Source organism: Zootoca vivipara, chromosome 11 (genome assembly GCF_965207765.1).
Source record: "Zootoca vivipara chromosome 11, rZooViv2.hap1.1, whole genome shotgun sequence".
In the NCBI taxonomy this organism is placed as follows: Eukaryota; Metazoa; Chordata; class Lepidosauria; order Squamata; family Lacertidae; genus Zootoca; species Zootoca vivipara.
Window position 1 is genome coordinate 27,645,815 of NC_142594.1, and position 144,179 is coordinate 27,789,993.

Sequence of the window (144,179 nt, forward strand, 5' to 3'; positions counted from 1 at the left end):
TGCAATTCTATGATTCTAGTGTGGCCAGCAGATGAGGCCAAGAGGCTTTCTCTTTCTATGGCCAGTGCTCCCCATTGCCATTCAAAAGGGTGTGTCCCAAAGATCTACCAGTACCAATACACATTTTGACGTCACCAAAAATGTTTACACATACTGGTGAAAAAAATTGCATGAAAGTTGTTGATGATATTTTTTTTTAAAATGAAATGTATATACCATACTTATTGATCAACAAAAAACCCACTTCTAAGCAGTTTGCATAAAAAAGAATATAAAATATTGATGAAAAATAACAAATGAAAGCAAACTTTGGAAACAAGTAGGTGTAATTGGTATCAAAATATAGATAAGATGAGCAAATTGAAGAACAAATATAATAGAATTACATGTCTGGGTAGGCTTGCCTCAACAACAATGCCTTTTTTTTTTAAAGCAAACCCTGAAAACAAGGCAGCAAAGTTGCCTGCCTATTATTGATAGTTCCAGAAAATAGACCGGGAAGCATCATGCAGAAGGGCCACGTCCAAACCATGGCATCACCAAGGAGGGCTGGGAATGTCCCCTGCTGGAGAGCTGTTGCCAGTCAGTGTAGGTAATACTGACCTAGATGGGCCAGTGGTCTGACTTGGAATATGAGGCAGCTTCCTATGTTCCGACGACACGCTGGTGAAACAATCCTAAACCCAACTAGTATGTTAATTTCACATTGCTTGTGTGCAACGGCCTTTGCAGTGTGGTCTAAAGTAGGAAATCAGTTGGCATTCGACTTGTCTCCCCCACAAGCAAGTTCTTCATATTAGGCTGGGGACCTGGTGGCGAGCTTTGGGCCGGAATCTGGCCACCGGCTGGGGTTGTATCTGGACACACAATTGATAACACACAAAACAAATCGCACTTGTTACGTTTAGTGCGTGCATTTGATGGCACTGTGGGTGGGTGGGGGGTCCCTCCAAGTTGTTTAACAGAATCATTTCGTGCTGGGGTCGGGGGCGAAAATTACGCGATCTGGGGGCCCCGTCTGTCTAGAAGAGGTGCTATGAATCCGAGAGCCGCACAGATCCTTTGCGTAAAGGAGAGTTTATTTTGGAGGACCTGTCTTTTTTATTTTTGTCCTTTACCTTTTATATACACACACACATACACACACACGATCAAATGACGAAGTAAGCGACCCGTCGAATCCCCTGTAGAAATCCGTGAGGATCCGTCTTTTCCCTTTTTCCCTGAGGGGGTGAGAGGCAGTCGGATTGACAGGCAGAAATCTGATCCTGTGAAAGACGCGGAGAGCCAATGGGATGCGGAGATCCATCAGTTTGGATTGGAGGCCCCTGGAGGAGAAACAGAGGAAAAACCACCGAATAAGAAACCCTGTCAGTGGCGCTTTTCGCTTCCAAGGGGGAAGCTGCTGGGAAATAATTAATGTTTTTTTTAATTAAATTTGGAGGGACTTCTTTTGGGGCGTGCGTGTGCGCGTGTGCGCGCAGCCGATCGTCCGGCGGTACCTTCAGGTGGGTCTTTGCAGCAACTTTGTTGTTCGTAGCTTCGGCTGATTACGTGGTTGTGGTTTGCAAAAAAAAAAAAGGTAGCTCAGCCTCTCTCTCTCTCTCTCTCTCTCTCTCTCTCTCTCTCTCTCTCTCTCTCTCTCTCTCTCTCTCTCTCTCTCTCTCTCTCTCTCTCTCTCTCTCTCTCTCTCTCTCTCTCTCTCTCTCTCTCTCCCCCCCCCCCCGTTAGGTGCAACGCGAGTTTTGTCGTGCGCCATTGCTAGTTCTGCACACGTTTACGAATGAGCGGGGTTAATTTTCTCCCCAGCGCGCTTCAAGGGACGAAACGGGCATTCCAATAAACAGCTTTCCTTCTCCATTTGATTTCTTGTATTAAAAAGTCCTTTCCTTCTTTCTGGCTGTCTTTTTCCGGCTCTTGCTTGTAGCCCAGCAGAAGGCAGCGCAGGGAGGGAGGGAGGGAGGGAGGGGTGTGTGTGTTTTATGAATGGGACTCTGGGAGGATCATTAGCTATGCAAATTCAAGCGTTTCATTCATGAGTCTGTGCGTGTTGTTTTTTTTAAAAAATAAACCTAAAAGCCATTTTGTGTTCTTGTTTTTAGGCTGCTGGAAGACTACATCTGGAGAAAGCCTCTTTTAAGCCCAATGTCCAGAAAATAGTAACAATAACAACAGCAAAAAAAAAAAAAATTCGGCAAAAGTCTGCAGAATGGATGGATTTTATGACCAGCAAGTGCCTTACATGGTCACCAATGTGAGTGATCAGTTCCAAAGTTGTTTAAACTTTGCTTTCTTGGGGGGTTTGGGGGAAATAAAGGGGAGTGGGGAGGAAAAGCTTTTCAGAGGGAAAAATATATATATTTGCAGTGAGAGGAGGATGCCATTTCTGTGAGGTAGACTTTTATTTCTATATATTCTGTTTTTTTCTACAAAAGACCATCTCAGACTGGATAAAAACAAAAACACCACCCCCTGCCTGCCCCACAGTATTAGTGGAAGAAAAGAAAAGCAGCAAGGGATGATCCTGCTTTCAAAGTTTCTGCCAGAGGGAACAAACTTACATTTCATTAAAAAACTTGTCTATTATTATTATTATTTATTTTAAAAAAGGGACTTTGATGACAAATAAGCCTTGAAAACAAAGCAGCCTCTTGTTATCAGCTCCCTCTTCTCTCAACTAGCTTTAGTGAATGGTTGACATTTTTTAAAAAAATACTTTTATGTAGGTGTTGATGTTGTAAATTTCTAAAAATATGTCATATGCTTAATGCAGGGTTTCTCTGTACAGATGTGTGCTTTGAGTAGGTGGGCTGAGACATAAAATATTCCCCTGAAGGAGAAGAACAAGGATGGTGATCCGATCACAAAATTCTAGTTTGCAATTTAGCTTTTGAGCCATTTTAAAGCAGTTTTACCACCTATCTCTTTCAGCTCTGAATATTTTTTTTTAAAAAAATATACTGCTAGTGTGAGTTGTTGCCTCTCCTCCCCCCCCTTCCTTTCCTTTATTCTTTCAAAGTAACCAATCTTTTCTATTTGTAGAATCCCTGTGGGAGAAACTGTAATGAGAGACCAACAAATGTCAGGAAAAGAAAATTCATTAACAGAGATCTGGCTCATGACTCAGAAGGTGAGGATTTGTGCTGGGGGAGGGAGGGTGAATAAATTGTATTGGCTCCCCCCCCCCCGCCATGCCACCCTTGACAACATGTTGCCCCTATGGTGTTTTTCCCCCCTGAATATTTTGGTGTTTTTATTCTCCCCCACCTCCCCAAGCTTGGATTCTTGTCTACCTCTATTTATAGAAATGAGACAAGAAAACCACATTTAATGATGTGACACAAGATGACAAAAGCAATTCACCGCTAAGCTGCTGTATCTCTCCATGAGTCACCCTTCTCTGTGTTAGGTATTGCTGCACAGAAGGGACATAAATAATGTCATACACCTGAAGTGAGAATTAGGTGAGGGTTGGCATGATGGACCCTAGAAGCTTGGAGGCTTCGCTGGCTCCCCATCGCAATGAAGTTTCTTTGTGCTGATGACCCTATTGCTCTTCGGAGAGATATCGAACTCGTGACGTAGACTGCCTGCCCAACCAGGGTGTTGCCCACATCGGTGATAACAGGGCAAAAGGACCTGTGGCACTGTTAAATCCCTGGTGTGAGCTACCCTTAGCATCCTGCTCTCTTAATTTGGCCAGTAGCACTGACAATACCATGAAACACAAAGAGGTTATACCTTAACCTTAAAAAAAACACCAGCTCATACCAGTAAGTCCCCCAAAACTAACTTCTTAGGAGTTCATAGCAGTGTCACTGCAATCCTATTTCAGGTTGCTTCAGCCAGGAAGGAGATTCCTGCGCATGCAGTGAACAGCTTTTTCTGCAGTGGCATTTCTTGTACAGATTGTTCTGTGTGATGACAATCCCTTGGGCGAGGTGGGTATATGGAGAACCACACAACTTTTTCTCACGTTGCAAGTGAGGCGCTGCAGCCTTTTTGTGAAGTTGGGAGCCTTAAGACTTCCGTTTAGAAACCTTCACAACGTCCACACAGTCTGGACACTTGCAACAACAGACTCCCTCTCTCCCCCAAGCTTGGATTTAGCGAACAAATTTCAAAAGCATTCAACATCCACCTGCAAAGACTGATCTGTAGGAACTTGGGAAGTGGTTAAGTATTTGTGAATATTCTGTTAAAACTCTCTCTCTCTCTCTCTCTCTCTCTCTCTCTCTCTCTCTCTCTCTCTCTCTCTCTCTCTCTCTCTCTCTCTCTCCAATAAGAACATTTTGATCATTCTGAATCAGTTTTCCAAACTGAGGACTGCTGCAGTCCTGCAAGTAACTAAATGTAAACCAGAATGACTTAAGTCTGGAAAATGCAGACATTGGGTTCAAATTCTGCTCAGGTTTGGATTTGAGACTGTAGTATAATAAACATAGAGTCCTTGCTTTACTCTGACATAGAAAAGCGGAAAAAATAGTGCTACATATCTAACATGGGTGCAGATCACTGCAGCTGTTCGCGCAAAGCTTTATGGAACAGGTCTTCAATTGTTTTAGGGAGAAACGAGATTATTTTAAATGAAAACGAAGCTAGGATACTGTGCTTGGTTACCTAGGAGTAAGTCCCGGTGAAATCAGTGAGACTTCTGTACAAACATGCAAACAGCCATGCTGGGCATTTGTCTTTTGAGTGACTAACAGCGCAATCCTATGCGCATCTACTCAGAAATAAGCCCCACTGACTTCAGCAGGACTCACTCAGAAATAAGTGTGCCGGGGGAGCAGACATGCTGTGCCATGTGTGCAAGTTAGCTGAAAAGGGTATTGATTATTCTTGCCTGGGTTGATAGTGAAATAAAAGCACTCGGTTACATGTGTTTTTTGTCTAATCAAAATCATAATAAAGCAGCACGATGGGGGTATTTCCAGTTTGAATCTAGGCAAAATGAGCTAACAAGTATTTGTCTTTACGGGGTTGGGGGTTGGGGAGTGAAGTGCATGGAAGCACTTTATGTATAAATTGAAAGGTCCTTTATCCATCTCTTCCTCTTTTCCTAGAACTGTTTCAAGATCTGAGCCAATTACAAGAGACATGGCTTGCAGAAGGTAAGGGGGAAAAGTCCTTTTGCAAAAAAAAATGAAAAAGGGAAAAACAACTCTGGATGAAAAAAAAGGGGAGGGTGGGTTGGTGGAGCGGGGGGGGGGGGGGAGAGAGAGGAAAAAGTCCTGAACTTGCTGTCTTAATGTTCAGCCCAATTAATTGAGCTCTAAAAAAGCCACCTCATGTGTCATGCATACATTAGAGCCTCTGATGAGTTTGTCTTTAGGGACTCTGGGGCTGCTCTACCCAATGTCATCACAAATTACCAGGAGAAATTGCTTCCAGCTCACAATCACATCTGCTTTTGGCAAGAACTAATGCTCCAAGACTTCAAGTTCCAAGCCTCTGTTCAGATTTTAATTGCAATTGATCAGGTTTATATTATTGTACCTCAAGAGACTGCATACAGCCAGATCTGGGCTTGCTCTTTCCTTTAGAGCAGTGCATACAACTGTTTGGTCTTCTGGTGGAAGTACTTTTCTGATGGCAAAATATAGTTTCTCTGGGTTCATCAGGACGGGATGCTTCAAGATTTAGGTGCAAGTGTCTTCTTCCCACCTTGCTCACAACACAGAACATTAGGTGTGTATCGAAATGCTGAAGGGGCAATGCGGTTTATTTGTTTTTTTTGTTATTTTGCAATCCGTTTTTTCTTTTAAAAAGAGAAACTGTATTTCCTCCCCCCTCGTTTCTTTTATTTGTGATCATTTGAAATCTGATGCCTTTGCTGCAGCACTGCTGGCAGTTTTTAAGAAAATAAGTTGTAATACTGAAGTTGAATAGCTGTGAATTTTTGACTTGAACAGAATGAGATGTTAGAAGTTTTGCAAAGGCAAGGGAAGTTGTTCCTAGCTGACTTATATTTTGATTCTGTTTTCTGTGACGCATTCGGCTATTTTAAATCTTGTTTATTTGCACCATGAAGATGACTCAATATAGATTATCTTGTGTTCTTTTTGATATATATTGCCTTTAACTAGAAACATCCCATCTCATTCGGGTGTAACTAGTACTGTACATATATTCTGACTTGCTTGTACACATTGAGAATTCAGGGTTTTATTTATATATATATATTTAAAATCTCTTGCTGAATGTGCATTATTGTTTGTTTGAATGGACATTCTGTTTCTTTCGGATGGGAGAACCAGAAGGGAGGGTTGAATGTGATTGCTTAACATAGAAAGGAGGAAATGCTGTAATGGTATACAGACTGACTAGCTTTTTGATATTCCTCCATATAGTTTTGCCAAGTTGTTAGCACATATATATAGCGTAAGCTTTTCCGTCCTTTTTTCTAATCTTTTATTCTTAGTCATGCTTTTTATATCCAGCATTAGTTATGGAGAAACCAGGTGCCTTGTGTACGTAAGAGATGGTTAAACTTTAAATTGGAAGAGCACTTGAAATAGGACCTGCTCATTGAAATCCTCCTTAAATGCTACAGGGACTCATTATGTTAAGGTAACTTTACTAAACATCTCTGAACAACTTCTTACTCAGCTTAATAAACCAGAACATTATCAAAACTGCAAAAGCTGGAATGAGGCTATTAATTCCCAACTGAGTGATGCAAGTTTTTGGTTTTTTTAAAAAAACATTACAGTTTGTTTGAATCTATGTTGGATTTGGGCTAAGTTGATAGTACCTAGGTATTGGCAGTCATGTGAGAAATTATTATTGGAGTTAGTATTCTTGCTGTTGAATCACTCTTTTTGAAAAGTGATTGAGTATTTTCATACCTTCCATAAGAAAGTTTCTGTTGCCTGTTATGTTCAGGATGAAAGGATTTGAAACCAGTCATCAATTTGTATGTGTAAACATCCATGCTGGTGAACTTAGAATTTAAACTGCAATCTTGTGCATTTACCTTGGATCCAACCCAATGGAAGACAATGGGGCTATCTTCTTGGTAGACATGTATCCCATATCCGCTTTCCTGGGAGTAAGCCAGAAAACTCGGTGACACTTATTTCTTGAGTAGACATGTGTAGGCTTGCACTTTTAGTGAAGCTAAGTAAAATAAGATAGTATTACTGAAGTATGCTATTTGAAATGAAGGGCTGCACAGAAATATGTATATATATTGTGAACTGATTCAACCACTAAATAAACTTTTAAAGGTGACACTGATCTAGTTACTTCCACATTACTTGGAAATAACTGCAGTTTAAAGTTTGTGTGTTTGTGCGTTGGAAGAAGAGGACTTCTTTTTTTAAAACAAACAAACTACACCATCACAATTTCTTAAATCGCTTTTTGCATGTTGAAGGGGGTGAAAGGATGGGATGTAGTGCCAATGTTCAAGAAAATACATCAGGGAGGCGGTGCCAACTGCAATTTGACCAGCGATGACTTTTTAATCTCTAAACAGCTCTTTAAACTAATCTCTCTCTCTCTCTCTCTCTCTCTCTTTTTTTTTTACCTTTCCCTCAATTTTGTCAATTGATGTCCTCCTGGTTCTTTATAAAGTTGCAGCCCTGCCAAATTGGCCACCTTGCTACATGTTCACATAATTATTTTCATGAGGCTCTGTAGCCAGGAAAGTGACCGTGACTTTTTGATTCTCTCTCCCCCCCCCCACTTTCTTTCTTTTTTAAAAAAAACTTGGAGCAATAGCAATTGACAAGATTCCCCTATGAGTTCGGAACTCCCACTGGGTAGTAACCAGGTCAGGGGAAAAACAACAACACTCTATTGCACTGCAACATACTTAACTCTGTGGATATGGAGTATTGAGGGGGTGGGGATGAGAAAGAATTGCCCTTAATAGTTGAGACGCTTCAGCTGCATATTTATCAGCATCCCTATTCTTCTGCAGAGAATGTTGCTTAAAATGAGTAATCATAAACAGTCTATTCTCTTTTCAGTGTAGGCACAAAAAAGTGCCATTGGTAACAATGGGATTTACATATGTATTGGAGGAAGAATATAATTCAAAGTGTTGAATGGAAGCAGGCCATCTTATTTTGTCGCTGTTGTGTGATGTTGTACACTGTGCCAAACCCAGAATGTCACATTCAAAAATTTGTGGCATCTTGTAGTGCAAGGACGCTGCAGAGTGTTTGACAGAATTTGTTCCTGCTTTACATGGGAGGAACAGAATTAAATCACTGGCCCCCTTAGTGGGGGGGACGAAACAAAACTCCTGTTCCTTTTTGTAGTGGTGCTGAGCCTTTTGGAATAAGCAATCAATATCAGGGTACTAAGAAATAATAATGAAAGCCTGTTAATAATTTCTTCATTTTGTCAAACATCGATATTGTCTCCTCATAGTGAAATACTACTCGGGCTCTTTTTATGCATACATGTAAAAGTTCCCTTAAATTGGGGGAACTTGCTGTCAGGTGATAAAAGGATTTTAATACCCCTGTGTGTGATTTCTTCCCCTGCACTCTCCATACCGTCGCTGCCCAGGGTGAAGTCATGGCGGCCCCATTCTTGACCCAGCATACTGTAGAACCCTTGTACTGAATCTGTAGCTATTGCATAAGTTTGCCTTGACAAATCGAAGTTAAGTATTGACTTGAAATAATCAGCTCAAATATGAACATAATGCATTTTTTCCTCCCATTATGGGAAGCTCCAGCTGTTTGTTCTGTAACAACAACAACAAAGTAGAAGAAAAAGAAAAAGGGGGGGGGAGTAACTGGGGCTGAAAGCCTGCTGTGTTATGTTGGAAACACTTTTGTGGTTGAAAGAAAAATAAGCTAAAAGGGAAGTATGCTTTTAAATCCTTCTTGAAAACATTAAAAAAAAAGATGAATGGAATAACCATAATGTAAACATTATAGGAGGGACTATGAAGCCTCTGTTAACGTTAGTATTGATTTGGCAAAATGTCATCCGGAATTTTTATGTAGGCTAATCGGTTAATCAGAAGGGTAGGTGAAGGAATTGCTTCTCTCTACAAGGTGGCGCCCAGGTAATAAGGTCTTGATTTCTTTAAAATATATTGGTCCTACTGAATATTGGTCAGCTTTGGTGAGTAAACTTTTTAAGAAAGGGTATGCATCAGGTCACTTTCTACTGCCAACACCTGTATATTATGAGCATCTTTGCCAGCTTTGACTCTTGCCTCTCTATTTTTAAAATGAAACTAAAAGTTGCCAGTAGAAGCCGGTGCCCCCTCCCATAACGCTCAAATTCTCATTTCAATAGCAATGCAAAATGTGCAACATTGTGTGTTTTTTCAGGTGGTGTAAATCAGACCAACTTCCATCTCCACCCCACCTGTCCCAGTCAAGAGAGTTGAAATAACTTTGTAACTGCAGTCCTATACTTGTTTACTCAAAAGAGAGTCTCACCGACTTCAATGGGACTTGCTCCATGTTAATTGGATATAGGACTGCAGCCTTAAGTCTAAGGACCTTGCTAAATAAAAAAACCACGTCTTCTCTTTCTTTTTAAGACCACATAATCCCATGCAGGAAATAATGTCGAGAAATCAATCAATGGGATTTTGGAACGAACCCAGTACAGTAAAAGTCTAGAAGTATTTGAAAAAAAAAGATATTGAAATCTAGCATACATGATTTTTCTTCGTTCGGGGACAGAGGTGGACTTTGGAAACAGCAGCTTCCTGATGTTGGGGGGTGGGGGTGGGATAAGCTTTTAAGTGTCACAAATGATGTTCCAAATGGGCAATTCTGAGCTTTATGAGGATCAGCGAACTATTTTGTGCCATTGAGGATTTCTAGCTTGCAGTTTACCAGCTTCACAACCTTTGGGGGCTGTTTTAAAAATGCTTGTAACTTTATATTAAGTCTGAGCCTCACTTTTAAAATCGCCTCAAATTTTATACACTGTTCATATTTCATGCAAAGGTGTGGGCTCTTAAAAGTTGTTTGCACAAAACCTTCAGCACTGTTCACAATTTTAGTACACCCAGAAGATGCAGAAATGCCCTGGCGTTTCTTCAGATGGTCTCGTACTCTCTTGTATACGGTAGTTCATTTTTGAATATTCACTGGTCACGTAGAAGAGAGCAAGGTCCAACTGATTTGCTAAATTTTAGCCACTCAATAACTTGCTTCCAAAATTATCAAACTAATATTTCTTCCTGGTTTGTGTTCTATATCCTCTCCCAAGGTGTCTTCGCAGGGCGGGTGGGAGACACCTTTAAGGAAATATCTAATCCCTTCATAACCCGAAATTACTGATATCAAAAGAGAAAGTGCTACCATACTCAGAAGAAAGTTATTTAGACAAGCAAGGGGATAGAAATAGGAGTCTCCCCTCTAATCCACCCCTCTAATCCACTTGATCCACTCCTCTCTTTTCCAACCCCTCTGCTCCTATGTATGTCCTATAACCCTCTTCCTTCAGAGAGCACCTTTATAGGTTTTTCCTTGATTTCCCATTTGTATTAAGTTTGCCTGTCCTTGTAGAGCCTGTGCCGTATGTGAGACGAAGCAGGGAAATGGATGTGTTTATGTAAAAAGTTCAAGTTTACTCTGTTTTCTCTCTCTCTCTTACTTCTTTTTTTTTCCCCTACCGGGGTGTGACAAGAAAAGATTGTGGTTGAGGCCAGATGTTTCTTGCTGGATTCTGTTTTTTGTGAATGGAGGCAGCGCTCCAGTTTTGACTGCTTGTCTTGAAGAATTGCTTAGGAGATCAGCTGTCTCATTCACTGGCAGAAAGAATGACTCCTACGTCTTCTGCCTTGTTTGGCTCCAGGTCATTGTTACAGTGCGTAGAGCTGGTTTTAATTAAATAGCAGCTTCTCTTTTTTTGTATGGGCTGGTTCCTAGTTTTCCATCCTCTTCCCCCTCTCCTACCCTTCAGTGCACATGCTTACTTTTTTTGTATACTTTCCAAGAGAAGAAAGTAAATTGATCCTCGGCTTTTGGCTTTTCTTTTCCAGCCTGCTTCTGGCTTGCTTCATGCGCTAAAATGCGGGTGTCTCTGCTCTCCTCACCCCGCTCCAGCTAACGATGTTCAGATTTCTCCTTCTCCTTATTACAAAGGGGTCTAAGGTTCATTTCAGTACTTGTAATAATAATAGCAACAACAATTTGTTATTTATATGTCGCCCATCTGAGTGGGTTGCCCCAGCCGCTCTGGGCAGCTTCCAACAAATCAAAACACAACAAGACACCAAACGTTAAAAACTTCCCTAAACAGGGCTGCCTTCATATGTCTTCTAAAAGTCAAATAGTTGTTTATTTCCTTGACCTTTGATGGGAGGGTGTTCCACAGGTCGGGCGACGGCTACTGGTCTTTAAAATGCCATGAGATCAAGCTGCACGGTCCTGTGCAAACCTGTGCCCATCCCATTAAGCTCAGGTTGGACTTACGATGATGAAAAACATCCTGTGTAGGAGATTGGGCTGGAAGGAGCTCATGATTTTTAACTAAGCAAGCGATTTCTAGGGAAGTTGGGGGGGGGCGCCCATCCAAACCAATAAAGCTCCCCTGGAAGATCTTAATTAATACGGTGTTGCCTTGATTTCTACCTGTGGGAAATGGCGAGAATTTCTGAGGGGAGGCAGGAGAAGGAGGAGGATTTGGCAACGATCAGTCTTAACCAAAGAACAGATGTTGGGTCTCTCAAGTCGGTGGCAACTTGTCTATTACCTTAATGCAGAACGAACCTGGCAGAGCTGTTCCCAATATTGCCACATGTTTGAGCTCCTCAAAAACGCTTCTGGTGTTTTATTTTCCCCTCGGTCTTGCTTTATTAAATAGAGTGGGGAGATAGTCTCCATCGTGGTTTTTGTTTTTGTTTTAAAGGTGTAACCGTTACATGGATCTAAACGTTTTTTCGTCTCCTTATCTGTGTTCGGCAAACACTTATGTTGACATGCCCTCTTTCTCCCCCCCCCCTCCTGTAGCCGCCCCCCCCACACTGTCACTGTATTCAAAACCACTGTAGCTTTTATGACAGCCTCACAGAATTGCAGCGTCGGCACTGACAAGAAAAGAGGAAATGAATGATATATAAATGTGCCTGCAGTTATAGCACTCCAAAGTCATATTTTTCCTTTCAGGCATCCATGTTTTTAGCCCTAGTTAACCGCCTGCTTGCTGGTCTGACTTGTAAGTCCTTCAAGGCTGAGGTATATTTTTTGGGGGGGGGGTGTATTGTGAAGGGATTCTTGACAAGTAAGGGCCTTGATACACACTTACCTGGGAGTCCCCCATTGAACCCCATTGAACATATGTAGGATTGTGCTGTAAATCACTAATGTCCGTCACCAGCCCCCATGTGGTGTTGCGGGACATGAGCATTTAGTAATCATTCTGATTCCTTCTCTGCATTTCATCAACATTTTCATTTCTGTTGTTAAGAAGAGGTGTGAATATTTGCTCGCATTCATCAATATGGGATTGAGAACATCTCCAAGGAAAAGCACCCAAGGAAAAGCAAAGAATGTCAGAGCAGGGGCTCAGTCACAATTTTATTTACTCCCCAAGAGAGGCAAAGCTGCTACATTTCAGACCTTCTTTCCGCAGAGTTTTGTAAAGTTCTTTCTTAAAAAATAATATAGCTTCTTCTCCCCCCCAACAGTCTTTATAAAACTGTGTGTGCTTGTTTCCCTCCCTCCCTTGTATATTTTCTGTGAAAGGCAACTGTGGGTGCCCCTTTATTGTGAAGCTGACACATAAAAAGGCAAGGCAGATGTAAAGCCAGTGATAAAAATGAATGGTAATGGAGGATTTGTGCTGCAGATTTTCATTCCTTTGAAAGGGGAACCTAAAGCTTGGTTCCGGTTTGTTTGTACTGTAATACTACGAAAACATACTCAACTGGTGTGTTGCAAAGTATAACTTCTATACAAATGGATGTCAAGACCACATTCTGCAGCTATCATACGTAGTTTTTGCTCCATGTGTCTGGATTCTATAATAGAAGGGTGTGTGCTGATTTACGTAGATTTGGGTTTTTTTGCTTTTAAAACAACTGTTTTAAAATGAATGCCGGACTTTTCATCCCTGGGCCTTAAATATATTTCCTACTTCCAGTACAGAGCGACTGAAGCCATAGGTGCTGTTTCATTGTACCAGTTTCTGAAACACATGATGCTGCTCAAAAAGTTTATCCTTTTTATAGGCTTTTAAAGAAATGATTTGATGCATTTTAATAGTTTTTAACCGGAAGGGTGGCAAGTTAGTTTGGGTACTTTCATTTATACAGTATGTCAGTTTCCCCTCCACAATATGCAATGCATATTCTGTTGGATCTGAATAAAACAATTTGTGCTTTTTCTCTTGGCCTTGAGAACCAGCGTAGTACAGTAGCTATGTGTTTAGCTTTGATGTAGGAAATCTGGCTTCAAATCTGTCCCAAATCAACCTCACAGGGTTGCTGTAACACTAAAATGCTTTCAATAAAGAAAAGAAAAGAAAAGTAGGACAACTTCTGTTTTAGCACATTGCGATTTATTTTGATGTGAAAGGAAAAGGAAGGTTAAGTTGTCATATGTACTACTGGAATTCAAATCGTTTTAAAAATCCAGTCCGTGTGGCCTCTTCATAGTAGTTAGTCTTCTGTGGGAATAAGGGAGAGCAATGGAAAGGATTCCAAGCTGTAACCCGCAGTTTGTCAGCTGTTTTTTCTATGGTCATAGCTTCCTCAGAAACATTGAAAAGCGTGGTGGTTATTCTGACACCTTTTCTCCGTAGCGTGTAAACAGGAGGTGCTAACTTGGTTTTATAAATTAAGTTGTATAGATAACGATGGCTTTGCCTCAGATATGCCTTGAGTCTAATGATGTCCAGTTAATAAAAAGATGATCAAGTGGTGTTGGGACAGGTGTGATCTCGAAAACCAGGCCAAGATCTAGACAAAGGGGGGGGGAAACTTAATTCCAAGAGCCAAAGGAATCCTTACACAAGGCTTGCTCTCAGAGAAGTCATTGTGCTGTTCGGCAATCTGTCATTGGAACCCCGGGGGCGATTCAAAAGGAGCTCATCTTAGGATGTGGGGCCCCATTATTCAAAGAAAAACTGGGTTGGCGCAAGCCACATGCTTGAGTCTAAGCAGCTATTTGGATCACAGCCTTAATAAACTTTTTTTTTATTGTTGCCTGTATGAACTCATCTCGTAGTGCTCTATTCATTCTTCTTAACTCATCAACATAATTTCACGATAGCCTTAATAGGAGCGGTACAAATGGATCTCTCTTGTGTGCTAACATAGGAAGCCTGTTTGAAAGTGTGAGTAACATTATCTTCATCTATTAGGGCTGGAAGGGTCCAGTAGTAAGTTTTTGTTCTGCTCACTCTTTTACATAATGGCACATTGTATATAAAATCTCTCTGTGTGTGTCATAGAAGGGTTGGAAGGGACCCAGAGGTTCATCTAGTCCAACACCACACTCTAACCAACTGAGCTATCCATGTGTATATGGGTATAGATATTGGAAAGCGTGCGAGACAGAAACAGTGTCAACTTCTGTTGCTTGACGTGAAAATGACAGCGTTTGGTGGTATCTTAAAAGCAAGCTCCCAACTAATCTTGATTTTAGATGTATGTTAATATCAATAAGGGCACGACTTGTAATGCTCATTGCTGATTAATTTACCCATATGCATTTCATTAAGTGACCCCAACGATGGTTCTGATCACAAAGCAAACTAACCCGTATTGATCAGCATGAATGTCTGGTTGGGCGATAAGCCTCTTGGTGAAGATGGGAAATAAAAATAAAAAAACTTCTGAACTAAGATTCATAGGATTAGCTGGCAGAGCTGTAAATCTAATTTTGCTAGGGAGTAAATTGGATTGAGCTCAATGGGCCTCATTTCTCAGTATCCATGCATAAAGAGAAGCCTTGAGTTATATGCGGCTCACTTAGAATATGGAGATGTGAAACTTTGCTATATAATAGACATTTATTTAGCACCATGTGTCCTTTAAGCACACCAGTAGATGTGTCGTGGATCCCTGCTAATCTTAGCACTGATCTTAGGGTTCTTTGCAGTGATGCTCTTAATCTCTAATCTAAATTGTGAATGTGTAAAATATATTCCTGTCTTTAGAAGCATTGAGCCAAGTTCCCAGCTGTGCTTGAATTTTGTGTGTGTGTGTGTGTGTGTGTGAATGAGCAGTTTGGAGTTCTTGGTACAATTAACAATGTTTTAGATGGATCATAGAATTTCATTGAATTCACTAGGAAATGCATCTTTTTTCATCTCTTATTAGCAACTATTCTGTTCCCACTCCCACTGTGGCTTTTCTCTTTCCCATAAACTGCTACGGTTGTTCAAAGGCAACAGCCTAAAATGCTTCCATGGACTTCTGCATATATTATATTTGAACCCCCCCCTTGCTGCTTTCTCTAGTGGTACCAGCTTGATTTATTACTACAGAGATGCAGTTCTACCTCCTCAATGCTGGTCAGATGCAAGCATAAATCTAAGGTGGGCAACTACTGCCTACCACTAGTTTTACTGTCGGGGGTACTTGGCAACTAACGCATCGCCTGATTTACAGGTGTACATACCACCATTTTCTAAAATGGGTGTAAATGTTCAGCGGTAACAGCAAGTGCAGAATCCCCACACTTAGAGTTCATTTTGGGTTGTTTCTCGTACATATGCCAACGTTTTGTTCATGCTAAATCATCTCGATTTTGGCGCTGGCTAGTGCTAAGAATTAGGATCACTTCAATGTTTTGCTGGCTTGTGGATGTTAATTCCTTTCTTTCTGTTTCCCCCCACCCCCACCCTATCTTCAGCTCAGGTACCTGACAATGATGAGCAGTTTGTGCCAGACTACCAGGCTGAGAGTTGTAAGTATTGTATGACTCACCACTTTTGCTTCACTTAAGAAAATGTCTTACCTTTCTTGATTTGGTTAGCCAGTGCTCAAGTTGTGGTTATCACCATAAATACATGTGAGGAAAGAAATTGCCGAATTGCAGCCGGGGTGGTTTTGGTGGCGTGGAATGGTTTGGCTGAAGGCAGTGATATAATTTTTCCTTTTGTGGAGGGGCTGGTGGGTTATTGCAAAGAGTGCATTTTTCTAATATAGGCATGAGCAAGCTCTGGGCCTACAGATGTTGCGGGACTACGGCACCCATCCCCCATGAGCACTGGCTATTTGAGCTAGGGCTGATGGGAGTTGGAGTCCAGTGAGGCCCAGAAGGCCACAAATTGCCTATCCTAGTTCTAACACTATGAACAGCGTAGTTTTCATTTTGTTCTCCAGCGCATAGATGAGGAACCTGTGACTCTACCGAAACTGTCGGACTCCCAACTCCCACAGGTTCTCCCGGCACATAGGTTGTGCAGCATTTTGCCTTTTGAATTTCCTTCCACAATTTTACCTTCCTTACAAAATGCAGTTCGCTTCTGTTGAAATGAGATGTGAAAGTTGCCTTGCTTCTCCCTAAGATGGAATTTGACCCTGAGAGTGTGCTTATCAGAAGGGGAAAATGTGGCACCGAGGCTAATAAGCCACCTAAGAGTTTATGTCAGGTGTCGGGTGGGCAGTTCAGAGCTTCCTGCATTGTATTGCTGAAAAGAGATTCACACGCGTGCACATAACTGAGGCGAAAGGGGGTCCCTTGAGAGTTCATGGCTGCCCCCCAAATTCTTGAGAACCGTTTTTAGTGGTAGGTCTGTTGTTGTTTTTCTTAAGCTGCAATGCAATATACCAGGGATGAGGAACCTCAAGTAGAGGGGCTGGATGTGTCCCTTCATGCCTCTCTGTTTGGCCCTTGGGCCTCTGCCTAGGCCACAACCCTTCACTGACCCTGCTCCATGTCTCCAATGATTTTACCCGACTGGAATGTGTCATTGAACCTCTTGCTTGCCTGGATGGAGACTGGTCTGTCTCTGGCAACACTTGACCACACCTGCCGTTGGATGGCTGCCCGCGATAGAATGTGACCCTCAAGCTGCTTTGCACATTCAACCTGGGAGTCAAGTGAGCTTGCTTCTGAGTAGACAGCAATAGGCTGCTCTTCTGGAACCACTGGCAGTTCTGCCAGCAGCTTTATTTAAAGAGTAAACCTCTTTTCCCCATGACTGATTCTGTGGCCAAAGAGTCGCCACTGGTGATTTTCCTCTCTTATTTTATGTGATAAAGAGGTTTTGTGAAAGAGCTCCCCACCGCCCTGTCATTCGCAAATCATAGATACTGAAAATAACATCAAATGTTCCTTTCAGAATATGGTAATGTGGTATTTTGCCATGATCTTGTGTGTGTGTTCCACCTCAACAACTGGCGTTCTAAAAAGAGAGAGAGAGAAAGACCCATCTTCCTTGAAATAAAGTGACAGAGCTTCAAGAGAGGCCCATAACACAGATCCTTCCCCTTTACACATTTAAACAGCTGTAAACACATTTAAACAGACTGGATTCTAATCCATAATTCCCCCTGAGGTAAATATAACAATTCCAGTCAGCTTGGAATTGTTTTCTCAAATTTGACTTCCTTGGCAACCCTTCCGTATTCCAGCAGACTGTATAACTAATTTTTCGCTTGCTTAAGTAAGTTATTGATTGTGGGGGTGGCGGTGGCGGTGGGAAATGTAACCTTTGAAATCAAGTACCTGTTAATTTTAACATCAAGATGACATTAAACAGATACAAGTGAAAGAAACATGTTGTGCCATGTTTAGCGATATGAGTAAAACCGTGAAATAATAGCCTGTGAGCCCCATGTCAAATGGTATCTCTCTCTCCCCCCCCCCCCCCCCGGCATGAAACGAAACCAGCTGTGTTGCCTTGAAATGGAGTTTGGACAAAATAGTTGGGAGTTCGAAGACAGTCTGTTAAACTTACATTTTCAAACCAAGACTCTCATCTGCACAATACATTTGTGGAGCAGTATGATGCCACTTTAACAGTCCCGCCTTCCCCTCAGGAATCCTGGAAACTGTTCTTCTCACAGAGCTGCAATTCCCACAGTAGTATAACAATTAATCCCTCCTCCCAGGGAATAGTAGCTCTGAGGGGAACAGGAGTCTCCCAAATACTTTCAGCACTTTTAACAAACTACAGTTCCCCAGATTCATTGGGGGAAGCCATGGCTGCTTGAAGCAGTATCATAGAGCTTTAAATGACCCATGTTTTCATTGCCACTTCCAGGGCCGTCTTGAAGGTATCCAGCGCCGTGGTGCAAAAAAATTATCCGGCGCCCCCCTTTCCCCCCGGCCTGCGCGGCTCCCGGCTCCAAGTCAGAGTGCAGGGGCGGGAACTCACCTCCGGGAGGGATCACCTGCTGTGCCCTGGCCGCAATGAGGAAGGGCGGGCAGTCTCATGCCCTGGGCTTGCTCAGGATCCCAAGGATGGGAAGGAGTTTGGCTCTCCTACCCCCCCCCCCCCGCCAGCAGGGAGAGCTCCAGACTGCCGGAGGGCTTACAAAGGCCCTCGTGTAGTCCGGAGCCCTCCCGCCGGCAGTGGAGGCCAGATGGGCGCCACAGAGCCTTCCCGCCAGCAGGGATGACCCTGGCGTGCGTTTCATTGGTAGAGCTGCTGCCATGTGGCGTTGCCTCTACCAATGAAACACAGCGCCGCGATGAGGGATGACCCTGGCGCTGCAGGGCAGAACAGGGTCCTAGTGCCTGCTCCGCCTCGCTTACCTCCCTGCTCTCCCCTGAGCCGCACAGCTGGCGGGCGTGCAGGAGGGAAAATGGAGGCCACCACACAGCTCCCTCACTTGCTGGGGCGCCCCTGAGCACCCAGCGCCCTGGCGGGTGCACCGTACCGGTAGACCCAATGGGCAAGATGGGCCTGGCCACTTCATATATTATGTAATACATGAGCCCCTTTAAAGGACCAGATGACCCTCAGGGTCCCTGCCAACTCTACAGTACTATGTGCAAAAACGATAGTGGAGAACACAGTTCATATATTTTGAATCTGTGACCCTTTGGGCTCCTTTGGAGGAAATTGTGGGCTGGAAAACTAATCCTACAATATCTTTAAAAAATAAAATAGCAGGTGTGTGTGACTTGTGACCCTCTAGATATTGTTGCATTCCAGTTCCCATGAGCCCATCCACCATAACGTCAGAGATTTCCCACCGCACTAAATTGGGTGTCTGTACTGAGGTCAAGGGCTGTTTCTAGGTATCGCCCAAATTCTTTCTCTGGGAGTGCAAAGTTCTGCTGATTGTTTCACCGACTATTGTACAAAATAAATCAATGATTCATGGAGAAGGGCTATGAGCTGTGAATGAGAAACCCTGTCAAATATTGTCAGGGTTTCTTGGGTAAGCACTTCCCCCTCGGGCATTAATGCCCTAATCCAGTTAGAGGCTCTCTGCAGGCATAACCAGAACTGTGCCCAGCCAAATAATAATAGTAATAATAATAATAATAATAATAATAATAATAATGTAATAATAATGTAGAAATGGATTCTGCCTGCATAGTTCTCATATCTGATCCAGTTGTTAGAGCTGTGCCTTTCAATCTGCCATTGGTTTGGTGAGGAATCTGGAGCAGGCAGGGAACGTGAACCCAACTCTCACTTCCCCTGTTTGGGTTGCATTTTAAATGGCTTGAAAGGAGTTCCTATGCATGACTTTGGCTGTCCTGAGCACACACAACTTTCGGATTGGGGCAGGCATCCCCGATCTTGGCCCTCCAGATGTTTTGGGACTACAACGCCCATCATCCCTAGCTAACAGGACCAGTGGTCAGGGATGGTGGGAATTGTAGTCCCAAAACATCTGGAGGGCTGAGTTTGGGGATGCCTGGATTGGGGCATAGGTGTTTTCTTAATGTTCTTTGTTAAATGGAACCACCTCAGCTCCAATTTACACAATCCTATCAAAAGAGCATTTGTTTGTTTTGTTTTTCCCTTGCTTTCCCTTTCCAAAGGAAAGGTCAGGAAGCTTCCCGGGGAGTTAATCCGGCAAAGGTTGCAGAGTTTCCAACACAGATTTAGCTATGTAAGTTACATTCATGAGCTGCGTAAAATATTGGAGTAAGCAAAGCTGTTGGGTGATTTAAAGAGGTGAGCTGGGAATCTCTTAGAGGTACATTATATACATTTGCTATGTATAGCGCTATAAATGAAAGCATACGGTTTTGATTTTCGCAACAGAGAACTTTGCAGAAGTAACAAAGGTTATGCTCTGCAAGAATTGTGAAGATGTCACAGAGAAACTGCAAATCTATCTAGAGCTGAAAACAAGAACTATTTGGGGCAGAGGGGGGCAGAGAATGGGGGTGATGGGCTTATACATAGGTGATTCTCATAAATTTCAAAACTGATGGGAGTGAGAAGGTGTGTGTGTGGGGGGGGGGAATCAATGCCAAGCCAGTAGCAGATTCGAACTGGATACAAATCCTTATCAGCAGTGCAAAGTGACACAGGCTTCAGCAAATTGCAAGGAAGGAGAGGTCCATTAATGTGTCTTGCACTGTCATACAGACCAACAAATTTATTATGGCACACGATTTAGTGGACTGGAGTCCCCTTCATCAGTTAACATGCAGTCTTTAGTCCATGAAAGTTTATACCACAATTAATCCGTTAGTCTTTAAGGTGCCACAAATCTCTTTGCAACAGGGTACGATGGGTAACTGCGTTGAAGACCACGAGTGCGGTGTGTTCAAGCATGCTTGGGAAGTAAGCTACAATATATTTTCTTTTCTGTGAATGTGCCTTAACTCCAGATATTTCCATCTCCTTCGGTCAGGGACGTATAGTAAGTTTCTGCATTGTCGTAGGGAGCGAAACAGGGATAGTTGGTGCATATGTAGAATTGGCTGCAGCAACAGGTTGAAAGTTCCCTGAGGCTCCTTTGTGTCTCATGCAGTCACCAGGCAGGTGGCTTTCTTCGTTCTTGGGTGCGCCAGTTTGCTTGGAAGAACAGATTCAATCTGGAATAGTGCCTGAGGGCTCATTCACTCATGCACTAGTGTGTTCCACTCAAATATCTTTCTTAATCAACACTCCAGTGCTGAATTGCCTCTTTTAAAGTATTATAATTTGAGATAATGTTGAGTGATGTGAAAACTTTGTTTTCAGGCATACAATCTACTACATTTGTTTCTTACATGCAGGGCATCACTTAATGCTACCGTGTTTCTCCTAAAATAAGACGTGCCTCTAAAATAAGCCATGGCACGATCTTTTAAAGGCAAAAATATATAAGACATCCCCCCAAAATAAGACATGTTGGGGGTACCGGTACCTACCCGACCCAGCGGGAGCCGGCAAACGCAGCAGCGTGCGCCGAGCCCCAGCCCAGCGGGAGCCCCAGCACAGAGACGCGCCGAGCTCCGACTGAACGGGCCCCAGGACCCGGCAGCGGGCGGCGCACGAAGCCGCAGGACCTGGCAGGAGCCGGGAGCAGCCCCAGCCGCGCCGCGCCGCACCGCGCGTAGCCCAGGAACCCGGCAGCGGGCTCAGCGGGCGGCGCGCGAAGTCGCAGGAGCCAGCAGGAGCCGGCAGCAGCCCCAGCCGCGACGCGCCGCACCGCACGAAGCCCGGGGACCCGGCAGCGGGCGGCGCGCGAAGTCGCAGGAGCCGGCAGGAGCCGGCAGCAGCCCCAGCCGCGACGCGCCGCACCGCACGAAGCCCAGGGACCCGGCAGCGGGCTCAGCGGGCGGCGCGCAAAGTCGCAGGAGCCGGCAGGAGCCGGCAGCAGCCCCAGCCGCGACGCGCCGCACCGCACGAAGCCCAGGGACCCGGCAGCGGGCTCAGCGGGCGGCGCGCAAAGTCGCAGGAGCCGGCAGGAGCCCCAGCCGCGACGCGCCGCACCGCACGTAGCCCAGGGACCCGGCAGCGGGCTCAGCGGGCGGCGCGCAAAGTCACAGGAGCCGGCAGGAGCCGGCAGCAGCCCCAGCCGCGCTGCGCCGCACCGCACGAAGCCCGGGGACCCGGCAGCGGGCTCAGAGGGCGGCGCGCAAAGTCGCAGGAGCCGGCAGGAGCCGGCAGCAGCCCCAGCCGCGACGCGCCGCACCGCACGAAGCCCGGGGACCCGGCAGCGGGCTCAGCGGGCGGCGCAAGAAAGCCCTGTACCATACTTAACAATGCTGTACCATGCTCAATAAAAAAATAAGACATCCCCCGAAAATAAGCCGCAATGTGGTTTTTTTGGGAAAAAATAAATATAAGACGTGTCTTATTTTAGGAGAAACATGGTACTATGATGGAGTAATTCTTTTTGTGTGTGAATTTGACTCAAATTAGGTGATATTTAAAAAGAAAAAGCGGGGGAATAGATTGAGTAGAAGAAGCAAATTTTCTTTGCAAATGCTGCTGAGGGCCTTTAAAAAAATTGATGTAAAGATACTCTTATCAACAGCCTTGCTTAATAGTTCCCTTTGAATTTAGAAAAAAAAAATCCCATCTCATCTCAAGGTTTTTGCTTTCTTGGGAATGTTTCTTAGCAAATACAGCATTGGTGTTGTTAGAAGTGAAAATATGATGGTAGAGATTGCAAAAGTAGCTTCTGGCTTTAAAAGAAAAGAAAAGAAAAAGTCTTGAAAATATTTTTAACCTGTATTTGGAAGGAGCATCTGATTAAAGCAATGATGGAACCCTCCCTGTGACCCTCCAGATGTTATTGGACTTCAAGTCCCATCGGTCCTAGGCAGCATGGCCAATGCTCAGGGGTGATGGGGGTTGTAGCTCAGAGTTATCTGGAAGGCCAGAGATTCCCACCCCGATCTAAAGCCACCATCAGGCATTCCTCTTGGGGGGGGGCTGTGGGGGACAAGCATGCTAGCTCCATCTCGTTTTTGCTGATTTGATCATCACCGTCCCCAAGTTGGAGGGAAATGACTGGAGCAGCACTGGGGGACAAATCTAGCTTTTTGTTGTTGTTGCAAATCCCTTCCCCATGAAGAATGTCTAAAGAGGGTCTCTCTCTCTCTCTCTCTCTCTCTCTCTCTCTCTCTGTCTCTGTCTCTGTCTCTGTCTCTGTCTCTGTCTCTGTCTCCTCTGTCTCTGTCTCTCTCCCCTCTCTCTCCAAAGCAGTCATCACCCCAAAGATTTTTTAGCAATATCTTGTCTGCCTATTGCACTGAAATAATGCACACTTTAATTTTGCAATATGTCAAGCTCCTCTAGTAGTGTAAAATCTCCCTTACTCATACCCCTTGGGATTCTTACTTGAGAATCTTTCGTTTATGCTGGGCTCCCTGCCTACTGATTCTAGAGCCTTGCAGTTCATTGTCTGTTATTGCTTTGTGTGCTTTGGACTTGTGTACAGATAACTGCTACAACATCCTAGGAATGCTAGAAGAGCCTTTCTAAGTCCAAGCAAAGGACTTAACATAGTCCAGCATGCTGCTGATAATTCCTAAGGGCACTTCTAGGCAGGCGTTTTCCACTGGGGCTGTTGCTGCGTTGACTTTGCAGTCACCTCAGGCCGTCGACTATGTTGTCACTCTGAGCTGGAGCCATCTTAGGGAGTTGCAGGTGGCATTTACGCATGACTGCTGTTATACTGCTGTGATCTCATTGCTGCCATCTGCAGAGGACCATAGTAGCACTGGCCTAGGTTCCCCGTGTTGCTACTCTCTTCTGTTCTTGAGGTTTTAAGATCTGTGACAGCCTCCTGCATGCTATGTTGAAGCAGTAGTACTTCCTCTTTCTTTCGAGCCTGCTTTTGTGTAAAGACTAACGATGATGATGATGATGATGATGATGATGATGATGATGATGATTTTGCATTTATAGCCCACTTTTTATCCATGGAGCTCAAGGTGGCATATATGGTTTTCTCCCTCCCCATTTTATGCCCATGATGACAACCTTGTGAGGTAGGTTAGGCTGAGAGATGGTTGCTGCCCAAGGTTACCCAGTGAGTTTCATAGCTGAGTGGGGGATTTGAAAGGGATGTTTTAGGAGCAGGTAGTTCAGTAATGCTTGTTCTGGATCACAGTGGCTCTTCAGGGTCTCAGGCAATGGTTTTTCACATCACCTGATGACCCATCCTCTTTAGAAAAAAACGGATCACCCTGCAATGTTAAAAAACAAAACAAATATTATGCATCTTTATCTAGAATCTATCCAAGTCAGAAATGTTTACTAGCGATCTGCCATTTTTTAAATAATAATAATCCTGACCATATATTCAAGAACTATAAAATGCAGGAGAAATTTTCACAGGCGAGGTGTTGCTGTGCTTAACCTTTCCAGTAGTGATGTGGGTTTTCTGGGACATATTCAATTGGAAAACTTCCCTATGCAAATAATTTGCATTGGAGTATAGTCTGCGTCGGGTAACTTGCATCAGAAAATTCACTGATGCCCAAGAGAGTGCTCTAATTTGGCATGTTTATGTCACTTTTATTTAGTAAACAATGCTAGAAAAAATGCTGGATATTTATTTGCAATCGGCATCCATTCATTTTTACTAATGAACTTAGGAAGTAGAAGATTTTCCGCAGGAAAAAATAAAGCACTCGGGGAAAAAAATTCTGCCCCATATTCCAAGGGGGCCCAGGGGTGATTGTGAGTGTCCTTTCTTCCCATACCATCTCTCTGGTTTTCTGCAACTGCAGCTACCTTGGGTGCCTGCAATCTATGTCTTCCAATGGGCTTTCCTATAAGTAGGGGAAGTTGGGAAGGCTGCCTACTACCGGTATGCATCTGACAGCTATTTGCAATTTAAAGAACAAACTTCTCTCATGGGGCCTTTTCAGATCGAAGAAATTCAGGCAGTTGGGGAAGCTGCAAAAATCGGGAGGAATGTATAATTCTGGGCAGAATGGAAATTGATGCCTTCTTCTATCCATATTTGTAGGGCAAGGGAAGATTCCCGAAATTGGAGGGCAGGTTTTGTCCCAGCATTAGCTTTTACAGATGAGAGTAAAGTAGTCTTCCTTGACTACTTCTCCTCTCACTTCAGCTGAGTGAAATAATTTTAATAATATAGTTGACTGCTTTCCTTTGCACCTGACCTCTATGGTTTCATTTTGTGGTTAGCCCCAAGCATTAGTCTGTATTTAGCCGTATTCCTCCCCCCCCCCTTATATATAAGGGTGGAAGACTTACTTAAATTTGAGGAAGGCTATTCTTCATGAATATAGCAAGAGAAAGAAGGCTTGCCACTGGGCTCCTAGTCAATAATGCCTTTAATCTGTGGTTGTAGTAGCAACTTGAAAGCTTTATTTTGGTTTTAATAAGTAGTTCTTGTTTTTCTGCAGACTGTGGAGATTTTTTATTAATATGTAACTCCTAACTCTGAAGGGTACAAAGACCTTGATATATTTAGCCTCAGTATTGATCTGATACACAACTGGCACAATATTACTATAAAATAAATGGCTGCTCGCTGCCAATGTATATAGACAGTATTGATGTTTAATCCTTTTGGAAACCTTTTTTGTTTTTTTAATGACCTTGCTGCTATGAGGTGAACATGCTTTGCTTACTGAAACTTCCCTCTTGCCATACAGGGAAGTTGGCACGTATTGGGCCCTATTCCTTTGACTTACTTTTTGACACATAAGGCACATGCGTGAGATTTAATTACCTGTCTTTTCTTTAACCTTCTTAATTTTTAAAACTGTAAGTATGTTATCATTGTTGAGGGTTTTTTTCCCCTCTTCGCTTCTCAGGCCAAAGTTTTATTTCGCTAAGCTCTGTTGTTCACTCTTTTATTAGGGGTTTACATCTTGGTTTGCATTAAGAAGGTTAAATCTCCTATTCTTAGGTCCATCAGATTCCTTCTACATGGCCTCAGATACCTAACCACCATTTTCCTTTCTTTCTTTTCCAAATTGTGACATTTATTTATATTTTCAAATGTTTCCTTCCAAGGGCTATAATCAGGGCAGCTTATCTGAAAACAATACACGGGGAACTTTGTGGCATATTCTGTCTGTCTTTTGTTCCTGCGATTTCTCTAAACAAGTCCTGTGTGCTTAGCTTTTGATTTAAGAAAAACTTGCTCACCTGTGTTTGTGCTTGCAAACACACATCTTGCCTTCACATTTACTTACCACTGAAAATGCAGGTTTATATGCAGTAAAGTTGGTGTCCATTTAAAAGTGTGAATGGCGCTCAGCTTTGATTTCATGTAAATAAGCTTTTTGCTTGATAAACATATGATTTTGCATACTGTATGTGATGGTTCAGTTCAGACGCTTACAACTGCAAATCAGGGGGTTTTATTCTTCAGGATTTGAAATGGTTATGGGGGCCTTGGATATAAAAGGTAATTCAAGCTCTTTCTCCCTTTCTGTCTGATCCCATGCACTCTGTCTGATCGCCCTGTCCAGCATTTGGTCTTGCTCAATGCCATCTTTACATGTCGTGTTGGTGTGCTTAGGCTGGAAAGACACAATAGCTTTTTTCAGAGAGTTCGATGCAGTTTTAAGGGGTAGGAGTTGCTTGCTTGTAAGCTCATTCAACTTTCACCTCTAGTAAATCAGGTTTTGTAGGCATTTGTTCAATAACCTCCAAAGCCCACTTGACCAAAAGAGAGCCCTTCTCTCAACTGGGAGAACAATCATGTACCCCAGGACTCTCCATAGAGGCACCACCCAATAGATGACACCAAACAGTGCAATGTAAGAAAAGCCGCACATAAATAGGTGGAAGGAACCAAGAAGAACCTGCCCGTGCATTAAGCATTTGCAACTGCTGGTTATCTCCCACTTGGATTACTGCAATGCGCTCTACGTGGGGCTACCTTTGAAGGTGACCCGGAAACTACAACTAATCCAGAATGTGGCAGCCAGACCGGTGACTGGGAGTGGCCACTGAGACCATATAACACTGTCCTGAAAGACCTCCATTGGCTCCCAGTATGTTTCCGAGCACAGTTCAGAGTGTTGGTGTTGACCTTTAAAGCCCTAAACGGCCTCAACTCAGTATACCTGAAGGAGCATCTTCACCCCCATCGTTCAGCCCGACACTGAGGTCCAGTGCCAAGGGCCTTCTAGTGGTTCCCTCACTGCAAGAAGTGAGGTTACAGGGAGCCAGTGCCTTCTTGGTGGTGGCGCCTGCCCTGTGGAACGCCCTCCCACCACATGTCAAGGAAATAAACAACTATTTGATTTTTTAGAAGACATCTGAAGGCAGCCCGGTTTAGGGAAGTTTTTAATGTTTGAAGTTTTATTCTCTTTTTAGTGTTCTGTTGGGAGCTGCCCAGAGTGGCTGGGGAAACCCAGCCAGATGGGCGGGGCATAAATAATGAAATTATTATTATTATTATTATTATTATTATTATTATTATTATTATTATTATTATTATTACAGGTTTATGTTTTTGAAAAGTGCTTAATCAAGAATCTGATGTGGTAGACTTTTTAAGAAGGATCAGGCAGTGTGCTCCTCTTTGCCTGTAATAAAACAAGAGAAGGAGTCATTGCTCCGCGACTACGAGATATTTGTGTCTGCTCCAAAGTTTTAAATTTAGACCCTGAAATGTCTGTGTAATAGAGAATGTACACTGTAGGTGTCCATCTTAATAAAAAACAGCTTTTTAATCCTCTGTCTTGCCTCTTCACAAACTTGATACCTGCCCCATAGTCAACCTGTTCTAGATCATGAGAAGTGATACATAGGGATGAATGGCAGTCCTTAGATCTATCTAATTCGATACCTTGGGAAAGAGATGGATCATGCAAACTTGGCTTTGGAAATCAGCCTTTTAATAGCTTCATTGTATGCCCTTATGTGAACAGCAGATTGCTTTTCCTTTTTAATAATCTTCATAGTCTTCAGCATCCTTTAATTGGAGCATTTTCCTGTCCCCTATTACAGCTGAGGGAAGTGTATGCAGTTTATCGACATAAGTAATGGCTCTGTCATAACATGAAATAAGCATATGCTGTTCATTAGATTAGACATGGTTACTACTTACATTTGGAAGAGCAGTGTAATTAATTGAGGTTTGACTTCGGGAATCAGGGCTGCTTTTAAATAAAATAATCTACGGTTTGATTGCAATTCTGCCTAAAGGTGAAGACTGAAATGTTATTTTACATTTGGCAGGTGGAAGTTTGCCTGAGAGAACTGAAGATTGCACACACACACACACACACATACACACACACAGTATTTTCCATTCACTTGATACATATATTATACAAAGGATTTGGTATGCAACTGGACAGATAAACGGTGGCTAACTGGAAAAAAAAAGTTGAAGGAACTAATAATGACCCCCTACAGATCTAATAACATCCATCCTCAATGGGAAAGCTATTCCTGTTCTTTCACACTATGACATGATATTTGTTCTCAGGCCTGGCACTGTCAGGTAAAGGTCAGGTCCCAAGAAGGTCCATAGGGGATGGATGCCGTATTTCTCTGGGGTTTTGTCCAGCAGTTTGCTTTTCTGTGTGCCCAATGCTGTGGTAAAAATGTAAAAGGGGGACTCGTGCCACTCACTTCTGCCTTGTAAGATTACTGAGGGGTCCCCCGTGATGATGATGCATATGGTTCCCCGAGAGCATTTTGCCCAGGGCCTTCTTGAAGATGACACCAGCCTTGATGCTTCTGAATTAGGAAAGCGTTGACCCAATATTCTTACTGTTACCTTTCTGGTCACTGGAATAGCCTCTGGCATTTATCAGACACAGCCAGGGCTTTTTTTCCCCAGCCAGAGCTCAGGTCCGGCACCTCTCAGGTGGGCGCCATTGCCACTCTTAAGAGAACAAGGGAGGCATTCACGGTGAGTTCCAGCACCTCTTTTTCGAGAAAAATAGCACTAGACACACCCAGTTAGTTGTGGTAAGGCTACGAATCTTTCCATTGATGAAATTGATGATTATTAATGAAAATGTCACTTGGCCCTCTATTCATGGGCTACTTTTCTATCCTCAGGTAATGCAATTTTTTAAAAAAAGGATCTGGAGGGCGGATCTTGGAAACTACTGGCTAGTAAGCATAACTGGAAAACTGTTGGAAAGTATTGTCAAAGATAAAATAACCAAGCATATAGATTCTAGAAGAATAGGTCTTGCTGAAGCAGAGCCAGCATGGCTTCATGAACCAGCTAAGACATCTTTGAGAGTATCAACAAGCATATAGACATGGTTGACATAACACTTGACGTTCAAAAAGCCTTTGACAAGGTTCCTCACCAAAGACTTTGGGGTAAGTTTAGCAGTCATGTAATAAGAGGAGATGTCTTGTGAGTCAGGAATTGATAAAGTAGCTGGAAGTGGAGAGTACTAATAAATGGATAGAATTCTATACAATTCTCCAAATGGAGAGATTTAGAAAGGGGAATCCCTCAAACATCAATAAAATATAGAATGGGGCTTCTTGGTTTTGAGAAAACGTGAGCAAGATGTGACATGGTAGAAGTTTATAGAAATTATGTATAGCATGGAGAAAGTGGATAGATAAAAGTTTTTCTCCCTCTTCCATAACATTAGAACTTGTGGACACAGACCCGGGCTGGGTGGCGCAAGGCGTCAGGGCGCCTGGCCATCAGAGGTGCGGAACGCTGGTGTCTGCCTCCGCGCGCCTCTGCTGCTGAGCAGCTTCAGGCAGCTCTCCAGAGGCACGCGGGGAGCACTGGCCTGGGGCCACCTGAACAGCTGAGAGGTGTGGTGCGGCGGCCCCAGGCTCGCACTCCCTGCGGGGAGCGGGAGCCTGGGGCCTCCTCCACGCCTCTCAGTTTTTGAGCGGTTTCAGGCCGCTTTCCGGAGGCGCACAGGGAGTGTGAGCCTGGGGCTGCCTCCTCCATGCCTCTCAGCTCCCTGCGCGCCCCTCCTGCCCGCCTCACGGGGGGCGCCGGAGGGATCTTGGCACCAGGGCGCCAGATATGGTTAAGACGGCCCTGTGTGGACATCAGTGAAGCTGAATGTTAGAACATTCAGGACAGATAAAAGGAAGTATTTCTATACTCAGTACACACAGTTAAGCAATGGAACTTGCTCCCACAAGAAGCAGAGGGACAAATTAATGGAGGACAAGGCTGTCTATGGTTACTAGTCATGATGTCTGTTTTCTGTCTCTACTGCCAGAGGCTGTATGCTTCTGAATACCATTTGCTGGGAGTCAAAGGTGGGCAGAGTGCTGTAGTCAGCACCACAACGGACACCCTCCTTGTGAGTTTATAATGGCAGAATTACTGTACTATAAACTCATCCCATCCCATTAATTGAGGGCTCCGGGAAGGGACTGTGCTTTTCATGGAATGTTGGTGCTCTTTCAATTCTGTCAGCAACTTGGTAGCTTAATTTTGCACGTTATTCCTCAGTCCCATCTCGCTTGGCACAGTCAGGTTGGAAAGGTTTGTTCCACCACGTGCTCCAGATTGATCGGATGGAGGGCAGAGAACAGGAACAGACACCTGTAGTTGGAATGCTGACCTGAGAAATGTGTGGTGGTGGCAAATATGGGCAGCATCATTCTTGGTCGTAACTTTGTGGCCTACAGAGAATTAAACAACTTGCTTGGCAAATCATGCCATGAATGATTTTGAGAATAACAAATGTTAGATGGGTTGAACAGAAAACCTGCTCAGTGGAAGAAGTCTGGTGATCTGCTCTGAATATATACTTTGCAATGTTTACACGTGGACTTTTGGGTTGTGGTGGCACTTTTTAGCCGTGTTGTGGAAGCGTTCCTTTCAACTTTAGATTGTCTTTCCCCTTTAATTTTTTTTAATTGCTGGCAAACCAAGGAGCAGCTCTGAAGTTAGGAGTCCAGATTTGTAAGTGTTTGAAGTTAGGATATCTGAAGAGGGTAAGGGAAAGAATGAGTGCCTGAGACTCTCTCCAACCTTCTTTTGTGAGATGCCTGGGGATTGTGGGACTGGAGGTTTTCAGGTTTAATTTAATTTTAAAGCTCTCTTCAGGTGTCAGAACCAGGGACAGGCAATGCAAATAGAAAAGCACTACATTTTCAAACCTGAAACCCTTTAACATGTACCTCCTTCCAGCTTCCTGTGTTCTAGTGTTACTTCTGTAACCCTACATCTTTTGCTTCCTTGGCAGAGTCGCTATCTTATGCTTTGTAACTGTGAGGCGTTGGAACTTTTAGCAACATCAGCCTTGTATTGCGCTTATATCTATTTTCCACCTACAACTTCCTTTGCTACCGGAACAACCAGGCACTTTAAAGGGGGGGAGTGTGCCCAATGCTCCTTGATTGCCCAAAGTGGGTGATAAAAAGGTAAAGGTAAAGGACCCCTGACAAGTCCAGTCACAAACGACTCTGGGGTTGCGGTGCTCATCTCACTTTACTGGCCGAGGGAGCTGGTGTTCGTCTGCAGAGAGTTTTTCTGTGTCATGTGGCCAACATGACTAAGCCACTTCTGGCGAAACCAGAGCAGTACACGGAAACGCCATTTACCTTCCCGCCGGAGCGGTACCTATTTATCTACTTGCACTTTGACATGCTTTCGAACTGCTAGGTTGGCAGGAGCTGGGACCAAACAACAGGAGCTCACCCGTTGCGGGGATTTGGACCACAGACCTTCTGATCGGCAAGCCCTAGGCTCAGTGGTTTACACCACAGCTCCACCCGCGTCCCAAAAAGTGGGTGATGCTCATTTCTTAATGCTGTCTTTGCATGTGAAGGGGTGGGTTTCTGCACAGAGGTAAGATAATGATGGATCTATATGCTATTCACCTATTTGATGTGAATTGCTTCATTTTGGAGTTAAAATTCTGTCTGGTTGGTACGTCCATCATCAGGGGTAAGGACAGTATCTCAGTTCCTTTTTTTTTAGCAATGTGCTTCTATTTAAGCATCCTGCGAACTTGTTGGCTTAAGATAAGGAACACGTGCAAGGTCTGATAGCAACTTGGCTTACATTTTCATGACACTGTCATTGCGAAATTCAAAAGACTGTGTTCCAAATGGCAGTGCTATCCCAGGGTGTTTGCACTTAGAATATTTTGATGTACTGGAGGATCTTGTAGCTTCTCAATATTTGAGCAACCTCTTATATACAGAGTCCATGTTAACAAATGTGATTTTGCCGTAACAGAACTTGTAGTGGTGTAGATAATACTTGCATATTTCTTGGCTCGGAAATATGAAATGTGGGGGTTGTAATGTTCGCTTCAAATATAAGGTGATCATTACGTCACGATAATTCTTCTCTGGCTTGGATTTTAACCTCATGAGAAGAATAAAACTCCCTCTCCCCCACTTCCCACCCACTTCCCGGGCAGCAGTAGAGAGGGAGGACAAAAATGGGGAAATGGTATTTCTTCCCTGTGGTTCCTGGCACTGATGCAACACACCACAGTGTGTATGAATAGACCTGGAAGATGTATTTCTCCAAACTTTGGAAAACTACATTTCCCAGGTTTACCTTCATGGTGTTCCTGCACCTGCAGGGGGAAAAACCTCTTTGCAGTTGCAGGTAGTCAGAGGGGATGGATGAAGATACAGGAAAGTGAAGGAGAGAGACTTGCAAGGATGGGAGAATGATTGGATCCCATTGTGTCCCCAACTGGGGACATGATGGGGTCTGAATAAATTCATTATTTGGACATAAACTAAACAATTTCTTGATTTATTTATTTCTTTTTGAGGTGAGGAAAATAGGTCACTCTAATCCAAATCGAGAGTGCGGGGGGGGGGGGGGGTTCTCGTCATTACTTGAATATGTTAGATATTGCACCTAGAATATATTGCAGAGGAAGCCCATACTTTCCCATTTTGCTGCGGGCTTTTCCCATATGATATCTGGACCTGTACGATAGCTCAGTCGGTAGAGTATGAGGCTCTTAATTTCATGGTTGTGGGTTCGATCACCACGTTGGGCAAAATATTCCTGTATTTTAGGGGGTTGGATTAGATGACCCTTCTGATTCTATGATTCTGTATAATGGCAAATGCCTTGTCCCTGTGGTTTCTCTGAACTCAGTCGCTATTTTGCTGCAGTATGCCTATTAATAAATCAGTATTGTTGAGCATCTTATTGTTCTTTTATTTCTGGTGGGTGTTTGGAGAGAGCAGGCACTTGAAGTACACACAGACACACACACACACACAGAGAGAGAGAGAGAGAGAGAGAGCGCGCACTTGCTTATATAAGAGGCAAAGCAGAACCTGAATGGCAGTCAACAGGCTCCAGTGTTTTTTGGCAATTTTTTTTTTTAAAGGAACTGCATACCAATTAAATGAGGTATGAAATGTTTCAGGAATTCTCATTCTTGGAAGGGCAGTGTATGATTGAGCAAGGTTAAGTGAGTTGAAAACTTAATCTGTGACTCTCTACCGTTCCACATGAAACTGTACTTCATGATTTATGTGCACTGCATCTCCATTGCTTTGAAAACTTTTACAAACTTGGTTCGGTGATCCATAATACACCTCTACTTCTGTATTAAATTGTTAAGGCTGATGGGTGAAAATATAATAATAATAATACATTTGATTGGATCCAACAACTCTGAAGGAATAATGTGTAAATAAAGATAGCAGAGAAATCTTTTATGTTTTCTGTTGGAATACTTCTAATCAAGGGCGTACCCACCATGCGGCAAGTTAGGGCAGCTGCCCTACTCTAGAAGCAGGGCTGGTGGGCAGAGGCGGAGCACAGCCCGGCGGAGCGCGAGTTCGCCATTCCCGCCGCACCGCGCCGCACCCTCCCTCCAGCTCCCTGGCGCGCCCTCAGGCAAGGCCAAGCGCGGCGGGGAACCAGGGAGCGCGGCGCGGTGGGCGGGAATGCCGAACGCGCGCTCCGCTGGGCTGGGCTCCGCCTCCGCCCACCAGCCCTGCTGCTAGGGAGGGGCACAGCCCGGCGGAGCGCGAGTTTGCCGTTCCCGCCCACTTTGTGGCCCCTCCCCTTCCGTGCCTTGCCCCCTCCCCTTGCCCCCCCCTAGTTTTGATCCTGGGTACGCCCATGCTTCTAATTGCTCTATTATGGTGGAGATGGACATATAATGGCATCATCCCTGACCATTGACCATGCTGCCTAGGGCTGGTAAAAGCTGGAAGGCCAAGATTCTCCATCCTTGTCTTCGTTTGGTATAAAATGGATCTGCATCGCTTGGTTATTCTTAGCCTATCCTTTTGTCTCTCCCTCCCCCTAGTCAGATATGCATACTCCTCAAAACGGTTGGCTAATCTGTAACCTTCCAAATGTTGCTAGACCTACAGCACACCTCATACCTGACCATTGACCATGCTGGCTGGTGGGGGGTGGAGTCCAGCAACAGCTGGAGGAGCATAGAAAGCTGCCAAATACTGACTTGTTCATCTCTGGTATTCAAGGGGACAACTCCAGCATACACTTGTGACTCTCTGCTAGCATTCACATCTGAATGAGGCTCCAAAACTAGCCAGGAGTAGACTGAAGGTTTGTGGCCAGAACACAGACCACTTGTTTAACTCTTTCTGACTCCTTTACAATAAAGTGCAATAGCTGAGAAACAGTTGTGCCGTGTGCAATAGGTATGGTGGCTGTTTTTCTAGTGCTTTTGAGAAATGGAGTAATGCAACCAAAAGAACGGTCCCTATTCTAAGGAGCTTCATGTTCAGACTTAATCTTGCTGGGGTTATGGATGGAAAAAGAACAGCAGCACAAACTGCAAGTAGAAAGGAGAGAATGTGAAATATACATCTATATATTTAAGATAGCTACTGCCCTGAGTACAAATGGATGCAGGCTTCTAAATTACTGCATTCGACAGGTTTTCAAACACCCCTTTGTTTTCTTTAAGATGGACCATTTCCATAAGAGACAGGAGGAATTTCCTTTTGGGAGGAATATTCCAGGGCAGGGAAGGAGGCGGATGGGATTCTGACAGTTTTCTATTCATCCCTTTTCGCCCACCATTATTATGCAAGTATCTTCTTATGATTTTGTTTTTGATTGTTTATGTCTCTTTGGTGTTTTATCACCACATCAGTTATTGCTTTGGGATGCTTCTTTTGTCTTTCTCTGTTTGCATTTGATGAGGAGACATATAGTTAGGGCCATTTCCAGAGGCAAACAGGCAAATGTCTAGAGTGAAATTAAAGCATTACCATACTACAACTAATACAGGGGAAGGCTCAGAGTAGGTTTAACTTTAAAATAACTGTTTTGAGATTGTATTTCTGCACCAAGTTTTCTTTTGGAACCTAGTGAGACTGTTTGCATTGTAGCCACTGAACTAGTGTAAAATATTCCAAGGCACTGAGAGAAAGAGGATTCGGAAGCTTTCACCAGCAGTAGAGGATAGGGTGTTCATGAATGAGCTGGCAAAATGTGTACTATAATTTGGTATGTATGTCCTCTCCCCACCCCTGCTTTTTATAATTTCTTTCCCCCTACCCTCCTCCTACTGTTGACAGAATCTTCTCAGCTATTAACAGCTGAAACAGTTTAGGACACTATCAGTCATTTGGCCTAACAAGGCGTTTACTGGCAGTGTATTGAAAAGTTTTCTTCGTAATTGCTTTGTCTCTGCTGTTTTGGAAGCAGGTTATATCCTTGGCATTTAGTGGAAGCTTCTCTTTGACTGCAGCAAACTGTCTTTCCTTGTCTCTCTCTTTCTTTCTTTCTTTCTTTCTTTCTTTCTTTTCTTTGGTGTGTAATGTGCACAGGAGGGGGTGGGAATATCCTTCATTTGATATTTAGAGCATATTTGCAATTGTTAATCAGTGGGGTGTCTCCCCCCCTTCAAAAAATAAATAAAGAACTAATAATGCTTGGTTAGGCTTTAATCATGTATTCACTGGAATCATCAGCACTCTGCAAATGTAAGTCTAGTTAATTGGCAGACCACCTCATCCTTCCCTAATGTCACAATGACTCTGAGTAGTTCTAAAAAAAGTGCTTCCTTTTTAGGTTTCGGGCAAGATGCATGGCTTATTAACCAAAGATGGCTTGGAAATATTTTCCTTACAATAGTTCCCACCCCCAAACTAGAGGAGAGGCACTGGGGATCAGCAGTTTCCAAGACCAGCAGATTCCCAACTGGGATTCCCACCAGTGGGCAATGAGTGTCTTACTGGTCATTTTCCTGACTATCTGTTGTTGTTGTTGTTGTTGTTGTTGTTGTTGTTGTTGTTGTTGTTGTTGTTGTTGTAGTATTTAAATTTAATAATAATAGTAATATATATCCATCATAATATTTCAGGGTGGTTCACAGAATAACAGAATATTGGAACTTGGGAGTCAACATTCCTGATTGAAACCAAGGCATGCCATTGGTTAGCACCAGGTTTTTCCATGTTTAGTCAAAAGAAAAGGAGTTAGGAAACCCTTTTCAGCTTGAGGGCCACATTCCTTTATGGGCAACTTTCCAAGGGCTGCATTCCAGGGGTGGGCGGAACCAGGGGCAAAAGTAGGCCGAACAACAGATGTTCACCCTACCTTTGGTATATTAGAATGGTTTCTTCTACACGCTCTCTATCCTTTGTCCAGGCAAGCAAGTGGCATGACCAAAGTTCAAGAGCATATTCCAGGTGGCCAAACTCTCCAGGAGGGCGCGAAGCAGGGCCAGTGAGGGGTGTGGCCTAGCAAGAAAGGGTGTGGCTGGGGAGGTGATGGGCTCTGAGGAGAGGCTCAAGAACCAGATACAGGTGTGGACCTGAGGGAGTGAGCAATGTGAGTGGAAGCAGCCTACTCTTCTCCTTGTTCTTCGCTCTCTGAGCATTCTCAGTGACAGTGACAACAAATAGGAAGAACGTCATGGCCATGGGACACTGGAGGTTGATTGTGGGCCTTGGCAGGTGTGTGATAATGCCGATCCTTGCTTGGCGCAAGCACAAAGCCTCACAGGCATTGCAAACTCACGTTCCAGTACAGTCACATCTTTCCTTGGAAATATACCTGTGACAGGAGGGTTAACGTTCAGTTGCCATATGTTACCAACTGGGATACAGCACCCATGCTTTACATTGGAAACATTTGGGCAACGTCTTGATTGGGAGCCTTCCCATTTTCAAAGGACTTGAGCTAAAGCAAGGTCAGCAGCACAACTTATTCATAACTCTTGCCAGTGCATGACTTTGGCTTGACTTGGGTGGCCTCTTGCCTATCCTTGCTTCCTCATCTGTGTGATAGCTCTTTGGTGCTAGCGTTATGTTCGTTTCAGAGTGGTGAAATATAGTGAAATGAACTGTTTTGCTACTGAATGGTGTAGCATCCATAAGATAGATTTCTTTTATGATCTTAATATGTGCTGCTTTTATAGAGGGGGAGGGGGAGAATTGTTGGCTGGGTAATGGATTTGGACAGATGATATTCTTAAATTTACTTGTCTACTTTTCTGAGTCTTTATTTTCCAGGAAAGGTAGCAACTTTTTCTGTATAGCTGTACTTTCCTTCTTTTTTCTTTCTTTTTTCTTTTGGGTTAGATAAATGTCCCACATGGCTTCATTTTGCCCACATGGTCCATTATTGCCAGTTGGCTCAGTCATCCAGTGCTTGGGCTCATCATACTGAATTAGTTTCCAAAAAAGAGATGCCATGCTGTTTCCATCCACTAATCTAGTGTGGGTTAGAAGGATCTAATCTGAAGCCAAAGCAGAACCAGATAGGATTGGATTACATCTAATATCCTTGCCAAAGTATTGTCAAGTTTTGCAACTTTGCTTTCTGGGAAAAGGCTGCTTTCAGTATTAATGTTTTTGTTCACATAAGTGATTTTGCAAGTAAATTCCATGATGCAAATTGTAATGTGGGAAGGGCTTATGCTATAATTAAGCCATTCAGCAAAGTGCCATATGTATTACTCAAGAGTAATGGCTACTGTGCACAGGTATAAGTGGTTTGTAGGAGCATAAAGGATAAGCCCACGATGTTGTCCAAATTGACAGCTAGTGCAAAAGCATGGGCAGGTTGAGGGAGGGAGGTTTGGGCACTTCAAAAGAATGGCAACCGTTCATAATCTACTGGAATAATGTACAGGAATAATACATTCACAAATGTTAATGTTTCACTGTAGTTTACTTTCCTTCTGACACATATAACTGGCTATCGCAAAAGTGTTGCATGCAATTTGCTTTCTTCCATTTTGCATTTGATATTTCCAATGGATGCGTTTGTGTAATTGTGATTTCACCGACAGAGGAAAGGCCAGCTGTATGGATGCTGTTGAATTTCTCCACAGATGCAGCTCATGAGGGCTGGATTTTTGGGGCCAGCAACACCATATGCATAGATTGATGCACCACAGCAGTTCACACTTAATGGTCCAGGCTAGAGCCAGGCCATCCCACAGCTGGAACCAAGTTGTGCTCAGGGGGCCCAGAAAGAGAAAGGCTTCTGGTGAAGAGGAGAAGGACGTTTTGAGAAGCGTGTTGGGGATGTAACCGGGGGTTGAAGGGTTACAAGGTTTGCCAGCGGCCCTGGAGTTCCCAAACTATGTCCTGGAGGCTTTTTGAGGAGGATGGTCCAGGATCATGTGCACATTTCTGGGTCCTGGAAACTAGGTTTTGGCTGATGGAACAGGGTGATGTCCATACTGCCCTCTACTCCAGTCATGCTGCCATTTTCTCAAAGCCTCCAGGATATGTCAAGGGGCCTGTGCCCTTTCCGTCTGACTTGGCCAAAGCTACAGCTCAGTGCCTGTTGCTTCTGTGTCTGATGTGGATTCTTGTGTTAGTGGCAAAAAGGCTGAATACTGGGGAGTTTCTGAGAGGGAAGTACTCGAGGAAAGACGGTCATAGGGTCTAAGTAGTTTTTCGTACTAAAATAATACTTGAAAACCATGTTTTGAAACCTGTTAAGTCTTTGTGGTCTTAGTCGTCCTGTAATCGGGATTTGTACCTGCATAGGTAAAAGGCTAGAGGATTGTTTTTGGAGCATGAGGTCATTGTTCCCCTTCCCTTTAGTAGTGTATTTTGGGTGCCAAGTTCATTGATGATGGAGCAAAGCCAGGACCTCACACACTCGGTTCCTTTTCTCTTTTGCTACCATGGCTGTAGGAGAGAGGGCTCAACAGGGAGGTTCTAGTACACAGTCTACCCCATCAGTTTCTAAAAAGCTTAACATTGGATTAAATGAAGCTTCCCGTAAATTATCTGAAGAAGCTAAAGTGGTATCCCTGCCAAAAATGCTGGATTCCTTGAAACAAAAGGGAGACAGTGCACCAAAACAATATTGTGTCCAAACAAAGAGGCCAATGGATTCAGTAAGTGGATTTTTTTAAAAAATAAATAAATCTTATGTATACTTGGAAAAGTTATCCCAACCTGTCTTGGGCTGATGGGAGTTGCAGTCCGTTGTAGGGCACCAGGTTGCGGAAAAGAAGGGAACTATCTGGATCAGAGTGTCATGACATTTGTACAATTCTAAACTAAAGTGCTCCTGGAAAATATCTAATATCATTCTGCATCTCTGTTTCCAGCACACTTCTGTGGTGGGACTCATGGGGACTCTATGGTTCCAAGATCAGGCAAGAATTCCACTTCTGCTCCTCATAGATATTAAACCCACAAGCTTCCGGTGAAGTCTGAACTGGAGACATTTCCATGGTACACATAGTGAAAGATGATAGGGCTAATAAAAATTCATAATAATTAGATTTGGAGTTTGATGTTTATTTAGTGATGCCTCTGTATGCCTTCTATAAAACAGGTGCACATGTATAAGTGAACAAATCCTGTTAGCAGGGACTATAGCTGCAAGGGTGAGTCCCTACAGGGAGCCAGACCCCATCATCCTAACATCCACCTCGCCAAGCACAGGAAGCAGCAGTGGGTCTGAAGCAGCCAGGGGGGAAGGGAGAGACTCGGAGGGAGAGAGCAGCCAGAGTGCGGAACGATGGGAAAGCTCAGGAGAGGAGAGATGTAGGCAAGGGCTCCAAGATGCTGGAGAGCCATTGCACCACTTTGACCAGGAGGAGGCTGAGAGGGCATTGCTCCTTCCGGTGCAAGAGTTAAGGAGAGCGCCGCGACACAGGTCAAGGGGGAGGCGTTTTGGGGTGCCCCGATTACTTTGCTGGCATAGGAACAGACGTACGCTATTGCCAAATTCTGGTTCGGACTGAGAGGTCATGTTTTAAGCTATCTCTGCACTATAAATACTATGCACAATAAAAGTCTTTAAAGACAAACTGGACTCAAGTGGAGTTACTCTAGAGTAGTCACGACCCTCTGACAGCAGCTTTTAATTTTTCAGCATTGTGAGACTCAGTCCTGATTCTTTGGAAGCTTAACTTCAAATTCAATGGGCAGGTGTGTCTGTAACCTTTGATAACATGCCCTATGGTCAATGAGCATCCTTATATTTCCAGCTTGGAGAAGACAATTGTGGAATCCTCTCCTGCTGGCTCTTGCAAGAGTTCATGCCCTTCATTCCAGATATTTTAACACACAGAGTGCACCCATCTTTTGGGGATCTTTGCAGTCTCCATTTAAGAGCATTGAAGGTCCAGGTTTTGGGGTGGGGGTGGGATTGAGTATTTTCTTTCCATGTCTATAAAAGTGCCACACACAGGATGGGCGTAAATGGATTGCTCATGTTCTTTCCCCCAAAGCCCTCCGATCCTTTCCCCTTTGTCTTGTGGTACATTAAAAAAAAAAATCTCTAGAACAGGAGTGATGTAGAAGCTCATTTAAAGTTTACTTGGATGCTGTCTCAGCTAATATATCCCAGTTTAAAGGACAGTATCTTCTCTCATCCAAAGAGAAGTTTCTGAAAGGCATATTTCACAAGATTCTAGTCCACACTGCAGCACCACACTTTTAACTGATGTGAAGTCCTCTGAACCGCTTGTAAAATGTTCATTGTCTTTTCTTCAGCATTGTGCTTTTGTAGCGTTTTAGTTACTAGTCTAGGAGAATTGGTAAGCAGAAGCTTAACATGGCAACACTTGGTTTCCAAAAATGGATGCAGATGAATTTTTTCACAACCCAGTTAAAAATGTCTCTCTTCCCCTCTGTCCTGGTTACAGGTAGGTAGCCGTGTTGGTCTGGGTCGAAGTAAAATAAAAAAAAATCCTTCAGTAGCACCTTAAAGACCAACTAAGTTTTTATTTTGGTATGAGCTTTCGTGTGCATGCACACTTTGTATCTGAAGAAGTGTGCATGCACACGAAAGCTCATACCAAAATAAAAACTTAGTTGGTCTTTAAGGTGCTACTGAAGGAATTTTTTTTATTTTATTCCCCTCTGTCCTGTGTTTCCTGGTAACCAGGACATAGATCTGCTTTTAATTCTGAATCCACCTTGCACTCTTTGTGTTCACAGAGCTCTTACCTTTTATCTGTACACATGGGACTTCTTATTCCCCAGGCAACACCTAGATGGATTATATCCGCAACTTAACTGCAAAGTCAGCAGATTTGTCCTTTCACTTTGAAGGTGGATGTTCACTCAACACAGGCCCAAGATGCTGCAACAGTACTTTGAAGGGGGGGGGGTCAGAAACTGTGCAGAATGAATGCTTGGTTGTTCATCCGTACTCAACTTTGTGAAGTGTACAGACCCATTGATATTGATGGCAGAAAATAAGTCGATGTGAGCAGGGCAGTCTTCAAGAGCATTGGTGTGAATGAGTCTCTACGGTTCCCTCCTGGACAACTTGAGAGCTAAACGCCAATGATGGGTGAGGTCACAGGCAAAAGTGGATGTAGTAACCCGTGTCGGCTGGTTTCTTCACACACCCCTCTAGCTTCCATTTGGAGAAGGAAGAGGCATTATCAGAGTCCAGAGATACATTCCAGGCAGCCTGAAAGTGAGGGGTGGTGGTAGCCTGGGGAGGGTTCTGAGGGCCAGATACAGAAGCTTTGAGGGCTGTATTTGGCCCTCAGGCCTGAGGTTTCCCACCCTTGCTTGGCCCTCTTCTCCAGGTCCAACATGAAAAATCTCCCAATTGTGGGACTGCACTGAGGCTTTGAAAGACAAAACAGAATCATACTTGGCAATAAGTGTTGCTTTTGCAAAGACACCAGTCAAACAAGGGAGGGTAGGAAGAGTGATTCAGACTCCAAAAGGTCTGGGAGTTTCCATGTAGACCTCAACTGTTGGCCTGCAGAGCCATTTGAAGAGCAGCAGATGAATGCAGCTATTTTTTTTTAAAGCTGCATCTTCAGCATTTTCACGTAAATACGTCAGACTAGAATGCACCTTGAAAGTCGTGAGTCTTGCATCCATCTCTTTGGCAAATCTATATAACTAGGACTCTAGTTTGCAGAATGCATAAATGAATTCAAACAGCGTGGGTAGGGCAGTATCATTGCTATTGTATTGTAAGCATCTCTTTCCATCAGAAATTCTTGATTCCTCTTGGGAAAAAAAATAGTATTGATCGGTTCAGTTTGTCAAGAGCACTTATTGGTAGTAGCAGAGTCTATGGAGGCAATCCTTTAACATTTTTTAATATTTTTGCAAAGGGGGGGGGTTACATTTCTGAGTGATAACCTTTTTGTATTAACTAAAGATACTTGAGATGATAAGCATATCTTGCCTTGAGTAGTTACAGGTAGGTAGCCATGTTGGTCTGCTGTAGTCGAAACAAAATAAAATTCCTTCCGGTAGCACCTTAGAGACCAACTAAGTTTGTCATTGGTATGAGCTTTCTTGTGCATGAAGAAGTGTGTCTCTAAGGTGCTACTGGAAGGAATTTTAAAATTTTGTTTTGCCTTGTGTAAAACACCCACCCACAGGAGTCGCACCATTCCCTGTAAGACCTGCTGTGTGTTTGTGTGTGTACAGGATCTGTTTGCCCAACTTGGAGCAGGTAGAGAAAACTGCAAAAATAAAATCAGGGCCCCTGTCCTTTAAATGTATTTCAGTTTGCATTTTGATTGCAGTTTAGAAACGTTATCACCCACTTTGTCACAGACATAATTCACATCTTTCTTCAGGCACTGTAAACAAGAGAAATGGTTTAATGGCTCCCTAAAAGGCACTCTGCACTGATAGCTGAGATTAGACCCTTTAGTAATGGATTTTTGCGTGCTGGAGAAAGAGGGGGGAGGGAGGGCTTGGCAGAGGGAAATGTACTGGAAAAGAATCTTTGAGAGGCGGTGATGATGTATCTGAAGTGCCTTCTGCTCTAAGTCTTATGCATGGGCAGGTAGATGGGTTTAACGAGTCTTCGACACTGTGGGTTTTATGAGTACCCTTTTTGCCTCTGGAATTTAACTGCATATTAATTGAGGTCATCTCAATCAGTTCATCACCTGGAGACAGAGTGAGATCAGCCGAGATAGAGGAGTATGGCTGGCCCATCTTTTCTGCTCGCTCTCATGAAAAAGCATGTGCCCTGTGCACATTGCTTCGTTATGAGACTCTTCATTCCAGAGCACTTCTAAAAATTCCTTGATTGGGCCGAAAGTGAGTAAAGCTTTCTTGAAGGCGCAGCTTTTGCTTTGTGTTAGAACCAACCCACACACCCATTTCTGGTATATGTTTCTGTGGCGAGTTTTGTGTCTTCCGTTGCTTCCTTTTCTGGCAGAGTGCAAAGTTTCTCTGGTGTGCATTTTTGGGATCTGGCACAGATAAGTTGCATGAAGCTTTGCAGAAGCCAATGATTTGTATCTGGCAGCGGTTTGCTCCAATCTCTGCATTGAATGTGTCTGTACTTGGATTGGTTTTTTAATATACAGATACCTTTTGCTCTGAATTCTACACAGTGCAGAATCTCAGTGTCTAGGGTGTGAGCTTGTCAAAAATTGAATACAGGGTCGTGTGTGTGTGTGTGTGTGTGTATGCAAATATGGAAGTCCTACTCCAGGCTTAATCTCTTTCTCATTCTGATCAGGCCAGGCATTTTAGTTGAAAAGACTTTTAAATTTGATGTATTTTCCAGCCTTTTACTGAGAAGTATCCAGCAGGATTTGCCTTTGCTCAAGCTTCTCCCATCATTCATGAGTTGTTCTGTTTGAAAGTCATTGTGATTCACATCTAGTACCAGCATTCATATGACTTGTGTGCACTTGACTCCTTGAGATGATGAGGCCTTCTCTGCATGTATGTGTTGCCTTTTTTAAAAAAAAATGTTCTCAGAGATTTGAAAAGTGGTTTGCAGGAACTTTCCTTGGACTTGTTCTCTCTGTGGGGGATTCATTTCTTGTCACCCTGCTTCGTACAAGCATCCTAGGTGAAGATCAAGATTCAGGAGGTTAGCCAAGGAAGCAAAAATGAAGGGAAAATCTGGGTTTCATGAAATCCGTACGGAGACCTGCATGTAAATACAAGCTTCTGCCCACTGTAAGTGCTTGTGTTTGTTAATGTGTGATTTGTGGAAGGGGCATTTCACTAAAACTTCCTGGACTATTGGATTTAAGAAGATGTCCTGAGGGTCATGTCAAAGGATTTGGGGATCAGCAAATGGCGCTCCCCATTGGTGCAATAATCCACTTCTAAATGCAACAGTTCATTCTGATCTTCCAAGGAGTAATACTTTGTGTAATCCAGCTCACAGTGCTCAATCTCATTTTTCCTACTTTCCTCCTACGGCTTAGTTTTATACTAGATGATATGTGGTCTTAACGCTGAAATACTTAGTTGTAGAGAACTGAATGACAGAATTATTTCTCCAAATCAGCAACAACAATCTGTACAACTTGTAGTGTTATAATCTTTCATAGAGGATATTGGTACAGTATGTTTGAAATCTAGAAATGCTCCCCAGAAGCAATTGGGGGGAGGAAAAGTTCCTTTTTCCCCTGGATCCAAGGAATTGAGAACCAGGCAGCTGAATTGCTTAGCTTATTTATAGTTGTGTTACTCTTTCAGTATAGATGCTGATAGAAGGTAGGTACTTTATCCAAAGTCCTGCCCCAATTTTAAATACAGTTTTGAAGATTCCAATATAGCATGTAATTGTAATATTACATCAACAGTGAAAGCGGGCGACACTGGAAGTTTGGCACTAAGAGTCAGGTCCCTAGCACCTGGTTAATATGCTAATATAATTCATTGAAATTGTAAATATGGTCAAACAGCAAAAGTCTACCTCTTGCTTCAGAAGCAAGCTGGACCGTTTTTAAATGACAGTGCATAAAAGTTTTGCATAGTAAACATACCTGCGGAACACCTGAGGATTTATTTAAATTTTATAACCATGTTATCCACTTTGGCAGCAGTGAAGATCAAAATCTTTGGAAGACCATCTGCCAAACACTACTTCTTTGACCTCACTGCCCTCTCTTAATGAAGATTGTACAGAAACAATGCTTGGTGAATTGCCTCTTGAGAGTTTTTGAGGGTCCTGTTCCCCTAAAGAGGGGAGGGGGGAATGACATGAAAGAATTAACCTCCCTAATCCGCGATGCTGCAGTTTAGAGAACTCAAAATAGTGGGGGTGATCTTAAATTAAAACTCCAGTACAGCAGCATCCTAGCTCTGCACTGTGGACCTAGCTAGTCCCTTTTCTGTGAAGCAAAATAAAATGTACCTTGCAGCCGAAGCAGAAGGCAGGAGCCGTGTTCAGTGAAAGTAATTTAATTAGTGTTGATCATGACTCCAGATGATGGTGATTTGATAAGGAATAATTTAGTACTTAACAGCCTTTTACATCTACCAACTCCATGTGGGAAGGTAAAGCAAATTGCACAAAATGAATGTGCTGCTTTTGCTTGTCTCAGTGCCAGTGAGCTGGAAAACTGCCTGTTAGCAGCCGCTCAGGTTCTCCATGCTGTGGGTGAAAACACTCCAGCATTTCTCCACATCGGAGTGTGATGTGGGAGTTTCTGTGCCCCCCCCCATTTGGAAATAAAAACGGGAAGCTATTTTTACATACAGTAAAATTCACTGCGGGGAAGGAAACAAAAATGCAGAAAGTTCAGAAAGTAAAGTGGTTTTGTGCTGGGGTATGGGGTATACCAGTTTCTGGAAACCACAGGAGGGGAGAGGGCTCTTGGTCTTGGGTGTTGCTCCCGACAAGCATCTGGCGGGCCGCTGTGAGAACAGGATGCTAGACTTTGATGGGCCATTGGCCTGATCCAGCAGGCTCACCGTATTTTCTTATGCTTTAAATGGGAAAGGAATGCTCTGAAAATTATTTGTCTAAAAGGTCTGGTTCTCTTACTACTCCTTTAAAAAACATGAAGAATGGAATGTAGGCCTTTAGATCCTGATAAGATGCTCGATGACCATAGCACTCATATCTTGGAAGCTCAAGGATGACCGCTTGATATCAGCACATCCAAATACATCATAAGGCATTGAGGAACAGTCGTGCCATCACTCCTGGGCTTTTCGAATTATTGTTTATTATATTGATATCCCACCTTTCCTTCAAGGAACTCAGTATGATATACTCTGTTCTCCCCCGAGGCCATAGTTTATCTTCACAACAAGACTGTGATACAGGCTTGAGGGGAGCGGTTAAGCTGGGAAACGGTCACCCACTGAGCACCATGGCAATCTTGGTCTCCCAATTCTAGCCAAAGGATGGAGAAACCTGTGACCCGTTAAGATGCTGCTGGAATACAGCTCCCCTTATCCCCGACCATTTGCCATGGTGACTGGAATTGGTGGGATCTGGAGTCCAAAGCCACTTGAGGGCCACGGGTTCATCTCTCCACTCCCCTCCAGCTACACTATACTGGCTCTTCATTAGACAGCAGACTTGGACCACGATGGTGAATATTAAAACCTAAGAAGAGCTTGAAAACATATGTTTCCTTGTCTATTGGGTTCTTTTTCTAGAATAAAGCTGTTGAGGACTTCTGGGTAGTTTGAAAGTTGCCAGTAGAGGTTGGTCTAGTGAAAGAGATGCCTTTTCACCTATTTTGCATCTTATTTTCTAGAGCCAATATAACAATTGTCGGCACCGAAACCAACTAAGTTGGTGGCTTATAAACATGGGTGTTGGTGGCCTCCTTCACATGTCATGCTAAGCGAAACCACTGGGCTGTACGTGCAGTTCAGGTGGCAGCAGAGAGTTGAGAGAAGTATTTTAAAAGTTTCACCACCATATTAGTCTTAAGTAAAATATCAAAACTGAAGTGGTAGTCTACTTTCCCATTCTTCTACACGTTTAAAATGTGAACCTGTAAGAGTGAATGTGTTTTGGCCCCCTGGCAGTGGGCAGCTTCTGCCCAATGGGGCAAACAGGGCAAAAGACAGGGAAGAGGGGGCAGGGAAGTTTAAGGGGGGCAGGTGGTACTAGGGTAGGCAAAGCCAGAGTTCTCAGTACGTAGAGCACACACTGACACACGCAGAGAGAGATGCAGACAGAGTTTAATTGAGGGATGGACAGAGGGAGAAAGAGAGCAAGGCCGGTGGCTGGGAGAAGGGAAGAACCAGAGGCTTTCAGGGATAGCCAAAATGAAGCCCCCCAGATGTTGTGGGATTGCTGTTCCCAACATCCATGTCGTTGGCCATGCTGACTTGGCAAAGAGTGAGTAATTACATTGTGGAGAAAGAAAGTGGGAGAGGGAACTCTGGGGTTAAGAGCTGTAGTGCTATAGGTCGATATCTGTCCCTTTTGCCATTATGGTCTGCAGCCCAAGTCTTGGGCCATAATGTGTTTTGCACAGGTACATTTGCTCCAAGTCTAGAGCAGCTGTCCCCAACATTGTGTCTTCCACATGTTTTGAACTACAACTCCCATCTGTCCAGTGGAGCAGGGCCAATGATCACAGAAAACTGGTGCTGTAGTCCAACAACACTGAGTTAGGGAAGGCTGCTCTTTACGTTCGTGGGTCATTTGTGCGGCTTAGAATTATTTAAATGATTTTTTAAAGCAGCTGTAAATATAAGTCATAATGAACAAAATTTTAGTGTGTTTTTATTTATAATCTTTTTATTTATAACACCTTTGTTTCCTAGTTAATATAGCTGATTGAAGAGACACACCCTGCCCCAGGGATTAAAAAAAAAACAACTGCAGAAAATATTCTGCGGTAGAATTGGCCACATAATGGATTGCATCCAGCCTAATTTTGGCTGTGTTCACATTACACATTACACAGGTCCTCCTTTTTCTCAATTTGGATTGAAGCTGGATTGGGAAAACACATAAAAAGAATGGTAGGGTGGAAATGGATTGTGGGTGTCATGTGAATGCTGCTTCTCAAAGCAGTGGTGGGAGAGCACGAGATGCAGAATAAGCAGGAGTGTGTACACAGGTAGGTCTCATTGACATAAATGTGAATAGTCAGTCATATTTTTGTCCCACTTTATTTCAATGTGACTCAATGCTTAGGCTGCAATCCTAGTATACACATTTACTATATAATCTTGCGTTCAAGACTACTTTTTAACCCAGGAAAATCTTCTCAAAAGTCAGGGGTCGTCTTATACAGCGGGTTGTATTTCTTATACGGCGAGTATATCCCAAACTCTATATTTTAAGTGGAAAAGTTGGGGGTCGTCTTATACGCCCAGTCGTCTTATACGCTGGAATATACGGTATTTGTTGAGTATTGTAGGACTTACATTTGCGTAAACATGCAGCGGGTTGTTCTTGATCCAGCTGCACGTGTTCTTGAACATGTGAACAAGCACAAAGAATGCTGAAGAGCACATGGTTTGCAACAATCATATATTGTTTGTTTTATAGTGGTAGTTATGCAGTACGATGCCCCTGCATGTGATTTTGATAACTTGTGAACAGTTATCAGAAACTGAGATATGAAAGCTAAGAGCTAAATGGCACATACAAGCATACAAAGCTGAAAATGAGTAAACTGTAGCTAAAATAGTATGTTAGTTTTTTACATGGTATAGTCGTTCCCATGCCTACCCCCCTACTCTTCTTAAGAGGGTCTCTTCTCCAGTTTTCAGAGAGCAGCTGGAAGTAGAGAGGCAGAAAAAGGTCCTCCCTCCCTTCCACTCTGCAGTTTTAATCTGAAATCTTAGGCGCAGCACTGTGCCCAGAGCTCAGAAAGGGCTCACGCTAATGAAATTCCCTGTCGCAAAATGCGCCTAGAACAATGGGAGTTTTGAACACAGGTGGTGAAAGCTTTCTGCTGTTAGGCTCTGAATTCATTGGATCAGCATTGCATTCTGCAACCAAAAGTTACTCTTCTCTTCTGTACTCCGACTCCCCAGCCCAATGATATTTTGAAGCCCTTTCTCCTAGTAAGTACAATACCTCTGACATAAATTATAGTAGCTAAAAACAAATGCAAATGGGTCATTGTTTGTTTGCTTGCTAATGAGCTGGAATCTTGGCCATGCTTCAGTTTTAAAGGCTAAAAGCACTAATAACACAAAGGATCCCTGGTCCCTCCAGTGTCTATTGACACCCGAAGATGTTCCTGATAATTCATTCTCTCTCTCTCTCACTGCATTTTTACTCCAGTGATTTAATTAATTATGCATTTTGTTAGTCGTGCTAAACCAAGGGGAAAGGGGTGGTTTCCTTGTCCCACATTGAAGGCAAAATTGGAAATACGATGAGCTACTGGGCTGCAGCTCATTTGCTTACTTTAGATATGTTGAGTTAATAGAAGCACTGGATTTGCATATCATTTGCATGAATCCTGGAAGGTGCCAAACTGGAGTTGATGGACATGTGGTGTTGATGCACCTGTTCTTTCCTTTGAATGTTCTATGCTTCTAATAGGCATTCACCATTTGCGTATACAGTATAGCCTTTGTAGAGGAGAACAGGAAGCACTTGTATACATGGTTGGGGTGCTAGATTGTGTCAGTTATCATCAAACATGGAACAAAAAATTGGCATCCTAGAGTGGGAAACTTAATAGGTTGCTTGGAGCATTGTGAGAATTGCAGGTTGTGTGTGTGTGGGGGGGGAATACATTTTAATGTGTGTCTTTCGTTTTGCTACAATCATGATCCTTAAGCATTTTTTACCATACAGTGGTGCCTCGACTTAAGAATTTAATCCGTTCCAAAGGCACCTTCGTAGGTGGAAAAATTCGTAAGTTGGAAAACGCCATTGGTAACACGATTTCCCATAGGAATGCATTGGAAACAGAAAAATTCATAAGCCGAAGCAACCCCATCTAAAAATTTGTAAGTCGAAAAATCCCTATCTAAAACCGCCGCGGTTTCCTTTCGGATGTCGAGACATTCGTAAGCGCGCGGCCATTACGCCCATTCGTAAGTCAAAAAAATTGGTTGTCAAGTCGTTCGTAAGTCGAGGTACCACTGTATTTTCATGAGGGCTAGAAATGTGTTTTACGCCTTTAAATTCTGAAATCCAGCTTTACGTATTTAAGGATCTGCAGATGACAACAACATGCTTTTTGATGCCTGTTTTTAATGTGAGACTACGCACGCTGAAATATGCGTGTTTGTGACGCAGCCAGGTTCATGCTGAAATTCAGCCAGCACATGATGCACTGTGCAGTGATGAACAAATCAGGATGGTGCTGACTGAGGCTACAGTATCATAGGCTGAGCCATACAGTTTTGAAGTTCTGATGGGTGGCAGAAAGTCTCGTCAATATGGTGCACTTCAGATGTGCAGCTCTCATCATCCCTGATTGGTGGGGGCTGATGGGAATTGTAGTCCAACCACATCCAGAAAGCATCACATTTGTTACCCCTAATCCAGAGTCTTCTCCTGTTGTCCCGATGCACACCAGTAGAAACCTGATTTTAGACAGAAGGGGAGAGCAGTATAGGAGAGCAATTTCATTCCGCTCAGTGCCAGGTTTAAAATGGAGCTGAACCCTCTTGATTCTCTTATCTGATTGTTATTGCTTGAAATTGCTTAGTTTCTGTTCTCTGTCTTCTTTCTTTCCAGTGGCTTTCCATGGTCTCCCAGTGAAAATCAAGAAAGAACCGCACAGTCCATGTTCTGAACTCAGCTCGGCTTGTAGTCAAGAGCAACCATTCAAATTCAGTTATGGGGAAAAGTGCCTGTACAGTGTCAGGTAAAGTAGCAGGTGTATTTTTGTAGTAAAACTAGCACAAAACCACTGATAGGCATGGGGGGGGGGGACGGGGACAGAACTGTATCTGGCTGGAGAAAGAGATTTTTTCAGACCTGTCACATTTTAGAATAATCCTTCTTCTTTAAGGAACTTTTTTGTTGGAAGTAACAATTCTCGTCCAGTGCATCAAATTGTATAGTGACTAAGAAAGGGTATTCCAAAATGCATGCAGCCTAAAATATATCAGACTTCAAGCATCGGGGGTTCATTCCTAACTCCCCCCCCCTCCGTATTTTGTGGTAGCATTTTCAGTCACAAGCTGTAGTATTAAAGCTATGATAGTAATTGAGCTGTAAAAGTTCCCCTTCACCTGGTCTAAATGCACAGCAGAATAAAGTTGAAAAATACTGAGGCGTTAGAATGGACTATACAGTACTACTCCAGATTGAAAGGGGGGTAAACAAATATTTTAACAATCTCCTCTGCAGAAAACTAGCATAGCAGGAGAGTGGGCTAGGTTAGAACCATTTTCTCTGAAATATATATTTTTTTGGGGGGGGGTTGTTGTTGTTTCTTGCTTTCATTTTAAAGTGGTACAGTCCACTCTACTGCCTCAGGATTTTTCCCACATCGAAAAATAAATAAACAAAACCACCTAAAAATACAAGTATTCTCTTCCTTATTTTTGCTGTTTTTCACTTTTTGTGTATTGGAAAACAAAAATGAAAATTATAAAAACAAACAAACCAATATTACGAAGCTTTAGACAAGGCACCCCCCAAACTCGGCCCCCCAGATGTTTTGGGACTACAACTCCCTTGATCCCTAGCTAACAGGGCCAGTGGTCAGGGATGATGGGAATTGTAGTCCCAAAACATCTGAAGGGCCAAGTTTGGGGGTGCCTGCTTTAGACTGATGAGAAGAAATTTCCTGAAGAGTGAGGGATATATTTACATCTTTACCCAACACTTTCTAAATGTGGGTGCCTGCTGAATTTTTTCTGGTGTGGTTGGGGGAATCAAAACACTGAAAAGCAGGGTGGGAAGCAAGCTAGTTTTGCTCACACTTTGCTTCACAGTTCAAATTCTGCAAGTACTAAAAACTTTTTTTAAAAAAAAAGCTAGGGAGTTGGAGTTTATGATTAATCGGAGGGGAGGCACCCCATGATTCTAAAAGGCACCCCATGATTCTAAACTCATTTTAAAGTAATAATATTGTTACATATAGCCACTATGCATTTGCCTTCCCTTAGAATTTGAATTCCCAAAGGAAGGTTCTTGATTGCCCCACGGTTGGTAGGTAAGGGTGTGTTTGTGTGTGTGTGTGTGTGTGTGTGTGTGTGTAAGTACTTTTAAAAAAGGCATTACATGCATTAGGTTGAAAGAGTCCTTCCTGCGTAGAAGACAAGCCTGGGCAAAATGCATTAGGTGTTCTGTTAACTTTTGCAGATGATATGTGTGTTCATTCATGGATGATTACTAAAATTTCATTTCATTTGGCTTTACAGATACTATTATCTCTTCAGAAACAGGTTTCTTCCCTTTGGGGAACGGAGGGTGGAGAGCAAGACTTTTTAAATGGCTTGTAGAATAATTTTTAATTGGTCTGATAGCATTATGCTCTTTAATAGCTTTCGCTTTTGGAAGCTTTAGTTTGCCGGCACAAAGTTTCTCCATGCATTGCTTCTCCAAAATCTCAGAAGTAGGATTTATAAGTTGACTGCATAGACAGACTTATTTCTCCGTAGGGACTTTCTACAAAATGGTCAGCAAATCTTTGCACCACCAAAGGACGACAGTCCTCTTATAACCCGCAGTAAGAACACGGATCCAATTCTTGCTCATTATATTTCCCCAAAAAATGTTGTAGATAAAACCTCAGTTAACAAAACATATATTTGGCATACAAATATGCTGTCCCACTTGAGTTAATTCCGTAACCTACTGAAGACCTTTTTGTAGTCAGAGGTTGGCTCTAGTATTTTGAAATGCCACCTGTGTCTACATTGTGGATACTATTCCTACCAGTTGGTAGGACGGTTTCCTTTTGGCAGTATTTGGGCTTTTTCAAGAGCTTGTCTTCGGGATGGTATTTGGATTTCTCATGTTTATAAATTAAAAAGGAACCTAGTTTGCGCATCACATTAAACCATAGTTAAACACAAATAAGAGTCTGTGGGTGCGCGTGGCTTAAAATTCTTCACTTTGCTCCTTGTAGTGCTGGTAGCAACAAACCATAAGCCTTAAAATGTGTTGTTTGAACCAAACAAACCATATGCAATAACAGAGACTTGTTTGGGCTTGCCACTCGGGGAAACAAACCACAAGCCTAGATGACACACCAAGCCTTGCTCTTGTTAAACCATACTTAAACATTGACTGTGGCTTAATTGGGCATAAAGGTCCATGTTGCTGGAAAGTTTCATCCTGTTTTTAGAGTGGGTTTCTTCTGCTTTATGATGGGGCACAGAGCGCTTTCTGCTTGCAAGACACCTTGGTCGTTTCTCGAAGAGAATGAAAAGCTTCTGGAGGAGCCTCCTCTAAAAACATAGCTATTGGTTTGAAAAAAGCTGGGCATGGATTGAGGAAAGTGCTTTTGCACAATGTTTTAATACATGCAAGTGTAGGCCTGAGGGTAGACTGGTTCATTCATAACGGTCCTGGTCTAATAAAGTCATCATTAGACTGTGAATGAGTATTGTGCTTGCTAACTCACCTCTCCCTTTGCTCACATTCTTCAATAAGAGACTACCTGGCTTCATTAAAGCATAGTTCTTTGTTGCATCTGAACCAGAATATCTGTGCATCAGTTCCTGGTTTCATACACTGAATTGCAGAATGTTTTGTATACTAGTTTGTAGCCCCAAGATTAAGCCACAGTTTATTGGTTCAGCTGCACTCTGCAAGAACGGACAGTCAGGTGATCCTTGGGTCTTGCACAGTCTGTTGCAAAGTGTTCCACAAGACTCTTCTGTTGCACAGCCAGTTCACAATGGGCTTCTTAAGACAATCAGCTGATTGTTGGGTCTTGCAAAAAACTCATTTTTGGGGTCCTGTGGGATACTTTGCAGCTGACATTTCTAGTCAACATTTCCTTGTTAGGTATATTACACCTCCAACCGTTCTTCCCCTAACTTTCAAATGGAGACAGGAAATGATGGATAGAGAATGTTTTGTCCATTGATGAGGTGTTAGTAAAACTCAGGTTTTCCATGTCTATGACCAATGCCAGTCAGGGCTGCTTTATACCAAGTCACACTACTGGCCTATCTAGTTCAGTATTATCTGCACTGACTGGCAGCAGCAGTCTAGAGATGTTGGTGATTGAACTGAGGACCTTTTCGCATGCAAATCCATGCGTTCTGCCACTGAGTTTGTGACTCTGTACTGGCTATATGGCACTGCGTATATGAGGCTAACGTGTCAATTATTTGCAACCCTTTATTTAACTGGCAGTGCCTATGATCAGAAGCCACAAGTGGGAATGAGGCCCTCCAATCCACCAACTCCATCCAGCACTCCAGTCTCACCACTGCACCATGCATCCCCAAACTCAGCTCAGAATCCTAAACCTGACCGGGTTTTTTCTGCTCACCTGCCTCCATCCCAGCCCATCCCAGACAACAGCTTCCCCATGGACCACAGGTAAGAGATTGCTTTTCCTTACTTCTTCCACAACAGGTGCTGTTTTCAGTGAGCATAGTTTGTTGGTATCACTGTTCCTCGCAAATTTGGCCGTCGCCATTCGCCATGTTTGCAGTTTTGGAAAGAAAACGGTGAAGCTAAGTGTCCTTGGGCAGTCTTACTACATTTTACCCAATTGCCAGGAAGATGATGTATGTGAAAGTAATATCATATAAGGGAAAGTAAAGGGTAAGGCTATAGCTGTATATTCTACTATTCTTGTTGTTTATTCATATTTATTAAATGTTATATACCACCCTTCATCCAAAGATCTCAGGGAGGTTAACAAGATAGAAATACGGGATAAAAGCACAAAACAAATACAGTGGTACCTTGGTTTGTGACCACAATTGGTTCCGGGGAGCCGGTCGCTCCCCGAGTTGGTCGCTTCCCACGGCACGCTTCTGCGTGTGTGCGAAGCGCCGATAGAGCACTTCTGCACACACACACACTGCGTAGATCGCTTCTGCGCATCCGAGCACCACGGAACCCGGATGTAAACACTTCCAGGTCCACGGTGGTCGGAAACCGAAGTGGTCGCTCCCCGAGGCAGTCGCAACCCGAGGTATCACTGTAGTCAAAACGAAACAACAACCCCCCTCCCCAAGGCCATAGAATATTAATCGGCCAAAGGCCTGGTTGAAGACTGCCTTTCAACAATTGTGCTGTCTTCTATACTTGAAGCTTTTATAGAGGAACAGGGAACTTGTGATTCTCCATATTCTTTGGAACTACAAGTCCTATCAGCCTCAGTCAGCATGATCAATGGTAATGGATGATGGTTGTTATAGTAGTTAACAACAACAGGAGGGCCACAAGTTTTCCATTCTTGCCCTAGTACCTGCTTGTGTCTCTGGGTATCAACAAGCAAAAGGCAAACAGGAACGTCTTTAAGAAATGCGAAAGTTAGGCGTTATTCAGAAGTAGAGGATGTTTTAAACTGACAGCTCTAGGCCCATATTGGTACTAACTCTGAAATTCCACTGTAGCAAATATGATCAAATGTAGCATAATATTTCTGTAGATCATACCCACTGTATGGGAGTAGGAATGGAAGCATAGAGTATATGTACATCTATTCATTTGTTTTTGTGGAGCCAGGTTGATGGGTAATGCTGTGTATCAGGGTTTCCCAAACTTGGGTCTCCAGCTGTTGTTGGACACCAACTCCCATCAGCCTTAACTAGCAGGACCAGTGGTCAGGGATGATGGGAATTATAGTCCAAAAACAGCTGGAAACCCAAGTTTGGGAAACACTGTTGTATATCATTCAGTTCAGGAGGATGTGGCTTTTCAATACAGCAGGTTACTAGAGTTTTTTTTTTAAAATAATAATAATTCTGAATTAAATTCTTTATAGCCTAGGACTACAGGCATTACTGCTTGTTGTAACAATTTGCATAGTATCCATTGAAAGGGTGTGGGTTTTTCCCCCTTTGAGCTTTTTGAAATGCAACAGCTTAGGAAAAGGAAGTTAAGCTGCCAAAACAAACTACGTTCAAATAACTCTAGGCTGAGCAAAACCACAAAAGCTAAAAAACTGAATTGAAGCTTCATCTCTACGTCCCTAAATCACCCTGCTTAGTCTTTGTATTTGAAGCTCCTAAGGCAAAGCATTCATTGACTGAGCTAAATCTATTTTGCTTAGATTTTGCTGTGGCTATGTATGAATTGTGATTGTAATTGTTTATGCAAGTCTGATCAAACATTTACTTATTTGGTTATGTTCTAACCTGCTCAGAACACACTCAAGGAGCCAGCTCTGATGTCATGTGTCTCTACTTCCCCAGCCCCTGTGAAGTAATGTAAAGACCCACAAATGGCATCATATTTAATGGATTTTTCCCATTGTGGCACAATTTTGCCATGATGGCCCATATAATTTGATGGTGGTTCCCTGTGTCGTTTTGACTTATGTATCCTGGTAGCATGATCATTCCAACACCATGTAACTGTAGCTTTAGGCTATAGGAGTCATCAATGGGTTCAATATTGTTGCCTGTGCCCTGCTTATGTAATACAGTACTTGATCATTGAACTTGATCTTGCCTTATAAATAGCCTCTGTTAAATCACACATTTCAAGAGCACGGCCCAATTTCATGTACGCTTGCTTAGAAGTAGACCCATTGAGCTCAGTGGGGTCTTACTTCCAAGTACCTGTTCAGAAGATTACATAGCCATGCTGCTCTATAGATGATGTTATTGCAGCAGCCTTCTTGGCAAATTCCTTTTTTATCCATGATGATGATGATCTCCCTTGGCATCCTGGCTCTCCTGTAATTGTATGGTGGCAGGGCGCAGCGAGGTTTGGGGTGGGTGGGAAACAGTGCTGTATGGAAGAAAGAAAACTCCCAAGAAGAGTTGAGTGACCCTCTGGCTTAGCATACCTGCTGCTTCAATAACACAGTTCATAAAAAGGAACAAGTATGTGGAATATAAATGGTCCTAACAAGCACCAACAGGAATCGAAGCCACTTGTATAAACACATGGCTTGATTCCATACAAAACTTCCAGTGCAAGTATTATTAACTTCCTTTGAGGCTTCATAAGTGAGACTGTTTCTTATTTTAAGTTCACTCCTTGGCAGTTTTTAATGATGATTTCTGCTTCTTTTCTTTACTAAAGGGGAAAGGGTGGGGGCAGAACATGAGCATAGTGCCAGTCAACTTAGCTATTTTCTTGTGCTTTGAGGTTAATACTTTATTTTCTGAATGTGTGGGCAGGCAGCAGAGGGACCACTCCTTTCACCATGGCACAGAATATTTTTAGCGGTGTGAAACAGACCTGCTTCCACACCATGTCTTTTTTCATCTCTCTTTGGAATGAATGAGTTCAGCATTACTTTGAATGAATCTGTAAATTAAAATTAATCCGAGCACAGGTTTTTATTTCTGATCATACTTTTGGCCCAATCCTGTTGTTGCTGTAGACAACGCTGATATAGCTTGAACATGGCGCAAGGACAAGATGCACTGTGTTATATAAATAATAATACCCATCCGTGTTGGGGGTGCTCTGCCTACCGTAACTGCTCCAACTTCATTTAATTCTGCTTGTCTGGGTCAGTACAATTGCCCAAATAAATTAATATTTCCAGTTTCACTTTTAAAAATAACTTTAATTAATTGCTTTGAATCTCTGGAGTTAAAATAATAAGAGAGCTGACATGCAACACATGTCAATTTGTGGTTGACATGTAAGGGTCAAACTATGGCTTTGCCATTGGGACTGTGTTTCAGGCTTGCTGAAACAATAAAACATTCAGCGGGTTCCATGGAGTGTCTAGTGCAGAGGTTTTCAACCTTTTTGGGTCCACGGCTCCTTTGACCAACTACATTCTTTCTGCGGCACCCCCTGGGGCACAGAAGCCCAGTTATGACAGCCCCTTGTTGTTGTTTATTCGTTTAGTCGTGTCCGACTCTTCGTGACCCCATGGACCAGAGCACGCCAGGCACTCCTGTCTTCCACTGCCTCCCGCAGTTTGGTCAAACTCATGTTCGTAGCTTCGAGAACACTGTCCAACCATCTCGTCCTCTGTCGGCCCCTTAGCCCTCCCTTGTGGAGGGTTCCCTCAGCCTCCTCTCTCTTTTCTCTCTCTTTGGGAGTCCTCTGGACAGCTGCAGCTACCGCCCCTGATCTCTGAGCTGTTCCACCTGCCCCAAAGAGAGGCGCCTCCTCACACTGCCCCGCAGGGGCCTGGGAAGCACCCCCTGGCCAGCCCCAGAGGAACAATTCACCTGGGGAGCTTGTAGCCAAGGCAGTTGCAACAAGCAGTTGTGCAAGCCTTTGGGAGGCAGAGATGCGAGAGGGCATTAGAGGAGGGAAGGAAAGAGGGACAGAGGCCAGTATTTCCCACAGCACCCCTGGCCATCATTCAAGGCGCCCCAGGGTGCCACGACACACTGGTTGAAAACCACTGGTCTAGTGAATCATCACCTTTGTCTTCTAGGACTTACCACTTTCGCCTTTACTTATATGCGTCAATTCTCTCCCTCAATTCCTGGTTCCATAGTTTACCAAAACTTATCCACGTGCAGTAAACTGTAGTTTGTACAAACAATAGTTTGCTTCAATAAACCATAGTTAATATTAATCATAGTTAGGGGTTTTGACATTACACTAAAATACAATAGAATTAGTTGACTAAATTCAAGCAAAAACTGCCAATCTCCTTATGGCCAAGCTGCAGTAGGTTGGGGTGGGAGGGATGGGTGAGCCTTGAGGACGCTGCTTCTTATCCCCACTATTGTTGAGCATGTTTTCTGAACCAACTCATAGTTTGCTGTTTAACATCAAGGAAAATATGGTTTATTAGAGACTCCCTGGCCTATCAAGGTGGACAACAAAGTGGCTGAGCGTCATCTAGTCCCAACCCCCTGCAATGCAGGAATCTCAGCTAGATCATATATTGCAGATGGTCATCCAACCTCTACTTAAAAACCTAAAAAGAAAGAGAGCCTACCGCCTTCCGAGAGAGTCCATTCCACTGTCAAACAGCTCTTACCGTCAGGAAGTTCTTCTTGATGTTTAGTTGGAATCTCCTTTCTTTTAAGTTGAATCCATTGTTTTGGGTCCTACCCTCTGGAGCAGGAGAAGACAAGCTTGCTCCAACTTCCGTGTGACAGCCCTTTAGATAGTTGCCTATTAGTCTCCTCTTTACCAGGCTAATTGTACCCAGCTCTCAAAACCATTCCTCATAAGGCTTTGTTTCCAGACCCTTGATCATCTCTGCCATTCTCCTCTGCACACGTTCTAGCTTGTCAGTGTCCTTCGTAATTTGTGGCACCCCGAACTGGACACGGTACTCCAGGTGTGGTCTGACCATATCTCTGCTCCAACAAAACTACATAACTGGGTGTTTTCCTTTCTTTTTTTGCTAGAGCAGGAACATGTGCAGAAGCGGGAATTTACAAAGTACATTATAATATGTTAGAGATGGGAATATCACTTTAGCAGAAACCAGTGTTTAAACAATTATCTTCTGAGCATTTGGAAGTGGAAGTGGAGAAAGTAAAAACTTGAATGATATGTGTGTTTGATTTTTCCCCTCATATCTCAAGTGACCAAAAATATTCAATATTGTAGTTTCTAATAGTTGGTTTTTTAAAACAACAACAACAACAACAAAACACCCACCTAATTTCTATCACTTATGAGTGATAGAAGAGAGCTCTCCATTGGTGGTGCTAGGAAAACAACTTTATTATGAAACCCTTCTCTGGGGCAACTCTCCTTATCTAATTCTTGCAGATAGATGCCTCTTGCGCTGTCTCATAGACAGGTCAGTCAAGGCATTACTCGGCAAAAAAATTATATAAGCCATGTTTACCTTGTAGAAGGATTTCCTTCCCAGAAAGCATGCCTCCACAAATTGTTTTCCTAGCACCGCACCTGTTGTGAGAGATTTCCCCATTTCTCAAATTTTTCATGCTGACTCCCCCTCCCACCTTTCCCCCACTCCTGGACTAATAGTAGTAACATCGCTCTGTATTGCGAACTGAACTCTCTCTGTGTTTATATCCTAGATTTCGCCGTCAGCTCTCAGAACCTTGCAATTCATTCCCTCCTTTGCCTACCATGCCAAGGGAAGGACGCCCGATGTACCAACGGCAGATGTCTGAGCCAAACATCCCTTTCCCACCTCAAGGGTTTAAGCAGGAGTACCATGATCCAGTGTATGAACACAATGCCATGGTTGGCAATTCAGTCAATCAAAACTTCCCCCCTCCTCTGATGATTAAACAAGAACCTAGAGATTTTGCGTATGATTCAGGTAGGTAGAAGGTTATTCTCTTTCCTCTTTTGTTTGGTAGGCTTTTCTTTATTCAACGATTTGCCTCCTCGGTAAGTCTCATAGGAGAGCATAACTTTCCTGATAAATGAGAACACTGTACTCCTTTGAGTTTCCATGTTGAGATTATTGTGGTAGAAAAGGCTTTATTGGACTAGACACCAGACTAGCAGCCCTATCTCATCAGAACAGATAAAGCTGCGTTCAAATTGCCTTGCCATACTTTCTCTCTCTCTCTCTTGAATACTTTCCTGTTAAATTGCAAAGGAAAGAAATCATTTCAGCTGTTGAGGAAGAGAACTGGTTGTTGAACTTGATGCTGTAGCTCGTAATACAGTTATACATCTGTCTATGTAGTGATGCCTGAGCTTCTCCTTCAATATTTTAGGAACAGAATTTAAACCTTTACATTCACGCAGCCATATCAAAGAATTGATTCTTCATCTTGAGTGCACTGGGAATTCAGTAGGCCAATCAAAACAGGAATTGGGTGTCTATGGCTCTCCATCTCCCATCAGCTCCATCTCCCATCAGCTCCAACCAGCATGGTCAGTAGTCACCAGTGATGAAAATAAGTCGTCCTCCAGCAACATCTGGAGAACCACATGCTCCCCACCCCCTCCTCAGACCCCCACCCCCCTCCTCAGATATCATTGTATCTCTCCATAAACACCACTTCTATTGATCTCTTAAGAATTCTCCAGAGATTTTGATATTGAATATTCAATTCAGATGAATTGCGTTTGGATTGTGACTTATATCCTGGCTTTCACCTGATACTGGTATTTTCTTTTAAAGTAATTATGAGTACAGTGGTACCTCGGTTTAAGTACACAATTGGTTCCGGAAGTCTGTACTTAACCTGAAGCGTACTTAACCTGAAACAAACTTTCCCATTGAAAATAATGGAAAGTGGATTAATCTGTTCCAGATGGGTCCGCGGAGTACTCAACCTGAAGTGTACTTAACCCGAAGTATGAGTGTAATTGGTTCTAGAAGTCCGTACTTAACCTGAAGCATACTTAACCTGAAGTGAGCTTTCCCATTGAAAGTAATGGAAAGTGGATTAATCTGTTCCAGACGGGTCTGCGGAGTACTTAAACTGAAAGTTCTCAAACCGAAGCGTACTTAAACCAACGTATGACTGTACAATACATTTTGCCTCTTCGGGAGACACATCATGAATGCACTCGCTTTTTTTGGTGCAAGGAGTAGGCAGCCTATTTCAGGTTAAAGTTCCCATGGTATGTTATTGCCTTGTATGGTTATAAGATAATTTTCCATGTCTGGGAAGCAAGGTCCACAGCATCCGAGCCTGCTGTTCAGAGAACCCTTGTCCTTTGCTTAGCAAAAGGCTGATGCTATCGGCCACCTATTAAGTTGCTCAGGAGGGGCTAGTTAAGGTTCCAATCGATAAAGCTTGAGCACTTTCCTCTTGGAATTGATTCCACCCCCCACCCCCTCCACACCTTACAGTAGGATTAAATCTGGAAAGATTTGTCCACGATTTAAGAGTTGCTCAAAGCCTTGAAACTGTTTCCTTTTAGCAGAGCATAGCAGATGTTGCTCCAGACACAGAAATAAAAGGGCCTACAGTCCTAGTCACCATGTTATGATCTTTACAAGTGCACTTATTCAGCCTACTAAATTTCAAGGGCAACAAGGCTCTATTGTCAATGTGCTTTTTTATGTTTAGGCAAGTAGTTTGTGCAATTTTCCCCCACCCTTTGTTTCCATGGGAGTTCCTACTCATTCTTTCTCATTTATCCATCAAATGATTTCTCCCCCCTAACCCCCTTACCTTTCACAAAGATTATCATCTGGTGCAGTAGTCTGCAAACTTCTGTTTTCCATTGCTGGTCGGGAAAACTTTCCCTTCTCCCCCTACAAGTATGGCGGTACCTCTGGTTACAAACTTAATTTGTTCCGGAGGTCCGTTCTTAAGCTGAAACCGTTCTTATCCTGAGGTGCGCTTTTGCTAATGGGGCTTCCTACTGCGCACATGCCTGTGGCGCACGATTTCCGTTCGCATTCTGGGGCAAAGTTCGCAACCTGGAGCAACTACTTCTGAGTTAGCGGAGCTCGTAACCTGAAGTGTTCGTAACCAGAAGCATTCATAACCAGAGGTACCACTGTTCAGTTTTGGATAAATAGGGAGGCCACCTCCATACTGTCAGTATTTTGCAGGAGGTGTTCAAGCATATTCTGGAAATGCTAGATTTGCCCAAGTAAAGTAAACTAAAACACTCTGTTACTGTGGTACAACAAATCCACCACCCTGCCTGGACTCTTTGAAGTTAGGAAAGTAACAGAGAAACGTGTGGGCTGAACGATGCATAGCTACCACACAAGCATATGAGGATGATTTTGTGGGGAATGATCGTTGTCATATAACTTCCCCACAAACAAATTGGAACGAATGACCAATTCTAACCTCTGTGCTATTTGAAGGTGAATGCTCAGCTTGGTTGGAGGAGCCTGAAATATACCTGATAGTCAGAAATAGCCTTGCTGAACAGGGGTTTAATGTCTTAAATGCTTCTTTCCCCTGCCATCTCCTTTATATTCGAAAATTAAAGTCCTTGATTATCGCTTTATGAAGATGGAAATATGTATTCTTAATCTCGCCCTTCCTTCAAGAAAGTCAGGGTGGTGTACAAGGTTCTCCGTCCCCTATTTTCTCCTTGCATCAGCCCTATGAAGTAGGTTAGGCTGAGAGAGTGTGATGGGCCCATGGTTACCCAGTGAGCTTCATAGCTGAGTGGGGATTTGGAAGTGGATCTTCCCAGTGCTAGTCCAACACTCTAAGCCAGGCATGGCCAAACTTGGCCCTCCAGCTGTTCTGGGACTACAATTCCCACCATCCCTGACCACTGGTCCTGTTAGCTAGGGATGATGGGAGTTGTAGGCCAAAACTTCTGGAGGGCTGCAGTTTGGGGATGCCTGGATTAAGTGGTAAATACACAATGAGGTAACGGGAAGTTGTTAGAAACTCCAGAAGAATGTACAGTGATATGATGTAACAAATTGTATCATTTCCTTTTCCTTTTTTTGATTAGCCCTTATGTTTGTTACTTCTTTTTAATCTTAATGAAGCATTTAAAAACAAACAATTCCCACCATCCCTGACCACTGGTCCTGTTAGCTAGGGATGATGGGAGTTGTAGTCCCCAAAACAGCTGGAGGGACAAGTTTGGCCATGCCTGCTCCCAGTGCTCCACCACACATACACTATGTGCTTGTGTCTATTAGATGCCTTCCACACAACGTCCTTCCCAAAGTCGTCACCATTGCAATTTGACAAAAATGTATTGGGCAATCCCTCCATCCACTTGTGCGCTTACAGTTCAAAACTGGGCCCAATAAAACCTCCTCTCCTAGGCATGTGCAGATCACATTGTACCAGCCATTAATTTGGTCCCCCCATCACTCTCATTTATTTATTTAAAGCACTGTTATCCCATTCTTCAGCCAAAAAAAAAAGCTCTCGGAGTGGCTTAGAAATGCCAGTGATAAAGACTATCCCTACTCTCAGGCTTATAATATAAACACATGACATGAAAACAAAAGGGAGGAGGGAAACCCGAACACACAGGTTACTATTTCTCACCCACCTATGGTGTGACTCGGAATTTGCATAGAGTGTTGAATTAGAGTACAGTCATACCTTGGGTTACAGCCGCTTCAGGTTGCGTCTTTTCAGGTTGCGCTCTACGCCGAACCTGGAAGTACCGAAACAGGTTTCTTCTGGGTTTCGGTGTGCACATGCGCAGAAGCACCGAATCATGACCTAGGTTGCGAACGCTGCAGGTTGCAAACATGCCTCCCACACAGATCACGTTCGCAACCCGAGCGTCCACTGTATATTCTTTGGTTGCCTGAAACGTTGACTGTGCTGTTCTCCCATTCTAGGTAATGGATAGTTTGGACACACAATGAGGAATGTGGTGGCTGGCTCTGGTGGGGCATTATTCTGACTCCTCAATGCACTTTTATTTTTAGTACTCAGTACGGAGCGCACTCCCCCCCCTTTATTCCAATATGTTTGTTTCTGATTCCTTTCTGCCCATCACTATAAACTTCAGGAGTTGGTCTCTTTCCTCTTGCAGGAGAAGAATTGGTTCTAAAAATGAACCAACAGTGTAACTAGTGGCCATTAAAAATTGATTTGTGGCCTCAGAGTACTTCTTATTGACTCCAAAAACCCCACATTTAAGTTGACACATCTGTACACAACATAAATTGCAGTCAACAACTAGGGTCTGATGATATTTTGTCGTGTTGCCATCTGTTCTCCAGAAACCATCATTTTCCCTTTCCTTGCTCTAAGGGTACATTAAATAACCCTTTTGGAGACATAATGCACTTGCCATTGAATCATTGATTTTATTATGCTTATGGATGTTTGGGTATAAGTCGCTCTGAGAAAGAGCTTGCATAATATTACTTTGCTGTCCAGATAAAAAAAAATCAAAAATCTGTTTTGCAAGATTATTATACTAAGATGTTCCTTCTGGGATATTTTGAAAGAGCCTCATAACTGCTGATTGCTTTTGAGCACTGTATTCTTACCCATTTTGGAAATCTGGTGAATGAAAACCATTATTATGGAATGATTATAACTCTATTAAAACATGACATTAATTATGACATCGGAAATGGCAGATCAATTAGTTGTAATTGTAATTGCAGGTATGCAATTTCTGTTGCAGAATGTTGAGATAATGGAACATGGAAAAAAGAGAAATGTCAACAGAATAGAAGCTGTTTTATTTTTCCACCCATCCTAGGAGCCGGGCTGAGGGGGAAATCAAGTAACATAAAATAAGGCAGCGCCTTTGATTTGACTAATTTCTATTGGAGGAAGAATACACAAGCTTTTCAGTTACGCAGAATTCTGCACAGTAAAGTATTCTAGGTAATTCAATAGCTTGTATACTCGAATAGCCAAATGAAGTTAGTCAATTTAAAATAGGAATTTGCTTCTATCATGATTTGTTGTTTTTAACAACCATGAGTACCCCAGTTAGCTATCACCCTAGCCCCAATTTTCCATTCTGGGGAATTGTTTCAAGTGTGCCTGGATACCTGCCAGCTTTTTTTTTAAAGCTCTTTTAGCCTGAATATAGCACCAGGACTGCTCTTGTGGCTTAGATTATCTGTGCTTAGACAACATTAGGATAAATTGTACCCTATTGTTATGATTAGGCTTGATAATAACTTGAAGTGCAGATTTCCCTGGGACTTACCTCAAGCTGATCTGTTCATTTTTCTGAGGGGAGGCATCCCAAAGTTTGGTGTTGAGCAACGGCTTATCCAACCCCTCACTTATCTATAGGGCTCTGCAGGGTTTATACTTGCTTCCCATCAACCTCGGAATATGGGTGCAATCCTATAAATTGCACAGCGTACCATCTGGTGTGGTGATGCCACACAGCTGTACGTACAGCTCATTTTCATTCAACCCACTTCCTGCCAATTTATCATTTTTCTTATTGACAAAGTGGACTATTAAGTATCTTCTGCTTTAAAGTGGTTTTGCATATTACAAACTAGCAGTGATAGCAAAAGTTGCGAGACACTTGCGTAGGTTTTTGGGGTTTTTTTTTTTTGCAGTCCTGGTTTAATATGTCAAGTGGATGGTGCTGCGAACAATATCTGGTTTTCAACATCGCAATATATCACCAGCTAAACATCACAACATATTGATATATCACGATGAAATAAGGATGAAACTTTGTAGAGACATTGGCTGTCTTCATGTTTTTCCCACATTGTGATTTTTGCATCGCACACACACACGCACACACACACCAATGATTCACAATATATTGCCAGGTCAAAAACTGAAACCGATATCACAATGTGGACTTCAATCCGGTTTTGGGCAATACATCGCCCAGCCCTACTGTACACACATGCATGTACCAGTCCTAAAAGACCCACATTGTCTCGCAGTACGTTTCTGAGCAGAATTCAAAGTGTTGCTGCTGACCTTTAAAGCCCTAAATGGCCTCAGCCCAGTATACCTGATGGAGCGTCCCCACCCCCATCATTCTGCCCGGACACTGAGGTCCAGCTCCGAGGGCCTTCTGGCAGTTTCCCCACTGTGAACCAGGTAGAAGGCCTTCTCGGTGGTGGCGCCTGCCCTGTGGAATGCCCTGCCATCAGATGTCAAGGAAATAAACAACTATCTGACTTTTAGGAGACATCTGAAGGTAGCCCTGTTTAGGGAAGTTTTTAATGTTTGATGTTTTATTCTGTTTTTAATCTGTTGGGAAGCCTCCCAGAGTGGCTTGGGAAACCCAGCCGGATGGGCAGGGTATGTATGTATGTATGTATTTTATACCCCACATTATGCTCTGTATGCAGACATTTTGTGTTTCCTCCGTTGACATCATATCTGTAATATCAGATGTAATCTAATATCTCAGTGTTATGTTGGGAGGCTGAATGTGGGTGAGCTTGTTGAGGCTAAACCATAGTGAAATAAACAAGTCTTTCACTTTTACTTTATTTGAGAGTGTGGGGAAGACTGAGAGAGTAGTAGAGGGTGCCTCATATTTAATGGGTTCAGCTTGTAATGGTGAATACGTTCCACAGCCTTGAACAGTTCTGAATCCATTACTTCACCTGGATCATAATTGTGACACAAAGTATAACTCCCCCTGCAGTTACCACCAGCTTTTCAGTCAGCCTTTACATTTATTAACTTTGTTGCCTCATAACATTGATTCTTTAAAAATACTTGACTGTCCTTTGACAATATTCAACAGATCAGTTGACCAAGCCTAAGCTTATGCAGCCTGTTGCTAAACTGTTGAGTTTCATAAAGAAAATGTAGCCTACAATGGCAGTGCCTTGCCGAAACTGAACTACAGGGAAAGCTCTATGTCTGGAACAGAAATTCCTCTGTCAAAATATTCTCTCTTCGTAGTTTGGGAATGCTGTTTATTTTCTTCTGTTTGAAATATTCAGAGAAAACAAGGCACAAGCATGACAGCAGTCTGTCACTTGTAAACTTAGTGTGCAGTAGGGAATTGGCATGGGAGTTGAAGGAAGGATAACCAGAGCAACAAAACTCTTTCATAGACAAATGACAGGATTCAAACTCCATGGTATTATCACCATACAATGCAAGATTACCATAGCATACAAATTCTTTTTTTTTTCTTCTTTTGGTCATTGCAAAGATGAGTAAAAATCTGGTGTTTATGCTGTTTACTATATATAGGAGTCAGAATGAAAATATTTAAAAAATGGGGCGAGAAGAGTGCCAGTAGTGGCGAGGGCAGGGAGAGTGACATCATTAAATCAATACACTATCTTGCCGCAATAATATTAATTGCCACAAATTGGAGAGAAGAGAAAATCCCAACAAAGCTGGAGTGGCAAACTAAGTTGTTAGAGTACTCTGAGTTGGCAAAAATGACAGACAAACTGAGAGGTAATACTGACCAAGCATTTATTAGGAAATGGGACATGTATAAAATATATTATTAAATACTGCAATAATATGATGTCAGTGGCAGGATTTGAATGACTTCTGTGGTAGGATGAACAACCATGAGACACAATAACATTGATGAAAATTAACAAAAAGAAAATGGAAGTTAACAGTGCGCTAGATAGATTAAGTCAGGCATCCCCAAACTTCGGCCCTCCAGATGTTTTGGACTACAATTCCCATCTTCCCCGACCACTGGTCCTGTTAGCTATGGATCATGGGAGTTGTAGGCCAAAACATCTGGAGGGCCGCAGTTTGGGGATGCCTGGATTAAGTGCTAAATACACAATGAGGTAACAGGAAGTTGTTAGAAACTCCAGAAGAATGTACAGTGATATGATGTAACAAATTGTATAATTTCCTTTTTCTTTTACAGTAGTACCTCGGGTTACGAACTCGATCCGTTCCGGGTCGCAGTTCGTAACCCGAAAAGGTCGCAAACCAAGCGCCACTTCTGCGCATGCGCAAAGCGTGCACGCCGCTTCTGTGCATGCGCGGGGCGCGCGCGCGCCGAAAACACTTCCGGGTTTGCGGAGTTCGTAACCCGAACTGTTCGCAACCCGAGCAGTTCGTAAACCGAGGTACGACTGTATTATTATTAGCCCTTATGTTTGTTACTTCTTTTTAACCTCAATGAAGCATTTAAAAACAAACAAACACACAAATCAATACACTATCTCTAGAAACTGTAGGTTCTGTGCAAGGACCATAACTCAGGGACAATCATATGTTTTAGCTGCAGAAGATCAAAGGCAACTCAAAGGGGAAAGAACATTTAGTAGGCAACATGAAAGATATCTGCTGTAGAGTGGTGTTTTCCATCCTGAGGGCCACATTCTTTTGTGGGTAGCCTTGGGGGGGGGGTGGCGGGCCAGTGATGGGGAAGGCCATTGTCAAAAGTGAGTGTGCAAGCAAGTGGAGTATGTGGAGCAATGAAGGTTGTTGCTTGCTGAGGGGGTCAGGCAAGTTCTGAGGACCAGGTGGACCTGAGCCATTGCCATTAGGAAGGTCGACAAATAAACTGGGTTGGGAGGCTGGATGACTTGTCCATCTCATCCAGTATTATCTACTCTGACCAGTAGAGGTTATCCAGAGTCTGAGGAATAGGTCCATCACATCCTAACCCTTGCTACTTGGTACAGTGGTACCTCTACTTACGAATTTAATGCGTTCCGAACACACATTTGTAAGTTGAAAAAATTTGTAAGTCGAATCCCATAGGAATGCATTGGGAGAACCCTATCTAAAAATTCGTAAGTAGAAAAAATCCTATCTAAACCGCATCCAAGATGGCGGACGGAGCTCCATTTGTAAGTAGAAAAATTCGTAAGTAGAGTTATTTGTAAGTAGAGGTACCACTGTACTATTAAAAAAAAACCCTGAAACCTGGAGGTGCCTGGGATTGAACTTCTCTGTGCAAAGCATATCCTCTGCTACTGAGCTACAGCCCCTGCCTGGGATACACAAAGTCTGTACTGGCATTGTGCATATCTGAAACTCAAGGCTGCTTAAACAGCGGGAGGGCTGTTGGGTAGAGTGCCGTGAGGAGCACTTTCTTCCCACCCTTTATGGCCAAGTTTGATGCCCCAGGAATTTTGTGTCTGGTTTCATCCACTGCTTTTGTACAGCAAAATGTTGAATGCAGCCTCCCCCCTGAATTTGCCTCGCTTAACCAGACTGGTTAAAAGACTTCAACAACAAAACTTTGAAAAACTTTTATGGTGATTTGGCTGGTTGTGTCCCAGGTTGTTTCTTCAGTGTAATATTTTAAGTGAACAGTTTCTGTATCTTACCAGCTGGATGTCTCTGTAGCAAGAGCAAATGAGGCCAAGGTGAAATATTCTTCTTAATTTGAAGATTTGAAGAGCTGACCTTCTAATATTTATGCCTTTAGATTGCCTATCTCCCCCACCCCTGCCCCGTTTCTTATGTTTCAAATCTTTTATAAACACCTTTTTATCTTTGATATTCCATTCCACTCTGTAAAAGAACCCTTAGACTGTGATGTACACTTTTTAGGAAGTAAAATTCATTGAACATAGTAGGGACTTCTGAGTAAAATACATATGTTAGTGCTTTTAATGATGAGATATACCTTAACATAACACAATTATTTTCCATTTGCTTAGTAGGTTAACATTAGGGACAAGTACTGTACAAATTCATGTAACTATCCTCTGCTCTACTACTGCCTATATATATATATATATATATATATATATATATATATATATATATATATATATAATATAGTCCTTAGTATTTCTTGTCTGGAGTTTTCTAGGGTTTTGTTTTGGTTTTAAGTTCACGCTAGTTTTGAAGTTCCCATCAATACAGAAGAAGTAGTTTCCGATGAATTTCTAAATTCCTTATAATGTGGAAACAACTTTTCTGTTAGTTTATACGGCAGGTGGCAGCTACAATTTATTGTCCTGTTTTATCCAATACAAAGAGTTGAAGGGTCAAATATTCAGTGCATTTTGCTTCACAACATTCAAGATTGTTGTGTATAGTTGTTTCTCCCAGACAAAAAATGGTAACCGCTTGCCATACGTATACTGTATAGTAATGGCAGCGATTGTCCTTGATACATCCTTGGAAACAAGTTTATATTGATGGCCCTGATAGCTTTCGTTTTTGAGCCCCTTCAAATAGCATAGCTATATTGCAGTAGGCTGCCGCACTTGTTAATTGTTCCACAGCCTCTATAAAGCTGAATGTATTGAATCAAGCTGTTTGGAAAGTTTATTTTTGTGATCAGCAAATGTTCCTTTAAAAAAACCCGGACAGTAAACCCTTGTGGTGGTTGCGTGTGCAACACAGACTTGTTAACTTTGCCCTTATGAGTCACTAGGACAGCCTGATCTGGCAGGGAAACGTCTCTTGAACCACAATCCTGTGCTGTACAAACAGATAAAGCCACTGAACTCTGGCTTGCCTTGCACTGAAAAGACTTAATCTCCTCTCATTGCTAATTCTTTTGCTGCAATAACACAACCACACAAGGACTGCTCAATTAGGCCCTAGCATGGGGATAAGTTTTGTTCCGTTTTAAGAATTTATACGTCAGGCTGTTGCCTCATAGTATGAATGAATGAAAGAAATGATAGATTGGCTGGCTGTTACTACTTTCTTATTTCTCATCGGTAAAGAAAAAAGAAGAATGGAGGGAGGGAGAGGGAGCAGGCCCACAGGTGTTTGTAATGGAGACAGGGACAGACATCCTGTTGGCTTTCAGCCCATGCAGCTGTAGTGTTGTTAACATATTTGCAACCCCGCCGTTCATCTGTACAGATACTAGGGGAGAATGCAAGACACAAAAAACATATTTATTTATTTATAGCAAGCTTTATGTATTGCTTAATCAGGAAAAAAAAATCAAAGCCGTTTAAATGGTGTAAACTATTAATTAAAGATAGAAAAAAGCAGACTTTAAAAACAAAAGACACAATAGAATTATCAAAATATAAATAAAAAGAGTTTACAAAAACCAAATGTACATAGTAAAACTCTGTGGGTAGGCTATCTCAAGCAAAGTTTATAGCAGGCATCAAAAACATTACAACAGCATCTGCCTGATATTAATAGTACATAAATAAATTATATATGCACAGTTCCTAATATCACATTCATACCCAATGCTAAAACAATAAAATACCTCCCACCCAGTGGGGAAGCTAAAACCATAGAGCAGGATTAATCCAATACCAATCAGCTAAACTACTAAAAGTGCCTGTGAAAACAGATGGGTCTTAACTTGGTGCCAGAATAATGTGGTGTCACCATCAACACTAATAATAATAATAATAATAATAATAATAATAATAATAATAATAATAATATTTATTTATTTATTTATTTATTTATACGCCGCCCTCCCCAGTCAAAACCGGGCTCAGGGAGGCTAACACCAATAAAATTACAATAAAACATAAAAAGCAATTAATTAAAATACAGATTAAAATACAATATTAAAATTTAAAATGCAGCCTCATTTTAAGTAGTCCATAAATCCAAACCATGAGGGAGGAAAAACACAGGGGTCAGACTAAGTCCAGCCCAAAGGCCAGGCGGAACAGCTCTGTCTTGCAGGCCCTGCGGAAAGATGACAAATCCCGCAGGGCCCTGGTCTCCTGTGAAAGAGTGTTCCACCAAGTTGGGGCCAATACTGAAAAGGCCCTGGCCCTAGTAGAGGCCAATCTAGCCACCTTATGGCTCGGGATCTCCAGAATATTGTTGTTTGTGGACCTTAAGGTCCTCCGCGGGGCATACCAGGAGAGGCGGTCCCGTAGGTACAAGGGTCCCAAGCCGCATAGGGCTTTAAAGGTCAAAACCAGCACCTTAAACCTGATCCTGTACTCCACCGGGAGCCAGTGCAGCTGGCAAAGCACTGGATGAATGTGATCCCGCGGCCGGGACCCCGTAAGGAGCCTTGCCGCGGTATTCTGCACCCGCTGGAGTTTCTGGGTTAGCTTCAAGGGCAGCCCCGCATAGAGCGAGTTACAATAATCAAGCCTGGAGGTGACCGTCGCATGCATCACTGTGGCCAGATCAGGCCAGTAAGGGGAGGGTATTCTGCATAACACACTTCGCTCGATAATGGAATGTGGAGAAACCTTTCATCTGAACTTCATTGGAATGGGCAGGATAGGGGGCGATGATCTATCAGGTATTAGGGTCCCAAGTCACTTAGGGCTTTATAGTTAAACGCCGGCACTTTTGCAAATCAACACAAATTGGAGTTGGGAAACAGCTCACACCAAGGAACTTGTGGCTCGCATAGGAACTACTTGCGCCCATCTAGAAAGGCTTGCCACATGCTTTGAAGGCCAATATCACGTGGTCTCAGTACATCACTAAGGAAATCATGTGAATATAGAATCTAGCAATTTCAATTATTAGTCTGTCGGCTGGGTGATCTTGCCTGTTGGCCATCGGCACTCCTCTCACACCAAGCATTTTGATAGAGGTTCACTCTGACCGCTGTAAGAAGAAAATGGCATAAACAGACAGTTTTCATCATGGCTGTCGCAACAAACATAAAAATGGTGCATATTATGGATAGAGCATTGTGCATTTTGAAACTGTTTGTTCCCATTCAAAATTGCCTACCCTAGATAGTATTCTTCCTTCACTTCCCCCATGACAATTTTCCACATGTACACAAAGTTTAAAAAGTTAACATTGCCAAGATTATTATTTTCTTATTTAGAGGTATAACCCCATAAAATCCATAGCTCTCTTGCAGTGAGTGCTGCATCAATTCAAACAGGCAATATCTATAAAGATTTGTCTCGCCCCTCCCTCCCTTTTCAAAGAAACGGATAAAATATCCTCTGAATCTACGGTTACAGTAAGTGGCACTGGCTAATGATTTGATTTGAGAATTGAGAATACAGTCTGGATTTACTCTCTATGCATTAACGCAGGTCAAATGGACACGGGCTGCATTTTAAATCAGTAATGGAAGGCTGGAGCTTTTCTTAAACCAATCACATCGGCCTTTCCAAGACTGACTGATCCCTAGAGGCCGAGCCTAGTAAGCAAAGCTTTTATATGAATGGACTCTGTGCAGCCTGGAGTTTCATTCATAAAATGGATGCTGAAGGGGGGAAAAGGGAGAGGGAGGAGGCGGCGGGAGGAGTGCACACATTGGAATGTCCATTTATAGAGAGCTGAAGGGTGTAGTGTTCCATCAGCTGCTTCTCTTGCCCGTTGACTTAAAGTAATGATTAATGCTTGCTGGCCTCCTCTGCTTGTAACTTGACACCATTTATGGCCTTGGTGCGTTCTTAATGTATGGTGAATGAGAAGGCTACATAATCCAATCAGAAACATAAACAGGAATTGGTTGGTCTGAATTCCATTCAAATATGTCACTTCAGCCAGGCAGTGTTTGTAGAGCTTAAATTTTATAGACTGAGAATGGGATGGAGGAGGAGCCATGCAGATGTGTGTTCTTGCAGCCAAGGCTCACAAAAGAGAGAGGGGTCTCTCTCTCTCTCTCTCTCTCTCTCTCTCTCTCTCTCTCTCTCTCTCTCTCTCTCTCTCTCTCTCTCTCTGTGTGTGTGTGTGTGTGTGTGTGTGTGTTTTCTTTCTTTCTTGTAAATAGCAACTTAACATACACATAGTTTGAAAGTGATCCCGTATGACTGAAATAAATATAGAGTTTTGGTTCTGCTGTCAATAACAAGTAGCCTTTTGTTGAAGGAGGCTGCTGTTGCCTAATGTGTTTTCTGAAAACCGGATGTCGTGATGATGCCAGAGTAAATCAGCAGTTCTCTATAGAAAGCAATCTGGTGTATTTCAGGGAGGAAAACTGTGGATTTTATTTTGCATGTGTTTTGGTTTCTTTTGGAATTGCTTTAGCCAAATTAGATTACAACTTGGAGGTTGTTTGCCAGATGAGAGGTAGGGATTACATTCCCTCTCTATGAAGCCTGGCTTTTGAATTTATTGGCATCTGCCGTAATGCGATGTTTCTGTTACTCCGAATTAATTTTTAACTTGATTTTTCAGAGACATCCTCCTTTTCAGAGACATCCTCCTTTAGGATAACCCTGATGTCCTTACCCCAAGTATTGGGAATGTTACTGACAGTACTTGTGTGCATAAATAGAATACTTTAAACTAAATATTACCTTTATTCAGCAATGCTTGGTGAATGTTGGTACCCCTGTCTGCATGGACTCTGCTCAGCTAAGCGAGGTAGGAAGTCCTCAATGCAAATTATCCTAGTTATTAGTAGACAGTTCTCTTTCTCATTCACACACATCCAGCGCCTGATTACGAAATAGGCAGAGTAGGCACTGGCCTATGAGCCCCACACCTTAGAGGATCAAAATAATATTGATGTGATCTTGAAAGAAAATTACAAAAACGTATTAAGCAGTGCTTTTTCCTTTAAAAAAATGTTTAGGGGTACAGTGGAACCTCGGTTTATGAACACCTCGGTTTATGAATTTTCGGTTTATGAACGCTGCGTACCCATCTGGAACGGATTAATTCATTTTCCATTACTTTCAATGGGAAAGCTTGCTTCAGTTTATGAACGCTTCAGTTTATGAACAGACTTCCGGAACCAATTACATACACCCATGCTTCAGTTTATGAACGCTTCAGTTTAAGTACTCCGCGGACCCGTCTGGAACGGATTAATCCACTTTCCATTACTTTCAATGTGAAAGTTTGCTTCAGTTTATGAACGCTTACTCCGCGGACCGTCTGGAACGGATTAATTCACTTTCCATTACTTTCAATGGGAAAGTTCGCTTCAGTTTATGAACACTTCAGTTTATGAACAGACTTCCGGAACCAATTGTGTTCATAAACCGAGGTACCACTGTACTCTCATTTTCCTACTCCTACTTAAATACTGCCCCTCAATGAGGCCAAACTTATATTCACAAAATGTTTAGGGGTATGTGTACCCCCGAGTCCTCCCAGAAAAAAGCACTGGTATCAGGAGATATTTTGTGATGGGCTCCCCAATATTTCAACCACCTAGGGGCCTCCACAGGGTTCAATCCAGCGCTGCACACATCCCAGTATGCAATATGGGAATAATAATGGCCCAATTAACAAAGATTACTGAGTGAAGGTTACTATATGGAGTGCTTTGAACCTTAAAATAACTATGTGGGTGTATTGATACTTCATAGTGGATCAGAGCTCTCTCTCTCTCTCTCTCTCTCTCTCTCTCTCTCTCCCTCTCACTCACCCACACATCAATCAATCAATCAATCAATCAATCTCTCTACTATATATTTTGGAAAGTTGTTTGTTTGTCTGTCTGTTCTATATGGGTTTGTGCACCAATTGAGAGATCACCACCCCAACAGGTGGGGTTAAACTTGCCTGCTCTCTGCAGTGCAGTTGGGAGGAGAGGCAAAGAAGGTGTGCTGTCTCCTTCTCCACCCTCTCTCTTGACAATATACAGTTTTAAAATCCTAATTATGAACGGGTCCTAAAACTAACAAATTACACTGTCCATTTAAAAACTCCAGTATTTGCGGGTTTCTTAGATTTCATGGACAATGCTTTAATCTAGCAGCCTATAAAAGAAAGGTGTTCATTGTCTTCATTTGAATCCCAAATGAAAATTAAGATCGTCTTGTTTTTCTTTCCACTTTCTTTCCGCTTTCTAGAGTCATAGCTCAGTTATATCATCCACTGTATTTGATTCTTAAATCCTCGAGTGTTTCGCATGAGAACATAGGGAAATGCCTTATTTCTTTGGCAAGGTGGATTTGATTTAAATCAAATCGATTTAAATCACGATTTGAATCACAAGTCAGTAAGACTTGATTTAAATCATGTTTTTAACAGAAAGACTCATTCTTGCTGGTATCATCTTAATATTGACAACCAGAGGAAGGTTTCATTTTGGAATCATAAATTTTCAGTCGTTTTTACAGTTATGTCAAAAATTACTGATTTGGTTATACTATTAGAAATACATAGACCAATAATTATGAAATCATTGTAAGGTTTAATAAGTTAACTGTTTATATTTGGACAAGTTTTCTGCTGTACTTATTGGAAGGAGGAAAATAATCATTTCCTTAATAACAATTTAAACAATTTATTTAACTAAAACAATAACATTATAGAATATCTATCCATGTTTGTTAACTGATGTGGTTAAACATTTTTTTTTTAGTAAAAACAACAACCTTAGACTGAGTTTTAGCACACATGAAAAACTTAAAACAAACCCTTATTTCCTGATGAATAACCTTTGAACTATAATGTAACCTAAATAGAAAACTATCTTTGGAAAGATTTTTCCTCCAAAAGCATTTTATTTTAAAATCCAATTTAATTTTTTTTTAAAAAATCTGATATATTTTTTTTTGTTTCTTAAAAAATCATTACATGCAAAACAGGTGGTCTTGGAGAATAAGGAATATTTTCCCCATCCGAAAGCTAGGGTTCTCCCCCTAGTGCACTAGTGTCATCCTTCTGAAACTATATCTCATTGCTATCTATCACATCTGTGTCCCTATTAGACAAACATGTGTTGTGTAGCAGAAACCATCAATTACGTAGCGACTATAATAGAACAAGCTGGCGGGATTTGCAAGGGGAGCCATCAGTGCAAAAGGCAACGGCATCTGTGGAACAATTGCCAAACCAGCTTTCCATTTAATAGATTTAACAACTTGGAGTCAATAAGCTGTATCCCTGATAAATACATCCTATGGATTTTCCTCCTGTTTTCAATATTCAAAGGCTATTGCTGATGCCAAGATATGGTCACTGGTTTAAAATTGCACTGTACTGTACCAGTCAGGTAATGTAAAAACTGAAGGTCTTTGTCATAATTATGCAGGCTGGAAATAGAACAAGTCTGTGTTTTTAGACAAATTTCTTGAGACGGGGAGAAAAATTGACAAAAAAATTCCACATCCCTCTCGACCTATGCTTAGGATTAACAGGAAATACATATTGCTGCCATCATGCCATCCTTGTTTACCTCCCTAAAATAGTTATCTAGCCCCTGTAGGGGAAAAGGGCTGTGATCTAAAACGGACACCCCCCCCGCTCCGATTCAGATGTGATTCTTGAATTACGAACATAAGTTGAGCCCAATTCCAGCTCCTCTTCTCATGGCTGCCAACCAGATTCCTGTGGGAAGCCTGCAAGCAGGACCTGGATTCAATAGGGCTCTCCTTGCCCTTCAAGTTGTGATTCCTAGCAGCTGGCATTCAGAAGCATTCTGCCTCCCATCCGTGGCTAGAAGTCATTGGTGTACTTATTCTCCATTCATTTGTCTAATGCTGTGCACATTCGAAGCACATTTTCCCCCCTCAAAGGATTCTGGGTACTGTAATTTACCCCCCCCCAACAGAATTAAAATTCCCAGGACCTGAATTAAATTTCCCAGTGTGAGTGGCACTGTGGTCTAAACCACGGAGCCTCCTGGGGTGAGCTCTCGTTTCTCTGTCCCAGCTCCTACCAAGTTTGAAAGCACGCCGGTGCAAGTAGATAAATAGGTACCGCTGTGGCGGGAAGGTAAACGGCATTTCCGTGCGCTCTGGTTTCCGTCACACTGTCCTGTTGCGCCAGAAGCGGTTTAGTCACACTGTCCACATGACCCGGAAAGCTGTCTGTGGACAAACACCGGCTCCCTTGGCTTGAAAGCGAGATGAGCGCCGCAACCCCATAGTCGCCTTTGACTGGACTTAACCTTTACAAACCAGAGTTCTTTGATAAGGGGGAACACTGCTTTAAATGGTGTATTGTGTTCACCACTTTATCCTCTTTTAAAGCTCTAATCCTAAATGCTGTGGTGGTAGGAGACATTTAGCATCCTCTCTCTCTCTCTCTCTCTCTCTCTCTCTCTCTCTCTCTCTCTCTCTCTCATACAATGCGAGTTGGTTCCATTGCCCTATTTACTTGTTGCATCTTGCTGCTGCTACATGATTCAATTTACTTCCTCCAACTTTGTGAGGAGTACGGTTGTGAGTGATTTGTCGCGTCTCCATTTATATTATGCTCTCCCTTTACGCAAGATTGCTTCTTACACTCCTGCAAGTTTATGGTCTGGAAGGGCTGCTATGGTTCAGCTCTGCTTAACACGAGCCATATATTTGACGATGACGTGTCAATTTCTGCATCTAACTTAACAATTTGTGGCTCAAGTAAAGCAACAGAGCACAATTGCTAAACTGAAAACGTTGTAGGGATGGCTGTTGTCTAGAGTTCGGCTGCCTGATAAGTCCTCCTCGTCTCTTCCCCTGTTCATTTCCACTTACGACTACAAGGATAGCCCCTATTAGTATGGCAGGCACCCAAAATTTCCCCAACACCCAAACAAGAAGGAGAGGGCCAGAGTATCTTGCATTTGGGGGGGATCTCACACCTACCCTCCAGTGTATGGCACTGAAAAGGTGGGATATAAATGGTATGAATACATAAATTAAGCCCTGGCCAGAGTTGGGAGGATTTAATTGTGTTGGCCAAACCATGGTCAACTGGCACAGTTTTGCTCTGAGACAGAACACATTTTTACCATGCTGGTCTCAGAGCTCAAAATTACAAAAGAATGCAGCAAACTGCCTTGCACAGATTCAGAATATTTGTCCATTCAGCTCAGTGCAGCAGATCGCTACGGTTTCAGACTGAACATTCGAAGGCCAACCTGGAGGTGCCAAGGATTGAACCTGGGGCCTGCCACAAACAAGGCAGATGGAACAGTTGTTTCAGAGGCAAAAGTGGCCATAGAATATGGCTTACAGACAAACTATATACTGCATCCCATAGGGAGATATCAGGGGTAGACAGGGAAATGGGTTTAGAGACAGTGTGATCTTAGGCACAGTGTCTCTGAGCTCACCTCTTTCCCCCCAGTGCTTCGTTCAAAACAGGGCTATTGGTTTCAAAACCTGGTGGAAGGAATTTCCCCTGTGAATGTTGTCGGGTGGACACATTTGTATTTCCTTCTTATGGATTCTCTTAAGTCAGCTGACTGCTTTCCTCTTTATTTTCTAGGCAACAAACTTCATTTAACACAACACTTTCCTCTTTAGACATCTCAGGTTACCAGATGACTAATACTTCATCTTCTCTTGTCTCGGGCAAGGGGTGTTAAAACTGCCAGGGCCATGAATAAAGAGAGGTTTTGATTGACCACATCCCCTCGCTGATGCCTATGTTCTCTGTTACCCACGTGGCAATGGGATAGGAGTGGCAACTTCCTGCATAGAAACCGGTCTCAGGATTTAGGCTCATTGAATAAAATGTGTCCTTTGGGAAGTCCTTTGGGTTAAAAAATTACAATGGGAAAATAGTGTTCTGTTCATAGATCACGCATATGGCTCAAAATGGCAACTTGTTTTGCAGTCTGAATACTACTGCTGTGGAATTCCCCCCGCCCCGCCCCGCATTTGTTGCTCTAATTCCTGCTCTGCTTAAACTCATATGTAGGGCTATGAGACACTGACGTTTACCATGTACAGTCTACCTAGGTCAGCATTACCAACACAGACCGGCCATAGCTTTGCAAGGTTTTGAAAATAACCATTTCCTTGCACTACCCGGAGATGCTGGTGACTGAATCCAGGACCCCTGCACACAAACAAAGTGGATTGGCAGCCCTTCCATTGTGGATTTTAATCTGGCATAGGGTAGCAGGTCTTGTGAACAACAAATTCTTGCAAAATATAGAAGGTGAACTGCTGAATTATGCTTTGGGGGGGGGGGACATGTGCATTTTTCAAAAAATAAAATAAAATCTAAAAAGTTATTGCCTCTGTTCTGCCAACAGATTCATTCCATCCTGAAGCCAGTACCTAAACTTTGCTGCATGGCATCTTTCCTTTCCTCCTTTTTCTCTTTTAAAGGCCATCTTGGAAACAAGAAGTAAACATACAGTTTCTGTTCTTCATTTGCTGCTCTATAATGTAACCCCAGTTAGGTAGTTAAACCTATTCCTGGGTCTTAGTCAAGCATTTAGCACAATTTAAAACTGCAATGTTAAATTTCATTGGTTGGCCTTTTTATTAGATAAAGTAGAAATGAAAGCAGAAGGCAATTTAATTGGCAGTAATTTTTCTGGGCAAGTCATTACTTTGATGAACTTCAGAGCAATGTTTATGGCTCCTAATTAACCATGTTAGTCATTTGATTGAATAATCACTTTGGAAATGTTTCTACAATTTGATTAGAGTTTGACCCATTCTGATAGCCATAAATTAACCAATAGCACTTTAGAATAATAAGACTTTAGGTACTTTGCAAGGAACAAAGTCTTCTCAGACATATCCCCCCCCCCAGTCCTCTGTGGATTATTTAATCATATGCTTATGCTGTAGTTAACGTTGCTAAATACAAGTTGCCTCTTCACAATTGTTGGTTTTATCCCAGGCATGAGGATCCTGTGACTCTCTATGTATTGCTAGACCACAGCTCCCATAATCCTTGACCATTGACTATGCCGACAGGGCCTGATGGGAGTTGGAGTCCAGCTACATTTTGAGGCCGCAGGTTCCCAAACCCTGTCTTATCCTAACCAGACATGCACAACATACAGTCTAATGCAGTGGTTTTCAACCAGTGTGCCATGGCACCCTGGGGTGCCTTGAATGAAGGTCAGAGGTTCTGTAGGCAATACTGGCCTCTTTCCCTCTTCCTTCCTTCCTCTGATGCCCTCTTGCATCTCTGCCTCCCCAAGACTTGTACAGTCAAACCTCAGTTTACACCTACCTCTGTTTGCGACTGCTTCGGCAAGCGACCGCCGCGGACTCGGAAGTGTTTACATCCGGGTTCCGCAGCGTCGGATGCACAGACACGATCTGCGCAGCTCACGCACGCGCAGAAGCGTGCCTTCGTGGAGCAACCGCCTCCGTGGAACGGATTGCGGTCACAAACCAAGGTACCACTGTACAGCTGTTTGTTGCAGCAGCCCTGGCTCCCCTCTCCATGAGTTTTTTTGCTTCCCCACTACTGGGAATTTCAGAGTCGCATGGTGGAATTCAGGCAGAATGATTTTGGTTGAGTAAACCATGGCTTGTCAGACCCATGATTCTGAGCATTTTGTTTGTGCCTTCGTTCCTCCATTTCTAATTTCAACGTGCATTCCTGTTGCAATGTTGCATCCCTACCAGGAAGCTAGGGCTAAATGCCACAATCGTAAATCAAGACCTGTTAGATAAAACGTTGACTGTCTTATCCTGCAAACACACACACCTATCAAACTTATCTATTTTATTATGCAGCTATTTTTTTACTGGTGGCTTTGCCTTTTTTCCACCAAAGCTGCATATCTCTAAGAGAAATAGAGGTGATACTTAACAAGTTCACCCCATACTTTTGCTAATGTTCAGGTGGACTTGCCAATGTGATTTCTTTGTAAGCAATAACCATTAACTTTGTGTTGATGTAGGGGAAATGCAAAACATGAGGTTGTAATACAAGTAAGTCAGCCTAAACATTTACAGGAAGAATTTAGCCAAAGGCCCTCATTTTTGGCGGCAGCCTCCTGTCAATCATTGCATCGGGTTCTGTCTTGAGTTTTTAAAAAAGGGATTCTGAAACACAGGAGGTCCCAAGTCATAGACACACTTCATAGTGAAAAAGAGTAATGAAAATTTGTGGAATGAGACTATGGGTAGATGAACTTTCATTGTAAAAAGAGCACTTGCTTAGTGAATTCAGTGTAAAATCTCATTTTCTTCTCCTTCCGAGTCCTTGATACTCATGCCTAGTCAGTGAACAGTGAAATTCAGGATTGCGTTTTGGAAAAGACTTGCACACAACACTGGACAAATTATGTTTGGTCCTGTTGCGGGTTTTATGTGAGTGCTTTTCCAGTGGCTGATTGAAGAACAGAATGCAATGGTGTACTGAACAATGTTTTAGCTTTCAAATAGTTAAGGTTCAAATGCTGGCTACATGGGAATAAGCCTCGTTGAACTCAACAGGACTTTATTCCAAGTAAACTTCCATAGGCTTGTGCTATATGTGTGATGCATGTTTTAACATGAATACCTTTATTAACAATGCAGGTGTACTCAGAGTTAAGTTTACTGCTGGCCTACGAGTACAGAGAATTGCTGTGTAAGAGAACAAAAGGTTTTCATGTACAGTGGTACCTCGGTTTACAAACACACAGTCACAAAAACAACCGAAAAAGCCTCAAAAACAAAAACGCAAAATAAATAGCAAAAACAAAAGCACCAAACTTAATTTGTACCGGAAGTCCGTTTGACTTCCAAAATGTTCGCAAACCAAGGCACAGCTTCTGATTGGTGCAGGCACCCTGGAAAAAATAGGCGACAACCATATCGGACGTTCGGCTTCCAAAAAACATTCAAAAACCGGAACACTTACTTCCGGGTTTTCAGCGTTTGAGATAAGGGGAAAAAGCCAGGTTCTGCAGGTGTTAACAGGCAGGGGCTGGGCTCCAAAAGCAAAGTTGGTGAGGTCTTCACTAATAGTTGAGCTGCTCCTACTGCACAGCCCAGTACTGCGGCTAGTGCTTTATCGGGCCATCTGGACAGCCCCTGCATAGAGCTGAAACAATACTGCAATAGCTGACAGGACCAGAACCTCGGCAAATATGGTAGCATTCTGGAGGTTCAGAGCTACGTCTGCCAGGCTGGGCTGTTGTGGCACAGGAAGTTAAGGTGCCAGAGTCTTGTCTACTGGAATCCTGGGTTGAAGCAGTTGCGTGACACTTTAATGTGGATGAATTGATCTCTTGTTACAGGTGGAAATTCTGTGGATGAATGCCTTCCCCTTCCCCTGCTTAGCCAGCACATGGCAGAGCAAGGCTATCACCTAGGCGGAGCTGCATTCGTAAATTGCAGCCTGGGTATGGCAGCTGTAGTGATTTTGGTAGAACCTACTCCCACTTAGGGGATGCGGGTGGCGCTGTGGGTTAAACCACAGAGCCTAGGGCTTGCCAATCAGAAGGTCAGCGGTTTGAATCCCCGTGACGAGGTGAGCTCCCGTTGCTCGGTCCCAGCTCCTGCCAACCTAGCAGTTCGAAAGCACGTCAAAGTGCAAGTAGATAAATAGGTACCGCTACAGCGGGAAGGTAAACAGCGTTTCCGTGTGCTGCTCTGGTTTGCCAGAAGCGGCTTTGTCATGTTGGCCACATGACCTGGAAGCTGTATGCCGGCTCCCTCGGCCAATAACGCGGGATGAGCGCCGCAACCCCAGTCTCGGTCACGACCGGACCTAATGATCAGGGGTCCCTTTACCTTTACCTTACTCCCACTTAAGGGTGTTTTTGGAATCCAGTGCTATTGCTGATCACTTCCCTTTTGTATATGTTGAATCATTAGAATATCATATGTTTATATGTTCTGGGTATACAGGTTCAACTTGGTTGGCATGGAAACGGACCATGTGTAACCTGTAGCCTTTTTCACTGGGCAGGTCAGAAGTTTTATTGAAACTTGACTCTGAGGCTGATTGTGACGATCAGTTTGCTAATGAATTTGAGCTTCTGTTCCACCTAGCCACCGTCCTTCATAAGCATGTCAGCTGCATTTTCAATAAGGAGGATTCTGAATTATTATACCAAATTTGACATACAATTACATCTTTATACGGACTTTATTAGTTTCTGCTAATTGTAATGAGCTTCACCAAAAGCTCCAGTGACGATTTAAATACTTTGTTTAATGATCTGTGTTGGGTATGATTTATATTAATCACATTATAGTTTTTCTTTCCTTTATTTTGCCTACCACGTGCTATTCTAAACTCCTAAATGTTGACAGGTTGCCATTCCCTGTAGCTTCATTTGTGCTCCTTTTCTCTCTACAGCTTACCTTATTCTAACTAGCTTTGGGTGATACCAAATTGTGGCAGTCCTCCTCACGCAAGCAGCATTCCACTAGTGGGAGCTTCATTCTTAGTGCAAATCTAATGGGCGCCTTACATTTGCTCAAGGTCTCTTACCGCAACAGCTATTATTATTGTTCTTCTCAGTAACAATTAAGGTTATGCATTGCTGCTTACACAATGTCACTCTCAGACTTTACGTTGAAATCACACCCATTGCCTTCTCTTTCCAGAAGTGCCTAGCTGCCATTCCATTTACATGAGGCAAGAAGGCTTCCTGGCTCACCAAAACAGAACAGAAGGTATGTAAGTGTGTGTGTGTGTGCAGTTCTGTTTTGTCCAGAAGCAAAATTTTGGTATCCACATAATAAAAAAAGAGGAACATGGTGCTGCTTTTGAAACCCTATTCTCATAAAGGTTATAAATAAGGCTGGTTATAATAATGCATTTATTTATTTTTTCCTTTTGCAGAACAGGCACCTGAAAGCTCTAGGAGAAATTCTGGAGCTTGCATGTCTTTTCTAACATAGGAAAAATCTGTTTAAATTGCAACACACTTTCCTTTATGTCGAGGCATGTTGTGAATACCCAAAGGGACACATCTGAATTGGTAATTTAAGCCTATCCCTTAAGGCAGGCACCCCCAAACTCTGCCCTCCAGCTGTTTTGGGACTACAACCCCCATCATCTCTAGCTAACAGGACCAGTGTTGGGAATTGTAGTCCCAACACAGCTGGAGGGCTGAGTTTGGGGGTGCCTGCCTTAAGGTATAGCCTCGAGACAGCAATAGACGAGTGCCTCTTTGAAGCTGTAAACCAGGCATAGGCAACCTTGGCTCTCCAGATGTTTTGGAACCACAACTCCCATCATCCCCAGCTAACAGGGCCCAGTGGTCAGGGATCATGGGAGTTGTAGTTCCGAAACATCTGGAGAGCCAAGTTTGCCTATGCCTGCTATAAAGCCATCAGCAAGGGGTACTGATTTTTATTTTTATTTTGAAGTGAGAACACATGAAGACTAGGCTTTCCTTGACCACTTCTCTCTGTGTGGAGAAGCACCGTACACTGTATAGCAGGCATCCCCCAACTGCGGCCCTCCAGATGTTTTGGCCTACAACTCCCATGATCCCTAGCTAACAGGACCAGTGCTCAGGAGAGATGGGAATTGTAGTCCAAAACATCTGGAGGGCCGAAGTTTGGGGATGCCTGCTGTATAGAGTACATGCAAATTCTCACCCATGGTGATTTCCTCAAGGATCCACCTTAGCAAAGCAAACATGTGACCGTGGGTTTTCTGGTTTTAAAGACCATGAGCAGCTATACTGTGTCTCTCCTCCCTCCCACTGTCTCTCTCTCTTGTATGCTTCTTCGTCTGAGCCTCTTCTGGTAACTTCTCATGGCAAGGCCATATGAGGTGGTGACAGTACCGGACAGAGTGATGGGGCCGTGCTGCTCACCTGACCTCCCTGCAACTGTGATTTGGCTGCATACCAGGATGGGCCAGCGAGGTCTGGTGCCCCTGCCAGCAGATTTGCATAGCTGCCACCTGCTACTGTTCCTCCTGGTATGCAACAGCAACACAACCAGAGGGTGGTGTGGCGAGCAGCTACGCTTGTGGGCGATGGCTTGGAAGATTCAGTTGATGCACAAAGCTTCCCATTTCTGCCTTTTTAACCGCGCAAAACCACCGCTTTAAGAATATGCACCAGGAGGGGATTCTCTAATGGTGGAGGCTGGCATTCTGTGCAGGACTTTCCATTACTAATGCATTCTCTCGTTTGGAACAACAACAAGACATCTTGTTAGAAGACATCGGAAGGCAGCCCTGTTTAGGGAGGCTTTTAATGCTTAATAGATTACTGTATTTTATTTTTCTGTTGGAAGCCGCCCAGAGTGGCTGGGGAAACCCAGCCAGATGGGCGGGGTATAAACAATATTATTATTATTATTATTATTATTATTATTATTATTATTATTATTACAGTAGTGCCTCGATTTACGAATTTAATCCATTCCGAAGGCACCTTCGTAAGTTGAAAAATTCGTAAGTCGAAAAACGCCATTGGAAACGTGATTTCCCATAGGAATGCATTGGAAACAGGAAAAAATTGTAAGTCGAAGCAACCCTATCTAAAAATTCGCAAGTCGAAAAATCCCTATCTAAAACCGCCGTGGGTTTTTCCTGGATGTCGAGACATTCGTAAGCGCGCGGCCATTACCCCCATTCGTAAGTTGAAAAATTCAGTTGTCGAGTCGTTCGTAAGTCGAGGTACCACTGTATTATTATTATTATTATTATTATTATTATTATTATTATTATTATTACAACAAAATAAGACCCTTCCCTCCCCCCCCCCAATTCTGCTTGGTAAATACATTTCTCTTTTTCCTAAAAAATTCCAGGTTGTATGTATGAAAAGGGGCCGAGACAGTTTTACGACGACACCTGTGTTGTTCCAGAGAAATTTGACGGTATGTTAGATGCCTGGGTGTTTGTGTTTCTTCGCGCAGAGAGCTGGGACAGTAAACGAGTCGTTTCTTTTTACTTGATAGTAAAAATGAAATGAAAGGTTAGCAGCATTCTGACTCCAGGCCATTTAATAGACCATTTGTCGCATGTCCAACCAAAGACTGACCTTTCCCTCCAGAAACCAAAGGCTGCTTTTCAATAGGATGTCGTTCTATTTTTGCTAGCAAGAGATTCTATACGCAGAGACATGATAAAGCACCGACGTTCTGGCTGTTCTGAGAAGTAATAGGAGGATTTCCATTGCACTGATGATCACATACAGCTTGTTATTAGAGATTTATTGAAAGCTGATCCTTTAATTAACGAAGCAGAACAGAAAGCAGCTACTTTGGATTTACTGATGACTAATGCAAACTCTTGTCTTTTTTTATCCATGAAGAGATGAATTATGGAACACAAGTGCCACCGAGCTATTCAGGGGTTTCTGTGTGTTTAAAAAGAAAGCTGTGCTTTGTTGAACGTTGCATTAGTTTGCTTAATGAAGCTGATGCCAAAAGAGCAGAATGTAAAATATCCGTTTATTTTTCTGAGAAAACGTTCTTGGGGATGGCTAACTAGTATCAAATGGCTTATGAAACAAAACATAGCCTCCTCATTATTAGCTATAAATCCAGCGTGTATTCTGTGGGGAGAAGCGCTAATGAGGTTAATGTTGCTTTTGTAGCCAAAGGAATTTGGACCGGTGTTCCATCTCACAGTAATTGTGCCGCTCTCCGGCTTTTGGGGGAGTTTGATTTGCAAAACAAACAGCTAATTGATTTAGGTTGCAGGTATGGTGTCATCTCCATACTGGTACAGAGCTAAAAATAATTTAGGCAGTGTTAGTTATTGGTGCCAAAGGGTGAAGACAGGCATAAAATGAAAAAGGGGCTTACAGCTGGAAAGATGTGTGTGTATGCCCTTTCAGAACTGAGCTCAGCTGTCAGGCTCGCTCCCGCCTGCCAGTCCACTGCTACCATCTTCAGCTGAGGACAGTGAAAAAAGCACTCTGCAGCCAGGTGCCTGAGATGCGAAAAGGTCATTCCACTCCCTCCCTCCCTCCCTCTCTCCATTCCTTCCTTCCCTTTGCACAGGGGTCGCCTTTCACCCTTCCGCCCATTCTGCTGGGGAGTGAATTTCCACCAAGCTCTGAAGGAAAGGGAGGAAGTGATGCAACATTCCCGCATCCTAGCCATCCAATTGCAGGGTTCTCAGCTACCGTATTTTCTTCGTGCCATAAGATGCACCTAACCATAAGACGCACTTAGTTTTCAGATGAGGAAAGGGGGGAAGCCCTGTTTTGGGGGGAATCAGCTCACAGTTGTGCAGCTTTTTTTGCACCGAGGAAAAGCCCCATTTTTAAAAGGATCAGCTCAAAGTTGTTGTGTTTACTTTGCAAAGGGAAAAAATCTTGTTCAACTCACAGTTCTGCAGCTTCTGATAATCTAATCAGCCTGATAATCCAATCAGCCAGTCACATGTTGCTGGGGAAACAAACAGCCTGCCTCTGCAGAACATTCAACAATGGAGGCCTGGGCAAGGGGCTGGGGCGGGAAGGGAGCTAGAGTCCCTTATCTCCCTCCCCAATCTCTTGCAATCAGCTGCTGAGCAGCTTCTTTTCAACACCCCTCTTTCTCTCTTGTTAGCCGTTAGCTCTTTCTCAAAAAAAAAAAAGCACGATATGCTTTTCGGCTCCAGGGACCACACATTCGCTCCATAAGACGCACAGACTTTTTAAGGAGGAAAAAAGTGTGTCTTATGGAGTGAAAAATACGGTAATTTTTCCCTGCTAGAACAGGTGGAAGAGGTGGTTAGCAGGAGGAGGCAAGACCAATGGCTGAATTCATGTATTATTTATTTCAATGGTGGGCACCACCTGTCTTACGGTATTTGTTTTGATTGGTTTCTATTTCATTTATTTTATTTATATACTGCCCTTCATCCAAAGATCACAGGGTGGTTTGCAGCATGAAAATACAAAATGAAAACACAAAACACATAACGTAATGAGACAGACAAACAAAAACCCAATAACACCCCCCCCCAAAAAAAGGCCATAGATTGTTTAATCGGCCAATGGCCTGGTTATATTTATTAAATTTATATGGTGCAGCTATGGAGTGCACTGGGGGGGAGTCTTCTTTTTCTGCTATTATAGTTATTGTTATAATAAGCTTGACATAAGCTCTTCCGTGCAAGGGGGGCAAACTGAGCCTTCCTCTGTAGGCTGGAGATTATTCCACATCTTCATGATGCCCAGAGTTGGAAAATTTACTTATTTTATTTTCATGCAATTTTGTTACCTATTAGTGGCAGGATTTGAATGCCAGAGTTCAACATGTACTACCCTTTTTTGATACTGATCTGCTTTATCTAAAAGACGGTATTCCCTCATAAGAACCTGCTCAGGTTTCCCCCCCTTGAATACTCACAGTTCACACAATAAGCTATCCAGCTGGAGAAATGCAGGGGTTTGCCTGCAGTGGGGTCCAAACTTTTTTCAAAGAGGGCCAGATTTGATGAAGTGAAGGGCCATGGGGGCCGACCAGAGGGCCAACCAAAGTTGTTGACCTTTTCTTAGGATTGAAGTTGTTAAGCTTTTTTTAGGGTTGAGCTTCTTTTATGATTGAAGTTGTTTGTTGAGGTTTTTTTATTTAGGATCTTACCCCAGGAAATAAACCGCCACAGGGGCCAGATTAAACCAACCAGGGGGCCGGATTAGGCCCCTGAAACGGACTTTGAACATGCCTGTACTGTGCTATTTGCACACTGTTTTCAGATGAATTTATAATTCAGGGCTTAGAAACCTGGAATAATGACAGCAGCACATTGCATGGCCCCAACAGTGAGATGCATAGCTGATCAGCACAATATATTATTATTATTATTATTATTATTATTATTATTATTATTATTATTATTATTGCCCTATCTTTTCCCTGACAAGGTCTCAAGGTGGCTTACAAATGAAATAAGAACAGCTGAAAACATAGGGGTGGGGGGAAACAGGGACCTCTTAACATTTGTCTTTGATTCACTAATGTTAATGAAGAGATTTTACTCACAGCTTGGAAGCGTTCCGACATGAAATATTAGTTGGGGTGGGGCATGCCTGCTTCTGAATCATATTCTGGATTCTCTTCACCCAGTGGAGGTGGCACTTCTCTGCACAATGTAAAAATTAGTTTCCCTATCCATTTTAGAACTGATTTTGTTAACATAAGGCTGACACATCTATATACGCAGATGACTTTCCTGAAAGTCAGCCTGGTACTCTGGGAATTCAACATATGCTAACTATGGTGTTTTTTTTTAGCAGCTCATATTGCCTGTGGTTTTTTTTTCCTGGAGTGCCAGACCCTGGAGTCCTAGTTTTTTGTTTTCTTTTGGCTTCTACTGCAAATTTCCCATTTAGCAATGAGGACATGTCTGGCTCTTGCATATATGGTTAAATATCACCAGATACCATGTAAAGTAGGGGTGGGGAACTGGATCCAACTAACAGTCTGGGTCCTTCTTTTTTCTTCCCGCACCATAAACTGAGGGAAGAGTTGAGCTGGGTTGCCCATCAGCCAATCACAGTAGTCTTGGGTGACCCATTTTTGCATAGTGCTGTCCACAGGTTCATGAGCCACAGATATGCTGATTGGTGCCTGCAAGCCTCCTTTTGGCCCAGATACACATTTACCTGCCACATAAAGGTGTAGGGCAGGCTTGGTCAAAACAGCAACAGAGGCCTATCTGGGCTGCAAGCTGTTCTAAAATAATGTAAGTTGGCGAGACAGAAGAATTAATTTAGCTTTCAGAAATATTCATTCTCTCCACCTGTACTCTATCCTGCGTGTGCAGGAGTTATGTATATCTGTGTCCCTCTCAAGACATATCACAACACTTTGTGGAATGCTTAGATGTGAAGACATAAAGTAAATTAATCAATCAATCGGTCATAAAGTATAGTTTATCATCAACCCTTTGCGCTACCCAATGGGTGGGTCAAAGAACAGCAGACGATAGCTTAATAACATTTGGCACATTGAATTCTACTCCTCTACTTAAGAATCAGGTTTTCTGTCACTTATTTATCTTTTTACAGATTCCTCAGCTGTAAACAGCACTAAGGATCTAATTGAAAGAAGGGTGCTTAAATAGCAATATTTCTGTTTGGTTCAAAATGATAGGGGTGCTAGCATGTTTGTAAGCGTATTGTTGTGAATAGCCTTCTTTTGCCTATACTGTATGAACAGGATTACTGTAAAGTTGTTATGTACCATAGCACAGGGCTTCAGGATGCTTTTTATATAGATTCTGTACTTTGCATCAAAGTGGGAAATAATGCATTTTTGCTCGAAGATCAGGCATTGCAGTCATCATTAGCGGGCAGGAGGAGGATTGTAATCTTACTTCTGAGCTTTTCAGCTGACAATTCTGTGAGCTTCTCAGTGAGATTATATTAAAAACTGTCTTCTGTTGAGCATTTGAGTTTTGTTGGCTTTTTTCCCCCTGGGGACAACTTATGATAAATTTTCAGATTGCTCTTGTTTTGCCTTTGCAATTGATATAGTGTTTTTGAGAAGAATTGCTAATGCACAGCTAAACCGTGCTAAATATGAACCCGTTTTTGCATGCAAGTCCAATATGCCAAAGAGGAACTTGTCTATCCGCAGGATTTGCATACCCATACCCACACGTACATAAAGCTCACGCTGTTTAAGTCCTAGTCAAATACTCTGTCAAATTTTCCTTAGAAGAATTTGCATGCTAAAGGCACTTCAGTCATAGGGTTTTGCAGATATATAAATCATACATTGCGTTTCCAAATGAGGGATTGTGCAAAGTACTGTATACAAATGGAGTCCCTCAAATACTCAAGCTGTTATAAAAGCGGGTCACGGTCTTTCAAAGCTAAGTCTTGCGTGATGTTTTCAAGTTGGTTTTGCATGGATCGGGAATGGGACAAACAAGTGAGACAGCAATTAATTTTGCCGCTTTTGGAAGACTCGTATTTGGCTAAGTTGGTAGTGATTTATTAATTGCTTTGTGTACCCTGTACCCATATCGTGTGTGCTGGACCATTGCCAAAAGGATACTGAGTACTGTAGGCTAGAGGAACATGGATTCCTTTCCTGCAGTTGTTGGCTTGTGTTGATACTTGATGTGACAAATTGTGTCTCATTAAGCTCTGTTTCGTGTTGTGTAGGTGATATCAAGCAGGAGCCAGGAATGTACCGCGAGGGGCCCACATACCAGCGACGGGGCTCCCTTCAGCTGTGGCAGTTTTTGGTCGCCCTCCTTGATGATCCATCAAACTCACACTTCATTGCTTGGACTGGCCGAGGGATGGAATTCAAGCTGATCGAACCGGAAGAGGTGAGCAGGATCTCTGTTGGAATGCGTGTGAAGGTTTTGGCCAAAGAGCATTGATGCCTTGTTCTGTCGAATTGTACTTTTGCTTCCATAATGGTTTCTGCAACATAGAGGCTAGTACATATATGCCGCAGTGGACTTTGAATACAGTGGTACCTCGCAAGACGAATGCCTTGTGCAATGGAAAACTTGCTAGACGAAAGCGTCTAGCGATTCTTTGTTGCCTCGCAAGACAAAGCTTTCTATGGCTTTCTCGTGTCTCGCAAGACGGAATTTTTTTCCCATCTGCCATTTGTTTCTGCAAGACGAAAATCTCGCTAGACGAAGCGACCCGCGGAACGAATTATATTCGTCTTGCGAGGTACCACTGTATAGGTTTCCATGGGAGAGCTGGAAAAAGAGCAGCCAAAACGATGAAGGGGCTGGAGCAATTCCCCTATGCACCTCTTTACCTGGGCCCTTGGCACCTGAGATATGTGTTTTCAGGACCCAACCTGTTCTTTTGAATGTAACATTTTAACTGCTTACATTCTGAATTTTATATTGTTGTACCGCATTGCGGGACCTGCTGGTGAAGGGCAGGCAATAAATTGATGGTGATGGGGCTTTTAGTTTAGAAAAAAAAGTGACAGGCATAATTTATTATGCACAGTGGGGAGAAATTTTGTCTCCGTGCGATTCAAGGCCAACTCTGGAACTCACTGCCATAAGACGTCACAATGGCTACCAACTTGGGTAGCTTTAAATTTCTTCTAGTTTCAAAAGCAGCATGCACCTGAAGACCATTTCCTGAGGGTCATGAGTGGGAGGAGGATTTAGTCCTCCTGTTTTCTTGCAAGCTCCCCATAAGTGGTTTCTGGTTGGCCACTGGAAACAGGACACTGGACTAGATGGGCCTTTGGTTTTATTCAACAGAGCTTTTCACATATTCCTACAATATGATTTGTTGATAAATGCTTGCCTGTCATTAGAGTAGAGCCTCGTAATCTGGTGGGGCCCTGGCCTTGGGAGCATGCATGCCTGCCCCCCCCCCCCCCAGATTAGTGAATTGGAATATGCTTTCTATTTTAAGATGCATTTCCTTCCCCCTTGCCAGAAAGGCAGACCAGACCGATCATGTGAAGATCAAATATGTCCTTAAGCGTATTTGTAGGCTCAGCTGCATTGCTGGATCTGGCCAAAGACCCCATCTAGTCCAGCATGAAACAGTCAAATTTATTATTTAAATTCAACACCTTCATTGGCATATATAAAACAATAAAAACCATATAAACCGTCCATATGTGTTATAATTCTAAAACATACAGTAAAGAGGGAATCCTCGGCAATCACTATTACACAGGCCAAACTACCCCAGATATAACTTCAAAGATCCTGGTCAAAAATGGTACCATAACTCTAGTGAGAACAGGAGAGTCATCTCTCAGTAGAGACTGCATCACGTGTTGTTTATTAAATTTATTATTGGTGTTATGTATTAAATTAACTGCAGTACTCCTCCTGGCCACTGTGGCTGCAGTTCTTACCCTGCCCACTGTGGCTGCAGTTCTCACTCAGATCCACAACATGCAAATGAAGGTTTGAGAGTGCTGTTCACGGATTGGGTAGCTAGGGGAAGTTCGTTACTGTTGCAAGTTACTGAGTACTATATAAGCCAGTTGGCTAAGCTACTGTTCAGTCTGGACTCAGAGCTAGAATAAAGAGCTGGTTGTTTTGAGAGCTGTGTCTTCATCCTTCTTACCCACTATTCTACAATTTGTACCCCGCCCATCTGGGTCTCCACTTGTGAATTTCAGCAGCTGGTATACAGAGGTTCACTGCCTCCAACAATGGATAAAGATTTCAAAAATCTAAACTAAAGTTAGAGAGATTCATGTTATATATAGAAACAGCAAGCTGGTCTTTAGGAATGAAAATGTCCCCATTCACACAGAAGGGGCAAAGTATCAAGGTTTGCCAAAAGTGTGTGTGTGTGTACAGTATATAACTAGAGGGGGGGGAAGGACTCTGTGAGGGCTGAGTATGTTCCACGGGTATGGCATCTGGACTGACTACTGGAAAGCAGGAAAATGGAATGGAGTATCCTGGAATAAGGCAGAGCTGGAACCTTGTTGCCAGTTCCACTTGTGTTCTGGAATGAATTGCATACTTGAACCCTGAGTCTTCTGTATTAGAAAACCTTTGGTTTATATTTTTGACCCCTTGGTTGCCTTTCCTTTTGTAAAATGCAGCTGCAGGTAAGGCCTGCTTGTTAAATACATTTTAACAAATCGGCGCTAATCTCTTTCCGTGACAGGTGGCACGTCGCTGGGGGATTCAGAAAAACAGGCCAGCCATGAACTACGATAAACTTAGCCGTTCTCTTCGTTATTATTATGAGAAGGGAATCATGCAAAAGGTGAGCGGTTAATGTGGTGTTAAATATTTCATTGGAATGTTGCATCTATAAACTGGGTTTATAAGGGCAAAGCTGTTGTAAATTGCCTTGTTCTGAAATGGTTTGTTACCAATATTAGGGAAGTGCTACAAACCTTTTAAGATTTTTATCTGCTTATGAAATGGAGGTTTTTCTTTCTTTTAACGCAGAATCCATGGGCCCACATTTAGAATTTCACCACCACACTGGTGAAAATCCAAAAACTGCACATTCTGGATTGGATTTCAAATCTACCCGTTTGTATCTTCTTAAACACCCTGGCAGATTACCCACATTATTTATTTATAGTATTCTTTATTATTAATATTTTCATCCTATCCTTCCTCCAAGGAGCTCAGGGTTACATGTTGCCCCTTACCCACCAAAGATCCTGTTCTATCCCCATAACAACCTTGTGGGGTAGGCTAGGCTTAGAGAAACAATAAGCAGGACAAGAAAAAAACCACCTTTGTTCAACACATTTATTTGCATTTCTTAATTTAAAAACATTTGAACTGATTTTCTTTAAGCCAGTCCCAGCTCAAAACCTGTTTAACAACAATCAGTATAGAGAACAAGACCTTGCCTACATGTTAACAAGTATATTATTATTATTATTATTATTATTATTATTATTATTATTATTAAATTTCATTCCTATGCTGCTTCATATTTTTAAGAGAAAAAAATCTCAAAGCAGTTTATATTAAAACATCAAATAAAACATTCCAAAAGAAAACACTACAGAAAGAAAATCAAATATAAAACTTACATTTGAAGCAACATAATTAACAGGAAACTAAAATATCTTAAAGATTTTCAAAACAAGACATTACAAAGGAGGGACAAGTATAGAATACACATTTAATGCAGGAAAGTGAACAACAAAAAATACCTTAAGCTTGTCAAAATAAAACATTACTAAAGGAGGTCAGTTATAGAATGCACATTTAAAACAGCATAATTAGCAGGAGAGAACATTGCATTAAACCCAGAGCATTTCTGCAGCTGTTTCTGACAGTGGTGGTTTGTGGTGGGTGGCGGCTATGAAAGCTCACGCTTGATTACCCGGGTCTGCAATAAGAGACCTGCAGGGGTGGAGGAAGGGGTGTGGTGGGTGTGCCCCCCGGGTGTCACCACTGAGGGGGGTGACAAAATGTTGGGCGGCACTCACCGTGGGGCCTGCAGCACACCCGAGCTACGCGTCTTTCCTGGGAGAGACGCGGTGGCTTGGGTGCGCGCAGGCTCTGTGCTGCCCAAACGGTCCGCCCATGCCTCCCCCCCCAGCTGTAGGGCGGCTGAATGGGAGGAGGCAGGCAGACTCCAGAGGCCCTGCAGTGCACCCTGCCCCTATGGGGCCCAGGTGCCTGAGCGGCTTCCTCCGCCCCTGGAGACCTGGTGCTTGGCAGAGAAGCAGGAGACTCCGTGACCCTGAGGTGCTCCCCCTGGCAGCTCTTCACTTCTGTATACCGGATGGAAAAGCAGATTGAGGGCAGTTTGCCTGGAGCAGAGTGCATCCACGCCTCCTTTCCATTCGATCCGCACACCCTCATGAACGGTACTTGTATGCAATACAGAAAGTTAGCTGCTGCACAAGCCCTTGGGCAGAGGACATCTTCCCCTCCCTCAAGGCTATGGTTTGGATTGTTCAAGCGGCATTGTGTATAAAATATCCCAGGCATCTCCAGGAAGATTCCTGGCTGTGTTTCACCCCTGAATTTGGTCTCCGCCGTCCTTATACCAGATCAGACAATCGGGCCATCCGGCACGGTTCTGTCTACGGACAGCAGCTCTTTGGGGTTTCAGCCAGGAATCTTTCTGGAGATGCAAAAGCACTCAAGGAGGGATCAGGACCGTTGAAGGGTGTGGCCTGGGAAGGGTCCCAAGAGAGGCCTGGGCCTGTGGTTACTTATTCCAGTTTGATCATGCCATTGCTGCCCGAATAAGGACTGGGATGTGTCCTTGAACTCCAGTAATGTTTCTTGCTTGCCTGGATGGATGGACGATAGAGAGAGGTGCATGAGTGTAAACAGAGGCCTGTGACTTTTCTATACAAAAGTAAGACTCACACCTGCTGCCTTGTTCACTCTTGCCTCTGGCCTTGACCACCAGAAGTCTGCCCATGAGGGAATGTGGGATTGAGAAAGGTGATAAAGTGATCATTGCAAAGTGTTGCATTTCAACAGTGCAATCGGTCGATCTCTCATTCCTCTTAACTGCAGTCTTCTGCTTTTCTTGTTCATGAGGATGAAACAGTGCACGATCTTGTCGCTGGAAGGAGATTCCACGTCTTCCTCTTACACGCTTTCCCCACCTTTTCCCTCTTCTCTGACCTTGCCCCCTAAGGTTGCTGGAGAAAGATACGTCTACAAATTTGTGTGCGACCCCGAAGCCCTCTTCTCTATGGCCTTCCCGGACAACCAGCGCCCGTTGCTGAAGACCGACATGGAGCGCCATATTAACGAAGAGGACACCGTGCCTCTGTCCCACTTTGACGAGAGCATGGTCTACATGCAGGAAGGAGGCTGCTGCAACACCCACCCTTACAACGAAGGCTATGTATATTAACTGCAGTGACACTGAAGAATCCCCCCACCCACCCCAAGCTTCTCCTCTTTCATGAGACCAGGAGGAAACCCGAAGCCCCTTAAGTTGGTTTTGTAAAAAAACAAACAAACATACAAAAAATAATTAAAAAGAATAAAATAGTACTATAAAGGGGCTTTTCCTGTTGCATCACTCCTATGGTCTCCCATGGACAGTGCACTTTATTTGAAAGGGGGGAGATTGGGAATCTATTGATTTTATTCTGTGGAACAAGAAGAAAAGGGTGGGTTTGTTCCCCCACCACCACCTTAAGGTTGGGAATAGAACATACAGGTTTTAAGTACAACGAAGCTGTATCATGTCTTGTTTTCTGTTTCATATTGGCTTCAAGATATTGTACAAGTTCTCTGGGTATCCATAGTACAGTTAATTCTAGATGTGATCAATAGCCATTTTTGTACACGACTTGGGAAATTCCATTAACCACAGACATGGCCCTGACCGGCTACACCCTTTTCCCCACACCCTAGTCTATTTTCTACATTTGAATTAAGAAAGAAAAAAACAAAACCCCGAACCAGACCAGCTTAGTCTGGTTCAGCTTAGTTCAGTACTGCATGCGCACTGACTTGAGCAGATCTCCAAGGTTTCAGACCGGAGTCCTTCCCAGTCCTACAAGAAAGGGCTTAGGGATGGGACCTGGAACATAGTGCATGCAAAGTGTGGGCTCTGCTGCTGAGCTGCGGACCAGTTTCGGAAGCTGCAGAATTAGATAGGAGCTAGGAGGGCCAGTGTACCTTTCTGGTTTTGTTTTTCAAAAGGCCTTTTTTTGTTTGTTTTGTTTTTCCCCTCTGTTGTTTTTTTTAAAAAAAAATGTTTCTACATATCGTTTCTGTTGCCTTGTGAGCTCGTTAATGGCTCATTAAGGAAGGCATTCAGGGTGGATTGGAGAGCACTATTCCTGGCTTGAAGCGGATTGTGGTTTCGCTCCTTGTATCTGGTGCCATCTCGCTATGCAAGTACAGCGAATGTAAAGCCTTTTAGCCCTTTCCAGAGCCACCCGAGTACAGCAATGCCATGTGCTGAGCCGTTCTGGATATTATTTCAAGACTGAAAACAGAATTGTGGTCACAGAGGAAGAAGTCGCAGTGTGTCCTTCCATTCACTTTTATTCATAAATAAGTTATTTAATCGATAGGAATTAACTGTACTAGGTCACATATCTCATGCTGTTTAGACCACAGCAAGCACTCCTTGAGCAAAATATCCAATACACGAAAATAGGTACTCTAGTAATGTTTTTTTTTTAGACATGGTACCCATTAATATGCATTTAAACCTTTTACTGCTGTGTTACGTTGATAACCTATATACATACTAGATAATGCTAATGCTTCTGCTGCTGTCTTTTTTTTCTGTAATATTCTCTTTGCTGAATTTACTATGCCCATTTATAAGCAATGCTGTAACTACAGGTAGCATTTCAGGACAAAATAGATGACTTGAACCATTTATTGCTTAGGGGGGGAAATAGCTTATGCCACAGCTGTTCTATAAGCAGCTTTTACGCGTGTTGAGAAATGAATAGTAAGCTTCAGCTTGCTAAGAGAGCTCTGCAGAACATTTCATACCTTTCAGTGGAGCCGAGACTTATACAAACCGTCAAAGAATACAATGACTTTGCTGTATGATGTTGTAGTGCTGGCACTGATGCTATCAATCAAACTTTTGTTTTTTTGGACACTAAATGTAAATGTGATCAGATACGTTTGGGAGACGATTTAAAGGTTTTTCTGATTTTTTTTACAATGTTTATTTTTATTTTTTTAATTTGGAGAAGGGCAATAGTGAAAGCAAGAAACACCTTATTCTACATATAAAAAGAGAGAGAGAGAGAGAGAAAGTTTTAAATATTTATGAACACCTTTTCTGAAACGTTGAGTTTCCTAGTTTGAAAAGGATAGAAATGAGATTTGAGCTGTCCAGTGAGTATTTTAGGCGGTGACTCTTCCAAGTACCTTCCCCGCTCCCTGCCCCCCCCTCCCACATGCCCATCTTTCCCAGATGCTAACAACTTTGGAGAAAAAAGGAAATTGGGAATAGGACTCCATAATCGTTAGCCGCAGAAATAACGTTTCATTGTAAATGACATGATATCAAAGATGCCTTGAGGTAGTGATTTACTTTGCACTGTGTGTCGGTCAGGAAACCAGTGCAGTTCTACATGATTTATTATGCAATTCATTTCAAAGTAACAAGTGTTCGCCACTATAAACCACAGTTATGGAAAAGCACACTGGATATGCGTCTTAATACACCTAGAAGCATAAGATACCTTAATAGCTGCATGTGTACAAATCCAGGGCATGCAACCCCCTAGAGAAACCTCAGTAGGAAGCCTTTTACCTTATTCCCGCAAATAATCAATAGCCCTAATGCTCCAAATGACGAATAAGAGAACAGACAAAAAGCACCCATTGGTGCAGATTAGAATCTTTAAACCAGGGGTATGGAGCCCTGTAGCTCTTCAGATGATGTCGGATTCCAACTCCCATCAGCTCCAGCCACTTTGGCCAATAGTCAACTTGTCTATAGGCCAAACCTAGCTATAATACAGGAGGGGCCAATTTTTAAGCTGCTTTCCTCTGTGGGTTTACTTCCAGTATCGGAGCTGTTCCCAAGGGCAAGTGGCTTAAAGCAGTAGAACATGGGTTGGGTTTTGCCCTCCTTCCTTGCCTAAAGCATTGACAACACCCACCTTGCATTATTAGCTCATAAGCAAGCATTTAGTGTGGGCCTAGGCAGGGCTTTTTCCCGCAGCCAGAACTTGGCAGAACTCTCAGGTGGGTGCCATTGCGATTATAAGAGAACAAGGGAGGTGTTCATGGTGAGTTCTGGCACCTCTTTTTTTCTAGAAAAATAGTCCTAGGCCTGTGACGGGTGGGGAACCTGCATATGTTGGATCACAACCTCCAGCACCCCTGATATTTGGGCATACTGGCTGGGGCTCACAGAGACTGAGGAAGTATAGTGTGGGGTAGGGAACTCCTGAGGTAGACGTTATTTTCAGTGAAATAGTACCCCTTTGAATGAAAAGTTATTTGAATGCTTTCGATTCCATCAATATTGGCATGCAGCATTTATTGTCAGGAAGAGATGTATATTTGGTGATGGGGCGGGTGGTTTAAAAGAAAAAGAAGCCTAACATTAATTCAAATGTCTAATACTATTTTTTACAAAATTATATATACTGTATAAGGTAGTGATTCACTGAAGAAAATAGGCACTTCACCCACCATTGAGTGAGTTCGTGGGTTGGGTGGGTGGGTGGGGAAGTGGATACAAAAAGATGTTATATGGAATTGATTAACCCTTTTGAAACTGTACCTTTTAAAAGAGTTTATTTTAAGTTCTGTTTTTATTCCACATTTTCCAGGTAGATTAATAAATCTGGCAGCTGATTTCTGAAAGGTGGTGGTTTGGATTTCTCGTGGTGTTTATGTATGTTCATTCACTCTTTCATCGATTCAAGACAACTAAACCATTTTCTGGAGCAGCATAAGGAAAAACATATTCCATTGTTGCATCCGGAACAGCAGTACCACTTACTGACTCAGGAACAATGGGAGCCAATCAGATCATGTGCACCTGAATGTCAAAAAATGCACCTCTTGAGCACACCCTGGCACAACTAGCCATGCATAAATACCATTTCAAGCACAGTGTTGGACCAGGGCAAGAAAATAAGAAATAGTGAATTTGATGAACATCAGAAATGATCTAATCATGGTGCTTAAATGATCTGTACAGTGCCTTTCCTTTAGATGGGTGAAATAGTGTTTAGATGGGTGAAATAGTGTAGGGTTGCCATATTTTAAAAAGTGAAAATCCAGACACAAAAAACTGAACCCTGTAATAGAGTTCTCTAGTAAGACCTTTAGACCTAGAAGAAAAGCATTTTACAGAGGAGCAGCCCGTATTAAAAAGAAAGCAGGTTAAATATTTAAAAATGTATTATGTAAAACGTATAATATAAAACTGCATAAAGCATGTTCAAAGGAGGCAAAGAGCAGTATACTCTGAAGTCAATAGGACAAAGTAATGGCACTCTTATCTGGAGTACAGCTTTGGGTCTACAGATGACATATCGGCAACCCCATAAGTTCTCATTTCACCACATCAACATCCTGTCTTTGCTTACTAAGAAGTACTACTTTGTAGAACCTTGGGACAATCAGTTTAGAAAAGTGCTTTGTTTCTTTAAACATCTATGTATGCATAGTTTTGGGGGGAAAGATGTTCAGATAATTAAAGCTTTGTGCTAATTAAGAAGAAATACTGCAATGAAAAAGGAAGAATAAAGAAAGACTGGTAGATAAACAGCTATAAGGTGAATAAGCAGAGGACAAGGCTTGAAGTGGGCAGATAGAGAAATGAGGGCTGGGCTGTAATGCAGGGAAGATTTAAAAAAAATCGGGAGAGGTCAGGCTACAAGTTGAATGTATAAATAACTCAGAGGACTTAGCCACTGAAAGATAGTTTGCTTCCCTGTGGCATGGAAAGGTAATGACTCTAGAGTCAAGCCCAGAGGGGAATAAGGAAGTTGGATAGCACTGGTTTATCATCTAAAACTGTTGGCTGTCAGAGTCAAATAGGGGTATAATTTTATAGTCTCATTCTAAGAGCTCCTGATAATGAAGATCAGCCCTCAGGTGGTCAGTGTTCATTACCTGGAATAGGAAGAGGCTTTTGAGAAATATCTGATAGAAGATAATCCCACATTGATGTATAAGGCTAACTGCAAGAAACAAGATCTGATCTATGATATTTATCCTTCCATCCAGTTATTTCACTTCCATTGCATTTTGTGCTTTGGGTCCTGCAGGACCTCACTTATCCCCCATGGTTTTCAACATCTACATGCTGTGGGAGGTCATCTTTGGGATTTTGGAGGGGAGGGAAAGGTGACATCACTATACCCAACTCTAATTCTTATCAGGTGAGGAAGTAGGAAGACTGAATTGATGCCTGGAATGGGCTGGATGAGGGCCAAAAAACAAGCTCAGCCTTGACAAGACAAGGGTTTCGTGGGCAGACAGTGTTTCAGTTCAAGGAGATTGTGTCTGCAACCTGTGGGGTAGGAGTGGGGGAGAGCTATTAGATCCAGCTTTAGAATTTGAGTTCCATGTGAACTAAGTTGCGAGAAGTGCCTTTTGCCAGGTCAGGTTGACACACCAGAGCCAACCTCTCCTAGAAGAGAAGAGGAGTAGTTTGGATTTGATATCCCGCTTTATCACTACCCGAAGGAGTCTCCAAGCGGCTAACAATATCCTTTCCCCTCCTCCCCCACAACAAACACTCTGTGAGGTGAGTGGGGCTGAGAGACTTCAGAGAAGTGTGACTAGCCCAAGGTCACTCAGCAGCTGCATGTGGAGGAGTGGGGAAGCGAACCCGGTTCCCCAGATTACGAGTCTACCGCTCTTAACCACTACACCACACTGGCTAGGAGTTAGTAGTCTAGTCTAGTTACAGTTATCTATGCTTATGCAACACTCATGAAGGAAGGCTTGCTTTGATCCTCTCAGGCCTTTTGCATTGTTTCCTTGCCACTTTTAATGCCATTTTATTTGCCATGTTACCATTGCCTTGTGATGGGATTTTATTTTTGGTTACCCCACCACCACATACATTTGTGACATTGCGATTCCATGAAGGCACTGGCACCGCAGTCCTCCTCCATTCACAATAATAGCAAATTATTCTTCTGGAAACAGTGACTGGCATTCCTGAGTAGGAGACAGAAAAGAAAGCCCAATTGCTCTTCTGGAATGTAAAACTCAGCCTGTCCAAACAGGAGCATGAAATGTGACACTTGATTGCATGGTAGTAAAAGGGCACCTCGGAAGGAGTCAGGAATCGGGATGGAGCGGAAGACAATTATTTTAATTGCAGCACAGATGAAATAAATATTTTAAGGGAAAATAAAATAAAAATCTTAGATTAAAAATGCACCACATCCTTCCACACGTCCCCCACTTACACACACACAGAGGGGAGGGGAGTGAGAGAGTGAGAATCAAGGACAAAGTAAAACAGAAAATCTGAGCAATCGAGAAGGAGAACACAAAATAATAGAGTTGGAAACTGCCAGCCACCTGTTCTGGCTCCTTACGAATCGGTCCATGAGTAAAGAGCAGGTACACTTTGGAATGAGTGAGAGCAAGGTTGTCCCAGCAGCTTGGGACTGATTCATTTGTAGATGACATAAAGGAGGTCTGGTTTAGCACACTGGGAGATTGCCAAGGGCGTCGGTCATACATGGTATGTATGGGAAGGAGGAGCAATAGCACAAGCCTGTCCAACTTGGCCTTTCCCAAACGGCACGGGAAAGAGTCACGATGTACTTGATATCCATGCTCAAACATAACGCAAGAAGAGTGTGCCAAATCTTCTCCAGAAGCAGAGGACTTCTGGGTGGTTGTGGCTTGCTATGGTCCTTGGGCTTGTCACAGGAGGATCAAGAAGTAAATATCCCAAGGAAGAAGGAGGACCATAAAGCAAACATGACAAGGGCCAAATAACACTTCCTTACCCCTAAATTTGGTTGCTGAGCTGAATACAAATCAGGTTAAATAACACTTACAGGCAGGTGGGGTTTTTTAAACCATCAAGGAATGTGTGAGATTAGAATTTGCACACAAAAAATGTGTCACACTGGTGCATTCTGCTTGTGTAAGCATAGATGCTTTCTTGCTTAAGCCCCATCTGCACTAGGCATTTAAAGCCCTAGGGTACCACTTAATACAGCCATGGCTTTCCCCAAGAAATACTGAGAACTGCACTTTGTTCAAGATGCTGAGAGGTGATAGGAGTCCCTTGTACCCCTCTCAGAGTGTGGCTCTGTCAGCAGATTTCCCTGTACCTCTTGTCAGAAGGCAGAATGACTCCAATTAGAGGTCACCCATCTCTGAGAAGATTAGTGTGAACAAGACCAAGGGCTCCATTTCTACTCCAGAAACCTTCACTCTTCTGGTTGCAGGATCCTATTGTCTATGGCTTCAGCAGTCAGGCCAAGACTTCCCCTTCCATCAAATTACACTTCATTCAGAATAATGCAAAATACTACCGAAACCCGCATTCATAAGTTAAAACTCACAACGCTGCTATTCCTTGTAATGCCTTCTGCTATTAATATTGAGACCTTACCCCTTATGTGATGTTATGTTCATTTCAATAAATAATCTATAAATGGCTGCCAGCTGTGCTGCCTCCATATCTCCACATTTCCTCTTTTCAACCATACTGTTGCTTAGTCATTAGCATTCTGTACCAATCCTTCCTTTACCATGCCCATAGCTGATATCTTTTTATCGTACCATATGTATTTATTTTAATTCTTTCTATACCCCCTTTTTCTTCCATCATGATGTACGACTTGGTCAACCGCCGATAATATTTTCCTCTGAAAACGTCTTGAAGAACCTTAAAACTCCCACAGGAGTGATACAGCTGCTAGCACAGTATACAAAAATGAAATAAAAATAACACTGGACTTGCCTGTGGGAACACAATACAGGTAGAAGGATCCCAGGTAGGGCTGGGAATGTTTCTTGGCTGTAGCTACCAGTCAGGGTGGGCAATAATAGACGGACCAATGGTCCAGTCTACAGCAGTTTCCTATGTTCTTAAAGACTAGAGGCACTGAAGAGGAAAGTAAAAGTGGAGAAGATTCAGTCATAAAGAGCCAGGAGAATAGATGTGTCTTAAAGAAACACCTGGATTTAAAAACAGAGTTAGGAGATGGAAGAAAGGTGTTTCAGTGATGGGAAACGGCAACAGAAATGGAGCAAGGTAGAAAGTAGGGATGTGATCTTTACTACAAATACAGAACATGGTTTGAGAAGCAGCATGTAGAGAAAGCGGAAAAGATAACATACTTTGGGGTGCAAAGTTCCACTGGTATGGTATATTACAACAATTCTCTTTTAAAAAATGATGTTCCTACTTTACGAATGCATTTCCACTGGTTTGTTGATACACTTCCCCTATGATCATTTACCTATTTATTTTTTACTTTTAGGCAACACCTGAGCACACTGTGAACTTATAAAAATATAAACCATATACAGTCTTACCTTGGGTTAAGTACACTTCAGGTTTGAGTACTTTCAGTTTAAGTACTCTGCAGACCCGTCTGGAACGGATTAACCCACTTTCCATTACTTTCAATGGGAAAGTTCGCTTCAGGTTAAGTATGGACTGCCAGAACCAATTAAGTACTTAACCTGAGGTACCACTGTAAAATATGGTGTCCTATAGCAACACTGTTTTGTCTTCCTCACTTCCCTTCCCCTCTCTTCCTTCCTTTTCCCTATTCCTTTTAAGCCAGTGCGGGGAACCACTGGCCCTCCAGATGTTGCCAAATTACAACTCTCAGCAGCCCCAGCAATTGGAGGGCCCCAATCCTGATTTAAAGGCTTTGGGATAGAAACCACTGCAGAGAAACCACTCTGAATATGTGTAGCAAGATAGCATCAGTTCCACTTGTGGTCATTGGCCCCTATATGTGTTCAGCATGATATCAGAAAACACTTGTGCATGGACAAATTGTGTGCCTATTGTCACCGCATGTCTATTTAGAGAGTCCTGGACATTTTCTTCACACATTGTTACTCTTTCAGGCCTCACGAATGCCTTGTCTCGAACAAGGGGCACAGGACATCCAGGGACAGGGTAGAGCACCTGAGTTGCATGCAGGTTCAATATTTCCAGATAGGGTCAGGGGAGTCTAAACCAGGTGGGCCTGTGGTTTAACTCAGCATACGGCAGCTTCCTGTATGCCGACCAACTTTAATTGTTTCCTACCACTCCTATTTGTTTCTGGCCAACGTTACCACTAATGCAGTATAATGCTTGTAACAGTCGGTGCTGCCAAGCTATGTATTTTTGTTGCACAACCCCATCCTTGGTGGTTTGCTGTTCTCAGATAAAGCATCGGATCTAGACATAATCATGACAGGAGTAGACCCATTGAAATCAATGAGACTTCAGTTAGTTGGAAAAATCTGTAGCTGTGCTTGAGGTCCCTCACCTACAAGGGATCCTGAGGTCAACCAATGAGATACAGAACTCTTATAGTGACTAAACAGCCACCGCTTTTATAACTTCAGTTTTCATTAGGGATACAATTACATAGCCCTTTAAAAACAAGTTTAAATTTGTCACATAGCAGCTGGATGCAAGACTCTTTAAAACTTATTCTAGTAGAGCAAAGGAACTAATTTGGGGAAACACTGATGATACACTTTTATGCTGATTAGATCATATAATTTCAGGGATGATTAAGGCTTCACAGCAAAGTGTAAGACTTCTTCTTTTTGTCTGATGTAACTACTGATTTTAATTGTTGAAACTGTAATAGGTTTATTCCTCTGACAGAGACCAGCAAAACAAATACCTCAGGCTACCTGTATGAGCTCTTTCTTTCTTTCTTTCTTTCTTTTCTTTCTTTCTCTCTCTCTCTCTCTCTCGTAGGCATAACAACCTCTGATAATGCTGCTCATTTTTTAGACGTCATGTCAAATTTAGGGGAAATGATGCTAAAAAGAATACATTGTAGTGTGGTCTACAGTACAATCAAATGATCGCAGCGGGTTCCCCCCTCCCTCCCTTTCTTCATCCAAGCAGATGGCTTTAATGATTTTTGCAAGCCATCGTTAATTCATCTGCAAATAACAGAGATCGGCTTGCAAATGCGTAGGGCAAGAGAGAGACATTACTGTTCATAAATGCTCCCGAAGTTTGCTTTGCCCTGTCATTAGCGACAAATGGTGTTTGCTTAAGGTAAATTATTTGTGTGAACCACCTTGGAGTCAGTGTTGCTGGCACAATAAATTACCTGTAAAGTGAGGTTCCGGTTTCCGCCTGCAGGAATGGCGGACCTGTTTTCCATCTCTCTGACCTTCGTAAGGAATTTGGCGGTTGCTAGGGGAGTAAATGGCAACCCCCTACCCTCTCCGGGGGTTACGGAGAGGGGCCGCTGGCCCGCGATGCCCCCAGACCCACTCTGACTGTTTTTGGAGTGGGGGGAGCTTGGGCTGAGCACTTACGAGGGCCAGGACTCCCGGACGCTAATCTGCATGGCGGGGATTTCCATGGTTAAAGAAGATAATTAGGCTTAAATCTATGGACATACTTCAGAAGGAGGGGAAGAAGCACTGTTTACTGCTGAGAAATTTATGCTGCTGAAAGGAGAGGAGTCAAAGATTGTACTGCATCTGGAAGAAGGATTGATGGGGACGGAGCGATAAGGGAAGTTTTTATTTTTTATTTTCCTTCATATTGTTGCCTCGTACCTTCCCGGACGCGATGTCCTGGCTTGTTTGGAGTGAAAGAGAAGCAAAAGACTGTGTGAGTTGAACTTTATAACTGTTGTTACTGAGCATATTTTTTTTAAAGATGTGGAGTTGCCGATGAGAAAAGCCTCCCCCTAGTCGGGCGGAAGGAGTTCTGGACGCGCTCGGAGGATTTATGAGTTGTGACGCACTTTAAATTGGAGCAGCGACCTGAAGCTAAGTTCAGCTATAGGGCAAGGAGATCCATTAATTTACCAAGAGTTTATGGTTTGATGTTTGGGTCTCCTGCCTGAAAAAGCTGTAAATTCTATAATGATCGTGAATCTTCATGGCCGTGAGAGAAAGCGAAAGTGATTTGAGCTTTTTGAGATGGCGCTGCTTCGGGCTGCTTCGACGCAACAAGGAGCTCCATTAAGAAGATTTATGGGGAGGCTGGACTGATTAACTCACACAGGAGAAAGAACATCTGTGAAACTTTATTTGATATTTATCTCAGCGGCTGGGAAACAATCGGATGAAAGTGGAAAACATCTATGTGACTGTAAGGGGAAGATCTGGATTATTATGAACTTGGAGGACGATTTGAACTTTAGAAAAAAGACGGCAGTGGACAGTTGCGAGGAATTCCCAATTTCTTGAAGCATGGGAACCCAAATAAAAAATTTTTTAGATGATTTGGCATAACATTCGGTTTGATTGATATATATATGTGTATAATTTGAAATATTGAATGTGATATAATTGGTTTTAATTGGAAAATTAATAATAAAAAAAAATATTTTTTTTTTTTAAATTACCTGTAAAGTGAAATGAACATCACCTGGTTAATGTAGTTAGTGCAATTCGCTGTGTGGAAGATGTGAACATCAACTATTTCCTTTTAGATTAAAATGGCACGGTCCACACAGTTTACATCTTTGCTGAATGCAACCTGCTTAAGGTTGTGCCTTCCTTTTACCCCTCTCTCCTTTCCCCCCTCATTCCTCTTTTTTACCAGTTTAATTAATGTAATACTAATGTTGCTGATGAGATGTAAGGACACGCAGGCAATGCCACATGCTTATTCCCTGTACTAATAAGCTAATAATGGCATTAAATTGATTTGGACTGAAATAAGTTCAGAGCAGATCTAATTACAAAAATGTGATGTACAGTAGGACTCCAATTATCTGAATCTCATTTAGCAGGATCATTTTTTTAATACAAATTAACAGTTTGTATCCTATGCATCCCAGTGCTAAACCTGTTAATAGCACTCTCTTCTAATTATTTGTTTGTTCCCCAGACAATGTAGATCAAAGAAGGATGGGTTCCCATGAACATATCAATTAGTGCTGCGATAAACTTTTCACATGCAAGATGCTTTCTTTCCTCCTTGAAGAGCAGCTGCTTTCATGACCAAAAGGCTGTATCCCTGAGAGGCAGCACATGCTAGAAGTTTCAGATAACCAGTTGATTGCATGCCAAAGACACTCATCACACACGAAGGCACAGGACATAAGGACCCATGAGTTGTTCCATCTTTGATACCTTCTTACCCCATTCTTGTTTGGGGCTGGACTGAGGAGGAATGGTGGAAACCTTCTTCCTGCACCTTCCCAAGAAGAGGAATTTTTTACTTCCTCGAACAGCCATTTGTCACTTATAGATGTGAGTAATGTATCCAATTAGGCCATCCAAGACTTGCTTTCTTTCCAAAAGCGATCTTACTTGAAGTTAAAAGATGCCTCTTGATTTATGATTGATGGTTTGCCAGTTATGCCATTTAAAATTTTGCAGGCATATAGACAAAGGTGTTTGGATGACACTGACTATAATAAATAACATGAGATATGTGTTAAGAAAACTGTGAAATTAGATATTGAAGAGCATTGATGCTTGGGGTTGTCTTGATTTTCAACAGAAATTATAAACAACAAAAAAAGAAAGTTGTATTAGATTAAGCCAAAAAAGTTGCTTTGGCATTCCTGATAGACAGGGCCAATATTCACTCTCTCTAGGATAGCAGAACAATATTGGCAATGTATCGGTTTAGCCAGGTAGTGATTCTAATCCCACATTGGCAGCCATAGGAAGACATAGTAGGGACAGGAGTGCCATATGATTGCAAGGAACTTGTTCCTTTCTAGTAAACGCAGAAATGCCTTAATTTTTCATCTTTCATGTGTATCATCTGCTACAGGCTAGCTGCAATGAATGGTATTTAGACACGATGATACAGAAGGACTCTGTGTTTCTGCTTGAAGATCAGTCCAGAACATCACTTGTAAAAACTTATTTATTCACGCTGATTTGCGATGTAGTATCTCATCCTGCCAATTGTCATGAAAGAACAGCAGCAAGCCAGTGCTTGCACAGTGCTGAAATTCCCAAATAACAGCAATCATGTCAGCTATCTGGCATGTCGCAAGACACAACAGCAGAGGTGGATATGCGAAGAAGGTATAGATAAGTAATGATTTTCGAACTGAGATCCAATTTCATATGGGAGGAAATATATGAACATTGTGTTAATGATAAGATATCATGATTAGAATAAAGTAACCTTCCCTTCCACGCCTCCTGATGCTAAGATGGCAGTGGGCATTGTGAATAGAATGCACATTAGTGGAATATTTGGGATCTTTGAATCTCTTGGAAATATATTGTGCACCACCCTTGGAGATCCAAAGCACACATGGAGAGGGGATTCAAGCCTTGCACATGCAAAGTGAATGAAAATGACCAGATAAGTCAGCTTCTAAAGCAGAGGTGTGAAACCTCAGGCTGGGGCATGCTCTCCACTTCTATCTATCTATCTATCATCTATCTATCTATCTATCTATCTATCTATCTATCTATCTATCTATCTATCTATCTATCTATCCATACTTGTTAGTGGCTGCTTGGCCAGAAAACCTGGAAGCTGGCAGTCAACTTAACTTTTGAGCAATGGCCCAAGTTCAGTAAAGTTTGTAAATTGATACAAGGACTTTCTTGATTTGGTAGTAGATGGTCAGCCAGTGTAGATATTTTAACAATGGTGCCACATGTTGCTGGCCATGTACCCTCAACAGCAGCCTGACCACTGCAGACTGCCCCCTATAGTACTTCTGGACCAAGAGCAATGCATTTCAGTAAACCAACCTCAACATTGCCAATGCATGGACCACAGTGATCAGGCTACTCCTGTCTGGGAATGGCTATAGTTGGTGAACCAAATGAAGCTGCTAAAAAAAAGGGCATTCCGAGTCACAGAGGACGCTTGGACCACCAGATGTAGGGAAGAATACCTTCACGTTGCATGCCTGTTCCTTCAGAGGGAATGTGACCCCCATCTAGAATGTGTAACTTGCCTATCTGCTAGACGTGGAAACCCAAAAGAGCCTCCATCTTCCCACAATTTGAACACAGCTTATTGACCCTCATCCCATCTAGCACTGCCGTTGTACACCAAGCCAGAGCTTGCACAGCCACTCCTGGTTCAGCTGTTATGACCGTCTGGCCCTTGGGACCTTCCCTGGGCTACACCCATCACAGTCCCTGCCCTGTCACCTCCTTGAGCGCTTTTGCCTAGCTGGAACCTGCCATCCCGATAATGCCTCTTGTTTACCTGGATGGAGAGATGCATGTATGTGCATGGCAATACCTCTCACTTTTTCATGGCTGGAATGACCACCTTCACTGCTCTGTTCACTTTGGCCTCTGGCCATCCCACTAACATGCATTTCCTGGATGGATGGTTGCCTACAAGGAAGGGTGCCCCTTGGGCTCAAAAAGGTTCCCTGCCCCTGCTCTGATGTGATACAGAGGCCCACTAATACCCCTAATACTTTAGTGAGCAGATGAGAAAGAGGAAAGAAAACCGATGCAGGGATTGGATCAATGGGCAGGTAAGTTCTCTCGAGTTAAACTGAACTTTTTATCTTGGGTAAATGTGCATATAAATGCCACCTCGATGTATTCAATTTTTCCACCACCACCTTTTAAACATATATGTCTCCTTGAATTTATGCTGTTCAAAATTAAAATAATTCAGAAAGAAATGCCTGCTTCCGTGGATTCTGAGATATGGCACTCCCGTTGAGTGCTTCCTGCCTTCAGTCAGATGGCTTGCACTACAGATGACAGATCCCGTAGCCAAAGTAGATCTAGGATGACAACTTTTTTGGGTGGGAGGAGGTTTCACCCCGTCATTTTGCAGGGATGCCTTGGAAATGGAAATGCCTACCAACAAGGCATCTCAGAAAGCTCTTGAGCTGCTGGGATCGCGGTTTAGTCGGGATCACAGTTTAAATCTTGACTTTGCTAGTTAGGTTGTCAGAATTGAATGGGGACTTGCCAACTCTGTTTATTGGGGAATAATGAAGGAAAGCAGCCAAACATCAGAAACATGAGCTTGGGATGAGCTTGTCATTGGATCTTAGCAGCAGGAGACCTGCAGTCAGTAATCGTTACAACTGTCTAATCTATTGCATGTTTACTTAGTCAGTGGGGGATTAGGGTAATGGTGCTAAAGAAAGCTGTTGAGAATATGACTAAAGAGGCGTAATGAGAATTATGTGTAAAAATAATATGCATGGGACAATGTGTCAACCTTTCTGTATTAGACATCATTGGCCTAATAAAACTGTCATTTGCAGCAAGGTAGAAATCCCCTTTAGGGGGACCTAAATTCACATTGGCGATAGTTTTGGTGTAGCACTATCAGAAGACTATTTTAACAATTCAGAACCATTAAAATGCAGAATAGGTTTCAATTAGTTTAAGTCTAGGAAGGAAGGAAGAAGTTATATTATTCAGTAATGCGTACACTCCGATCATAATTATTGCAACTAGAAGTCATTACTAATGCTCTACCAATATGATAAGATGAGATGAGTTAGCTGCTCTGCTTTTCAGAGGAACAATGTCTGTCATTGAGCAATGCTGAGGAGACACACATAAAAATATGGCCCTCTCTATTATGTCCTGCATGGGCTTCCAAGAAACATCTGACTGGCCATTGTTGCAAAACTGAGAAGGGTGTCTGATCTGGATGGACCTTGGGCTTTGGTCCAGCAAGGCAATTAGAGCCTTATGATGTCTTTGCCTTGCCTTTAACAAACAACAAGAACAGGGATCTAGCATTTCAAAGGAACCCTACAATGCCATACATTTCATATGTAGTCCATTTTAAGAACTATTTTGAAATACGCACCATCCATAAAGGCAGTCTCACAAGAGTTACTAGAGGAAGAAAAGTTAGAGGAGACATATTGAGGGAACATATATGGAAGGATTATACATGGCAGATCCTGTTGGGTCCATCAGGACAGTCAGCCAAAACCACAAAGACTAGAGAATAGTTCATTACTGCACTAAATGGACTGTCCACCTACCAGTAATCTCAGTGGTTCCCCTAATTCAGGTGTATGGAACCTTTAGCCCGCCAGATGTTCTTCAACCCCAACTCCCATCATCCCTGGCCATACTTGCTAGAGGTAATGGGAATTGTAGTTCACAAACACACACAACGTGCCTGGCTGCACGTAAATGATACTCTTCAACGTATATTTCACAATATCAAAAGTTTTTCTCATACATGATCAGCATGTAAAGATCAACGAAATAAATAAAAGTACCAATAAACCAGTTCATTCATAAAGTTCCAAAATAGAGCTGTTTCTATGCCTCTGTGTAGCCAAAAGGCTACAGTTCCACAACAAGGATTTCCAGAATAATCATACTGTTTCGCCCACCTGGGCTTCATCAGTGGTACATGTTCCTACACAATATAAACGAATACAATATAGCATTTTAACATCTTTTAAACAAATATTACAAACAATCTGGACAACAGCATCAAAGTGTACATACCATATATAATGTGTATCGAGATCATAGCTCTCATGGCATAGTGGTTGCTTGCATAGAGTAACAATGCTGTAGTGTCAGGTTATATTGATAGGTACATCATTGATTTTAATACAGGTGATGGCAATCTACAGATCCAAAGTTGCCTTCTTAAAGTGACCCATTCAGCACAACTGATATAAAACAAACTGTATCCATGCACAAGTATTAAACATTTGAACATTACTGATAACTCATAAAAAACAGCTGTAATCAATTTCGGTATTCAAACTTGAGGGATGTAGGGAATCAAGTAGGAAAATAAAAACGTAACCAAGGTTTGGTGTTGGTTTGGGAATTGTAGTTCAGCAACATCTGGAGGGAAAGGGTTCCCACACCTGACTTAATTATTAAATTCTTAAACAAATTTTCAAGAGCACAATTATCTTTTTGTTTCAGCACCATTTTGATTATCCAGGTACTTTGCACCAGGGCTGGGGTTCTGGTTGCCAGAATCAGAATGGTCATGAATAGCCCTGCCTTTGTAACAAAATCTTGCAAAGGAACTTCCTAAACTTTTATTCAGAAAAAAATAGTATGTATCAGAGATGTGACAAGAACATGAGGGGGCTATTATACAAATGGGATAGTTTTTATTTAAAGCAAAGCGAAATGTTAAGGCTTGTTCTTTGCAGACTATGCTATAGTGTGGGAAAGATACCAAACAGCTGACTGGATATGTCTACCTATGACAATTACCCAACTGCCTTTTGGCAAGTCTGGTCTGCTCAGTGTTTAACCTCTAAGCAGATATGTGCAAATTGCTTTGCAGTGGTAATAAATGCATTCTTGATCAGAAAAAGGGGAGACATAAATGAATTTGCATCTGAGTGTTGAGGTTAGTGATTGAGCGAGCTGAAGTGATGGAACAGTTTTGTGAACATTGTTGTTTCCAGGAAGATGATTTACGAACTGTGAACCCACCCTTGATCCACTTATATGCCTTTAATATCTTTAGGTTTTCTGTAGGAAAAAAGTGAAGGCAGTGCGTCATTATTCATTAGCCACTTTCACAGCTCGGAAATCGCACACAACCAGGCTATAATAAGGTGTGTTGAAAATGCATTCACTTATTTGCGATTTTAAAAATTAAACTCTTGCATTTGTGAATGTGCCTATTGTGCAGTAAAGTGTTCCTCAATTCCCAGAGGTCCAGTGGTAGTACTATAGGATTTGGGTCCCTTTGGATGACAGAGCACTGAGTGGAGGCTTATAGTGCATTTGTAATTTCTGGTTTATTTACAAATGTAGAGGTAGAGCATATTGGAAGCAGTCTTTTGCAGCAACAGAGAGGTTTATTAAATATAGCGCAAACATGAAGCGTTCGTTCTCGTCGTGCAGGTGCTTCCAATTGAGTTCCTACCACTTCCCTCTAGTTACTTCTGTCTTCCCATCTCCTCACCACATGATCCCTCCACCACTGAGCCTTCTGAGAGGCTACCCTATCCAGACGCCTGGCTCTAGGGCTCATGGACTGCACACTTTCTAGTGAGGGAGATTCAACCAGCTCTCTCTCTCCCTGTTCCTCTATCCTTGGTTGCTCTTCTCCCAGCTCAGCCCAGCTGTCAGTTCCCAAATTGTGTCATTCCGCAACAATTGCTCTAGGTCGATACTATCCTCCTGCTCCAGAGGAGCTTCAGGATTAGGCCCTTGAACAGGGGGAGAGGGGGGCTCCCACCCTTCTTCCTCAGTCTGGTTCCTGACAGCACTGCATTGGTCAGAAACCTGCTCTGAAGATTGTTATTAGGCTGGGTTTCACAATCCCTCCTGTCCAGGAAAAAAAAATTCAAAACATTTGCTTCCTTTCAGTATGTCTAACTTAGCTTCTTCTCCAGCCAAGTCAAAGATTATATACAATTTCATTCATGGGGTGGGGTAGGGGGGTGGGGACTGGAACTATTGTCTTTCTCTTGCCTGATCAGTTCTGTCAAACTGGCTAAAGCCTTCCCTCTGCTAAGCTACATGACTTGTTCATTCAAAAACTCAATTGAGCATGGAATCATTTATTGCATGCTGTCTTTGTTACTGAAATTCAATACCATGAAAAGGGGCATCATAAACAACTGGTGTAACAGAAGGCTTTCATTTAAGGCCCAAAGCTGAATGCTTAGCATCGCTTAGTTGCAGTAAACCAGGAGGTAGTGGTGTGTCCCTCCAGATTTTGTTGGTCTCCATTGACTATCAGCCCCAAACACCATGGCCAATGGCCAGGGATGATGAAAGTTGTAGGACAATACAAATGGACCACTGTAGGTTCCACTTCCCTGGATTAGATTGTCTTGGCTAGAGGGACCACTACTCCTCTGTCAAGAAAAAACACTGCAGGGAGAATAAGCAGCAGAAGAAAAACACACAGCTGCAGGGCATTCATTTTGTCTTCTTTCTTGCCACCCCCTTTCCCTCCTGCAGCTGCCTCCAGGAAAGAAAAGTCCCCTGCAGCCGAGTGCCTGAACCTGAAGCCAACTGTCCATCCCCTGCATTTTCACAGCTGCGTTGCATTTTGTTCTCCAGCCAGAAGAGGAAGAGGTGGTGTCAAAGACAGATCAGCCAGCGAATGGAGGAAGAGCATATTTACTTAGCCATTTCTTCAACCACACTGCCCCAACAAGAGACCCCAGGGCAGTTTGCAAAATACAACTGTCATCATAAAAATGCAGGGAAGCATGAAAAATACAATATGCCAGTGTTCAATTTGCTTATAAGCAACAGCTGCTCATGTTTGGGGGAAAAGAGGAGAGAACTCAAAGTGCATTCGCAGCCCTTTGAACTTGTTTTTAATGGATACCTGTGTGCATCCAAAGAATCTCATAAGCACTTCTTTTCGGGCTTCGGTTCTCAGGCCTGAACTTCTAACACTGGGAAATCAAAGTCAAACTAACCCCCCCCCCAATTCCTTCCCTCTCTCCTTTTCGATTTCTTTTTCTCTGACTTTCTCTCTTCGCCGCGATGACTGTATCATACTGTGTGCTGGTTACTGAGGTGCTGCTTCACCTTCTGCAATGTTGCTTGATCTTTGATTTCCTGTGAAGCACAATGAATCTTACATTAGACTGTTCAAAGTCAGGTGGTGAACACCATCTGTTCCCAGGCTTGGAAAACACTGAGTAACAGAGATCAACAGAAAGCAACAGCTCTACCAGTTTCATCGGAATATTCATATTCACACGGTGACAAGGAGGCAGATGACTCTTGTCTTCCAGCAGTAGAGAGGGTGGCTTTCTCCGTTGCAACCCACCCCCTCTACAAAAAACAAAACCCTGATGTGCTTTACTGTGGCTTGAGGTTTTTAAACGAAATAAAAACTTTATTTAAAACGCATCAATAATATTGATGAATATGAACTGCACGGGAAAAAATGGTGTTTGTGAATGTATGGGGTTATTGGGGGCTGATGCTACGCAGACGGTGTAAAGCACAGCACAAAGGATGTTTAAAACAAATGGCACTTAACGACAGTTGTTCGTAGGAGCTGCCAAGGCAGAAATAGCTGATGAGCGCTACTAAGAAGTCACAGATACAGCAGAAGATATAACAAACGGAGAGACTGATGAGCTCCTGGTTGGCTGCATTGAAACATCCCATTTAAAATCGCAGCAACTACTCTGTCCTCCCCTCTGAATTTATTCCTTCCCTTACGCACTGTAGTCTTCATACACACCCTTTCTTAGTAATTAAGCTGTACTAGTTCTTCCTCATGAGCAGTTTATTGCTAGAAGGATTTATTTATTAGTCTATCCAACCTCATAGGCAGGGCCCTGAAGGCAGCCCACAGAGCTATCATGATAAAAGGAATAAGCTCAGTTCAGTACAGGGACTTCTGAAGATAGTGTCTCATCTCCATTTGTTTCAACTGGTTTTAATATTGTGTTTTTTTTTCAAACCCACCCTTTGTATTTATAACCCACTCTGGAACCTCATGGTGAAGGATGGGCAAGAAATGTTACTACTACAAGTATTATTATACTATTTACTTTGAGGAGTTGATTTCCAGGCATAGAAACGCCTCTTAAGATATCATAACTGAGATCAGGGAGTGGTTTTTTGTCTATGTTTGAATACAACTGGATACTATTTTGAATCAAGATGGTATACCCTCCCGCATTTCTCCAATGAAAATAATAATTTTACTATTTATACCCTGCCCATTTGACTGGGTTGCCCCAGCCACTCTGAGGGGCTTCCAACATATATATAAACATAATAAAACATTTAAAAGACCTTCCCTATACAGGGCTGCCTTCAACTGGCTCAGTTGTTGGATAACTCCATAACCTGCAACATCTCTCTGACGAAAATAGAGACATCCTAAGGAAAAGTGGGACATTCTGGGATTAAATCAGAAACTGGGATGGCTTCTGTAAACCCCTGGAAAATAGGGACACTTTGGGGGGGGGGCGGTGAGATAGTGAGCTGAAGCTTTCAAAACTGCCCGGATTTAATCACTAATTTTGAAACTGCCCTGATTTTTGGGATTTCTTAGAATTCCCAAGCAACATTGCCACCACTAACATCAAATGGTCAATTAATGGAGTCACTTCTGCATGCAGTGTTTCATTGAATATGGATGCCCAATGCAGCTAAGGAGTTTTCTATGCCGGACTTCACTCACTGCACTAGGACCCATAGGCAGAATTCTGATACGCATTCAGATGTGCATTCAAGTGCTGACATCGTTGGTCCCTATTGCGTTGTGTCTAATGGAACATGCATACAACCATGCATTCTTGAGCCGCATTCTGTTGCAACTTGACACACATAAATACTTTTTGAAAGGCTCATGGAACTGGACTGGGATGCTTCTGTGTACAATTTAATCCCACAGATCTGTAGGGTGTGGAATATACTGACTGACTGAGAAGAATAATTCAAATAACAGGGATCAAAGTTTCTAAGACAGATAACCCATAATGGTTTAATGTTCCACCCCACGCTAAGTCAGATTTACAGGAACCTGAAATTGCTTTAACTGCTATGCTAAATATTGTGCCTATTATAGAACAAACTGGAGGAAAGATTTATCACATTTTTAGCAACCGTCTAAAAAGGCTTCATTGATCTCCTCCCTGCACTTTAGCTTTCCAGCACTAGTTTTCAGGCATTATAATACAGAAAGCTAGAAATTAAGAACTGCCAAAAACAAAATGAGGAAATTAGGTGTGTGTGTGTGTGTGTGTGTGTGTGAGAGAGAGAGAGAGAGAGAGAGAGAGAGAGAGAGAGAGAGCATTGGATCCTTTATGCCTCTCCTCAGGATTCTGCTTTTGGATAATTTCAAAAACTTGCTGCAATTTTCAGTCCATCTCTGCTAGCACAAGCTTTCCTGGGAAAATTCTCTGCTCTGCTTTCATTGGTCCTTATAGCTCCCATGAAAACAAACAAGAGGCTGAGGCTCATGGTAGCTATTTGGCTTCATCTTCTTTTGTTTTGTATCTATTGGGTACAAACAACCTTGCAGGCCTCCAGCCAGAAGAGGGCATGTTTAAGACTAACAGATAGTCCAGGAAAATACATTTTGTGGTATTTCCTGTCAAACTCCCAAACTCTATCCTTCCGCTTCCTTGCTCTCTCTATCTTCCCTCATGCAAGAGGCAGCTCTGGGAAACTAGCTCTCAACCATGTAGGGAGCAGCATGCAATGATTGAAAAAGAACGATTAAATAAAACATAAGTTCAAACATTCATGAAAACCATACTTAAATCTTTCCAATCAGCATACACTACTGCAGAAGGAGAGTTGATCTAATATGTTGCTCATTGATCCCTGAAAGCCAGGCCAAAGAGGAATTTCTTAATCTGCAGTTGAAAAGCAGAAAGCTTTGATGCATCTTGGAAGGGAGGGAATCCCATAACCTGGTGGCCACCATAGGTGTCACCAGTGCTGAAATACTCGCTGGATCATCACCTTGTCGTGGTGAGTGGGCTTGCATGTTCCTATGACCATTGTGTGCGAAGCTGTCAGGAATCTCGTACTCCCAGCAGGGTCACCCAAGGCGGTAAGGTCAAAGGGAAGGAGCTAGACAAAGAATGATCCAAGAAGTCCTCAATGGCAGAACAGGCGGATGATAACAAATGGTAATGTTACAAGGGCTGTGAAGGCGGATGAATGCTGCAGCAGATAGGAATCTACCGGTTTGTCGTGACTACCTCATGCCATCGGAACAGAGCCCTACTGTGAAGACTGTGCGTTGGTCAGCATGCTCTGATCTACACACACAAAAGAAAATCACGCACAGGCGTCTTCCAAAAACCCAACCCAAACACTGTGGAAGGACGTGTGGATCCAGAATTGGCCTCCACAGTCACTTATGGACCCATTGTTAAAATCGTGTTTATGGAAGACAATCTTACTTGGCTACAAGTGATCGCCAAAGAAGAAGACACCAGTTCTGGATTTACATATAAGCTAAACAAGCTATAGCTTAGGGCCCCACTCTCTTGCGGGACACCCCAAAAAAAACCCCAAAAAACCTGGAAATGGCTTTAGATACCTGTTAGGTCCATAAATTACAATATAGCATATATTCAACTGTAAAAAACAGTGACAATTTGTTGTTGACAAATGACAGCTGGACATATAAAGGGCCCCATTACCTTCAGTAGCTTAGGGCCGCATCAAACCTAAAAACGGCCCTGGGTGTCACAGATAGATTTTGTTGTCCAGGAGTGCTACACTTGGGGGAATGGCACATTCTAAACTGGGTCGATGCCCTCCTCTTAGCATGCAAAACAAATTGTAATATTCACCCACATTTTGACTTGCGGAGGAGGAGGACAGCTCCTGACAGACATTGCTCTGTACTGTATATGCAAGCATAACATACGCCCCCAGATTGACAAGTGAAGATTCAAAATAAGCTTCAAGCACTTCCCTCTGGGCTGCCTTGTCTATTTCGCTCCCTGGGATAGATGAACACTGCCAGAACTGGCAGCCTCGGCTTGGCACCTTCCAGTGTAGTAACAGCGAAAATGTTACAATTCACAAAACAAACTCCACACATCTCAAACTGATATTGTATAACTCAGCACATCACCAGCAGCATGTGCAGCCGAGAGGTGTTATGTATCATGCTGTAGATGCCTAGAAAAGCTGTCTCTCCCCTCTTCTTATTCTCCCCCAACCCAACAAGAAAGCCCTTGGGGAAAAATATTGCAACTGATTTGGTAGACCTGGGCCTTTGCTTATCTCATTCTGCACTTAGTGAAGGGCAAGGTACAGGTGCACTTTTAGGGGACTTTTTCAGTTCTTCAAGGAATTCTAACTATTACTATTACTATTACTTGATAGCCTGCATTGAGTTGGAAAGTGGTGAGCAACGGAAATGACTGCATCTGTCAATTTTGTTTCCTCTCTGCTTCTTGTTTTTCCAACCTTCAGTTCACTTCATCACATCACTTTGTCATCATCTTAATATGTCTTTCTCCTTAAAGTCCCATTTTTGTACGCAGTTTGCCCCAATACATACATTTTTATGCACACTTTCCCTTAATATTTTGGGATTTACTTCTGCCTGGAGAACTGCATCTCCGAATTCAGAGAAGTGTGAATTTGGAAAGGTAGCTCTTTTTTGGTTTGTGCATTGTTTGAGGGTGTGTGGATTAGGTAGGGTCCTATTCAGATGCAAACAATTTCTCCCTCTCCCCTAGTGAGCCATGGGCTCGCCTGTAAACTAGATACTTACATTCCAGCTCCACTACTGAGATCATCTAGTGCAGGCTTCCCCAAACTTCGGCCCTCCAAATGTTTTGGACTACAATTCCCATCATCCCTGACCACTGGTCCTGTTAGCTAGGGATCATGGGAGTTGTAGGCCAAAACATCTGGAGGGCCGCAGTTTGGGGATGCCTGATCTAGTGGAATGCTGTCAGTTGCCCCATGCCAATTTATAGAGGCCTAACTGGTCTGAAACAGAATTGGGTGGGGATTTAGGGCAGATCCGCACCATACAGTTAAAACATCCACAACACATATTTAAATCATCTCCCCCACAGAATTGTGGGAATTGTGGTTTGTTAAGGGTACTGGAAACTAACTCTGTGAGAGGGAACTACAGTTCCTTTTTATTAAAAGAATTAGTGTTTATAGAGAAAAATACAAAACTTAATATCAAATATATTTCCCTTCTTTTTTGTCGAAACTAAGACTTTGATCTCAAGACAATAAAAACATAAAGAGAAGTGGGTGGGAGAGAAAGGAATAAAGAAAGAGAAATAGAGAAATAAAGAAATCGAAATGGAAAACAGGTTAAAAGAGAAAAAGATATACTGTAAAAGGTAAGGGACTTCCGATTCTTCACCTGCCCGCTACATATAAACAATATTCAGTTCATCCACTCCAAAATAACGCCCAACAAAGCCACTTTCTATGCACAGACTATCTTCAATCCTCAAATCCAATTGTCATTATTATTATTTTTTTCAAGCAAAATATCTACGAGAGGTTTCCAATCTTTAGCACATGTTAACAATGACTTTTCTCTGACTAAACATGTCAATTTCGCCATCTTAGCTATGCCTGTTAGTTTTAACAGCCATTCTTCCATTGTTGGTCATAATGCGTCCTTCCATCTTTGTGCATACAAAAGTCTTGCAGCCATAAACTATGGTTCCCAGAATTCTTTGCAGGAAGTCATGTGCTTTAAAAGTGTGGCGTGGATCTGCCCATAGCCTCATGCTGGTCCCATGCTGTGGAACGCTCTTCTAGCAGAAATTCGGTGGGCATCTCTTGAAGGCCTATGTAGTTGTTAAAAAATTTTTCTGGAGCAAGCATTCATTTTTAAGTATTGGTCCATACGCTTTCTAGTGGGTTTGTAAATACAGTGGTACCTCGGTTTATGAACAGTCCTGTTAACGAACTATTCAATTTATGAACTGCGCAAAACCAGAAGTAGTGTTCCGGTTTGCGAACTTTACTTCGGTCTATGAATGGAAGCCGCAGTGGTGGAATGGCACCGGCGGCAGGAGGCCTCATTAGGGAAAGCACATCTTGGTTTAAGAATGGATTTGGTTTAAGAATGGACTTCAGGAACGGATTCAGTTCGTAAACCGAGGTACCACTGATCTTAACCAACAGCTGTGGAAGGTCCTTCAGCAAAAGGAGGTGGGGAAGGGTGTGCCGGAGGAGAGGGAAGGCTCCTGGCTCCGGGAGGAACAACTACCAGACTTTTAGGAGACATCGGAAGGCAGCCCTGTTTAGGGAAGCTTTTAATGTTTAATAGATTATTGTATTTTAATGTCTGTTGGAAGCCGCCCAGAGTGGTTGGGGAAACCCAGCCAGATGGGCGGGGTATAAATAATTATTGTATATTATTATTACCACTGTAATGTTTTCTTTTGCTTTACACTGACCCGATATTTTATGAGAGAGCAGTATATTGACAATTCTATAAACAAATAAGTAGACCAATGATCTGAAGATCTAAACCAACACGCTGGGTGGAGAGAGTTCTTAATGCCCTTTATCTATTGAAAATGTGTGCGGTTCAATTCATAAGCTTCCCCTGTGTCAAAGGGGCAAACGCGACCTTGCAAGGTAAGTCACTCCTGCATCACACATCCGAGACCAAGGTTAATGAGAGAGTTGCACTAGAGAAAGCGCTACATGAGTACTTCAGTCAGGTTTGATGAAAAAAGCAGCCAGCCAAACCCCTGCCACTATCCTCTCCTCTGCTTTGTACCAGCCCACTTCCAAGTCTGGCTTGGATTTTTAATGCCTCTCAGCATACGCATGCCATGCAACTTCTTCTGGTTTAATTAGAGATCTGTGAGGAGTAGATTCTCTAGAGATGAAAATCCCGCGCTCACCCCAACCACTAATTATCCGCCTTTACTTTGAACAGGTATTTGATATTAGAAGCTACTGTTCTTGGGGAGGGAGGGGGATATATATATATATATATATATATATATATATATATATATATATATATGTGGTGACCTTTGATGAAACGTAACACAAAGTGAATGAATGTAGTAGGAGCTGGTGAAAATGCGATTAGCTTGGTCCCGGCAACACTGATCCACAAACTAGTCAGAAAAATAAAAAGAAATGGGGAAGGAAATTGTTCTCGTAAGCCCCAATATCAATTATATTTATAAGCCAGGAGAAGCTGTTGTTCATAAACAACGGGGGTTCATAGCTTAGTATGTTTCTGCTAATGAATTAAATGCTGATTGCACTGTTGGTTTAATGGAGTTTCTGAATCAGGCTGAGATTGAACCACTGCATACAACAAATATATTTAATCTTTCTTTTTTCTTTTTAAAAAGGCATATGCTCCAAGACGATAACAACTTTAAGGGCTTCCAAAAGAGCAAAAACAATAGTGTAAAGATGAGTGCGGTATTAAAAATGGTTTCTGCCCATGTTTATTTTGAATATATGCAAGTATATTAATGTGTTTGCCACAATGTATATTCTTTGTATAGAAAGAAGGTCTTGTTTTATGTATGCGACTGCAATAATAACATACCCTACAACATTTCTCTGATGAAAATAGAGATGTCCCATTCCATAATGATAATTTTACTATTTATACCCCACACCTTTTACTGGTTTGCACCAGCCACTCTGGGCAGCTTCCAACATATATAAAAACATAATAAAATATGATTTTTTTAAAACAACAACAACAACAACAACCTTACCTATACAGGATTGCCTTCAGATGGCTCGGGGGTCAGATAGCTCCATAGTCTCCAACATTTCTCCAATGAAAACAGGGACATCCTAAGGAATGGGTCTACTCTGGGACATTCCAGGATCAATTCTGAAACCGAGACTGCTTCTCTAAATCAGGGACGTCCCTGGAAAATAGAGATACTTGGAGGGTCTGTAATAAGTTGTATCCACGGTTAGTTTTATTCAGAGTAGGCCCATTGAAATTAACAGACATGAGTAACTTAGATTCATTAATGTTGGATAATGCTTTTCGTTTGCAACCCACCTTAACTAAAGGGGCATTGATGTACGCCTTTAATATGGGACACCAAGTGATGTATACAGCTTGGTCAGTTCTGTGTATCATTACAGTTTCCACAATGCCACATGGCTTTGAATAAACCACAGGTGTGTAGCAGGGGTGGGGAGCTAGGGCCAGGTTACATGAGAGACCACCAAATCCTTTATATACCCAGTAAGTCACTGTATGTGGAAGAGTTTCTCCTAAAGGTTCCAAAGAGTTCAGAAGCTCTCTTCACAGTAACTCAGAGCAGGGTTTTTAGTGTGGCTGCCCCTGTTCCTGTTGGGGATAGGACAGTGGTGTCCAAACTTTTTTCAAAGAGGACCAGATTTGAAGAAGTGAAGGGCCGTGAGGGCCGACCAAAGGGCCAACAAAAGTTGTTGACCCTTTTTTTAAGGATTGAGGTTGTTGGGCTCTTCTTAAGATTTTACCCCAGGAAATAAACTGCCATAGGGGCTGGATTAAACTGACCGGTGGGCCGGATTAGGTCCCCGGAACAGATTTTGGACATGCCTGGGATAGGACAAGCACCCACTGTCTGCACTTTCTGGAAACAGCTGAAGACAATTCTGTTCTGACAAGATTTCCCACAGGATGAACATGTTTCTGCCATGGGTGACTCCTTTTACTGTTTTTCAGTACATCTGCTCTTATTTTTCTGTGCTGTTTTAACTGGGTGTTGTTGTTGTTTAAAAAGGCTGTTTTTGTAACTTTGTGTACATTGCCTTGGGACATATATTTAGAAGGAGATTAATTAATTAATAATATACAACCCAATGAACCATGTTCTCTGGGCAGGTCACAAATTGAAAATTCAGTCAAATAAAAATAGGCTCACCATAGGGGGAGTGGGGAAACCAACTCAAAAGATTGATTTATAGGGTGCCCACAGCTGAATTTGTACGTTTGTACGCAATGCTTGTTGCTGATCTTTATTCTGTAGTTAAGAAAGCTGTGACTTTTCATGCTTAACTCATGTAATGCCTTATATCTTCATTCTGGTTGGGAGTGTGGATGGCAATGGGTTTATCTCTGCAGTTTCAACAATGCCTTTTCCTACAACCATTGAAGATTAAGAAAGAGACAAAAGAGTATTCTTCAGTTGTTGTTTTTTCCAATACATGGAAGGAAACCCATCTTCTTTTAACATTGCACCTTTGCTCAAGGGCCTAATGTCTAAACAGGCAGGATGCCAACGGGGTCTGCACTGCTATACTCTTTCTATATAAACAAGGAACAAAGAAACAATGGTCCCACTGTAGACAGGGCCAAGGCTGCGAGAATCAGAGTTTAGACAGTGACTTTGGTGCGTTGAAAGGCATAATCCTCTCCGGTGGTCAAGTCAGTGCCAAGATGCCAAGCAAGTCAGGCTTGCAGAGACAGGCTTACAGATGGACCAGTTGACGAAGCAGCAGAACAGACAGTGAGCAGGGAAGCAGATGTCCTATGGGTTCTATAGAACACGTAGGGAATGCATGCAGGGTGAAGAACAGAATTAAAAGCTGAAACCAAGGGAAGTACTTCTAAGTAGGGGAAGGAAGGATAAAGCAGGTAAGACCAGTCTCCTAACTAAGGTGATTAAGATGGTCCCCTACCTGAAGAGCTGTCAGAGGACAGCTGTCTTATCTGAAAAACCCCTCTGCTCGAAGGGCTGTTGGGTCCAGGTTTGGTTAAAAGGCCATAAGAAGGGAGAGGAAGGGCCTTGAAATTGCACAGCGACAGTTATCACCTGAAGAGCAGCTGAGCAGCAACACATCTTCCCTATGTTGTATTTCTATTTAAATTACAGTAATTATTACTTAGGGACCCAGGTGGCGCTGTGGTTAAACCACTGAGCCTAGGGCTTGCCGATCAGAAGGTCGGCGGTTTGAATCCCTGTGACGGGGTGAGCTCCCGTTGCTTGGTCCCAGCTCCTGCCAACCTAGCAGTTCGAAAGCATGTCAAAATGCAAGTAGATAAACAGGAACCGCTACAGCGGGAAGGTAAACGGCGTTTCCATGTGCTGCTCTGGTTTGCCAGAAGCGGCTTTGTCATGCTGGCCACATGACCTGGAAGCTATACGCCGGCTCCCTCGGCCAATAATGCGAGATGAGCGCACAACCCCAGAGTCGGTCACGACTGGACCTAATGGTCAGGGGTCCCTTTACCTTTACCTTTAATTATTACTTAAGTGTGAATATGTATAGATGCATGTATAGATGCAAATTATATACATTTTTTGTGCAAATCTCCTTTTATAACAACTGTGGTCATCGTATATCTGACTGTCGTCTTGTTAGGCCTAGGTTTGATTCTAATTCTTTTTGCTAGCCTGGACCATTATTAATTTTCTTCCTATTCTGGATACACAGCATTAACAGCATAGGGATGACTTGCTTTTTTCTTAATAACTGGATTATTATATATAGTTCATACGATAATATAGTTCATACGAAACTGCTCTAGACGTGGTCACATTCCTTCTCAAAGTCTGGGTTCCAGGTTTGGGGGTCCTCCTGGATCCATGGCTGGCTTTTGAGGTGCAAGGTCTCTTCCATCAGCTTTGGCTGGTCTTCAGCTGGTCTGGATAAAATGAAAGGTGTTTTTTAAAAAATAAAAATATTTCACCCCTTACAAAATGTGTTCCTGCTTTTAGTAATTTTTGTACTCCTTGGAGGTTTAGAAGAACAGAAAAATATTACCAACAGCCCTCCCTATGTTCAAGTAGAAACAACTGAACAGTCCCTATCTGAGCAACTATTTAAGATGCTGGTCAAAACAAACAACCTCCTCCAAATACAGTCGTACCTTGGTTTTCAAGCAGCTTAGTTCTTGAACGTTTTGGCTCCTGAACATTGCAAACCCAGAAGTGACTGTTCCGGTTTGAGAACTATTTTTGGAAGCCGAACGTCTGATGGGGCTTAAGAGTGGGAAGGGGAAAATTTAGCTTTGGTTGTTGAACTAGTCTGACCCATTCCAAAGAGCCAAGTAGGCATGTTGGCCTCTTATACTGGGCAAAAGTACCTCGTTCTTCAACCCATATGGAAGTTTTAAAGCCATGCAGAACTTTTCACCAGTTAATGTGCTGGCCAGAGCAAAGAAAGTTAATTCCTTGATAATGTTTCACCCAAATTTCCATCTCTTCTCTGAGGTGGAAAAACTCTCGATAAGAAGCTGCAATGAATTTCCAATATTGGTTAGGGGTGGGCTTCTCCCCCTCCCCCCCACAGAAACACACCAAAAAATGGAAAGCTTGATCAATATTGAAATAGCTTCTTCCAAAACAATGCAGATGTTCTGAATAACTTATCCTTATTTAACCAATCTGCTTTTATTTTCCAAAAGGTTTACCATTCTGAAACCCCCCACTGCCCATGTGTAAATGAATTAGCCATAATGCTAAAGCAAATGCCTTAGCTCAGTTTGTGAAAATAGCGAATGGTGGGTTGATGAGTCCCCTCGCAGAGGATGGAGATGTTTGCTAGACATTTGGTTAGATCAGTTATTTGCCTTCATGCAGAGTTGCCATTTCTCTCTTCATGTTCTCACTGGGCAGGTCCATTGAAAGCACACATTGAAAGCACGCAATATCCTCCAATGAATCCTGGGAATTGTAGTTTGTTAAGGGTGCTGGGAATCATAGGTTTGTGAGGGGGACTACAGTTGCCTGTGAAGAGGGATTGTTAAACTATCTGAGATATGTAGCTCTGGGAGGACAATAGAAATCTTCTAACAGCTCCCAGTACCATTAGCACACTGCAGCTCCCAGAATTCTCTGGGGGAAGCCATGACTGTTTGAAGTGGCATCCTAGTGCTTTAAACGCATGATGTGATTGTGACCTGATTCTCTTCCCTCCCTCCCCCAGCTGCACCTTCCACTTGTATACAGGAGACAACAAAGCAGGCATATTCCTCAGCCGGCATCTCTTCACAATAAGTTTTGGTTTAAAATATTGCATGATACTGAATGTTAGTCAGAGTAGACTGAAACAAATGGAGTTTAAGAACTAAATCCCACTGATTTTAGTCAGTGTCCCCTGAATGTGACCTACCGTAGCTTGATCTCACCCAGTGGTTGACTAAGCCTAGCCACCATTAATGGATCTGAAGGTGGATTTTTGCTGTTTGCTTTGGGTAAACAGGATCATTCACTCCTAGCTTGTTCCCTGCCTGCTTCCAATTCATGTTATATTTCATATATTGTCTATTTTTCAAGCACTTACTGTTTTTAATATTTGATTAATCTGGAAGAGTGCATCTATGTTAATGGAATGTTGTGAGTTTGACCCGAGTTCCGATTAGTTTATGGAGTCTAACTTCATTAGCGAAACTTTCAAGGGCAAGTATGGGATCTGGCCTAATTGAAAGAGAAACTCAAGCTTTTCCAAAAGGACCTTGATATTTCCTTCTGCCTTAATTCTAAACCTAAACGAAATGCCATTTTTTAAATATGCAGAGTGTCCCATCCAACACGCTCTCTTTCTCTGCCTTGACAATGAACCTTGATTAAAGATCAGACCAAACAATCTTTAAGATGCAACGGGCTTCGGTGATAGACAGATGGTGGCTTTCGTGATGTCAGGAAGTGTCAAATATTATGGTTGGCTGTACAGCGATGGCTACTTTCCAAGCAGATTGAGCAACAGACAGAAAGAGCAAGAATACCATTTGCTGTAGCTAGAACCATTGTGAACAGAAGGAACCGAAGGCATAGCACACTTTGACACATCCCCCCCCCCCCCGCCCCATATGCAAAAACAGTTTAGGGTTTGTTATGTTACATTAGCCCTTTCATTATTCAAAAAAACATGTGAAAACTATAGAAGCTGGTTATTTTTTGTTGATGATGTTGTTGCTTTGTTTTGCTTAAGGAAAAGGTTTCTGTTGTGACTCTCTGAAAGAAATGTGTCTGTTTGCATTGCAGAGAGTAATTAGACTGGCTGGATGGCCCTAGCAAGCTGCTCTTAATTCAACATGAAAACTTTCTTTAGTTGAATGTTAAGACAGTTTCCTTAACACTGGTTCTCTTTGGCCAAGCAGGGAGATATCGTGGATATGGACAGAGGTGGATTTAGGGAGTGGGGAGACAGAATCATAGAACTGTCGAGTTTGAAGGGACCCCAAAGATCACCTAGTCCAACCCCCTGCCATGCAGGAATTTCAGCTAAAGCATCCAGAACAGATGGCCATCTATTCTCTGCTTAAAACCTCCAAGGAAGGAGAGTCCACAACTGCCCGAGGGAGCCCGTTCCACTGTTGAACAGCTCTTACTGTCAGAATGTTTTTTTCTGATGTTTAATTGGAATCTCCTTTCTTGTAATTTGAAGCCATTGGTTCGAGTCCTACCCTCCAGATATGCACAACAGGTGATGTTGGAAACAGGGTGTTTTGTTCTGATCCAGTGAGGTTCTTTTTAAAAACATTCTTAAAGCCAGCTTTGGCGTTATTGCTTTCCTTGTTGTGAACACATGGCAAATAATCAAATGAAAGAGGAAAAAGTAATGTAAAGAAGGGGGGAAATGAGAGAATCTCTGGGAGGTAAGAAGCTGGAAACTAGGGCAGATGTCTTGCGAGATATATATATATATATATATATATATATATATATATATATATATATATATTGTACTCATCTCCGCAATCTACATATAGATTTGCACTCCCCTCACTGCTCAGTTGCCATGCCTATTTGTTTTCCCAAAGTATTGTCTGCGCTCCCCAAATAGTCTGAGGAAAAGTAATTGTTTACATTTACATCAAATAAACCTCTTTCCATGAGAATGAATGTCTATATCTAGTAAAATTCTTTTCTTCTCTCTTGTCTCTGTCAACTCAATTATGGATTAGCTGGAAGCTTAAACCCACCACGTGAGAGCTATTTACACTTCTAAAGCAAAGCAGCATTTGTAACCAGGACACCATTTTCAGACCACAAGGAAGTTTTGAAACTAACTCCTTTTGCTGTAGGATGAAGTACCGTCTTGAATTACTGAAATGCATGACTTGAGAAATGGCGCATGCATACATATACACAAATTTGCTAGTCCATTGCTTTTCCTGTGGCTGCTGAATTCTCGCGGAAAGAGCTGGCTCTTTTTATTGTCCGTCTTTCATCTAGAGTGGCTATGTGTCCACATGCGCAGACGCAGTCCTCTATTGGAAAGGGGATAGTCTGTTGTTTGAAGGTGTCCCTTATTGGAAGGACTGCCTGGTCAAGGTCCGGTTTAAAGGTCACATCCACACAATAGATTTGAAACACATTCAAAGCATATGGTGAATCATGGGAATGGTAGTTTACCTCTCACAGAGCTGCAGTTCCCAGCACCCTTAACAAACTACAATTCCCAGGTCCCTCCATGACTGTTTAAGTGGAATAATAGTGTTTTAAATGTATGGTGTGGATGTGACCATAGTGGGAGGTGAAAAAAAAATGCAATTTTCCCCTTTTACGGTTGTCTAGTTTCCACACACACACACACACACACACACACACTGCTGTCTATCTTCCATTCAGACAAGCAAGAGGCAGGATCAAAGTTCACGGACACATTCCAGTGAGAGGAAAATGCTATAAATGTGAAACAGGGCAAGGCCTGGGTCCTAGGTAAAAAAAAAAGGTAAAGGTAAAGGATCCCTGGATGGTTAAGTCCAGTCAAAGGCGACTATGGGGTGTGGTGCTCATCTTGCTTTTCAGGCTGAGGGAGCCAGCGTTTGTTCACAGACAGCTTTCCGGGTCATGCCGCCAGCATGCTAAACCACTACTGGTGCATGGAGGATGGTGGCAGAGGCTGGTGGGGGGCTTGGGAGTTGCGGGCAGGTGGCATGCCGAATGTCCGCCATTGGCGGCTCGCTCCGCTCCCAGCTGCAGGGCACGCGTGTCGCTCCGTGCACCCGAGCGGCTATCCTGCGCCTGGGAGGGCACCCTCTGTGCCCCGCCGCCCTCGGGAGTGCGCCTGCCCTGGGCAGCCTGGGCATACGTTCCGCCACTGTCTAGAGATAAGATATAAAGCTAAAGCTGTGTAAGAAAATCCTGCCAATTGCTTCCCCACTCCTATTCCATTACTAAAACCAGGTTCTCGTTCTTAACTCCATTCCCCTAGCTGCAACTCACACGACACTGTCATGGGGTTGGTTAAGAAGGTCGATCCCTTCGGATCCACCCATGTGACTCCTTCTGGGTCATCACCAATTGACACATCCCAGTACAGAAAATTTGGTTGTGGGGAGATGTTCCCAGTGATGCTTTGCTTGGAATTACTCTATGTCATGGACATTGCTTATGCCTAGGGTGTGACCGTTTGCCATGCATGGGCTCAGTATTAAATTTCGTTCTAGGTCATATTGGCGAGTTCTCCCACTTTCATTTCTACCTGAAATGTGTACATTGGTTCCCCTTTCATGAGTCATACCTAGCAAGCTGTTTATGCTCTGGTCCTCTGTTATTGGGACACTGCAGTTTTCATTGGTGTGGGGGTTAGCAACACAAACTCAATCCAGCTCACAGCTTAAAGTTTATCTCAATTTGTTCTATCGTCTACAACACTTCTGAGATGGCCTCTCTGAAGAAAGCATACTACTTCATGACTTTTTCCTAGTCATCCTTTCATTTAATTTTATTGCTCTTAATGAAATTAGTTCCACTGCATACTGCTATATTGCTTACGCTAACCCAATCCACTGACTCACGCTAATTCCCATCATTTGTGAATATGTGTTACAACAACATGGACATCACGAAGTCCCAGATGCTCTTGACAGCCATGAGAATAGTCTGACCTTCAACCTGAAGAGAACTGCTGCATACAATTTTGATTTGTGCTGGTGGTGATGATGGAGGAATAAGAACTGGGGGGTGGGCGTGGGAAGACCAATATTAAGATAAGCTTACAGGGCTGGTACCTAGAAAGCTCTGAGAAATAAATTAACCATGTCAAAATTATTAGGTTGTGATTTTGGGCTGCAATCCTTAAACACACATTGGGGGAGGAAGCTCTGTGGGACATAGTGGGAGATACTTCCAAGAAAGCAAGCATTGGATTGCATAGCATACATATGTACCTTAGTGTGTGTACATATGTGAATACTTTATTGGGGTACGTTATGCAGGACAAATGGCAGATTGGCTTTTGTGGCTGCCACCCACAATTTCTTTCCACTAGTTTCATTCAAGATGAATGCCTTTCTTTCTTTCCCCCCATTATGTGGAAAATCAAACACTGTTGCAGAAGCAATGGCCAGATTCTCTTGCAGTCTCTTGCGATGCATTTTTGGATGTTTGCTCCCTTTACACCCCCAACACAAGAACCCCAAAACTATCTTTTAGCAGTGCTTTGCCCTTCCAAAGGATCACTTGTCACTGTTGAATTCCCATTATTTTAGAATGAAAAGCATAGCTTCTAGAAAGTGCTGAACTTACAGGAAAATGCTTTCTGATCTTTCAAAGGAAAAATATAAGGTTTTCTTTGGTATAGCTTCATTTTAGTTGGGTGAACTTAATCCTGGATGGGCACCTTTAGTGAAGAGACCAAGAATCATTTTGTTATACATTATACATTAGAAAACATATACTGGAAATTATTATTCTATGCTTGGAAAGTACTGGACATTTTTTCAATGATGAATATATCTGACATTTTCAAAGATGATTTAAAGCAAAGTTTACTTGCAAGCTGTAACCTGAGACCACCAGGAGCGATAACACAGTTTTATTATTCTTAATAGCACCGAGTCAGTCCACAGATACTTCATCCCACAAATTTTCTCTGTTATGAAAATGCATAATGTTAATCTCTGCAATCCGTTATAAACTGACCATAAACCAATGTTTATGGTCAGTTAATCATTGTATTACTTTGCTTTAGGTAATTTAGTACATTACCATAATGCAACAATCTACTTAATATAAATTTTAAAGTGAGCCCAGTGAAAGTTGCAGGGCATTAATATATTATGTCTTCTAACCAGAAGCTCAAAAGCACAAACTGAAGTTTGAGTGGAGCTCAGCTCTTCTTTGATGGAACTTTATTTTATTATGATGGGCACAGAGCCAAAGCACTGGGGTTATTTATCATCTGTATTGCAGTACAGCCTACTGGCGTCAACCTGAATTGGATCCCCATTGGATCTGTCCCACTTTAACTTGGTCTGAGCAAGGATGCATCTTTAAATCGCAGCACTGAAGTTTGGGAATGGCAGGATCTGGCCCGCAAAAATATTAGTGTGTAAGATACTGGGCAAAGTTGTAAAGGTAAAAGGTAAAGGACCCCTGGACGGTTAAGTCCAGTCAAAGGAGACTATGGGGTAGGGTACTTATCTCACTTCCAGGCTGAGGGAGCTGCTATTTGTCCACAGACAGCTTTCTGTGGCCAGCATGAATAAACCGCTTCTTGTGCAACAGAATACCATGACGGAAGCCAGAGTGCACAGAAATGCCGTTTTCCTTCCTGCCACAGCAGTACCTATTTATCTACTTGCACTGGCGTGCTTTCGAACTGCTAGGTTGGCAGGAGCTGGGACAGAGCAATGGGAGCTCACCCTGTTGCAGGGATTTAAACCGCCGATCTTCTGATTGGCAAGCCCAAGAGGCTCAGTGGTTTAAAATACATACAAAGAGAGCCTGCTGGATCAGACCAATGGCTCATCTAGTCCTGCCTCCTGTTCTCAGAGTGGCAAAACAGATGCCCGTGGGAAGCCCAGAAGAAGAACCAAAACACAACAGCACTCTCTCCACCTGAGACTCCCAGAAAGTGGTATTCAGTGGCATACTGCTTTGAAGAGTGGCGATGGGAAACATAGCCATTATGGTGAGCATCCATCGATGGTCTTTAACTCCATGAAATTGTTTAGTTGTCTTTGGAAGTCAAGTTGGCAGCTATCACTACTTCTTCCACTGAAAGTTGGAGATGGGATGTTACTCAGGTGACTCCATGCATTATAAAGCTGAAGCCCAAATGATGTACAGTGCCATGAAATTTTCCCAACTTGAGATATTTATATTGGTCTGAATGGGGAAGGAATTACAAATGTCAAGAGATCCACCCTAGACACGTTAACACCACATGGCCCCGGCCTGGAATATAGTTCTTGGTTTCAGCGAATGAAGCACTTCTGAGCATTTCATCCCCAAAGTTTTGTAAACCGCTTAGAGTTGTTTTTCCTTTAACAACCAAGTGGTATATAAATATTGTTAAATAATTTTTTTAAAAAACCCTGAAAAGATCTATAACTGCCACCTTGATTTCCTTTTTTTACCAGAGCAACTTATGAAGGTGGAAGCTGAATCCTTTTCCTGTATTTTTAAAAAATTGTTCTGTTAATCATGTGTGTGTATGTACATGTGCACAGTGTATGTACACACACACACACACACACACACACCCACCCATCTTGAAAATAAGTAAAATAAATGAATACAACTCTGTTTTCCTCCCTGAGACCCCTTTTCTTTTTCTAACTGGCCTTGTTAGTCCAAAATGTGTCTTTTGGGGTCTTCAAAAAATAAAAATAAAAAGCTGGAAGAACCAAAAATGTGCAGACAAGGTTTCCGTCCATACGGTTTTATTTGTGTTCTGCTGGTGAGGTTATAGTCATACAGTAACTAACATAATTTTTTAGTTTTATTATCACCTCTAAAAAGAGTCAGAAATGCGAAAATTGAAGCCAGAAGGTTTGTATCACAGGATTAATTAGGCAAGGCCAAGTGGAGTCACACTCCCTCTGGCAGTGAGTGCCTCAAGAAGGTGCCTGCCTTCAATTATAGAGCACACAAAGCAATTAAAAACCCTGTTTCTTTTTCCTGAGGTGTTACTTGTTACTTGATAAATCTTTTTTTTTTTAACCATTCTCTGGAGATCTGAACTGGCTGGAGGTGCAATCTTGGAGGGTAGATATTCATGAAAAATTGATTCGGTGGTAGCCTAAATGCAGTCGGTTCAAAATCAGCTTGAAAGGAATGCACACCATAATCCTTGACTGACATTTTACTGGCCTTTAAAAAAAAAAATGGTGCACACAGAGAGTCGAAAGGACTGGGCAAACAAAAGTCCAGATATTGTAGCTGTCCAGAAAAAGATTTTTTTTTGGCAGTATTTGTACCTTTTGCTTAACCTACACAAAACTAGTCTCTTAGTATCTTGGGAAGAGCTGCCTGTCAGTGGCAGAGCATGTGTTTTGCATGCAGAAGGCCCCAGCTTCAATCCCTGGCATCTCCAGATAGGGCTGTCTGAAACCCTGCTGTGTTGCTGCCTGTCAGTATACAGTGTACAGTGTACAAAATACTGTACTAAGTTAGATGCACCAATGACATGAAGCACTATAAGGCAGAGGAGACTGAAAGGCAATATGATACTGTGATGATTGACTGGGCAAAAGATGCAGGGCATAATATAATGATAGAAGATTGGGAAAGGTTGTGGAAGAAGAATATGAAGTTTACCGCGTGTAATGTATTGAAAGAAAATATGATGAAGATGATGTATAGATGGTATCTTACACCGGTAAAGCTAGCTAAGATTTATCGTAAACAGAATAACAAATGTTGGAAATGTAAGAATGTGGAAGGAACATTTTACCATATGTGGTGGACATGCCCCCAAGTAAAGAGCTTCCGGGATAAGATTTATAATGAATTGAAGAAAGTGTTGAAAAAAAACGTTTGTTAAGAAACCAGAAGTTTTTTTACTTGGGATAATTTGAGAGCAATTACCCAAGAAAGATATGTTTGTTTGTTTTTTGTATGCCACAACAGCATCTAGAATTGTATTAGCAAGGAATTGGAAAACTGAAGATTTACCCACGGTGGACGACTGGCAGATGAAGCTGATAGAATTCATGGAACTGTCCGAGCTGACTGGGAGACTCCGGGACCAGGGGGAAGAATCGGTGGAAGAAGATTGGAAGAAATTTAAAGTCTATTTAGAAAAGAATTGTAAGATCAGTAGTTTTTAGCAAGAGACTTGGAAGTAAAAGGAGGTTGTAGAAGAGTGATAGTTAAGTTTATTGTGTATTAAGATTTAGTTAAGTGTTATTATCGTATTGAATGTTAAGATTTATTAGAATAGAATTGCATTTTGAGATAAGTATAAGAGATTTATAGTATTGACAAGTCATTAAGAGTATTAATAGGTTTAGAAAAGTATTAAAAAGATTGGAATCAAGATTTGGTAAGTACTAAGGAAGTAATATAAAGAAACACAGTTGGGAGGGAATGGAGGAAGTTGATAAAGATTTATGTTAGAAGATTGATTTGATATCTTTTTTATTGTAGTGTTTGTATTTTGTTCTGTTGTGTAAATTGTGTGTTTTTTGTGTTGTATGTTTTGTTTTATAAAACCAATAAATATATTTTTTTTTAAAAGAGAGAGGCAATATGATAGCCATCTTCAAATACAGTGGTACCTCTACTTACAAATTTAATGCGTTCCGAACGCACATTCGTAAGTCGAAAAAAAATGTAAGTCGAATCCCATAGGAATGCATTGGGAGAAAAAATTCGTAAGTTGAAGCAACCCTATCTAAAAATTCGTAAGTAGAAAAAATCATATCTAAACAGCATCCAAGATGGCGGACGGAGCTCCATTCGTAAGTAGAAACATTCGTAAGTCGAGTCATTCGTAAGTAGAGGTACCACTGTATATCAAGAGCTGTCACATGGATGATAGAACAAGCTTTTTCCCCTCCTGCTCTAGAAGGTAGGACCCGAACCAACGGATTCAAGTTACAGTACTTTCTGAAAGTAAGAGCTGTTCAACAGTGGGACAGGCTTCCTCAGGAGGTAGTGGACTCTCTTTCCTGGGATATTTTAAAGCAGAGGTTAGATGGGCATCTGTCATGGATGCTTTAACTGGGATTCCTGCATTGCAGAGTTGATGACTTTGAATCGTGCTTGGAAATGTACTGTGAGCCAATGTAGATCCTTTAGGGCCAGTGTTATATGGTCCCGGCAGCTGCTCCCACTGGCAGCCACATTCTGGATTAGTTGTCGTTTCTGAGTAATCTTCAAAGGTAGCCCCATATAGAGCCAATTGTAGTAGTCCAATGCTTAAAGATATGAAAGGAAACTATAGTATAACACTAAAATACAAAGCTTCATTTTCTAGAAGACATTATGGATGCTATCCAAAGTTATTCATACCCAAGAGTAGACCCCTTGGAATTGACATGCTGTTCTGAGTATGAATAATGATGGGTATAGCCATATATCTCCTGCAAATGAGACAATATGTTACATAATAATGGTATCATAAGAATAAAGGGGGGGAATCAATTGAATGAAATTACACTTATGTGTGAATAACTGTATTTCTGACTGCCACTATTGAGAGCTATTAGAAATGCATTGTGACATTTGAAGAATATTCTCAGGTTATTGATGCTATATTATTAGAAAAAGAAACTAATAATACAATCTTATACATTTTTTTAGAGAGATAGAGAGAAATGTGAATAAACACAGCTATACTTTGAAATTTCTGCTTACCTGAATTTTGCAAAGCAGTTCTCTAGCCAACCAGTGTTTACAAAAAATCATATATTAACGTGTGCATAAAAAGAAATATATATTAGTGAAGATAACATTAAAAAATGGAGCCTTGAGTCTGACAACCCTTTCAATAGAGGACTCCTTCAAATAGAGGACTGCCTTCTGATAGCCGTTGTAATACAGGACTACCTTTTGTAGAATTAGGACACATAGAAACTCTTACCAGCAGAGATGCAGTTTACCTCAAGCTTGGGGTCAATAAAGACTTGTCGCTGAGCTGTCTTGCATATAGCTTTAAATGGCTAGGTCAGAAAAGGCAAATGTTAAATTTACAGCAACAGAACGGCTTCCAAACAGTTGATTTCGACAATTATTGTAACCAACTGCAAGATATGTTGCTGTACAAACATCTCATTCTCCATCCTTAATTCTAGCTGATTAATTAAAGAGGATGGAGGAGCACAGTTAATCATGGCCCTTTTGACACTCTTAATCACATTAGAAAAGAGTTTGACCGAATTGTTGAGCAAACTATTCAGATTGTTACATTCTGTATTTTGCTTGGGAGTATTTCCTGTACTATTTTGTGGGTGGGATGAAGTATCAGTTCTGTCCGCCTGCTCTTAAAGCTTTCGGGGAAGATGACTCAATCAGTGCTATTATTGACAGTATTCTTAGCATAACTGGGTAAAGAAGAATTTAAATCAAACTTTTGAGTATTATTTGAAAGTCAAATTCAACAACAAATAATATGTAATACATAACAATCTGGTTGTGCAAGCATCTCAATGCACTCATGACCTCTTTAGTAGATTTCTATTTCTCCCATTGGAACACATGCTTAGGTCAAACAGTGAAGCCAAGTCCCAATGCATTGATTTACAGTAGAAGTTTGTCCCTTTGGTTTTAATAGCCCTAACTTCAAACTTGGTATGCGTAGTTTTGCAGCTCTTGACTTAGAAGAAGTCCATTAAAAGGAAGAACTTTTACCAAAGAAACGGCAGTACTTTTTTTTTTTTACCCAAGACAGCTTTTGGGGACCCTGCTGATTAACAAAGCTGTCTGTGAAATTCATGTTGCCACTGCAGAATCAGCTCGGAAAGAGAGAGGAAAAAGTCAATTTGGAGTTCAGAAAATGGACATTTTTGGCTAAAGGGATCCTTCCCTCCAATAAAAGGGAAGACATTATGAAATCTATTAGAAGTGAGTTATGTTCTGCAGACACTAGCTTTTCTTGTAACAATTAGTATTTCATTTTAATAGCATGTTTTACATTTTACTCCTTGAGAAACCATAATTCATGAAACGGCCAGGCACATTCACCAAAAAATAATGTCTTGCAGAAATGCTCTCCTCAGACCGAGGGCCTAACTACACTAATATTATGTGCAAACACATGTCATGGAAGGAGAATCAATTTTAGGAGTGTCAATTTAAAAAGAGAAGTAGCAAAGGATAGGGATACCTAACCCCTTTCCTCCTTGCCATTTTGATGTTCCAAATGTAGGAATGGTGCTATCTGTTATCTTGTCCTTACTTTTTGCCCTTGACTCACCATTTGTGCCAGTTCGTCACTAGGCACTTATTCTTTGCAGACTCAAATCAAATAATATTCACCAAGCCATTTTAGACTGCCTATATCAGAGTACTCTTTTCTGCAGTATAGTTTAATTTCATTGGGAACCCCACATGATTGACAGATGAGAAAACGAAAGGCACAACCTATTATAGACGATCCTAGCAATTTTGAACCATAGTCACAGTTAGTGTAGAGTTTTGCACACTAGAAGTTCATTGGTATCCATAAATTTATGTGTACTTCATCCTGGCCAGTGCCCACAGAGAAAAGGCTTACAATCTTGTATGTGTACATTCAAAGTTGATGAAGATGGCTTTATTCAAGGAAACAACGCCCAATTCATCATGCAGGAAAGAATAATGAGTTAGGCCACATTCACACAATACATTTAAAGTGTTATGACACATACCACTTTTAAAAATTATGGCCTCCCTCAAAGGCCATGTTAAGGGTCCTGGAAATCATTAGCAGGCCCCTGTTCCCTTCATAGAGCTACAGTTCTCAGAGTTTCCTGTGAAGGGAAATTGATTGTTAAACCACTCTGAGAATTGTAGCTCTGGGAGGAGAACGTTGTTGTTGTTGTTTAGTCGTTTAGTCGTGTCCGACTCTTCGTGACCCCATGGACCATAGCACGCCAGGCACTCCTGTCTTGCACTGTCTCCCGCAGTTTGGTCAAACTCATGTTCGTAGCTTCGAGAACACTGTCCAACCATCTCGTCCTCTGTCGTCCCCTTCTCCTTGTGCCCTCCATCTTTCCCAGCATCAGGGTCTTTTCCAGGGAGTCTTCTCTTCTCATGTGGTGGCCAAAGTATTGGAGCCTCAGCTTCAGGATCTCTCCTTCCAGTGAGCACTCAGGGCTGATTTCCTTCAGAATGGATAGGTTTGATCTTCTTGCAGTCCATGGGACTCTCAAGAGTCTCCTCCAGCACCCTAAAGAGAGGAGGAGAATAGGGGCCTTGTAAATACTCTTTACAAGGGATGCAGGTGGCGCTGTGGTCTAAACCACTGAGCCTTGGGTTTGCCAGTCGGAAGGTGAGCAGTTCGAATCCCCGTGACGGGGTGAGCTCCCGTTGCTCAGTCCCAGCTCCTGCCCACCTAGCATTTGGAAAGCACATCAAAGTGCAAGTAGATAAATGGTACCGCTCTGGCAGGAAGGTAAATGGCGTTTCCATGCCCTGCTCTGGTTTGCCAGAAGCGGCTTAGTCATGCTGGCCACATGACCCGGAAGCTGTATGCCAGCTCCCTCGGCCAGTAAAGCAAGATGAGCGCCGCAACCCCAGAGTTGTCCGCGACTGGACCTAATGGTCAGGGGTCCCTTTACCTTTTAAATCCTCTTACCACCTTTAGCAAACCACAGCTCCCAGAATTCTTTGCGGGAAGCCATGACAGTTTAAAGTGGCATCATAGTGCCAGATAAATGTGAACTGTAACATCACTTATTTTGAGAACTGGAGCCACAAAATGAAAACCCTGATGTGAACCTTCTCTCTAGGGAGTTGTGTTTTTGTCTTGACTTTTCTAGTAATTTCATAAGCAGTATGAGTCCTCACCATGGCTCAAACAAGAATAGTTAAAATATATTTGATTTCATGACAATGTCTGTTCCACAGAATTTTATTTTATTTGATCAACATGGAAAGGATAAAATTGCAGAACTATTATTCTCGATTAAACTCTATCTGGAGATGTCATTAACTGTGAACTTCACTAAATGCCTTGGGACTGGTGGGCAGACATTGTGGGGGCGGGAGTGGAGAGAAGCCAGAAGGTGCAGCCACCTATATACTATCAATAAAAGTCAACAGTAGAAACAGTAGGAAAGAGGCTCAATTTGTTTGAAATTTTAATGCTGATATTATATTCAAAAATGAAGAGGATATTTTGTAGTTTTAATTTTTTTTCCCTCCATGCATAAGTGTGAATGTCTGGCTTGCCACAATTCTAGCTGCAAATCCCAGGAAATGCAGAATATGAAAATTTAATTAGGAAGAGCTCACTGGATTACAGGGTAGCAAATTTTATTCAATTTCTTTACAAAATAACATTTAGACACTAATTCAATAGGCTGCTGTATGTGCTTTGCTAAGTATTGCCGAGACAGGTTTGAAACTCTTTTTGATGTGTGCAGAATATTTTTCCTGTGTTCTAATGCACATGTCTTAATCCAACTCCTGTTCAAGTCAACAAGTTGGGTTGCATTACTTTTTAACAAATGTCCACAGTTATATTGGTGTCTCTAATGGGTTCACAATTAAAAGCACACTAGTAATAGCAACTGTCTATACATATCCCATGGATCACAGCAGAAAATTGGATTCTTTACAAATGAGCTATGACCTTTTCATTATGTAAGGTGGTGTCATCTCCTGACAGCTGGGCCACAATAGCAGTAGAATCATGTGACGATCTCTTCCTGGATTCCACCACTGCAGGTGAGGGTTTCATGTTTGAATGCTCTCCGATGATGAAAATAAAAAATAGCATGTGCCATGTCAGATAAATGAGTTATAGCTTTATAAGACTGCAGTTAAACGTATGATCCACTCACCCCTGCATTCTGATGGTACAGTCCAGAAGGAACTACTCCACCCAGTGGGAAAGAAGATTGACAGATGCCCAGGGTTCCTACATCACCTTCTTCCTCCTTTCTAGGTGAGATACCAGAGTAAACAGACCTTGGATATTCTCCCATCCCTGCCTTGATGCCCACAAGTTTCAACCTCAACTTTTAAAATGAGTAATTAGTAAAGAACCCACCATCAGTGTTAGGAATTTGGCAAGCCTTACACATGCCAACTCTTTCATTGCCCTCCCCTCCCCAAAAAAATAGCCCATCACACTGCATACCTCAGATCATCCATAACAAGATGTACACAGGAACACAAAGAAGAGCCCTGCTGGATTCCATCTAAAACGGCATCCTATTCTCACAGTGGCCAATCAGATGCCTTTGGGAAGCCTGCAAACAGGACCTGAGCACAACCGGGCGTGCCCCACTTGGGATTCCCAGTAACCGGTATTCTGAAACGTATTGCCTCTTATAGTGGGCATACAACTTAGCCATTGGGCTAATAGAGATCTGGAAGAATGGCATTATCAGCTACTTTGGAATCTACAGAACCAGACAGCAACACTGTGTAATCAGTATTTGACCTCAGAAGCCTACATTTTTGGACAGTCTTGTTGCTGAAATGTGTGGTATCAAAAGGCCCAAGCTGCGCAAATTTTGAATACCACTTCCAATAGTACTTTTCATTGGCCTTGTTCACGACAGAGTGTCTTACAAAGGACCTGGGTTTCCCCCCCCTCCCTCCCAGTGTCTGTCTTAATGCCTGGATGCTCTTTTGCAATACATCGAATTGCCTAACATTCCCAAGGATCAGTAGAGAGTGCAGGAAAGCTTTTATTTCATGCCTCATTTCCCTCAATATCCTTGGACTGACTTACCACATTCGTGTTCCCTTGACTGTTACTGAAAGAGAAGCTTACTTAATAAATTAGTATTTTTCACCCAGTGGACACACATGCTAATATAACTCTATTATTGTAATGCCGATCTTCAGCCCTCCTCCCCATGTTCTGCAATGCACGGGATTTAACAGCGGACGAAGAGTTGGGCAGCCAATGAATTTGTATGCTGTGTATGTTGCAGTGGAAGCTGAAGCAGTCCTGATGTTCTCCAGAGGAAGCAAACAAACAAAACCTATTGATTTAATTACAAATAATTGATGGGTCATCTAAAGAGAAAACTTCCCTGACTCTCTGGTGCCCTACATAATGCCCAGATGCACATACAGTCAGTCTGAGAGCCTGTCATGCTGACTCTTCCCATTTTGTCAATATCCATATAACACTTGACCTGGATTGGTCAGGAAGTTATGAATGAAGATGTTAGACTTCATTCCTGGAAGGCAGACGCAAGCAAGATGAAGCACTGCAAGGTGAGGTACAGCAGACACAACAACAACAAATAAGTTGTCAGGTGGTATAGGGTAAGCTTGAGGTGGAACTTGTCATATAAATCTTTCCGGCCAATCAGCAGTTACTAGCTGTAGTTCGGAAATGCCTCTTTCTTCCGTAATTCTCAGCAAATTCAACCAGTCTTGCTTTTGCTTGACCCAGGGACTGATTTCTGAATATTTACAGGGAGGCATTATCAGAATGTTTGCCATTTTAACACAATCTTCGAAATGCTTGCAGGGCAATTATGTACACACACAAACAGGATGTTCTATGTAAATAGCAAATGCTTTGTCTCGAACTGCTGGGTTTACTGTCACAATTGGGGTTTACAGTTCATGGGGTAAGTTTCTCAAAACCAAGCATATGAAAAAATGGTTCAAGCAGCACCTCTGCCAGACATTGGATGGTCCATCAGCCCACTGCAATGCACCCCATGCTGTACAAGAGAATCTCTCTGACCTCTGCGAGAGACTTCTTTGGGGACACGGGGGAAAGATCAGTTGCATGAGCTTCATTCTGTAAATGCAACCATTGGAAGCAATTTTGCGAAACAGCAACAGCAAGAATCTGATGCCTGATTAATTGGGGGGAATTTTAGAGTTGGTTGAAGCTTTTAAAACTTTTTAATTTAGGCAAGTAACAGATTAAACACAGCACCCCTATATATATGTACACACACATACACTTACTTGTGCCTTTCTAATACAAATATTGGATATATTGACAGGGGCAAACCCTCAAGGTACTGTAAGTTACAATCTCTCCTGAGAAATAAGGACCAACCTTATGAATAGAATGACCTTTTTTGCAGGAAATGGAGAGGAGACTCTCTCAAACATTGAAATGAACCTCTGCCATCAAGCAAATTCCACCCTCTGAACACGCACTGAGCAAAAATTGTGTTGGCCAATGAGAAAACAGGAGAACACCCAAAATGAACCCGCAAAGGATATTGTATTGCAAGATCCCGGGGGGGGGGGATTTTATTTTCAAAACAGCCTAGGACATTTCAGTCAATTAATGTTCAAAGGTCTTCTTCAGGGGTTATAAAAACAAAGACAATACATCAAACGAATACTCAGCATTTAAAAACAAACACGATTGTATATGAAGTGCATATAAGCCTATGTATACTTGTTAAAGGGGGGAAACAGCCTGCAGATTATTTCAGTTACATATATCTCCCATTTCTATTAACTGATGACTGAAATTATTGTCTGAAGGCAACAAAT

The 144,179-nt window shown here is 42.5% G+C and overlaps 1 protein-coding gene across 3 annotated transcripts; it reads left to right on the plus strand.

Moving 5' to 3' along the window:
• Window positions 1-1,296: 1,296 nt before the first annotated feature.
• ETV1 (ETS variant transcription factor 1) lies at window positions 1,297-99,193 on the plus strand. 3 transcript variants are annotated; one of them, XM_035130129.3, is made up of 13 exons: window positions 1,297-1,508; window positions 2,103-2,254; window positions 3,043-3,130; window positions 5,067-5,114; window positions 15,795-15,848; window positions 50,516-50,645; window positions 54,101-54,289; window positions 59,857-60,104; window positions 84,162-84,230; window positions 86,331-86,399; window positions 91,634-91,803; window positions 94,097-94,198; window positions 96,563-99,193. In XM_035130129.3, exons 2-13 carry the CDS (start codon window positions 2,210-2,212, stop codon window positions 96,782-96,784), a joined length of 1,434 nt encoding a protein of 477 aa, XP_034986020.1. In that variant the 5' UTR covers window positions 1,297-1,508; window positions 2,103-2,209; the 3' UTR covers window positions 96,785-99,193. The 3 variants fall into 3 exon arrangements, with proteins under 3 accessions (XP_034986020.1, XP_088510645.1, XP_034986022.1); XM_088654519.1 differs by lacking the exon at window positions 15,795-15,848; XM_035130131.3 differs by lacking the exons at window positions 1,297-1,508; window positions 2,103-2,254; window positions 3,043-3,130; window positions 5,067-5,114 and adding an exon at window positions 5,616-5,691 and having other exon boundaries at window positions 96,563-98,616.
• The last annotated feature ends 44,986 nt before the right edge of the window (window positions 99,194-144,179 follow it).

Coding starts and splice junctions, on each gene's coding strand:
- ETV1 (XM_035130129.3), top strand. CDS start 2,210: ATGGATGGATTTTATGACCAGCAAGTGCCTTACATGGTCACCAAT. Junction 2,255..3,042: donor TGCCTTACATGGTCACCAAT/GTGAGTGATCAG, acceptor TTCTATTTGTAG/AATCCCTGTGGGAGAAACTG. Junction 3,131..5,066: donor TCTGGCTCATGACTCAGAAG/GTGAGGATTTGT, acceptor CTCTTTTCCTAG/AACTGTTTCAAGATCTGAGC.